General features: G+C 36.6%; 3 protein-coding genes across 3 annotated transcripts; 2 read left to right on the top strand and 1 right to left on the bottom strand.

The window, feature by feature from the left end:
* Window positions 1-816: 816 nt before the first annotated feature.
* On the bottom strand, window positions 817-8,307 carry LOC140136847 (mitotic-spindle organizing protein 1-like). The gene is made up of 3 exons (XM_072158445.1): window positions 8,151-8,307; window positions 3,072-3,217; window positions 817-1,632 (listed from the first exon to the last, which is right to left on the bottom strand). Exons 1-3 carry the CDS (start codon window positions 8,203-8,205, stop codon window positions 1,606-1,608), a joined length of 228 nt encoding a protein of 75 aa, XP_072014546.1. The 5' UTR covers window positions 8,206-8,307; the 3' UTR covers window positions 817-1,605.
* Window positions 8,308-8,502: 195 nt separating this feature from the next.
* On the top strand, window positions 8,503-24,029 carry LOC140136846 (uncharacterized). Its single transcript, XM_072158444.1, has 9 exons — window positions 8,503-8,619; window positions 12,623-12,807; window positions 14,258-14,395; window positions 14,686-14,785; window positions 16,146-16,202; window positions 17,229-17,285; window positions 19,480-19,748; window positions 20,335-20,467; window positions 21,501-24,029. The coding sequence occupies exons 2-9, from the start codon at window positions 12,649-12,651 to the stop codon at window positions 22,136-22,138; spliced, it is 1,551 nt and encodes a 516-aa protein (XP_072014545.1). The 5' UTR covers window positions 8,503-8,619; window positions 12,623-12,648; the 3' UTR covers window positions 22,139-24,029.
* Window positions 24,030-35,425: 11,396 nt separating this feature from the next.
* On the top strand, window positions 35,426-98,015 carry LOC140136845 (GTPase KRas-like). Its single transcript, XM_072158443.1, has 8 exons — window positions 35,426-35,730; window positions 41,018-41,066; window positions 47,057-47,085; window positions 65,185-65,269; window positions 68,406-68,548; window positions 83,474-83,592; window positions 85,538-85,579; window positions 95,187-98,015. Exons 1-8 carry the CDS (start codon window positions 35,700-35,702, stop codon window positions 95,250-95,252), a joined length of 564 nt encoding a protein of 187 aa, XP_072014544.1. The 5' UTR covers window positions 35,426-35,699; the 3' UTR covers window positions 95,253-98,015.
* The last annotated feature ends 10,720 nt before the right edge of the window (window positions 98,016-108,735 follow it).

The following is a 108,735-nucleotide window of genomic DNA, read 5'->3' as shown; positions in this document are numbered from 1 at the left end:
TCCTTTGTTTTACTATTATTTATATCAATTTTGCATTTTCTTATTTTATTTTGGTTTTTGATTTTATCTAGTTCATTCAAATGTATTTCTTTTATTCTTTGTTTTAGTAATTTTGCATTTTCTTATTTTATTTTATTTGGAGTTTTCATAATTTCTTTTTTTATTTCATTTTTTATTTTAATTAAAATTTATTTGCTTTATATTTTTTGTTTTACTCTTATTTATTTTAAATTTGCATTTTCTTATTTAATTTATTAATTATTAGGTTTTTATTTTCATTATTTATCTCTTTAATATTTTTCAGCACTTCTGATAGAATTATGAATATTCATTAGCTGTTAGCATGTAATGAACCAATCACTGCCCGTTATTGAGCAATGTGAGCATAATGGCAATAATGGCATACATATAGCAAAGTCCGAAAATGGTCCAATTTCTTCTTTTTTTAGCAACCTATTTTGCTCAGATTTTGCCCTTTGGGGCAACAAAACAGTCTTATTTTAACAGTTTTATGTCAAATATACTCTATCCTGTGCTCTTATGAAACATGAAAAAGGTTTCTTTTGTTAAAGTTATGAAAATTGATCAATTCCCTGCGATGATTATTATTGGTTTTTTTTGTGAATATTGTCAGGCTTTCCTGTGACATTTTTGCTTTTTCGTTGTCGTAAATTGCTGTGTAATTTCCAAAACTTGGTGATCGTTGCAAATTCAACCATAAAGTCATCATTGTTGATTCTTAACCTACTGTAAAATCAAGCGCGTTTGTCAATATTGATGAAAACCAAGCTAAGAATGATGATAGTTTCGACATGGTTTCATTGTTTACATGTTTTATTTGATGCAGTCGGCCCGGAAAGTCTGCGTCATTCTTTGACGCACAGGTTTTACTGAAACAAATTTATGTGCATCCGAAGCTCCAAAAACGCGTCCATGACGCAATGACGCAGGTTAGTGCGACCCTTGGGGCTGTAATGTCAGCATTTTCACTTTTTGATATATTGGTCAGGACAATTTTCCTAAAAATAAGCTTTACAATGATATATTACATGTCCCTGTTGCTTGTTTACAAGGTTGTAAAAAATCGGTAAAGTGTTGAGATATCCTTTGTTTCTATTGTTTTTTGAGACGTTTAATGGACCACACCTCAAAACAAGCTCTGCCGACATTACAGCCCATTTGTGGCGGATGGTCACTGTCACATACATGAAGACCTGTCCCAATCAGCTGGTAATGACAATGCTATTAATAAGTAATACCAGGTAAAATATGTTCAGTTTGATATGTACACTAGTGGAAGAGTTAACATCGCTTGAAATTTCTTGCTTCATATTTTGTCCGTATAGATCTTTCAACCAATAATCCAAAGGAACAGCCTATCTTCCTTCCATTCAACAGAAGCGTAGGCTCACAAATCCATTTCAAAGTGTTTTGCAGGTCACAAAGTGTCATTCCACATATGTTGTGCTTCTTTGGGTACGCTCTATGCACTATAGAGTTGCAGCTGGCTGGAAAAACTACAGAGTACTACAATGTACAGCCCATTCCAAGTCCTGCATAAACACCCTGTAGAATACTGTTAGAAAATATTCATGAAATCTTTCATCATGACGTTGATTCTCCAGATGCGGACTGTACATGGAACAGAAAAAAAAAGAAAATTACATAAACATTTTAAACAAGACACAAACAAAGCAAAGTGTGGTGTACACTTATGACCTTCTATCACGAAATGAGCGTAAAGTCGCAAGTTGGTAGTTTTGAGGTCCTGGCTGCTGAGTTGATGTTCTCTGTTGGAAATTGCTGTGCACACGTACAAGCCAGTAGTATGTCATTTCTTGAATGGCCCATTGTGCCCACATACACAAAGGAGATGCAGACATACTACTGGCTTGAAAAGGTGTGTGTGAAACAAAGGACACCAATGCTAGACGTTCGCTTTTCGTATCTCTTTCCTTGTTGGAAAGGTATAACGTTGAGAAGATAGGAACATGTACCGTCATCCGGGACCTACTCTGCCATGTTTGGCTGAGTAACGGTACATGAACACAGTCTTTTGTGCCTATGTAAATTAGTCATTGTGTAAAGCTGTGTTTATACCCATGGGTTGCTCATCATCAGACTGAATCCTTGACCGACAGAGGGTGTCAATATAGGCCTCACGTGTCGCTTTTGAAAAACAGCGATTCATGCGCATGCTCAGCAGGCAAACACGACGCGATTTAGTACACTGATCATGCGTGCGATTCAGATTTCTGCAAAAGCGATTGAGTATAAATGCGTCTTTAGAAATGACTGGCGATTGTGTGTTCTCAAGTGGGTTTTATCATGTTAATTAGTGACCTGACACACATTTGTATTGGTTCGATCAAGCATTGATTTTTTGTACTGGATCGTCCAAGCATCTCCAACAAATTTTTCAATGTAAGTGCCTCTGGCCCTAGTGGAAGTAAAAACGGATACTATGGCCAGAGTTCTAGGGCTAACCAATGCAGCAGCCAAGACATCTCAAAACTACCAACTTGCAACAATACGCTCATTTCATAGATTAGTAGGTCACATGTTATGAAATATGTATGTGTTTACCAGGGTAGGTGAGTTGGCGGATGAAGTACATGATTTAAATAAAATTTTATACTAAAAGCTGTCTTAGTGGAGTGGTTACAATGAGTTAAACCCCAACCATATTCTAATCCTAATCTTAATCTTAATTCTAAACTTAATCCTAAAGCCCTAATCTAATATCTTGAAATAGCCTCTAAATTAAAACTAAGTTCCCATAATCCCAAGCTATCAGCATCAGGCAGGGTTATATAGCTGGGCAAATTTTAGTGCCGGGTGAAATTTATATGAAATGGTAAAAAAATTGAAATTTTGATAATCTTGCTAATTTTTATACTGATTGTTCATTGATTTTGAAACATTTGAGACTGGAGCGCAGGGTATTTGGGCTCAAAATTAACTTGAGTGCCGGGTGGAAATTAAAAGTTCCGGGCGGGTCCGGCCGCCACCGCCTGTGTAGCTACAACCCTGGCATCTGGTCATCTCTAGTAGTAGGTCTGATATCTCACCTTGTAAGCAGCCATTTCTTGCTGCAGTTCCTGGATAATTGATGCTAAAGCCTCGGGATTAACACCAAGTTCACATAATCTCACTATAATCAGCAGCATCTGGTCATCTAGCCCTGTCTCCAGTAGGTCCGATATCTCACCAACAGCTGAAATGAGAAAACAATTCATAAAATCTGTTTATGGGCTTGATGTACTAGAGGGACGTATCAGAGGAAAAGGATTTGTAGCGTGTTTGACCTGATTAGTGCCCATATCTTGGCCAAATCACTGGACTGTCGGACGCCTTTGGATATGATCATCATGGATTTTTCAAAGGCGTTCGACACTGTCCCTCACAAACGCCTTCTCCATAAGTTAAAAACTTGTGGTATTACAGGTAGTGCACACACATGGATAAAGAACTTTCTAACCAAACGTACTCAGAGGGTTGTTGTCAATGGAGAACATTCCAAGTGGCTCCATGTCAAATCGGGAGTGCCCCAAGGCACCGTTTTGGGACCCTCTTGTTTTTGATCTATCTGAATGATCTCCCTGACAACATCTCCTCTGAAATCAGATTGTTCGCCGATGATTGCGTCGTTATATCGGCCAATTAAAAACAACAATGATATCTCAGAATTACAGTCTGATCTTGATGCATTATCCACATGGCAACACTCATGGCAAATGCATTTTAACCCTGATAAGTGCTTTGTACTTAAAATATCACACGCCAAGACACAATCTACTCATCAGTATAGACTTGGTCAATCAATCCTTAAAGAACTTAAATCCCACTCATATCTGGGTGTCAATATCTCTCATGACTTGAAATGGGGTACCCACATAAATTCTGCCATTTCCAAAGCTAATAGAGTTGGGTTTGGGACCCGTACACCGGTGATCTATGCAATAAACTTGAAGCTGTCCAACGACGGGCAGCTAGATTTGTCTGCAGAGATTATTCACCATACAGTAGCGTGACCAAGATGCTTACCAAACTAGAATGGGATAGTTTACAACTACGCAGGCAAGCATCTAGACTAACCATGATGCACAAGATCGTGAATGATCGTGTGGCCATACCGGCGTCGAAGTTCTTGCTGCCAGTCCAACGCCCTTCTCGTCTCCAACACAGTAAAGCCTTTGTAAGACCACACGCTAAGAAAGACTGCTTCAATAAATCATTCTTCCCACGCACCATTGCAGAATGGAACTACATCCCAGAACATTTGATTAACATAGCCACAACTGACAATTTCAAGCAGCAAGTAACAGCACACTTAACGCGGCTGTGTACTCTAGACATTGTTTCTTTCGCGAAATTGAGCTTTTTTGAAATGTATTTACTTTGGTATGTTTTTTATAAATATAAGGAAAGAAAATCCAGATTTGTTAACTCCAAATGCTCTATTTTATGGATTTAATTTCACTATTTCACTCGTTTCCGCAATTTAAAAGGAAAGAAAATCTTTGTTGTACCATCGGGTATACGCCAAGAACAACGCATCGCGCTTTTGTAGACGCACAATTTGTTAACGCACAGATACGCTACGACACGCTAACGCTTATCTGCATGCGCGGGCGCATCTTATGGAAGCACCACGGAAGCACTGATTTCATAAAAACCTTGCGGTCAAATGGCTCCGTTTTAGCTGATAAAATGTGAATTTTTCAAGTTCTTTCCCCGATTTAAACACCAAGATATGAATCGATTTACTTAAACTTCTCAAGGGGCTGTGGATTTACCCGATGTTCACGTAATGTAAGGTAGAAAACGAGAACTGCCGATTCTCCTGTGAGCTTCGATCAAAGTGCAAAATGTGACCTCTTTAAACTTCAACAGCCTTTATTTCAATGTTCATTTTCTCGGTAAAATGACGATTTAGGTACACGATAACTCAATAAATACAGCATCTATTGTAAGCAATTATGCTCATCATAAAAAGCATGATCGACTTAAGAAACGGTTTTCTCATTTTTTTATATTTTAGTCTATTTCCGATTTTAGGCATCATTTTGTGCAAATAGGCGTTTGTGAATTTTAAAAAGTTCATTTTGATGCCTTATATGGTCAATATCTAAAAAAATAAGGCCAATATCAAAAAACTAAAAAAACCGTTTTTGGAATGATGTCTGAAGATTAAGAAAATAACAAAACAAACATTTTTGGAAAGAGTGTTTTTTTGTTATGATGTACCGAACAAAAATTGCCAAAAACTCACTTTTTTGTGATTTTCTTCATAATTGTTGTTTTTACACCAAATCTGTATAATTTATATTAAGATTCATTGATGTATTGCCTTTATAAAAATGTATACTTTTATATGTCTTGCGTGAATAATTACAAAGTTATGGCACTTTTACTACATGCATGTCTGAGAGTACACAGCTGCCTTAAGAGAAACACCACCAAAAGACTACTAGAAAGCTCCTCTGTACGCCCTCACTACCCTCTGCGGGTGACCTCATCAGGAGGAGTTGCAGAGTAACCAGTCAAAGTCAAAGTCAAAGTCAAAGTGCTTATTGTCAATATCTTCAATACATGCCCAAGAGAACTGTCTGACAATACAGGTTCCAGGGTTGTAGCTACAGACGGTGGGTGAAGGAGTCCACCACTCACTTAGACAAGCCCACCACTGAAGGTTCATTTTGATGCTAGAGCCCGCCACTCAAACTAAAAACACATATATATACCAAATTTATCCTTAATTTAAGTGTCCACTTTTGTTGACATCTTGTTAAATCAAGCAAATTCTGTAAATTGCAGCCCAGCACTCAATTTCTGCTAGCTACAACCCTGACAGGTTCAGAGAAGATATTGTACCCTTCCCAAAATCCTTTGCAACATGATAAATCACTTCATTTCATCAAATGACACTCCCATTTATATTGTACCTAGGTTTTCTTTGTTTTCATTTTGAGAATAGGAAAGGTCCAAATTTGCATTTTCCGTCAAGTCCGCCAACTCATAGTTGACGCAGAATGAGAATCTATACCAGCACCCCATAGCCCCTCCTTAACAATTAGTATGTACGCAAACCATGCCCGTTAAACATGTTTATTATATTCACTCATTGGCAAAAGTCGCCAAATTCATACTACACAAAGTGCCCAGTTCACAAATTTTTTGCGCAAGGCACCCATCAAATCTCATCAAACCAAACATTTTTATTCACCACATATATGCTCAATTTAACTCACCGCTAAATAAATGGCGACGGGTGCGTGCGATTTCCCTATGCTGAAAGTGGCAGACGAATCGATTACGCATGCTCAGCCTCCAGTAAGGAATGAATCAGTGATCACATACCTACCCAGTGCTGTACTATTACGCTGACTTTCGTATTCGGCGAGGGGGACGATTTCGACCTCCTGGTTTGTTTACAAACAGAGAGGTGGACAAAAGACCGTTCCGCATGTCCAAACACTCAAGTATCAGAAGGATGGTCCACAATAGCGTGATTCACGTAACATGAATAGGGATTAAAAAGCTGTCACGTAGAACCATGTGCTTCTATTGTCCAATTTGCCATCAAGATTTCATATGGAAACAGTTCAGACCCAGAATCAGGATCATGTCAGAAATTAATATTTTGTTCTGGGTCTGATTATTCGGACTACCTACCCTACTATACTAGGCAAAATAAACAATTCTCGATCATGAGAGGTTGTGCCTTCTGCGTATGGTTGCGTAAGCGTACTTTTCGTGGAACAACACGATCGCGCAGCGCAGTGATTGGCAAATTCTCAAAAGATGTGCTTGCTCCGTAAGGCTATTGAAACTTGATGTTGAGTTTAGCGTCCCATTTTTTTCAGCTCATAATGAGGCAACTATTTCATTATTCATTATTCATTATTTTCAAGGTTTCATTACCAGCTATTATCAGCGGCCTTTTACCAATGCTTGTGCGCTTTTGTTCATTCTAATTGGTATGTTTTTCAAGTTTTAAAACAAACTAAATGAATTCCGAAGTATACCATGCCAGTCTTCTTCACTCCAATTTGTACTAACCTCTCCGTATACATTTGAGGATAGTGGGAAATGGGGTGGGGGGATTGACTCATTAAATACAAAAATAACAATCATGAAGAACATTATGAAATACATTTTTGGCACCAATTTGTCAAAACTAGGTCTTTCCTAGTTAAATTATTTACAACATCAACAATCTGGTAAAAATATTTTGGCTAGATTCTCTTCTAGTCTGCCCTGGTATCCCAAAGGTATAATTGAAATAATTGGATAGAGCAAGGGTCAAAACCTGTATATTTTAAGGGGGTACTACACCCTGTGGTAAATTTGTGATATTTTTTGTATTTTTCTCAAAAACTAAAAACACACTGGTAACAAAGGTTATGTATATTGTTGGGGCAAGGAATCCAATTACTATACTGAAATGTCAGTGACTCAAGACAAGCGGTTCAGTATATATGATAGAAAATGAGGTACATCATAGCGGTACCTCATTTCTTATCATAAATAAAGAACCGTTTGTCTTGGGTCAGTGAAATTCCAGTGTAGTAATTGGATTCCTTGCCCCTATAATATACATAACTTTTGTTACCAGTGTGTTATTAGTTTTTGAGAAAAGTGCAAAAATAGTCACAAATTTATCGAAGGGTGTAGTACCCCCTTAATGCTAAAATATTCATCTAATAGTTCTCAATGCTTTCTATAGTTTTTGAAGTGTTTAAATACAAAAAAAGGAGTTTAAACATTTTGCAGAACAAATTTTCTTTCTGGTTTAGTAGTAATTTGCAAAATAATGAATTATTTTCAGATTTTACATCTCAAACGCGGCACAAAATTCATAAGGCGGGCGGTGGACGCTAAACTCAGAATCAAGTTTCAAGTGCCTAAGCATGTGGTCTGGCATAGATAGTACGCTCGACACAAATATTAGTGCATACCAAAGTTGGCTCTTATGATCGAGAATTCAATATTTTTCCTATATATATAATAGCCCCAATGTATTTATTTGGCGATTGTAAAATAGATCAAGATCTGTTTTTAAGTATGTAAGGCTGCCGAATTTTGAACTATTTTACAATCGCCAAATAAATAATACAATTATTCATTGGATTTTATGTACTTACTGGCCATAACTTCAGCAGCCGAAGCTACAGAATTATCTCTTGATTCATTAGTCATCTTTCAATTTCGCGATTTACTTGAATATAGTAAGAAATCAGGAACTTCTGATGCAAAAACGAGCCTTGCCCAAATCCAAATTTTGTAAATAAAGTTGACATGTCAAAGGTCAATCAAGAATTATTTTCTATCAAATATTTGTACATCTATTTAATATTATAATGTACCGTTGTATCTAAATTTTTTTTAATATAATTATTTTATATAAGATAAGTAAAACAACAACTTATTTATTTTAGTTTGTTAAAAAAAATTGTGACCCATCCAAAAGTTTGGGTTATTTGGGGTCAAAATGTAAGCAGCTGATTGGACGACCGTTGATTCCATTCATGCCACTGGACTTTTGCGATCACTTCAAAATAACTTTCAGTCATTGAAAGAGGAGTGTGAATAATGTTATTAATTTCTCACTAGGTAGGTTGTAGGTAGACGAGGTTATAAACAAATACTAGTATAGTACATTAGGTATAAGTTTTAAAAATTTTGATGACTCAGTTATGTTATCTGCTTATCTCCCTCGATATTGCTGGTGATCCTGATTTTTATTTTCTTGCCAAAACTCAAAGCAAAACTTACTCAAGACATTTTGCAAGAAGTCGAGCCAAGAATTTGCTCACTGATAGCTTCACATTCTACATGTTCTAGGCTATAGCTAAAATAATAGTTTCTCGATCATGAGAGTATGAAGCTGCATGCACTACGTAATGTCGCAATTTTAGTGGAATGACACGCGACGCGGTAGCACGATCAATTGTGCATGCACAAGAAATGTCACACAGACACGGTACGGCAACCTGGCTTAGCCTAGGCTTTATTAGAAGCATATGTGGTAAACGCTGTAATCTCAATTTCTAATGATCGAGAAACTATTATTTTAGCTATAGAGACCTTGCTCGAGAAGTCTAGCCAAGAATTTGTTCACCGATAGCTTCACATTGCATTCAAAATCTAATCGGATTCGCTGAAGCATGACACTGACTGTGTAAAGCACAATTCACTCGGTCGGACATCCGGGAACATTGTCCTCTTCGTCCCCTTTGCACAAGCGCGTGCATAGCAACCAGCTCGAGAAAAGGGAACTGCACATGCGCACAGTCGGGACCACTCGCCCGATCGAGCGTGCACGCCAATTGAGTGTCACGCTCGATCGGGCGAAAGTGGTCCCGATCATGCATACTGGTTTTACAAGGTTATTTCCCTTTGCCTTGCTTTGTGACGTCAGCCCGGCCAAGAGAATGGAAGTTCATAAGTTAATACAGCCGATGCGATCACGACAGGCGATTGCATCAAAAACGTTGCTAAAATTACACTTCAGCAAAATTTTAGACTGTCCAAAATAGACAAATCCTGCTCAAAAAACACTAGCATCGAATGCGTCATGTGCAAATTCGAAGCTATAGAGTTCTCGAGTAATAGAGACCAATTTCAAAATCTATTCTGATTCACTGAAGCATGACAGTGTCATGATGACACCGTGTTTAAAATCAATAAAAAACTTAAATGGAAGTTCGGCGATCCTGACTTTTAGACCTCCCTCGCTATATAAGGCTAATGAAAGTCGATTCCGAGTTTATCGTCCCCGCCCGCGTCACTTTTTGGACACCAAAAACACCCGCGTCAAATTTTCAAAAATGCCAAAATAATTCATTATTTTCAAAGTATCAGTGTTTTCACCAGTTTTAGCAATTGGAAACATATATACAGGCTCTTTTCTAACTTTTCTAGTCCCTACCCATATAAAAACATGTTTATAAATAACATGTATGAGTGTGGCTTTAAATCAACACGCACTTTAGGTCAATAATGAAATCTGATGAAATAATGAAAAATGAAAAAGTCACCTCACCAACCTGGGAAAAAAAGGGACGATAAACTCGGAATTGACTTTCATTAGCCTAACCTTGGACTAAATTTTTACTTTTACATCAAGGTTTAGTTTTGCATCATAGTTAAACAGTTGCCAAACACTTTCGAGTCAAGGTTTAATTTATTGGGAGGGCAGGGTTTCGATAAATGAGGGAAATTACGGGGTAAAAAACAAGATCAAAACAACTTTTTGAAAACAAGTGAAAATGATAATTTTTCTGGGGAGTTTTTGTTAAGGAAAATAATTTTGAAATAATCGTAAAAGCAAGAAACGTACCTTTATAAAATCAGCATCACTTCCGTCTGACATTTTTTGTGAAATTCGCCATCTTGAAAGACTTGAATAAATGCAGAATTGCGTCATGCAGTAAAAAGATGTCAACAGTCAAATGCACACAAAAATGCATGATTCGCTAGCGTAAATTACTGTCAAAACGTGCGTACCTCATGCGCTCGTGTTACACGAAAGCTTCCGAGTTGGTATCACTGGTTTTGCATCCAACTCTTTTACGTTAAAAAATAGCTAAAAAACACGAATTTTGGAACAAAATAAAGCTTGTTCAACGGAATAAAAGGTTTGTTTGTTCAGTCGAAAACAAGTTTAACCTTGTTGAGAAAGTTTTATACAGGTGCGTAGCAAGAGCATCAGGGGCCCATGGACAAGGAGCAGTAGTGGCCCTTTTAACCAGGACGGGATTTATCTTATGGCGACCCTGGGCCAGGCCAAAATTTGGAGGCCCCGAACTCACGTGCCGAGGGAGGCATGTTCACTCAACAAGTCAATGGCCAAGTTTTGGTTTACGTATGGGGACTAATATATATTATGTACGGTAACTAGGACATTGCGCGCAAAGCACACGAAAATTTCGGACTATTTTATCCCCAGATCAACATGAATTTTGCCAGTTGAATGTTGGCGAAGCATGGAAAATTTTACAATTTTGCCCTATATGGGGCAAAAAACATGCTGTTATGGGATTAAAAGAAAAATGCAAAGGGCAATTTTGGGGCCCCAATCTGGACCCGGGCACATCTGGCCCAATGGTAAATCTGGCCCTGCTCTCCATTATCAGCCGTTATTTAATTTTCACTTTTGTGCTCGGGGCCTCTGAACCCTCGGGGCCCATGGACTTCGTCCACCCTGTCCTCCCGCTTGCTACGCCCCTGGTTTTATATATAACCTCTGGTGCAAAAAATTGCACCACTATCCAGTATCCAACTGAAAGACAATACGATAGCAAAGCATCGAATGCGTAACTATCGTGTGCAAATTTTGAAGCTAGAGTTCTCGAGTAAGCCAAAACGCAAACACTGAACGAACGCGGTTACTAATATTCGACAGTGGACCTCAACGCCGTCAGTGTAAACTGTAACTGTTGTGCGTTGAACAAATTGCGAGAGCATTGGCCACCGTATTTGGATTGCGTGCTACCATATTTGCACAGATTGTGATTCGCACATCTGTTATTGGTCGTCCTGTTTTAGCCTGATCGATTTTTGGAAAGGCAAAACGTAAAAATTGTTTATTTTGAGGAAAATTGTGTGTTATTTTGTAATTTAAAAGTGAAGAGATGAAAGTGACGGTTATGACGCCGGGGATTATGAATGAGGTTAATAACTTTGCATCGGTAATATGTCGGGCATTGTGAAAAACATTTTGCTTTGGACCTCGGAATATCCCTCGGTTCCAAAGGCAAAATGTTTAGATTTTTCATAATGCCCTCCTATAACTGATACGCAGTTATTAACCACTAACAGTGTCCGATCATCATTATCATGCATGCATGCGATACTGATTTGCTTATTTTTGTCAGTGTTTCCTGTTTGTAAATATTTCAGTCAATTTTTTAGTAATTTGTGGTCCGGGTACTTGTACCTCTGGTGAAGACGATCGCGTTAAAGTGGCGAGGTCTCCTCCTATTCTAGATCATTCTATGCACCGACGACCAATCAATAAATGGGTAAACCAACCGATGGGGTAAACCGTAGTGTAGATTAAATTAAACTTATTACCATTGCATAATCATGGTGATTGACTCTGCAGCTCAAAACGTATGCAAATGTCAAATGCAACCTGTATGTGCGGACAGCAGGGCATTTCTTTCAGCAAAAGCCTAGACACCAAAAAAGAGGGTCTTTCGGTGAGAAGGCCCAAAAAAAGAGGGTGACTGAGACTGGGGAAAATCTTACCAAATCTTTTCGTGAGACTGGGAAAACTTTGGGTCAAAACGTAATAGCGTGTATGGAATGTTGTTTTTTTTTTTTGTTGTTTTTTGTTTTTTATCAGCAAATATGTCAGCAATATCTAACGATCCAAACCACGATCATTGTGAGATAAAAATAAAATTGCACCCTTGTTCGTAAATATCCAGAACATGACCCTTCAGCGTGCATCGTAAGATTCCCGAAATGACCAATTTCATTCATAAAATCACAAAAAATCATAAAAGTCTTTTTATCTCTGTCTTTCATTATAGTGCTGCACCATGCAGGTAATTGAATGCTGAGAAGAACCATACTTGCAACATTGCCTTTTTGTTATGATTTATAGGTGAACTACATTGCCAATAACCAATCATGGAGGAGTCATCATCAGCATCGTTATCGTCGGCATGCTCAATGAATGTAACTCAGAATCCATTTGATACAGATAGTCTGGACAGTCTACATCTACCTCAATGCAGCCCATCTGTGTTTGCAATCAAACAAAAGTCTACGCCTGCTAGCAGTGTCAAGGTGAGATCAGAGACGGTATATCTTACCCGGGAGAGCATGGTCTAATGGTTAGGGTACTTGCCTTTAGTGCATGAGGTCTCGGGTTCAATTCCTGGCGGTGGAGATTTGCTGGGATATTGACTTGGGAAAAAATGTCTGAAATTAATTGGCAACATCTGTAGATTAAATTCAGACATCCGCTTTCCCCATGATTCATTTAGAATTGGGTAAATGAATCATGAAAGTACTCCGTCCTTCGGAGGGGACGTTAAGCCGCCGGTCCCGTGTACAGAGAGCTATACCTGTACGTGTATCTCGCAGTCAGTTTCGAAAAGAGTAGGGTGTTAACCCCTGACTGTTCCCAACCCGTCCCGGTATTCAATTTAATGGACCCTAATGGAAATAAGCTTCAATAGAGGTTTTCTGCAGTTATCCAGGGTTGTCAAAACACGAACAAATCAAATCAAATCAAATACCCTTCCCAGAATACTTTGTAACATGATACGTACATCACCTAATCCCATCAAATAACAATCGTATTAGTTTGTACATGTTAGCTCATGTTCCATATGTTTTCAAGTTGAGAATACAATAGTACTGGCTAAACATGGATCGATAGTTATGAAATAAACAGAATTTTCAAGATCCGGATGTGCTCTGTTCATTGAGGTACCTTTTGTCAATATTGACCCCAAGTTGAACTGGATTTCAAATGAGCAAATCAGTACATAAAATTGAAATGGAAGCAATCCATTGTGGGAGGTGTAAGATATTCTCTGTCTCTGTCAATTCAGTGAGCACTACGCAAAACCACAAGATTCAGTCCAAGAAGCATGCATGCATGCACATCAGATAAGGCCAAAAAACAACTTTTTCAGAATTGGGTCGGTCGGTCAGGATTTTTTTTTCTTTTAAAGGTCATAGCCAAAACATGACTTTATGCCTCTAATTAGCTTAATAAGTAGCCCAAATAGTTGTGAATTGGGATATTTCTCTACTGTATACCACTTCATTCATGTTTTTAAGAAACTGTAAAAAAAGTTTTCAGGATGTCAAAAATGTTGAAAGAAAATAAAAACTTTTTCTGGAATTTCCAAAATTAGGTTCGGTATTCATTTGTACAGTAAAACAAAAAAACAACACTTTTTTCCACATTAGGGTCGGTCGGTGGAGGACAAGCAAACAATCTTTTTTTTTGCCCTACATGTAATTAGCATTGAGTTCTTAGTGTGACTGACTAAAATTTCTGACACAGAACACAGTAAGTTGTGAAGCATCGCCTTGCATACCTGCTCGTGCCTAAATATTGGATTAGGTTATGATCACCCATGCCAGGAACAAAAGAATTTTAAACTAAACTAAACTCAGGAATTATGGGGCATAATTTTCAGACATCTTTCTGGATATTTGCACTTAGAAATTCTTGAAAAAAACTTTTTTTTCTTTACTGCCTGATTTGTCTTTATTATAGAAAACCCCCAAGTTCCGATGGTCAATAGATCAGATGGCAATACTGCATCCGGTGGAGATTGAAGAGTTGCCATACCAGCAGGAGGACAGCAAATTGGACGCAGACACAGAAGAAAAAATCCAAGCGGCTATAGATAAGGTTTGTACCAGCCAGTCCATAGCTTAGGTAGCATTGTAACAGTCAAATGAGAGCAGAATTCAGTATAATTAAATTGTTAATACATGGAATTAGATCAGACTCAATTAATATCAATGTTATAAACAAAATGCCAGTAGCAATCACTCATCATCAAGTGTAGACAAAGGCAACAGTGTTTGCTGAAACGTACACAAGAAAGTGCATTAACTCTCTGGATCAGATACAAGTTTTACAACAAACATTGTTTACTGAGTTGATTATGTTTTTGTTTTGTTTGTGGTTTCTTTTAGTTCTTTTCTCAGCAGCAGATTATTCCATCGCCATGGTCAGAGCCAAAGCCTTTTCCACGTATTCCTATGTCTCCCGCACCGACGCCGCCCTCTGGAGCAGGTGAGTTGAAATTTGGCTATTCTATTTAAAATCCACACTACCCCTGTGGAAGATTTTAGAAATATCGGTTACAGGAGGAGTGTGAATATCAGGCATTAATCAAGTCTATTTGAAACTCAGCGCGTCCCTCTGTGGAAGATTCAGGTTGAATCTTTCTCAGAGGGTGTATGAAATTCAAGAGGGGCTACCTAATGTGTTCTTTCTATTAGAGATTCATACTCCCCTGTGGAAGATATTTCCAAAATTTTCCACAGGGGAGGGGTAGTGTGGATTTAAATGGTATCTAGCCTATTTCATCTGGGAAAATTAATGTCCAATTTTCACTTTACTAGCTAGTATGGCCATTGTGAGAAGTGCCCAATCTCCTTTGCAATAATGGAGCTGATTTTAATCTAATCATAAACACCGCATGAAATATTTTTGTCCTGTTTGATCCAATGTATACCAGATATGTAACTTTTTCCCCGTAAAACCAATATATTTCTGCCTGTTTATAGCTGTAAGAATGAGTAAAGTGATAGCACATTTGTTTGTATATCATGCACATGAGCAGCTATTTACACCCTTAAATTTACACCCTCAAATAATCTCTTTCATGACTTCCATTATTTCCATATGTACCTGCTTGAATCCCCTGGGGTCCATTTTACTTAACTTTTAACCCTTCAGAACGTAACTCAAGTAACCGCTCATAAAGTTACAAATACCCAATACTAGACATAATTTTGTGAAGGTTCCTTGTAGTAAAGCCCTATTACTTACTTAAGGGTACCGTTCTTAAGAAAGTTTAGTGAAATGGAACTCACGACTCATCATAAGTTTTGAGACTTACAAAGCTAATTCGTAAAGTTTAGTGAAATGGAACCATTGACTAGGTGGTGTCATCTATTGTAGGCTTATATTATACTTCGCCCGCTGGTTGAACTTTCAGCTTATTCCTTTTTTGTAGATAACGGATGACCAATACAATGTGTCTCATTAATTGGTTTGTTGTTGTTTATCAAGAACTGTAAATTGATGATGTTTGTATTTTAAAAGGGCATTTCGTGATCCACAGCCTCATCCCCCACTTTTCTCAAAAAAGTTGAGATTTTTATATCACTGGAAACCTCTGGCTACATAATGTTTATGTACAAAATATTTCTTGCAGATTAATTCGCTTTTAGCAAAGATATCGTGAAATTTGAATTTCGTTCTAGTGTTTATACACATAATCATGCATAACTTAAGTAACGCAAAATCGGAATCAACTGAAATTTTGGGAATAGGTTTTTTCGTGGATATCTAATGAAAAATGACATAAATAGAGGATGCTAGGATCACAAAATACTCCTTTAATTTCTTATGTTATTTTGTGTAGATGAAAGTAATCATACCAAAGATGTTGTGCCAAAGCCAAAACCAAAGACTGCCAATGGTAAGTGCTCCTACATTCAAATATTTCTGCTTCATAGGGAAGCGCAATATGAAAGAGAAGGTAGACGACTATACCATTTTTTTTTACGCCCTGATGTAACAGTGACGTTAGTGCCCATTTCAAATGGTGTCACCCGTTCAGGTATAACCTCATTTGAAATTCACACTCCCTATGTGGGATATTAAGGTAATGCCTTCTATAGACCTTTTCAAATCAAGATTGGAAATCCGCAGTATTTATTCAGTAAGCTAGGGGTCAAATTGGTGCACAATGAATCAAGCAGAATCACATACCCTTTTGAGTGAAAATACAATATTAAAAAATCAACATAAGTCATTACAGAGAAATATTTTCTAAAGGTATTGAACTAACACTTCCCACTATTTGGCACTTCACAATGTTTGTCGTCTGCGGCACATTTGATTTGGTCTTCCTGTGGTCTTCACAATATTAATACCAATCTCTTGCACAAGCCATACCCAACGCTTGACCATGTCTTTCACACAGTGCTCAGACGTAACTTTGCGTTTGCGTTAGCGTCGATTCGGAAAACTTCGATTTGAAAAGTTCTATAGGCAGGGACTGTCTTTTGGAATTTGCAGGAGAGCATTAAATAGCTCTTCTGGAGTCTTCAAGGAGAGCTGTTTTAGAGCATTTACAATAGAATGTAAGGAGAGAATGATCACCTTAAGGAGAGCTAAAAACCACTCTCCTATATCAGATTTAAGGAGAGCAGTAGAGTGATTGCTCTTTTGCTCTCCTCATAAGCCAGTGGGGCGTATGAATTTCAACTGGAATAGTTCAGTGCTTTTGTATTCTGCTCCATCTGAGATGATAACTGTGCACAAATTTCTTGACAAGTTTGCAGGCTTGATGAGACGTGATACTGTAGCTATCAAAAATAGTCAGTTTAGATCAAATGATTTAATAATTACCTTTCTTTATTTTATCTGTAAGTTGAGGAGCCTCTTGCAACGTGTGCTTATTGTGTGTTCTTGATCCAGTATTGTTTTTCTCTCCTACCAGCCACATGCCAAACCATGCTGACTCTGCCAATGGATTTTGATCTGGAAGCCTTGCTTGGTAAGACACTTTTCACTTTGATTAATTTCATTATAAACAGCGGCATGTCCAGAGGGGGAGGGGCTGAAACCCCCCCACACTTTTTTTAAAATCATGTAAAATTGGCCGCTTTTAGCCATTAAGGGCCCCCAAGCATAACTCTGAAAGCCCTCTGAGCCTCCCACAGGAACAGATCCTGGACACGCCGGTGGCTAAGGTAACAAAACTTTATGAGGTAGTGCCTGATTTCACATCGACACAATGTATTGCAAGATCCTTGGACTCTCTCCATGTGTGGGTGTTGAATGTACATATGACAAGTTTCAATATTTTTTTTGGTTGAAAAATTCATGGAATATAATTTTTGCTTCTTTTACTATATAAAACATACACATTCCTTCCTTAAGAATCACGCAAGCAACGAACCAGCAGACATGTTTTTTATGTTTTAATGCCAATATTGTTCAAATTCACTACTTTCATTTCATTTCCGACCAAATGTGTTTTTAGTTTTAATGAGCACGACAGTCAATGTTTATGGAATTGAAATAAAAAGTTTGGATTATTATTGGTATAAATCTAAATTTCTTGTTTGAAAACAGTCAAAATCTCCATTTTTTGTGTAAAAAATATGCCATATATAAAACATCATATCTCGCTTATTTTTAGGTCAATTTAACTCGGGTTTTTTGCAATTAATTTATTTGACTGTAAAATAAAATTTAGAAACACAAACTGGCCTGGTAGTCTCATACCTAGACAGAACAACCTGTATTTTATATCAATCCCAAGCGGGATGACGTCACCACAAGGAACTAAATGGATGCGACTATTCGGCGAACTAGCGTTGCATGATGGGTAATTTCTGGTTCGGTGAACAGGAACAAGACTGCACAGTGTCAACGGCGATCGGCCCTCGTGATGAAAATTTGATCTCTGGTGCTCGGGAAATTCCTAGCCAGTTGTTTTGTACAGATAATACCAAAGCCAATACTTAGAGAATAAACGATAGGAATTTTTGTTTTTACTATCCTCTATCGTGTGATAGATGACAGGCAGGTCCAATATTTTGAATAGTGTGCAGCAACATCCACTACGATGAAAATATTTGAACTGCCTGCCGTCTATCACACAGTAGAGGATAGTAAAAACAAAAATTCCTATCGTTTATTCTCATTCAAGTTTGTTAAGCATATATCAGGCGGAAAACTCCCCTTTTTCTGAAATGAACAAAACTTGTTTACCCTTTTAGTTGCGTGCACTGCGATCTCGTTCACATATTATTGTAGAACGCGATACATACTCGCGCTTCGATAAGCGTCTTCTGTGGCGACGCGATTGCTGCTGTCTGTGGTAGACGGCATGCAGAAACCAATGAAATTCATCGCTAATAAGCTAAACCATAGCCACTAAGTATGTTAGAGATACTCCCCTGAAACTTTTATTTCATGTGTATTTAATACAGTGCTATTTGAAACATAGAGAAGTGATCTGTGGAAGAAAAAAAGACTTGTTTGCTTTATTTCAAGCAGAAAGAGTCACATTTAGAGATAGCGCTTTAATATGCCAACACTAACTTCTGCGCGAAAGCGGTGGATGTCAGATCAATGAAATCAAAACCACTCCACTGTGACTGGTATTCAGTTGATTTATCTGATGCTTGCATACAAGCCATACATGTAGGAGTAAGATAAACAGAAGTAGGGATGGGTTATTCCATTTATTTTCCTACACGTTTAACGCATCTGTGATGCGTGCGTTTAACATATTAACACGCAATGACCCAGCCCTGTCTGGTGGCAAGATTTCATGAATATACGATAGGAGCAGTGCACCTCACAAAACCGGAATTTCTAACAGAATATGTTAGTACCAATGGCGCTGTACATAAGGCAAAATTCGCGAAGTCAACGGCCCAAACATGTCAGAAACTATGCATTATTTCAATGTATTAAATAATGAATGTTTTGAGCAAGTTTCATGTAAATTATTAAGGTCGTCTTCAGATTTTGTTACTTTCATCTGTTGGTTAGCATTGAAAAACTGAAAATTGAAGGTTGAAAATGACTTGCGTGTTACACGTTTAACGGATCATGCGTGGGTTTAGCGGTACCGTACATGCGTTTAACGTCCCCATGCCTAAACAGAAGAAATTGCAACCTCAATTATGTTTAATATTGTAGACTTTTTGTCATTCCTTTACACTTTGTTTCAGGTTCTGAACACTTCCAATACAAGGAGCACAATAAATCTGACTGTGAGATCATGTCTTCCTCGTCACTACGCAGAAAACTCTTTTCCTGTGACACGACCCCGCCAGTAAGTCCAGTAAAAAGCGGTGGATGCAGAACAAGCCCCGTTTCTAGCAGAGAGAGTATGCCTTTCATTATCTCATCTCCAGCAATATCACCCATACGAGCTGTGGAAGAGGCCAAATCTGCATCGCCAAGCCAGAGTATGATGAAGACACCAGGCTCAGCTCAGGTAAATGTACAGTTTTTTTAATTATAAATGGACAATCACAGATTAGACATTTGGTAGATTTTTTCAATTTCCCAATTTTAGTATTTTTGTCTCGCCTGAAAGGAGAAGACTATAGATGAGGTGACCTCAATGTTTATGAACAAAGGCAAGGAACTGGTATATCAATATGCTTGAATGAACCCCATGCAACCACTACACTGTTCAATAGCCTTATTGTGATGTGGCGGGAGTTTTAAAAACACGAGCCCTGAACAAAATGGAAATTGTGATGCTGCTCGCGCATACTGCCAGGCATTGACGTCAGAAGTCAACTCATCTATAGGTCTTCAATACACCTTATATTGAATCACAACATAAACTGTTATCATCTCACTGGCTGAACAAATATTATCATCTCACTGGCTGTAAGTTAGCAGAGTACTAGAGCTGGGATCCTGCGGGTAATTGAATGTCCGATATAGCAACATATTGGCTTATTTTGCAGAAAAATGGGGGAAGGGTGTGCCATTAGAATGTAGAAAACATTAGAAATCAGTGTAGAGTAAACACACGTTGACCTTGTATTGATATTTTTACCCAAATACAGAGCCAGTTTTCATCTAGTCCAATAGCAAGCAATGTGACACCCACATCAAGATTATCCTCATCAGATCCGACTGAACTTGTGTCACCCTGTATGTCACCAATTGGAAAATCCAACATCACAACTCCTCTGTCAAGTAAGTGGATATGATTTTGTACGGGAATGAGATTCCTGGGAAATATATTAGCTTAGGGCTCATATTGAAATTCCCTTACACAGGAAGGTGTGCGCCATCCTGCAGCTTTCCTGTGCTAGCCTTCTTTTGTTAAAATCCTGGGCAGGGTGTATCACTGATGCATATTATCCATCCGTGTTATGACCAAGCTTTCCTGAGGCGCGCGCTTAGCGAGGGGAATCCTGCCTTCTTTCTGTGTGAAAATGTGGTAGGGTATTTCAATATGAGCCCTTACTCGCAGGAACTCTTGCCGTAGCAATTTTTTTTTAAAGTTACATTATCAATTTTATGTCATCAAACCTTCGATAGAACCTAAACATAACTTGAAATAGAATGGGAATAGATTAAATAATGTAGATATGTTACATCAAATATTCTACATCCACTAAAAAAGTCTTTGAAGTAATTTAGCTGTATGCTGTGCTACAATTTGCTGTCATTTGTATATATATAATATACTATGAATAAAACCTGGTATTTCATCCTTCATCTTTCATTAACACTCTGCAAGTGGGTGTTGACTGCAGACGACAAGTTTCACTTTTTTCATAAATTTCAGAATTGTACATTTTTATGGCCATATATGGAATTGGAATCAGTGTGAAAAATGCATTAAAATGAGTACAAACAAGCCTAGTATTGGTTCAGTGGTTCTTAAGATAGCTCTTGGTATTTTGAAAAAATATCTCAAAACTTGGGAGTTTTATGTTGAAGCCTGTAGCTTAACATTAACATAACATTAACCACATGAGAACTACCTGCTGATTGGCCAAAAAGAAGTTTTCATTATCAATTGGCCCAATCAGCAACATTGTTAGAATAATTTCACCACACAAAATATTTGGGCTGAATTATTTGCAAAGCTCCATTCTAATTGGTGATTAAAGTGAAAATATCATGTAATTGACCAATCAGAGGCAATGTTAGATCGGCAGGTAGTGCTCAGGTGGTTAACACAAGATGATGTCTGATTGTCTGCTTTGTCCTCCTACAGGTACAGCTGCATCCGAGCCAACAGACTACACCAAGTCCAACTTCAACGGCGCATCGCTACCAGATGATTCCAGTATCTCAATGTCCATCATGGAATCACCTATACGACAGTCTAGCATTATGAGAACTGATTTTGGCTCCAAGTCCTGCGCTTCTCCTTTCCACCACGCTGCGCAAGATAAAATGTACGAGTCGTCCTTGGAAACGTGGTCAACCGACTTGTACAATTGTGCATCACAAAAGCTTAGTTCAACTATGAATCCAGAACCAGTGGATGCTTTAGGCTTGACCTTTGAACCCAAAATGTGCAGTAGTAGGCTGATAATATCAGCCATACAGGAAAGCAAAGTGCACACGCCTGACATCCCAGAAAAGTCCGATTGCGGGCGGACTGGTTCAAAAGCAACCACTGATGAGCATAGACTGTATAATAGCAGACCAGACAGCCGCAATTCTTCACATACAGTAGACGAGTATAGAAAAGACTACATGGATGTCCATCAAAGAGTACCACCTCGCTTGCCCTTTGGGCAATCACAGAAGCCAGTAACTATGGACGAAGACTCGGACAGTGGGTTTAACACGGGCAATGTATCAGCATTTGAACCAACGGACATGGAGGTAGTAGAGGGGAGGTAATTTAAGTGCTAGAGAGTTTTTGGTGCATGTTATGCACGTCCGTGGCTGTTCATTATCTATGAGCACTGCAATATTGCCCATTTTGCATGTAGAAACACTATAATTGTTCTCAAAAATCTAAGAACTAATATTCTTGTTATGCCCTCAAATCTTATGAGCCTTGGAACCGGTTGACAATGTATTCCCTATATGTTGTTTCTTCAGACATACAGAAGCCTCATTGAAAGCACTACAAATTTCTTGCAAACAAAAGAAAGTAGGAATGAAAAAGAGCATTTGGTTATTAGCAAAAAATTTTCTTTTTACATAAATGGGCAAATAATTAATGAGATACTTTGTTCTGTTGTACCGTGGTGATGTTAGCCATGGACTTATGTAACCAAAGCCTTTCAACTAGGTTAGCCTTTTTCTGCCTTGAATATATAGTTTTGCATTGTTGCAATGTCATATGCATTGGGTTTTGACTACATCCCTATGCAGCTTGATAGGTGACATATTTGTAAGGTTATGAATAGAAGCTGTCAGTATGATGTCAATATTGGCTATCTTGTGGGTAAGTTAATATAATTACCTTCAAGTATAAAAGAAATCATGTGATAACCGTGACGAGTCATGGATTCGCACCTGTGACAATAAAGGGAAATACAACCATATCGATTTACCAGCTTTAACCCACAAAATGGCGAAAGGCTGACGGCATCTATTTGGTACTTGCATGGTTCCGTCATTATGCACTATGTGCGGGAAGAGCCTCAAACTGGCAGCATACATGAATGGGAATTAAACCAGTCATATAACATTATGTGTAAAGTTACGTAATTCTTCCTTTCATGTATGCTGCCAGTTCGAGGCTCTTCTCGCACATAGTGCATTTGGCTGAACCATTCAAGTAGTGGGGTCAACACTTAGCCTTTATGTAAGCTACTATACATTCCAGCCATGGAGACACCTCGTGACGTCACGCTGGACAAATTCCATTCACTATCGCAAAGAGGTTTGTGGGTGGGAATGCAATGGAGCAAATGCATGCAATCATGTAATCAATACAGCCTTGATTTGCTAAGAATTGAACAGGGCACATGTCTCATCAAACCACTCTATTACCTCTTTGAAAGTGACAGAGGTTGCATCAAATTTGGAACAGATAATAGCATGCAGGTCATTTTGGGGTCATCTGAGGTCAAATGACTATTTTCAAGGCAGCTTTATTCCATAATCCCTGTCTTTACTATAAGCAAAATATCTAATTCTCCATCACAAGAGCCAACTTGGCAATGAACAGATATTTGTGTCGAGCATACTACGCAAAGAGCACATGCTTACTGAGAATTTGAGAATTTACCAGTCACTGTCTTCAAAACATTCATCGCTAGGTAAGGTCGAGGTTCAGTCATGTAGGTCCCGCGATCATGTTATTCCACAAGAAGTACACTGATGCAACAGTACACAGATAGTACATCCTCTCGTGATCAAGAATTAGATATTTTGCTTATAGGCTAAAGCTGAGTATGCTTATAATGCAGGCAATACCCAGCCAGCACCCTGGTTTTGCTGCCTCAAAGAAGCCAGGTAATGTAGTTAAGTAACAAAAGCTGCTGGAACGTTCAGCTGATTGTGTTATTACATCTTTTATTTATATATATATTTATGTTTGTTTGAGATATTTGGATTTGATTTGATTTTTTTTTCTAAAAATAATTTATTTGTAATGTCATAAGCGCATGAATCAAATGAATTGAGTGATCATAGACAAATTACAAATACATTGGAAATATGTATACTTTTATATACTTTAGACCAACAATTTAGAAGTTATGAGACCCCAAAGTTTCCATAATTCCAGTGATAAGACCACCCTTAAATAGTTCAATATCATTTTTTTGTAGAATATTATAATATGATATAGAATGTTTTAATATCAGGACCATGAATATTCATCAAATAGGTTTTCATAATGTAAATGGCATAAAAAGGTCCTAAACCCAAAATATAATTTTTATTTTGTGCATTTATATATGTGTACCTTCATGTAATCATGATCAAAATGTATTTTGTTGAAGTATCCTGATCCAAAGTCTGTCAGGTACATTGTAAACTAAAGCTGCATTTATACTTGATCGCTTCTGCAAAAGCGATTCTCACGCATGCTCAGTATTTACTTCTGTTTTCAGAGCGTCAAGCCAATCAATCGACACAAATCGCCAAGGCAAAAAACAATGTCGCTTTGGGGAGTTGAAGAAATCGCTTGAAACATGAATGCATCATCATTTTCTACCAACTGGATCTATTATTTTGCTTACCTTTCTTGATTATTAACTTTCGGTAATGAATTAATTCAAAGCAATAATTATTGACAGCAATGGATGTTCTAAAAATGTATTTTGTGGCATTTAGAACATTTTATTTGTTGTCTGCAATTGCTATCGCCGTGATAAGTATAAATGCAAAAGCAACGAGCGATGCATCACAAAATTCAGCGATTGCCCATCACTTTCCAAAAACGGTGCATTGCAATCGCTCGCGATCAAGTATAAATTCAGTTTAATTTTATTTAAAATCTCAAGTATAAAAGAGTAAGTGAAAGTGAAATTATAGAAGTTGAGGACAAATTAATTTGACCAGGTTTTGTATAAATTTGAATAATCAGAAGAGTAAATTGTGAAGTGTTATCTATTTCCCAGTGTGTATTCTTTTTTTTAAACCTTTATTGGTTGTATCAATAATGAATTAAATTCCAAGTATTTTGAAAGAAGGAGCAGGTACTCACGAATCAATACAATTACCAAACTACGATGTGTATTTGTATCATTGTGTTGGAAATCAAAATTTGTAATATTTAATCAATTTTTACTTGTTAACATTTTGTTAACACATAACAGTATTCAATGTGTAATGTGTAATTATATCAAGTTATCAAAATGTTAAACAGCCATTTTGTGTAAGCCTTATGTGAAAGTGGAAAAGTGTATTTTTTTGCGTTCATGTCATACTCGATTAATGATTGCAAAATGCATCGAATTTGTATCCATTTTGAAATCATTACTAGAGTAATTTTTGAGTAGCAGTATTTCTCTGGTTTCTAACCTTGAATAACAAGTCATTTTGGGGTTATTACTTGCTTTTTAATTTTTTTATGTCGACACACTGTCGACGTCGGTATACAAATTATATCGACATGTTGACATTAAAAACCGGTGCCGCCGACAGCACTAATATGCGGATAACCAAAAATTTTGGCGGATGACCAGATTTTATGACATGGTCATCCAGATTTTTTCCTTAGATTGAACACTGCTTTTAGTAGACAACAAAAGATTCAGTGGAGGTGTGCAACTGTGTAATTTGGTACTTGATATCAGGGACTGGTGCCCTGTCGTATAACTCATCCCACAGAGCTCTAATTGAGGCACATTTTGTGAGGTGATAGGCATATCCAGACGTACCAACTAGTATGGTTTTGCCATATTTTTGTGTTAAAAATATGGGCGTATGGGTTTCTTTAACAAAATATGGTTCTTACACTGCTGCTGCAATTCAAATATGCAAACCTAAGCTTCACCACTGTTTGATAGTTTGATCAGAATGATCTACAGTCAAGTGGCTGGTGAAGCATGTTACCAAGTATCATTTTTGACAATCTCTCTTGCAAAAGTGTAAATCTGCCACCGTCAACGCACAGAATCGGCAGTAATGGGTTACGGTAAGCAATTGAAAGTAATAGGCGATAAGTTGTTAGCTTACTGTTAAAAAAGATTGTTTTTCTGTGAAAAGAAAATGGTTTTTGAGGTGTGAAAATATGATCTTGTGTTTTTCAAATTTGGCATGTCTGCCTATCATTCTCTGATCTGATAATCTTGTTAATGTAAATGTACTTGTATTTGAAATAATGTGTGTGACTATAATATTAAATATAAGAAATTGGTCAAGTAAGTGTAACCAAGTCATAGATATATAATAGCTGCCTCTGCATATCCTCCAATTAATAGCTGCCCTGTGTTGGACCTTTTCCCATTTATTTTTTAATCATAGCAACTGGCCAAACTTGTGCCAAATCAGACAAGTTCAGCCCTGGTCTATTATGGATTTTGCCCAATCTAGACCAAGTTTCGTATACTGAAACTTTTTTCTATAACAATTCAAATTTCTGTATAAGGCAGTTATCAAAGATACATCGTTTTGATTTTTTTACACTTACATGACAAAAATGTGAGTAAATTAGTGATTGTAATTGCTACTCTGATTATGTATTATTATAACTATCAAAGGTGCTGTTTAATAAACAATTACTGTTATACTAACTATGTTAAATGACTTCTTTGTCTAAAACTGGCATCAATTATATTGAATTGTGTGTCAAGCCGTCCAATGGGCTATTCCATTCAAAATCCACACTACCCCTGTGGAAGAATTAGCTAAAGTCTTCCACATAGGGGGTATCAATTTTGAATAGAATAGACAATTGGGTAACTTCCATTTGAAGTACTCACTCCAGTTGTTGAAGATATACACCAATCCGAGAAGCGTTTACTGTATTTGGCCCTCTATTGATGGAACCACAGATGTACCAGTGCGGGAGATATAATTTGTTCAATCATTTCATGATCGTGTATTGAAAATCACTGTTGTGTTATGTGTACAATTCTGTGTCGCACACTAACAAGTAATTGATGGAACCCCCGACCTTGGAACACCGCAGTTTTACGTCGGGGACACCGCAGTAATGGCCTAGTCGGATTGGTGTATAGGTAAAGCCATAATACAGGGGGAGTATGGGTTTCAAAATGATTAACTCTGACCAATTACATTTGAAAAACATACTCCCCCTGTGGAAGATATTTACAGGGGTAGTGTGGATTTCAACTGGAATAGCCCAATTTGACAGTTGACACTGGGACATCCATTGAGTCTTTCAGACCAGCTTATAAATCAAATTGATCAACTTTGTTAATCATTTGGAGGGTAAGTTTGTTAAATCTTTTATTGAAAATGACCGATTGTTCCTTTTAAGTTGTCAACCTGATACATGTTCTGTACAAAATGGTCCACTTTTTAGTGACAAAGTCAACTGCTGTGTTCCTACTCCATCTTCCAGAAAAATACAGCACTAATTGTTTTGGGATTAAAAAAATATTATCCTGTTTTGCAAAATGAAACATAGCTAAATCCTAATCCTTTAGTTAGTCCTAGCTAGCAACAAAAGTACTTGATGAGAGTACCAGTAGCTCTGTCACACTTAATACTTAAATACCACATGACTTTATTATGTGACTCATGCTTAAAAGGGCATTTCGTGATCCACAGCCTCATCCCCCCACTTTTCTCAAAAAAAGTTGAGATTTTTATATCACTGGAAACCTCTGGCTACATAATGTTTATGTACATAATATTTCTTGCAGATTAATTCGTTTAGCAAAGATATCGTGAAATTTGAATTTCGTTCTGGTGCACCAGAACGAAATTACAACGTATTGTCTATGGAGCAGTGTAATACACATAATCATGCATAACTCGCATAAACGCAATATCGGAATCAACTGAAATTTTGGGAATATGCTTTTTTCGTGGATATGTACTGAAAAATGTCATAAAAAGAGGATGCTAGGATCACGAAATACTCCTTTAATTTTAAGTATTTATATTTTTTGAAGTTTCATCAATCCACAACTCTACAGCAGATGTAAGCAATAGAATACTTTATCAATACATCGATCTACAATGAATAAATGTAAGCAATACACTTCTTTATCAATACATAAATCTACAGTAGATGTTAGCAATGCACTACTTCATTAATATATAGATCTACAATTGACAGAAGTAATGCACTACGTCATCAATACACAGATCTACAGTAGATGTATGTAATCAGTACACTATCATATCAATACCAGTGTTAGAAATATGCCTCAAAAAGTTACAGACCAGCCGGGTCTGTAACTAAAAAGTTACCGGCCAGTTGGGCCTGCAACTACACTGCTAGTCAGAAAAGTTACCGGCCAAGCCAAAAAGTTACAGGCCAATGACCGGCTGACCGGCCCTATTTCGAACGCTGATCAATACACAGATCTACAGTAGCTTACAGTAGATGTAAGCAATATATGCATTACTTCACCAATACATAGATCTACAGTAGATGTATGCAATGTACTATTTCAGCAATACACATCTACAGTAGACATAAGCAATGCATGCACTACTTCATCAATACACATATGTGACTCCTCGCCACAACTGAGCCCGGATGTCGCCAGTGCCACTATTGAGATATGCTCCATCGAACTTAACAATAAACAATAGGAAAGAAAGGATTTATTGACTGTTTTATTGATTTTTCACTACTTAAATGTCAAGTACTATAGACATGAAATACATCATTTTAAAGCTAATTTCAAGCAGAATATTTTGGTTGAATATCTCAAAAATTATGATTGGCGACATCCGGGCTCAGTTGTGGCGAGGAGTCACATATCTACAGTAGACATAAGCAATGTACTATTTCATCAATACCCAAATCTAAAGTAGACGTAAGCAATGTACTATTTCATCAATACACATATCTACAGTAGACATAAGCAATGTACTATTTCATCACTACACATATCTACAGTAGACATAAGCAATGTACTATTTCATCAATACCCAAATCTAAAGTAGACGTAAGCAATGTACTATTTCATCAATACACATATCTATAGTAGACATAAGCAATGTACTATTTCATCAATACACATATCTACAGTAGACATAAGCAATGTACTATTTCATCACTACACATATCTACAGTAGACATAAGCAATGTACTATTTCATCAATACCCAAATCTAAAGTAGACGTAAGCAATGTACTATTTCATCAATACACATATCTACAGTAGACGTAAGCGATGTACTATTTCATTAATACACATATCTACAGTAGACATAAGCAATGTACTATTTCATCAATACCCAAATCTAAAGTAGACGTAAGCAATGTACTATTTCATCAATACACATATCTACAGTAGACATAAGCAATGCACTATTTCATCAATACACACAACAGTAGACGTAAGCAATGCACTATTTCATCAGTACACATCTGCAGTAGATGTCAGCTATGTACTAATTCATCAATATACAGATATAGCCTGAATAAATGTAAATAAATAGTAGACGTAACCAGTACACTACTTCATCTTTATCACAGATCGACAGTAGACGTAAGCAATGAACTACTTCATTAATATAATAATAAATAATAATCACCTCAAAATTAAGCGCAGAAACATGTTATTTAATGTTTCTACATGAATGAGCTTTATTAAAGCATCAAAAAACGGAATTGAAATCAGTCAATGCATTGTGATGTAGTGTCAATTTTAAGATGCTCATAAATGGAATGCAAATCTGCCACAAATGGCTATAATGACAAAATTGGCACATTTCGATATTTTACAGATTTATTTGGACGCTTGCTTGAAAAAGCAGCGTTAATTTAAGTATCACAGGTTAAATGCCTATCTTTTCTGACTTCGTCAAAGAAAACAAAATTTAAAAATCTATTATTGAATAATTATAATAAATTAACCAAATGAAATATACTATTTTAACAATTTCGGCCAATCTGCAGACAAATTAAAGCTGAAAAAATGACCAAGTTCAGCTAATTAATATGCAAAATTGATGCCAATAGAAAACCGTACATGCTATCTGGGTGCGTGTTTTTTTGCACACATATGTATACAAAGTTCTTTCAATTGATAACAAAAAATACACAAAAAGTAATTAATTATGCAAATTAGCTAATTACAGCTAATTATGTATTCATGATATTATTATGTAAATTAGCCATGAGTAATTTTGGGTGTTTTTTTTCAATATTGAATGAAAGTCTTTTCATTCATCATAAATTTGTCAAGTATGAACCTGTTATGATGTTGAATAAAAAGAAACTGCAGTTAAATTACTTAAATATAATACAAAAAATACAAAGTTTGACATTTTGACGGTGTCTGGAATTGAATTTTCATATTTCTGTAAACATGGTATGTGCCACCATTGCTCAAAGCCAAATCCGAAAAGTAAAAATAAAAATTCATTTGCAATGATACTTTAAATTAATATTTTGTTATCTGGATTAACATGGGAGGACAATTGGTAAAAGGAACAGCCATTCCACTATACCGCGTATACAAAAATGGCATGGGCTTGGACACACACAATGGCTATGATGCACTATTTCATCAATACCCAAATCTAAAGTAGACATAAGCAATGCACCACTTCATCAATACCCAAATCTACAGTAGACGTAAGCAATGTACTATTTCATCAATACCCAAATCTACAGTAGACGTAAGCAATGCACTATTTCATCTACAGTAGATGTAAGCAATGCACTATTTCATCAATACACATATCTACAGTAGACATAAGCAATGCACTATTTCATCAATACCCAAATCTAAAGTAGACGTAAGCAATGCACTATTTCATCGCGATACACGTAGACATAAGCAATGTACTATTTCATCAATACCCAAATCTACAGTAGACGTAAGCAATGCACTATTTCATCAATACCCAAATCTACAGTAGACTTAAGAAATGCACTATTTTATCAATACCCAAATCTACAGTAGACATAACCAATGCACTATATCATCAATACACATATCTACAGTAGACATAAGCAATGTACTACTTCATCAATACATATCTACAGTAGACGTAAGCAATGCACTATTTCATTAATACTCAAATCTACAGTAGACGTAAGCAATGCACTACTTCATTAATACTCAAAACAGTAGAGACGTAAGCAATGCACTACTTCATCAATACACATATCTACAGTAGACGTAAGCAATGCACTATTTCATCAGTACCCAAATCTACAGTAGACGTAAGCAATGCACTACTTCATCAATACACATATCTACAATAGACATAAAGCAATGCACTACTTCATCAATACACATATGCATATCTACAGTAGACGTAAGCAATGCACTATTTCATCAATACACATATCTACAGTAGACGTAAGCAAATATGCACTATTTCATCAGTACACAAATCTACAGTAGATGTAAGCAATGCACTACTTCATCGATACACATATCTACAGTAGACATAAGCAATGCACTACTTCATCAATACACATCTACAGTAGACGTAAGCAATGTACTATATATTTCATCAATACCCAAATCTACAGTAGACATAAGCAATGCACTACTTCATCAATACCCAAATCTACAGTAGACGTAAGCAATGCACTATTTCATCAATACCCAAATCTACAGTAGACTTAAGCAATGCACTATTTCATCAATACCCAAATCTACAGTAGACTTAAGAAATGCACTATTTTATCAATACCCAAATCTACAGTAGACATAAGCAATGTACTATTTCATCAATACCCAAATCTACAGTAGACGTAAGCAATGCACTATTTCATCAATACCCAAATCTACAGTAGACTTAAGCAATGCACTATTTCATCAATACACATATCTATAGTAGATGTAAGCAATGCACTATTTCATCAATACCCAAATCTACAGTAGACTTAAGCAATGCACTATTTCATCAATACCCAAATCTACAGTAGACGTAAGCAATGTACTATATATTTCATCAATACCCAAATCTACAGTAGACGTAAGCAATGCACTATTTCATCAATACCCAAATCTACAGTAGACATAAGCAATGCACTATTTCATCAATACACATACACATATCTACAGTAGACGTAAGCAATGCACTATTTCATCAATACACGTATCTATAGTAGATGTAAGCAATGTACTATTTCATCAATACACATATCTACGAGTAGACGTAAGCAATGCACTATTTCATTAATACACATATCTACAGTAGACGTAAGCGATGTACTATTTCATAAATACCCAAATCTACAGTAGACGTAAGCAATGTACTATTTCATCAATACCCAAATCTACAGTAGACGTAAGCAATGTGCTATTTCATCAATACCCAAATCTACAGTAGACATAAGCAATGCACTATTTCATCAATACACATATCTATAGTAGATGTAAGCAATGTACTATTTCATCAATACCCAAATCTACAGTAGACGTAAGCAATGTACTATTTCATCAATACACATATCTACAGTAGACGTAAGCAATGTACTATTTCATTAATACACATATCTACAGTAGACGTAAGCGATGTACTATTTCATAAATACCCAAATCTACAGTAGACGTAAGCAATGTACTATTTCATCAATACACATATCTACAGTAGACGTAAGCAATGTACTATTTTATCAATACCCAAATCTACAGTAGACATAAGCAATGCACTATTTCATCAATACACATATCTATAGTAGATGTAAGCAATGTACTATTTCATCAATACACATAATCTACAGTAGACGTAAGCAATGTACTATTTCATCAATACCCAAATCTACAGTAGACGTAAGCAATGTTCTATATATTTCATCAATACCCAAATCTACAGTAGACGTAAGCAATGTACTATTTTATCAATACACATACATCAGAGCAATGTACTACTTCATCGACATTACAAAGATCTACAGTAGACTCACTGATAATTTGGATTGATTTTCATTCTGTTGAGGTTTTGGAGTGCGTAGATAGGCCTACTCACTAGCACTTTCAATTTTCTCAAGTTCTGTTTTGATGTGGGAGCAGGGGTTGTAGAGAATCAAACTTGTAACCAACAATCTTTCTGTTTAGTGATCAGTTGTCTGTGGGCAAACAAATCTCAGTTGTCCGTAACCAGGAGAGGGACAGGATGTCTCCCCTAATCGCCAAAGAGCTCCAAAGGCCAAAAAGTGCAAGTACCCTTTTGACCCAAAACAAATCCCACTGAAAAAATAGAGGTTTTTAGGCCTTTGGTGAAAAAAGATCCAATTTAAACAACACTTTTTCAACCCCCCTCCCCAAGTCCACTTTTGCAAAATCACACCCCCCCCCCCCCACACACACACACCTAAATAAATGCTGGTTAAGCCTGATGGCGACACTTTTTAAATTTCACACTTGTATGAACTTTTTTTTTAACCGGGCCAATCAATTGCATCATACTATTTTAGCTCATTTTGAAGGGAGTCGTGGGTTAGTCCGGCCGCACTGACATCAAAAATTTTTGGTGGGTACGCTCCCCCGGAATTTTGAGGTGGTGGGTCTTTGGGAGCAAGTATAAAATGGCGACTTTGAAGCCGACAGTCAAAATCAAAGGTCTTTTTTGGCTTTTTGGTTGACAATTGCCTGAAAAAACAGAAATAGGCCTATGAGGAATGAGGAATTTGGGGGTCTATTTCAAAATCAGTGGTCTTCGGAGCTCTATTTTGGTCAAATGATATAGGGGGCTTTCGGAGCTGCGAAATCCAAAAAGGGGGGTCTTTCCGGAGGAGTATGGTCATTAAGCCCCGGTCCAGCTCCCACCCTCCGCCCCGCAATGACCTCACCACATCCCGGGGGCTCACACCCAGGGACCCTAGGCCGGCTGCAGCACTGACTCACCAGGCTCACTTAGCTTCACTTGCTCTTCCAGTTTTTCTGCTCTCTGTTGCTCCGCTCGTCACACTCTTATGCCCATGATTCTTATGCTGAGTGAGACTATGAAATTAGTTTTACTCTTGCTTACGTTTTAATTTCAACTTTACCGACTGCAAGTAAAGCCTACGAATAATAACAAATTGATTGGGTGCTATTTTTAGCACCCGAGAAGTCGCCTATAAATAGGTGTTGCCACATTAGTAATGGGTCAGTCTGGCAGGAGCAGTCAATGTGTGTAGACCACTACCAGCTACCGGGATCACTACATGTGGCTACCACTTGAACTTTAAACACTGGTCTGACTCATCCCTAGGGATTTTACTATAGTGTTTTCTATTAAATTCCAAACAATACAATAATAACATTTATATAGCATGTATAGTGCAAGGTTTCTATGCACTTTTTTGTCATTGTTTTTATTAGAAAACTTAGCAAAAATTGGAACAAGAACACATAAATCATGAAAGTCTTTTTGAAATTGTGCGCTTCACAAAAATACAAATTGAGGTCGATCTTTCATGTAATTATTTTGTGTAATCTAATCCTAACTCTAACCCTAACCCTAAGCCTAATCATAACCCTAATCCTAACCCTAACCCTACTCATAAGTAATCCTAACCCTAACCCTAATCCTAACCCTAATCCTAACCCTAACCTTAACCCTAATCCTAACCCTGATTTCGTGTAAAATTACATGAAGGAATAACCCAAATTGAACTTTAAAAAAAGTGTTTTTGCATCAAAACAAACAAAACAATGACAAAAAGTTAATCAGTTAATAGGCTTATGACAAAATAGAAATGTGTAATTTCTGGTAATTTGCTTCCCCCTTCTAAGGAGAGCCACCGATGATCACCAGCCCTATTCTGTGATCCGGGTGCCACAATACGCCCCCGGATTTCATGGATGTCATGGCAAAAAAAGTGTATCTCAAATATCATTGCGGGGGGGGGGGTCGAAATAAAGAAATCATGGAAAAAAGAAGTTAATTTTCTTTCTGGACAAAAATGTAGGATTTGTGCGAAAAAATAATTCAATTTTGTTCTACATGTATCATTTTAACATGATGGTTTGAGCAGTATATCTTGAGCAGCATGTTACAACTGCCCTGGGACAACTTTGTGACCAATTTTGTTTGACTAGTCTCCAGATAGATTTCAACTTCCACAATTATCATATTGATGTCAATTCAATTCCACTGTATTTAAATGAAAATCCACCTAAAATTCATTTCAAATCAAATTCAAATTTCAATACATTGAATTAACATCTATACTCCAATAACTCAATTCTTCATTCCTCACAATAATTTCAATTCCAATCCAATTCAATTCATGCCCAAGTCAAATCATTTTTATTCCAATTTAATTCTAATGCATCGAAATGAAAATCACCAAAATTTCATTTCAATGCATTGAATTAACATTACTCAAATTCAATTCCAAATAAAATAACCAAATGAAATGGAAATGAATTGGAATAAAAAATAATTTGGCTTGGGCATGAATTGAATTGGATTGTAATTGAAATAATTGTGAGCAAATTTCAATTCAATTCAAATTTCAATTAATAGGATTGATGCCCCCACAACAAATCCTCCAATGTAGGCCTACTGATGTATGCACAGGCTCTATAAATAGGGATTTGCGTCACTATGATTTTAGAATAGTTAAATTTAGACTGGCAACTGTGATTGGGCGTCATTAGTCTCATTACACACTTCGCATTGTCGGAGAAACACACACATTGTATATTGAGTGTATGTTATGCACTTCGCTGAATGATCGTGTATATGACTACATGAATTACTATACAAATGAGTCGACTTTGTTGTGATCAAATTGGTTGGATTATGACAATTTTAGATCCGATTGCTAATCGAATGTGATATTTATCGAAATCTGTGATTTATAAGGAATTTCGATCACTTGCCTGGACACATACAGTAGCAGTAGTTAGCAGGTCTATTTAAAAGAATCGGCTGTACACTATACGCCGGAAATGACCGAGTATAAATTAGTTGTTGTGGGAGGTAAGTCTTAAGCTTATTCTCATATTTTCCAAGAAACTGATATAAGAACCAGTGGGCCGCGGGGCAAATCTGCACTGTGTTGTGTAGAATATGGATCACGTGTATTTGATCGTTTAATATGCGTTGAATGCAGTTTTTTGGCCTTCCAACAAGCTATCAATGCAATGACATCCAATGTCATCAATCATTCAATGATATGCTATGGATGTCTTGATGTTGATGTTTTACTTTTAATACTGTACTGAAGTGGTCTAGTTCAGTTGTACTGACATTATGCATGATCATTAGAACTGTAGACATAGTAGACGGTACATCAAATAAATTCTGGATTATATAACGCCGCGACTGCAAATCATGAAATGCTGTTAATTTCATTATCACTCGCTATTGAATATGGCGGCACGCGGCATAGGAAATAGGCATTATCTTAACTATAAGCTTCTTCAATTATCCCACCGCTGCCACCACGTTGTGTAAATTGTGCAAGTTGGAGTACAAAACATGTTGGATCACAGCAGTAGGATGGCATCCTGATGTACAGTCATGAAACACAATTTCTGTGGTGGCAGGGGTGGGATAACTGGAAAGGCTTATAAAATGATGTCTGTTTTCTGCACGGTCATATAAAACAATCACAGGGCTGTCAACTCTCACGCATTGGCCGTGAGTCTCACGCATTGGGTCACTTTCTCACGGTCTCACGCCAAGGTACTATAATCTCACGCCTAGGTAGTAAATCTCACGCATAAAAAGCTGGAAAATGAGTAAAATCTCACGATCGTCATGAATAATTTGTTGCTCCTACCCGCGTTTCACATTCTCGTACCGTGGCTCAAATAATCATAGTACAAACTGAACATAGGAGTCAGCAAATCCCGGTAAGCCTCTGTCTCACGCCAAGCAATTCCAAAAAGTTGACAGCCCTGCAATCATCAGTTTCAGGTTTGAGGGCAAAAGTGTTGGATCGCATCAGTATCGGGAGCATAACATCCTGATTTGATACAGTCCTAATTTTATTTTAAAATGTATTCCGTAACATGGTGTCAGCGGTGGGACAATTGATTTAAGGTAAAATGATAGATTTCCAACTGCATTGTACATGCATAAATTTACATGCTAAATAATGAATAAAGATTTTGCAAATGCCACATCACACCAGTTTGGAGGTACAGCGCAATTGTGCAAGATCAAGATCAATGCCTTGGCAACATCTTGCTACAAGAAGTCAAAAACATCAAGCGTGTGGATCAGATTCCAAATGAAACCATCTACAATCTAAACCAACACCACTCTGCTGGTTGCCAGAGTCAAGATTCATCAACTCAAATTTCACCGCATGGGAAGAGCAAACCGGGACGGCCACACACACTGTACTTACATGTACAGTATGTCCAACACCTCCTGGGAGATACTGAGGGGATGCTGCAGCCAAACAAATTTGTATCACTTGCCCAAGATCGCAATAGTCGGAGAAAGCTTGTAGTCGCCTGCTCCACAGCCGACTGATGATGATGATGATGTATAACATACCCAGATAACATACATGTATTCTGTGCAAGTTTCAGTGCAATTTGCATTGGATCACGCAGCATTTGGGAGGAAGTTTTAGCGTAACATGCATTGGATCATGCCATATCAACAACATGACATCCTGATACATGTGATAAATGTACAGCCCTAAACTGAAACGCAAATTATTTCATACATGGTGGTCAGCGTTGGAAATAGCTGGTATCGCGTAGCAAAATGCTACACAATATTATTTTGGAGTTGAGTAGCATTTTTATGCCATAGACTTACACACTGAAGTATGTGAATGTACCAAGAGAAAAGTAATGAAAGCAAATGTTGCTACGCATAAAAATATGCTTAATTTCAACACTGAATTGGTGGCAGAAGTGGGACAGATGAAGAGGCTATATCAGCTTCCTATCCTATGCTACCATATTCAAGAGTGAATTCATTTACATTCTTAACACTTGAGAATGTTCTTGCAATCTTATTGGTTCTTACCCGTGTAATATGACACATTCAACAACTCCTCCTATAGCTTTGTACAGGAGCCAACCGTTGTTAATCCGTGATGAATCCACACTTTTACTGTAGTGTATACGCGAAGGCGAGCGAGACTGCGCGTTACGCGAGAGCGCGTAAAATTCGTCATGCCTGGAACCTTTGTGCGTATGCAAGCTTACAAGTTGAATTCGGTATTTTTCAGGTAGCGGCTAAACTTTGCCGTTTTATTCTGTAGTTTTATTGATGATATTAGAAATCATCGAAGTTTTTGTAAGGCTTAGTGACAATGATTAACTGACATTTCCTCGTGAAATAATCGTGAATTATACGATCTTTAGCTTCTTTTCGTTGTTTCCGCTAGGGGAGCTAAAGCTGCCTTCGCGAAGTAAACCACGCAGACGACGCGGCCGCATCGTTCTTAAACGGTGATGAACAACGGTGAAACATGATTGAATCCCTAAATATCACACACTTTAGCACATATATTTTGATTACATGTATAGCTGTATACCTGTCCTGTACTAGTTCAGAATTACCTCAAATGCAGGGAATGCTTTTTTTAATTTTATTGTGAATGTTAAATTTAAGGTGGCTACTACAATTTTGTGCCTATTTTGCATTTTTCTCAGAAATTAAAGCGCATTGGTGACAAGTAAGATATGTATATTATAGGGGCAAGGACTAGTACAACTAACTCCACCAGTTGACAATTTTATTTCAGTACAGACAACAGTTGTGGAGTTACAGTCAAAAATGAGGGAAAACCAATATTTGATCAATAACTACTTGTCTTGAGTGACTGAAATTTCAGTGTAGTCATAATATACATAACTTTTGTTACCAGTGTTTTATTAGTTTTGAGAAAAATGCAAAAATAGTCACAAATTTATCAAGGGGTGTAGTACCACCTTAAAGGGATTTCAATTGTTTTTATACTCTAGGAAAAAGTAAAATATGTTTGGATGTGTGCATTTATTTTTTTGTAAGCAATTAAAGTACACAGTAAGTGTGAACTTCTGTGAAGCAAAGTAGGCCTACATGTAGTAGTGCACTGTCCTCTCTCAAAATGCTTTCCAATTTATCCAAATATTTATCATCTTATTCACTGACTTAAAAGAAGAATATGTCTGCTCTGGCTGAGTAAGCATTTGAAAGCAGGACTATGCTAGGTAGAAAAGAACACATCTTTATTATCAGTTAATCTTTGAGAACAAAGGGGCCACACACATACAATGAGGATGAAACCTTCAGCACTAAGTGTTAAAACCAATTTGATAGATCAAAATTAGGTCATGAAAATCATTTCTTGGCATTACATTATTTAAATCAGTTGATTATGGATACCGGTATCCAATTTTGTTTTTTCCTTGATTTTCTTTTTTCTAACTTTCATTTAACTTGATTTTTCTTATTTTCTTTCTTTCTGTCTGTCTGTCTGTCTGTCTGTCTGTCTTTCGTTCGTTCTTTCTTTCTTTCTTTATTTATTTATTTATTTATTTATTTATTTATTTATTTATTTATTTATTTATTTATTTATTTATTTATTTATTTATTTATTTATTTATTTATTTATTTATTTATTCTTTCTAAGTTCTTTCTTTCTTTCTAAGTTCTTTCTTTCTAAGTTCTTTCTTTCTTTCTAAGTTCTTTATTTCTTTATTTATTTTTTGTTTTGTTTTTCATTTTTTTATCTTTTATTTATTTATTTATTTATTTATAAAAATCTTTTCCCTTTAAATTTACTACAGTAGAGAGACAAGAGTGAACGGTCTGCAAATTATTGAATTTTTAATGTACATAATTTGTACTTAGCCATCATCTTGATAATGCTGATGACATGTACCATTTTAATAATAATCTGGATACTAATAAATGCAAAATGTAATAAGTATAGACAGCACAAGATCTTAATGGGGACATCTCTATCAAATTGGAATCAACTTTTGACCTCCAACAATGTCAATTCCAAGTTCTACAAACTTGAGGTTGTGGCCAAATGGCAGCCATCTTGAATAGATTTTAAACAAACAAAAACATTACACATGTAGCACATTATAGCTGCCTGGAGGCATTAAAGAGCTGCTGTGTGATGTATTGTGGAGTAGGAACTTAACCCTCGCCAGGCTTGTGTCGACTGCAGACGACAAGTTTCAAAAACAATTAAAAAAGTTTCAGAATTGTACCTTTTGATAACCATATTTGGAATCAGCATGAAAAATGCATTAAAAATGAGTACAAACAAGCCTAGTATTGGTTCAGCGGTTCTTGAGATAGCTCTTAATATTCTTGAGATAGAAAGGTGAGAAAATATCTCAAAACTTTTTATGTTGATGCCTTTGGCGAGCATGCAGACTGCAGAGCATTAACAAATAGCACACAGATGTGTGGTGATGAATCGGAATTCTGTGAATTGATTTGAAGATGATTTTGCCTGAACTTGATCGTGAACTAAAAGTTATTTAAAGGTGGGTAACCTGATTGACTATCTCATCCCCCACTTTACCTCATCAAAATGCTGATTTTGGTATGATCAGATGAAAGCATGAGTGCTTGAAAGGGATGACATTTTATGTTATACACGTGTAAGTTTTTAAAAAGAATTTGATTTTCCAAATATATCAGGTCACCTTCCTTTAATTGAAAAACGTAATATAAATGAACTCAACATGTCTGCAAAACAAGCATTTTTCAAAGACAAACTATCTACATGTACATGCTCAACTAAAGATGTCTAGATTTGAAACTTTCGGGCATCATAAGTGCTAAATTGTTGGTCTAAAAAGTATACACAGACTTGATAGATTCATCCGTGAGGAAAAATGTGGGCCAAAATACTCATTTTTGGAGAAAATACCTCCAAAATAGGGTTTTTTTTGGTCCAAATATTTTTTTTAAAAATCTAGGAACTGTTCATCATTTTGACCAACTTCACCAAAAATATTTGAAATTTGAGTGAAAATCAGGCTTTTTTATGTATTATGATTTTTAAAATTTGGTGCAAAGTTTTGATATAAAAATAAAATGGATTTAGAGAAAAACATTTGCTATGTGTAATGTTCAATTTCTTTGCATGTTCACAGCAATCAGAATAAATTGCTCAACTTGAACTTGCTACAATGTAAGTTGCATAATATCACCATAAAAATGCTAATAAAAATGACTATGTGTAATGAACTAACTCCCAGTTAATTCAATGTTGATTAACTTTATTTATATTTGATGAAAATAATCTTATTATTTTGTTTTTCTGTGTGTGTCTTTTCATTCTCAGCTGGAGGTGTGGGGAAGAGTGCCCTTACAATACAACTTATTCAAAATCAGTAAGTATTATAATATGTGTCTTAAAAACATTCATACATGTAACTTCATTAATAGCAGAGCCTTTCATCCATTCAATAGAAATTGATTGCCTGGTCCCCGAGCACTAATTCCACAGTCATTAATAACTCGCAATGACTCCTGGAACACACCGATATGTGCTACAATAACTTCTGCGCGTATGTGCGTGTAAAATGTATACGTAAAGCGTTATGGCAACGCCCACGCCCACACGATGCCGTCACGCTTCTGTGATTGGTAGCTCTTTTTTTGTCTGCGCCAAATGTCAAGTTAAGCCTGGTCGATTTTTTTTTGTAGGGTAGGTTATAACAATAATTAAAACCTTTTCAAAATTGTTCAAAGCTGTTTATATTTAACAGTGTTTTATGGCATAAAATACCATTTTGTTTTGTTCAAAATATTAGATATGATGGTAATAAATGACAATAATAACTTTTGGCAGGCCGCGACAAATCGCCTGTCCGATAGCCCGGGGCAATCACATTTTTTGTCGGGCAATTAAAACTCTGAAGAGCTGTGCCCGATCGGGCAAGTCTGAATTTAAACCAATTAAAGCTTGATGATTTAAAATAGAATATCTCTGTCCAACTTGGCGTGTTCACAGAAGTAAAAAAACAGTCAAAACAAAGTAGAAAACTTCTTGAAACGGAACTCAAATTTCGCTAGGCACTCGTATCCCACACCAGACTTGCAAACATATATGCTAATGAACATCATGGCATTACGTGACGTATTAGAAGTTTGGCCAATTATAGAACCTGTTTCATGCAAATATCATGACGTCAATGATGTCAGCTGGCTATGTATTTGCATATGAGTGAGATTGAGATGTATTAGTGGTTGGCGAAATACGTTAATTGCTGTGACTTTTTTAAAGTCACAGCAATTTAAATACTGACAAAATTTCACATAAAATACGGTACACATTAGAAACAAACAGTTTATGTTTATTTTTTATAGTGCATTTCATGAATACTCATTTATTGATCAACTTAACTGAGAAAATATCGGATTTCCGTAAGAATGAAACTGCCAAATTCGGCACACTTACGGTACTATGCACTGCACTGCATGATGAGTACGGTATGTAACTTTGTTGACAATTGTTGCCGGGAATATGGGTTAATTTCGGGCAACCAATTTTTGAATATTGCCTGCCCGATCGGGCAAGCTAAAAAATAAAATTTGTCGCGGCCTGACTTTTGGTCTGGGCCCATCTGGCCTGATGGTAAATCCAGCCCTGATCATAGAAGTAATGCAAATAGCAGCTATCGTGACTGAGGATGATCTTTCAGTCATGTGTCCATAATGTCATTTTAGCAATTACTGTATTCGTCCGAGTATAGTTTTTTAGGTGAAATTTTTTCAAAATTGGGGGTGGGATTATTACTATCCGGTGGACAACCTCAAAAAATTTGTTTATTCGAACGCTGCAACCTACATAAATTTCAGCTTTGATAGCAATTTTTTACAATGTATACTAATATCATGTAAGAACTGATAAATTTGATAAAAATTGCTATGCACATTTTTCAAAGTAAATCGAACCCTGTATGTAGAACATAGTGTTTGTCCATAGAGCCTCTCAGAAAGGTAGGAGGGTTGGTCAGTCAGATTTAAACAAAGTCATACATTTGAGCAAAAACAGGCAGATGTCTAATAATAATTAGCTCCAAAACAAAAGAGCTTAAATTAATTATTAAAATAAGTGTGAATTGTTATAATTTTCTTCTTTTGTATCCTACCCACCTTGGTCTGGGGCGGACATTTTAAAACTGAATTTAGAAGAGCAGCAACGACATCACTTGCATTACATTCCAGATGTTAAATCTACATCATATGCAAAATTTGAGGAAATTCGCACGAGTCCGTTTTATTTTAGGGCCATTTGTCTATAACTGATCCTTACATGTAGCCCTATGGAGAGAGTGCCCGTCGAGGGCGCTATAACCCCCATTTTAGGAACAAAAATGTGATTTTAAAAAAACGGACTCGTGCAAATTTTCTAAAATTTTCAGAGTATGTAGTATGAACATGTAGAAATATAATCAAGTAGTTGCCTTACCTGCTCTTCTCTGAAAAAATAAAAAGTCCTGTACCTCAATGATAATGAAACCTAGGTGTATCATCATAACTGTTTAGAAGTGTGGACAACCTGGTTAAAAATGCTTGCTGCATGTTACACCTTAATTCAGGATGTCAAAATTCTTAATGAAAACACATTTTCTGGATATTTAATATTTAGGGTTGCTAATTTGGCATTCTTTTGTTCAGTCAAAACATATTTCCTGGTTTCCAAGTTTCAGTTCGCTCAGGACGAACAAAGAACTTCTTTTTAGAGGGGAGGGAGAGGGGCTTATGTTGAAACTTTGAATTTAGGTACCTAAAGGATTTGTTTTAAGGTTATTAACCATTTTAAACTGTTGTGATTTGGTAGTTCACAGCATCTTACGAATGGTAGAGAGCTTTGGCAAAAACTGCATTGCTCAATTCATAGCGAGCGTGTAGAAGAATTAAAATATCACAGATATACTTTTATAGGTGCTGCGGTTCTTGAGTTACGTTATAAAGAAGGCTGCTATGATTTGTAGAATGAACTTTTGCAAAACATCAAGGTGTTATTTTTCAATAATAATAATATATTGATCTACATAATGAAAATCAATTTTTTAGGTTGCTTCAACCAACAACACCTCATCTACCCTTAAAAAGAATTTGATCTTGAAATTAATAACAATAGATCTACAGATTTCCTGAAATATGCATTGTACAAGTAATCTGAATATAATTACAAACATTAACATTGTATTTCCGTTATTCCATTCATAGGTAAGTTTGTTGAGTCCCAAAGTCATATTTAGAGGGAAGTACAATTCAAATATAAATTGGGGCATTCATGCATGTGCACAAAAAGTCAATTCAAAAAGTCAATTGGACTTGCACACCTAGATTTCATTTAGGTTATACATGTAGTATTTTATTTGTATTGCCTTACAAATCTTTGCCCCTCCCCCCTGGCCTACCACAAGGGCGTTGCCCCTGGACCCCACTTGGGGCCAGCCACCAGACCCGGCTTATAGTTCCATTATTTAGTACCAATACTTTGATATATATTTGAAGCAAATGTTCAATTTGGTGCTAATATTACTAGGAAATTTTAGGCAATAAATTGGTATACAGACATTGGAGTTGCATGAAAATAAGAATTGCTTTGTCTGAATTGAGTGCAGTTAAATCCCTACACCCCCTATGAAAAACATGACCGTAATCTTCCACACTTAGAATATGAACATGAATTTCAAATGTGGTTACCTGCATGAATGAGCGACTCCATTTTAAAGTCATAGGGGTGTGTGGATTTAAATTTGAATGGCCTATTTTTGTGTAGGAATATGATATGAAACATTTGTGACAGCTCTGTGCAGTTTTGAATTAATTTTTGGTTTGAATTTCTTAAACATCATCTTGTGTATGATTTGCGACATGCTTGGAATTAATTGTTACAATTCATTGCCTGGATTCTGTTCAAACCTGCAGGTGCAGATATGCTAAAACCCAATGAGAACTACCTGCCGATAAAAGAAGTTTTCATTATCAATTGGCCCAGTCAGCAACATTGTTAGAATAAGGCCAAAAAAAAAAAATTGTTGTGTTGCCCTCACCCGACCGGTCCGATTTTTGAAAATTCTGGAAAAGTTTTTTAGTGTACAAAAGAATACCGACCCTAATTTTTTTTTTCCAGATTTCAAATTCAGATTTTTTTTTTTTAAAGTCAGATTTTTAACATTTTCAGTCACAACAAAAGTGCATCTTCAACAATTCTTTGGCATTTTAAATGCTCATGCTTTAATTTTTTGTGGAAAATTTAGTGTACAATACTGTTAGCCACTCATTGTAACCTTAAAATAGTAGAAATAGCATGTTATAAAAAAAAAATATAATAAAAAAAAATTCCGACCGTCCGGTCCTCTTGATTTTTGCCTTGTGAGGGCAACACAACAATTTTTTTTTTTTTGGCCTAATTTCACTACACACACAAAATTGGGGTGAATTATTTGCAAAGCTCCATTCTGATTGGTGATTAAAATGAAAATATCATGTGATTGACCAATCAGAGATTATGTTAGATCGGCAGGTAGTGCTCAGAGGGTTTTTAATAATGTCAGGTGGCGGACCAAGATCCGTCACGTACAATGTATAAACTAATACAATTATTATGTACATGCATTGCATGTTTGAAATATCACAAGATATTGTCAGCTTAGCATGTATTGTTGATTCAGATTAACTTTGTAAGCTTTGAACTGCAAAATGTTCTAGGTTACATGTGAGATTTAATTCAGGCAGTACCAGTTAATGTACATTAAATTAATAGATTTAAAATCCATTTTAGTACTTTAACCTTTGCTATGCAGTGTCATTTTAAAAATTACATGGCAAATTGTTGACAAAGTGTACTAGCTGTGTCCCCTGCTGTCCTGTGTCCCGGGGGTGGGGGAGGGGGTGGGTGGTGGTGGTACTTCAATATTTTTTGGATGGAGGTGTGAGGCTCCAGACTTAAAACCCTTACCCATTTCCAAGGGCCATTTGACTGTGGACAGGTATCCATTTCTAAGGATTTTTTCAAAATATAGACCCATGTCGTAAGGATTTCTTTTGAAATATACATGTATGTAGACCAATTTCCCCGAAAAGATCGAGAAATACTCTCAATGCTTGTGGAAAAGGGGTTTATGTCAAAAACGGACCCATGTCAAAGGATTTTCCAGCAAAAATAGGGACCCATGACTAAGGAATTTTTGCAACCCATTGGAGTGGCACATCCCCGTATGCCTTTTGTATGGGAGTACCCCTCCCTGGTACTGCGTAGGCCTACCTGCTCCTGGAAGACAGATTTTTAGAAACCCGGTCAATGTACAAACAATTGCCATTGCGAGTAGTTTCATTTTGTATGTCAAATAGCATTGACCTTGAACAGCTGATGGTAACCATAGCGCAACAACATTCAGAAAGTAATGCTATCTATTAAAGCCCATTTAATTCAGAACAATCTGATGCGTAAATACATACATGTATGTATGACTACAATGTACAGAACAGTGTAGATAAACAATAGATAGTGTACTTGGTTTTAACTGTGTCAGGGTTGACACAAGTCATTATCTACATGTAGGCATTTCCTTGTAATGTAATTTGCATTGTCTTCGTTCTCAATCATTTGTCCTTTCTGAATGGCCATAACACAGGGTTAGAGCTTTTTTCAATTTTTGATTTTTTGAAATAAGATTTTTTTTAAATTTAAATCGATTTTTTTAATTCCAAGAACTGCTATACCCCATGATAAAGTCGAAAGAGACCAGTGGAATGCTAGACATCGTATCGGGTATTTACACAAAATTAAAACACATTTTAAGATGTGAAAATTTCAAAGAAAAAATTCGGTAAAATCATAAGAAAAAACCTGTTGAATTCTGCACCTTGAAAATGACTTTTTAGCGATTGAGATAAAATGACATCATAGAGGTATTTAATGTTATCCAAAAGGTGTAGAAGCATTACAAATGAAGCAAATCAGTCAATTCAAGATATAAATCAACATAAATTGATCAAAAATGGTAAAAACTGAAAAAAGTTAATTTAAATCATTTGATTTAAATCGTGCCAACCCTGCCTTAACATCAAATTGTGTTTCATAATACTTGAAGTTTATATGAAGTTTATGAAGACAATTTTGTCTGAAAACATTACTAATTGATGTTATAGGTTTTTCTCCTGCTTCTAAAATCGGACCTCTTCCCATATCCCTGTCCTGTCATATTTGGTTGGCATCCCTTTAATTTACTAGGCTCTGCCTGTGCCAGGCTTCGGCTGAATGATATAAAAAAAATGAAAACATGTGATGTTTTATTTGCTATTGAAATAAAAATATTACATAATTAATCATCTGCTCTTCTTTTTTCTCTTTTTACAGTTTTGTTGATGAATATGACCCCACAATAGGTGAGTAGTGTAAATTTTTGTACATGAAGATGAAGTTATGGGTTAGAGGTTAATAACTGCGCATCGGTTATTTGGAGGGCATTGTGAAAAATCTAAACATTTTGCCTTTGGAACCGAGGAATATCCCGATTCCGAGGTCCAAAGCAAAATGTTTAGATTTTTCACAATGCCCGACATATTACCGATGCAAAGTTATTAACCTAATTCATAACCGTCACTTTAATCTCTTCACCTTAACACAAAAAATTTGCTCAAAAGTTTATAAAAATAGATGATTTTTAGATCTTCCCTTTCCAAAAATCGATCAATAACAAAAGTGCGATTATCACAATCTGTGCAAATATGGTAGCGCATAATCCAAATACGGCAGCCAGCGCACAAGCAGTTTGTTTGACGCACAAACAACACGCAAACACCGGTCAATTGTGTGCGACATTGGAACAATTACGCATTTTACGGTCAATTGTGAGATATTAATGACCTCGATTTGCGTTCGCGTTTTCACAAATAACTAAATGTAATTAGATCGCACGCATCGCGTTTATTAATGAGGTTATGAATTAGTCTCGGTCGAACCGGTTTGTGCTTTTTCGTCGCTAAACAAACATTCTGGCGACAAGCTCGAAATAATGATCACTGATTGATTTATGAATTTCCGTATATAAGAATGTTTTCAATTGGCTATATGGAACCATGTGACTGCAGTCAGTGTCTGAAATAAGGAAAACATGGAGGTTATCCCGAGGATAACTAAAGCATAAATTCTGCTTGTCCTCACTACATTTTGGTTGTCCCCAAAACGTGTCATACCTTTGGAGGTAAAATATAGTGGTTGTCCAGGGGATAAGTACATAGCTCAATATAGTTGTCCCCAGTGATTTTTGGACAAGAGGACAAGAGGATAAGTGCTTATTTCGAACACTGACTGCAGTGATAGGATGTGACTTGTGTGGAAGTTACCCTCAACAATATAATGCCCAGATTTGTACCAAAACTTGAAAACTGCAAGCACAATAGTTACAATAGGACTAGACGAGGGGAGAGGCACCGATCCGCCGATATTGCTTTTCATGCCAGAGAAGCTGCCGCGCATACTCGCATTGTGCGGATTTATATCACCGCATGGCTGTCAATCAACCACTGAAGCCCAGTGTTTGATTGACAGCCGATTTAACCCAAATAATTTTGGGGTTCAGTTTGGGCCAATCAGAAAAGACGTACCTAGAACTTGTCGCCACGCGGTTTGGTTCGTGACGAAGGAGCACAAACCGGCTGGGACTGAGACTAGTAATAGGTTTACCTTAAACTTAAAGCTTGTGAATGCACAACAATTGATAGAACCATGTATGTTTGATAGGTTCAGCAGGAGGTTCTGTGATTTCAATGTATATTAATGAGATGTGAATCTTGGCGTTGTCAAAGGGCACAAATCTGGGGATGGAAATGGCTATTCCATTTAAAATCCACTCTTCCCCTGTGTAAGATTTAGGAAATATTTGCCACAGGGGGAGTATGAATTTCAAATAGCAGCTCCATTTGAAACCCATCATCCCTCTGCCAAAGATTCAGGTTGAATCTTTCTCAGAGGGTGTATGAAATTCAAATGGAGCTGCCAAATGCGCTCATTCCATTTGAAATTCATACTCCCCCCCGTGGCAGATATTTACAAATCTTCCACAGGGGGAGTGTGGATTTTAAATGGAATAGCCCAGTTCAGTGAAATAAAAAGGTGAATCAAAGTTCAAAGTGTGTACATATTTTATAGGGCATTTTGTGATCCACAGCCTCATCCTCCACTCTTTTTTTTAAAAAAGTTGAGATTTTCATACCACTGGAAACCTCTGGCTACATAATGTTAGTGTGTACATATTTTATAGGGCATTTTGTGATCCACAGCCTCATCCTCCACTCTTTTTAAAAAAAAGTTGAGATTTTCATACCACTGGAAACCTCTGGCTACATAATGTTTTTATATGTACCAAAAATTTCTTGGAGATTTATTTGTTTAGCAAAAATATCATCAAATTTGAATTTCGTTCAGAATTTTGTATACCAGAACAAAATTACACACAGTCATGACAGTGGCCTACAGAGGCTAAGGAGCAGTGTAATACACATACTCACACATAACTCGTAAACGCAAAATCGGAATCAACTGTAATTTTGGGAATAAGCTTTTTTCGTGAATATGCACTGAAAAATGTCATAAAAAGAGGATGCAAGGATCATGAAATCCCTCTTTAATAATATTATGATAATAATAAAAAATTTTGAACAAAAACATGCACCTTATATGTGACCATCCAGCACAACTGAGCCCTGAAGTCGCCAATCATCATTTTTGAGATATTCAACCAAAATATTCTGCTTGAAATTAGCTTTAAAATGATGTATATAATCATGTCTATAGTACTCGACATTTAAGTAGTGAAAAATCAATAAAACAGTTAATAAATCCTTTGTTTCCAATTGTTTATTGTTAACTTTAATGGAGCATATCTCAATAGTGGCACTGCATGGCAACATCCGGGCTCAGTTGTGGTGGATGGTCACATATATGGTTTGACAGCTATTTCATGAAGGAAACCCTGTTCATAAAAAAAAAAGTAGTAGGGTTTCTGTACATGTATGTATATAGAGAGAGAAGGGAGGGAGATTTCAATAATTAATCATTGTTTTCCCAGATTGAATGTTGAAACCATTTTGTTTTGAACAAACATGTAATTAGTGTTTGGAACAGTAATCAAGCTTTTAATTAGATATTGAACAGCAGCATATTTTTCCAAATCAATGTCGGCCCCTGGATCATGATGTTATTCTAGACTAATTACTACAACTTCACGCAGTAATAAGGATAAATTCAGGTTGACTTGCTCATTTTGCTAGTAGCACGTCTGCCTGGTAAATGAGTAAACCTAACAAATGCAGTGTATCTATAGAGGAAAGACATGTGTATAAGTTTACATGTTACAACATGTCATTTGATGATCTGAGAAGAGATAAAAACAATATAAAAGCAATATAATAGCTTTGAAAAACACGACACAAATGTAGTGGGGCTATGATCATTATTATTGGAACACAAGGCGGTTACCCGTATTTGGCGGTTCTTGGCTGGGCAGGATTACCTGGCTGATGGTGACTACTGACTACCCACCATGTTTCATGCCCATCTGACAATTTTTACTTATTTGACCTCATATAACCCCTGGTGACCCCTTAATGACCTTCCCAAAATTTGGCTCGAAATGGTGACTGTACCCACCAAGTTTCATGCCCATCCGACAGTTTTTACTAAATTGACCTCAGATGACCCCTGGTGACCCCAAAATGACCTTCCAAAAATTTGGCTCTAAATGTTGACTGTACCCACCAAGTTTCATGCCATATGCTCTCAATATTGAAAAAGCAAGGTAAGACGTTGCAATCTATGGTGCAGTTGCACGTGTTTATGAACTACTCAGTGCCAGAAGTGGGTAAGTGCAATAGCTGCCATGTGCAGATGAGTACAATATACTGGATGTATAAATTGTCAAATGTTCACAGGGCAGCTGTTGCACTTACCCACTTCTGGCACTGAACAGTCGACATACCTTGCCCCATCCTGCAAACCTGCACACATATCAAGGGGTTTGGTGCAAGAATAAGCTTATCTGCAATAGCTGCCATATAAATTTGACCATTTCTGACACAACGACATCTGGCAGCTATTGCAGACAGGCCTTTCTTGCACTATCACTATGGACCACAATGGCCTCATCCTAATGGCATAGTTCAATAACCTCAATTAAACAATCATAGTGCAAAATTTGACCTCAAGTTTCAGAGTAGGCCTATGAGTTTTTGTACGCAAATTTTCAAAGGTCATTCAATGAATGTGCAAATGTATTGGGGTTAAAGAACTGTACCGTACCTTAATAGATGAGCATGTTGTGGAACCTAGTGTATACCCTCGATAAAATAGAGAACCGTGATTCCATGAACACCACTTGAAATCAGCGTTCACAGTTTTTCCCGTTTTTCCCCACTTGATCTGGAAAAAATAAGAATATGTAACCGGAATGAGTCCAGCAGGCTTGCTTGGACCTTGAAAAAAAAACCCAATAAATATCATTGTGCGGTATTCATGACGTCCCCGTTTACACAGAGGAAGTCGACTTCAAATTTGACATCTAATTCATATTGCGACCAAGGATTAGCGTAAATTATTTTCTGACGGGGTGTTTACACAAGCAGAGAACGTAGTCAACTTAAACATGTTAACAATTAGTAGGTTTTTTAGCGGGTTCGCTATCGGATAAGTTTAGAACTGTCAAGCTTTCGTCAGGAGTAGTTCTGACTTCTTCAGGACAAAGTACCTAAGAATGAGACATGTAGACAGCCCCTTGCCTACTGATGGCTCTGAAAAGAGCCGTTCACTAAAGACTGTCCCTTGTCAACAGAGAACAAGCAGATCTCACCTATCTGCTAATTTTAAAGGTTATGGTGGCTCTGAAAAGAGCCGTTCACAAGACTGCCCATTGTCTACAGAAACAAGCAGAACTCACTATGATCAGCTCTCACAAAATGGGCATAAAGTTGGCTCCTTGCTTTGGTCTTCAAAAATCAGTATTTCCGCCACAACGTCTTTTGTTTTCTATTGAATTTTGTCATGATTAATGGACTGTATCTTCTATAGTGCCCTGGCGACTTCATGCTTTTTTTGTGGGAGCAGGTGATTGTGAGTTGAGGCTTTCTGGCTCTCAACCCTCGAATTATGTGAAGAGAGCTTACTGCATTTGATCTTTTTACAATATTCTAATAAACATGATCTGAGTTAAATAATGCAGACAAGTTTAAAGACTTTTTCACGCAAGCAGAGGAGATTTTAACTCGCATGAAATTTTCATGGCACCTCCGAGCAGCACTTGTTCAGCACATACTGATGATGTACAAAATGTATTGTAGGACTGGATGATATTGAGTTGATTCATTATTAAAGTACCAGTAGCAGTACCGACTGACTTTCCTGACCGAATAAATTTCATTATAAATTTCCATTGGGTACTGCAGGTTGCTTGAGTACTCTCTGCACCCCTGGATATGCCCTACTTAAACGCTGAATCCAATTCAAGTGGTCTGAGGTTTCATAGAAATCACTAGTAAGGCTATTCCAGTTAAAATCCACATTCCCCCTGTGGAAGATTTCAGAAATAACTTCCACAGGGGGAGTATGATTTGTTAATGGAATAAACACACTAGGCAGTTTCATTTTGATTCCATACACCCTCTGAGAAAGATTCAACCTGAATCTTCCACAGAGGGAGGATGAGTTTCAAATAGAGCTGTCTAATGTGTTCATTCCATTTGAAATCCATACTCCCCTTGTGGCAGATATTTCCAAAATCTTCCACGAGGGGAATGTGGATTTTCAATGGAATAGCCCAATTGAAATGTTGGCTTTGTAAAAGAGTCATTTGCTAAAGCTAAAAATTCCAAAAATGTTTTATTTTGTGAAGCGATATTGTTTTTACAACAACAGCCCATAGCATGGGGACTACATGGAGAATGATAAAGTTGAAAAGTGCATTAGCTTAATTACATAGAATAAGCATAGGGCATACATGTATTGGGACAGAGAGGACCAAGGGAAGTCTTGATGCATATATCACTATGGACCACAATGGCCTCATCCCAATGACATAGTTCAATAACCCCAATTAAACAATCATAGTACAAAATTTGACCTCAAGTTGCAGAGTATGAAATTTTGTACCCAAATTTTCAAAGGTCATTCAATGAATGTACAAATGTATTGGAGTTAAAGAACTTTGCACTGATAGATGAGCATGATGTGGATCCTAGTCCGGGATCCTAGTGTATAGGCTTATTTCAAATTTGACCACCTGAGTACACCAGAAAATATACACATTTTGTCCTTTTGGGGATCTAGCTGTAGGCCTATCTAGATACTTAGCCAGGAGACCGGGGTACTCAAGTTTGGTTTTGGTAGGACGTGCCGCTGAGAATTTGAAAGTGGACCCATAAATATACCAATTTTTCAAGAAATTTGGACCCATTGATATACCAAAAGTCAAAATTTTCGGCCGAATTTAACCCAAATTGTCTTAGTTTTTACAAAATTTCCCAAAATTTTTGGAAAATTTTGAAAATTTTGGCCAGATTAAGGAAAAATTGGGCCATTTTCCGAAAAAATTGAGAAAATTTTGAAAAAAGGACCCATTTATATACCAAAATAGGCTTTGAAAAAGGGGTCATTGATATACCAAGAGGCTGAAAATGCTACCCATATTTGCGGCACGTCCCCGTATGGTCATTTGTACTGAGTACCCCCCCGGGCCGGGAGAGAATTATCAAACAATTTGATTCAAATTCTATTCTATCATTCAAATGCTCCAACAAAATTGGATGTCCTCACAGAACAATAATATTATTCCAGTAGCAAACAGACCATTCTTGAGCTCATATTCAACATTTTTAGTCGCAGCATTTCACCACGGAATTCTTGAAATTCCTTGTTTTGTTCATATTCATTTTAACTCCCCTGAAGCCATTTTAAGTTAAGAGTGTGACTGCTTGACTTTGGGTTTGTATTGATGATGCGTATTGTTGTATTGTTGCTAGCGACTCTGTGGAATATAAAACCAGCTTGATGCAAATATTTCACGCTTGATGATATTTGTATGATATTCCAAGTTAGTGTAAATTTTTAAATGGCTCAAATGTTTCTTGGGGGCCTCATTCAGTTAAAAAAGCTAAATTGATAATTTTAAGAACATTATGCAATAGAAAATGATTTTTAAGACAGGTTACAGATCATGATTGTTGTCTAGTAAAACCACTTAAAGATGCAGCCCATTGTAAGCCTTTTTTCCAGGACTTGTATCTGTCTGGTTTCTTTGTATCATGAAGGTCATATATTTACTGCTTACCTGGTGTATTGTTATGAATGTATTGTATACGCTGACATTTTTGCGGCGCTTTTATTTTCGCGAATTTCACGGATTAATATGTACCCGCGAAAGTAACCTGTGAATAAGGTGAAACTAAGAAATGTATTTATTATATATAAGTTGCCAACAACCGTGAATTTAACACCTCACGAAATTATCAGTGATACTAGAAACCGCGAAAATATCTGTACGCGGAAATATTGGCGTATACAGTAGTCTACAACATGTATGATTTTTGTAGCGATTCTTAAAGGAGGATTTTGTGATCTTAGCATCCTCTTTTTATGACATATTTCAGTAGATATCCACGAAAAAAGCTCTTTCCCAAAATTTCAGTTGATTCCGATTTTGCGTTTGCGAATTACAATATTGGACTTGACTATGTCTCGTCCAATATTTTAAAACTCATAGCGAGACCAATAAATATTGGGCTCAATTGATCCAATTTTATATCAAAATTGCCCCTCCCCCTGGAAAAAAGTCCACTTTTTCAAAATCAGCACCCCCCCCACAAAAAATCCTGGCTACGGGCCTGTAACCAACAGCTGATATCGTGATGTGTTTTGGACCACAATAGGCGATATATGGAAAACACTGGCGATGCCCACCACCACTGGGCAATCATTGGTATGTGAATGATTGAACATAGTTTTTGTGTGACATTGATATTGGTTTGGAAAGTACAAAGTCATGGTGAAAGTAACACAGGAAATGAAATGGTGTGAACCAGGTATAGATGACCTCTTGATTTGAATGCTTGCTTCAAATTAGCACCCATATAATATCAATATAATCTGATCCAGATATCCCTATACTTTGTAAGGGTCTGTGCTATAATGATGAATCCTGGGGTGGGTTGATGGGGTGGGGGTCAAGCAATTTTTGGCAAGCTGAGGTGGTGGGGCAAGTGATTTTTGGCAGTTATTGCATTGGGCCTTTAATCACTAGGATCCATAACATATGCTCATTTATCAGGGCTCAGTAAAATAACCCAATACATTTGCACTAGCACTGGCTTCTGAGCTGTACTCTGATACCTGTATGATGATTTTCCAACTGTAGCTCGCTCCGCTCACTGTTCGAGAGGCGTCACGGTTTGAGAACAGGGCTAGTTCTACATAATTTGCACATTCATTGAATGACCTTTGAAAATTTGAGTACAAAAACTCATACTCTGCAATATGAGGTCAAATTTTGCATTATGATTGTTTAATTGAGGTTATTGGACTATGCCATTGGAGTGAGGCTATTGTGGTACATATTGAATCCAATGTAGTTTGATCCAAATAGTTGGACATCCAGGTTATCTTGTCTCTTATGCTTCCCATAATGCATTTCTCCCATTTCAAAATTCTCTACCATGATTTACTCTCTAGTGCAATATGGTCGATAGTGGCAAAATGTATCTCAATGAACAGAGCACATCCAAATCTTGCAATGGTTATTTCTTGACTATCAACCCATGTTTAGCTAGTCTATTCTCAAAATAAAAACAAAAGGAACCTGTGCAAAAGTAATAGGAGTGTCATTTGATGAAATTAGGTGATATATCATTGTAACCGGCACTAGAATGGTTGGTTTTAATAATAAGGTTGTGTTTTGAAATGTTAGGAAGATTAAGGTAATATCATTCTTTGTCTTTACCATGTTTATTATTTTGTTTATTTTCATTGTGTCATTCTTAATTAATGTATGTAAATCATAAATGTGTTATGCATATAGGTTTTTTTGGTTTCATATCAAATTATATTTCTATCTGTTGTATGACTGTAATTAATCGATCATGATCATCATCAAGTTAAGTTATTTTCCATCGTAATCATTATTGTCTTTAAAACTGTTTTAATAGATCATGGTTTATCTTTAATTTGCAAAAAGGTCATTCACCTCATGCATTGATCATGAACACGCTGCATCCTTTGATTTTCAAGTTTATGAGTTCTTCAAATGTTTATGTCTTCATTGTTTATTGTCTTCCATTCATAGAAGTTTTAAGAGCACTTTAGCAATTGATTCCTTTTATATGAGTGTGTATTGTTATCCTAAAAACTTAAGTGTGGTGTAAATTATTGCCACTTATCTTTTGGCTTGAGATGGTAGGTGACCTACTTATGAATTATTCATGAGAAAGTTTTATCTCTTTAACGGGTTGTGTATTGTTAAGATTTGTCAAAGTAAATGCTTAGTTAAGGTTATTATTTATGCTGTTACAGAGATGGTACTTAAGTTGGTTTTCAAGTGTTTTGCTGGTGAATTTGTCCCTTGATCATTTTAACTTCACTTCCATCTTAGCCACCAACTGATAAACATCAAATCTTCCATCCGAGCATTCAACTGATTAACATCAAATCTTCCATCTTAGCTTCCAACTGGTCAACATCAACAACTCAATCTTCATCATAATTTACCATCTTAATATTGTTTCTACAGAGTATTATATTAAAGCCGGAGCATAACAGCGTATCGTATATCTACAAGTCTTCCATTGTGTCTATTTATTTTGTGTAACGGTATTGGACATTTATTATCGCCCGAGTAAGCCCCTGGATCCAAAGTTGAACAAAAAGAAAATCACCCTAAAAATCTTCACTGTTACATTGGCGTCTTCAACGTGGGGCCTGAGCAGTTTTCGCTTGATAACTACATTTTGTATCTTCAACGAATTGGATCAGGGCACCCACGACCCTTGGACTACATCATGATATCTAATATTATTTCACGACTGGAAGCCCTGGAAGCTGAAGTGAATCATCTTCGTCATCTCCATCACCTTAGACAGCGTTCATCTCCATCATATCTTGCTCATCAGATATCAGGACATGTTAAGTGGTTCAACGTCAAGGATGGATATGGATTCATCACTCGCGATGACACCAGAGAAGATGTGTTCGTGCATTGGCGTGGAATCACCAGGAACAATCCAGCAAAAGTTCAAGCGAGTGTAGGCGACGGTGAAGCAGTTGTATTTGACATCGTGCTTATTCCAGGACGCACTCCTGAAGCCATCCATGTCACCGGCCATGGAGGCGTATGTGTTCTTGGAAGTAGCTATGCCATGGACAGACCATACTTCAACCATAGAGTCCAGCATCAATCTGTTACGCATACTGTTCCTTCTGATGAATGTCATGCAACTGAACCAGAAAGTGAACCTGATCATGTTGACACTGATGATGATATGTTTGATTATAATTCTGACGATTTCCCCTGTGACACTAGTGATCAAACATCTGAACACTCTATCCATGATGACATTCCTCCTGAAGATCTATCATCTGAACCATCTGAATCTGATACATGTTGTGACTCTGAGTCTGAACTAATTTCCACACCAACAGCTATCAACCATGCACAAACTCTTGATAATCACCTGGTTAGCGAACATGAAAAACATTCTATGTCTCAAGCTTGGGAGAAATTGAGCAATTTCCACACTGATAAGTGTTGCGATGAATTACTAGATAGAAAATTTGATTTCTTGATACTATGCCAACTGGAAGATATTTCACGTCGTGTCCCATCCCAAGATATTTTGGAAGTACTGTTATGTTTATGCCAACACCTTCTAGACATTGACCACCATGGACATCTTTGTGATATTATACCATCATTTGTGACAGTACTTAGGAAGTACCATGCTTTTATTTCCTGTGGATATGTAGCCATCAACTCTCACCCCTCATATCGCAGCTTATATTCTGATGATTCTGTCGTCCTTACATCATATTCAGACTCAGAAATTGCAAATGCAACTAGTACACATGCAAGTAAAATACTGTTGAACTTTCAAGGTAACAACCTAGAACAATACGGACATTTGCTGGATGAATTATGTCACCTATTTTACATTAGTAAGGAGCAAGAACTCATCGCCACTACATTATACAACTGCTATCGGAGATGGAAGATATATTACCAACGAGCAGCAGAACAACAAAAATAAACTGACTTTTGACAAACACTTCAAATGACATTATCATAAAACATTTAAATTTCAAATTATTTTGCAATCTACATATTTTTGTCATCTGGACAATATCTATCAAAGAATGACTCTATCAAAATAAAATTTCACAATGAAGTGTATGTTGCTAAAATCCAAATCAAACATTATTGTCATCATGTTTTAAAGTGTCATAATTATATAAATGTCGAGGACGCCATTTCCTCACAGCAGAGTTGAAAGTAGCTGTCACACCTGATCTTGTCAAATAATGTTTCTAAATGCTTCATTTTATGATCATAATGAAGTTTGTTGTCTTCTTTGTGTACAACTTAAATTCTTAAATTATTATTTTTGAGGTGTTTATCATGTATTATCTTGCTCATAAAATCTGAGTATGTCATGGCACTTTATTAATCATATTATTGCTTTGAATTTGAAGCCATTGTTTACTTCATTATTTTATTTCACTGCATGTTTTATGTAGGCCAAAGGAGTTTTAAAGTTGAGCATCATAACTGTTCATATCCAATTTCTCTTAAAAATAGAGTTTTTGATATTCTCCTGTTATTTTACATGTTTATTGATTTTTGCAAACTGATGTTTTATTAATTGATTTGAACAGGTTTCCAAATTAAACCTATTGTTGTGGTATTTTGTGCTTTGGCATATTTTAGATCATTACCAAAATTGATCCAATTTGCATGCAATTGTCAATTCAAAATTATCATCAAATCATCTGAATATTTGTTTGGCATCAGTTATTTAAACAAAGGCATTTTTCATTTCCATCATGATACCACCTTGAGTAATTTGCCAACCAATTTATCTCATAATTTATTTTTCTTTAAACATGTCATTTGATATGAGCTGAGTTATGAACCTTAAAATTGTGTTCATAAAGATTATGGTTTGCTAGGATTGTTTTTGGTTCACTATTTTGTTTGAGTAGTGTAGGTTTTATAAAATAAACCTATATTTTATTAATTATGTTTTTGGCATGAAGATCACAGAAAAGATGATCTTAATTTGCGCAACATGTCATCACATTTTTTTCCAAATAGCTACTCACCAAATGTTTTTGTTATTTTATGATATCATGTCTCATTCATCATCATGATATTGATTTTATTGACATGTCAGCTACATGAGAGAATTATTTGTAGAAACATCAACCACGTGTTCTATTTTGTTCTTGATTTCGTTGTCAGGAATATTAATGATTAGTTAATTATGTATCCTCCATCTTAAGTTCATTAAGTTCATAATTATCTTGTCATCTTATAATTTGCTTGTTTTCCATCATAGTACATCGTATTCATGCAAAGTTATTCACTTGTTTATTTTTGATCTGTGTCATTTTCACATGACTAAATTAAAAGTAGAATCTCAAAAACGTATTCTACATGTAGGCTTTTATTTTCTTCCAAATTTTAGTGTTGTTTAATATCATGCTTAATTTAAAAGGAGGTATTGCATTCATAACATTCTGAAGTTTTGTATCTTCCAAAGTGTTGATTGTTTTATCATGAAAAGTTTCTTTTGATTTCTAAGTCAGATTTGGATGAGGTCATGAAAGTCATAAAAGTTGAAGTGTGGTTATTGATTCTTTTGTATTGTTTGGTATTTACAGCAAAGTGTACCTTTTGGATTTCACACCAAATTAGCAGGTCGTAATGCACTTTAAATTGAAAAGAGATAGTTACATCACTTAAGTATGTACATGTATTTGATCATTATGTTTTTGTTGAAATTTGCATCATTCTTCAAATTATCATCTTCCAAATTTCATGTAAAATGCCGAGACGTCATTTTCTTTGCAGCAGGGGTGAATGTAACCGGCACTAGAATGGTTGGTTTTAATAATAAGGTTGTGTTTTGAAATGTTAGGAAGATTAAGGTAATATCATTCTTTGTCTTTACCATGTTTATTATTTTGTTTATTTTCATTGTGTCATTCTTAATTAATGTATGTAAATCATAAATGTGTTATGCATATAGGTTTTTTTGGTTTCATATCAAATTATATTTCTATCTGTTGTATGACTGTAATTAATCGATCATGATCATCATCAAGTTAAGTTATTTTCCATCGTAATCATTATTGTCTTTAAAACTGTTTTTAATAGATCATGGTTTATCTTTAATTTGCAAAAAGGTCATTCACCTCATGCATTGATCATGAACACGCTGCATCCTTTGATTTTCAAGTTTATGAGTTCTTCAAATGTTTATGTCTTCATTGTTTATTGTCTTCCATTCATAGAAGTTTTAAGAGCACTTTAGCAATTGATTCCTTTTATATGAGTGTGTATTGTTATCCTAAAACTTAAGTGTGGTGTAAATTATTGCCACTTATCTTTTGGCTTGAGATGGTAGGTGACCTACTTATGAATTATTCATGAGAAAGTTTTATCTCTTTAACGGGTTGTGTATTGTTAAGATTTGTCAAAGTAAATGCTTAGTTAAGGTTATTATTTATGCTGTTACAGAGATGGTACTTAAGTTGGTTTTCAAGTGTTTTGCTGGTGAATTTGTCCCTTGATCATTTTAACTTCACTTCCATCTTAGCCACCAACTGATAAACATCAAATCTTCCATCCGAGCATTCAACTGATTAACATCAAATCTTCCATCTTAGCTTCCAACTGGTCAACATCAACAACTCAATCTTCATCATAATTTACCATCTTAATATTGTTTCTACAGAGTATTATATTAAAGCGGAGCATAACAGCGTATCGTATATCTACAAGTCTTCCATTGTGTCTATTTATTTTGTGTAACGGTATTGGACATTTATTATCGCCCGAGTAAGCCCCTGGATCCAAAGTTGAACAAAAAGAAAATCACCCTAAAAATCTTCACTGTTACATCATGTTGCAAAGGATTCTGGGAAGGGTAAGATATCGTCTCCGTATTGTCTCCTTGGCACAACATTTCAGGTGGGCACTTGTACAGCAACCAACTCGGCAAAGGGGAATTACAAGCCAACCATTCTGCACATGCATACACTACTAGTGGTAAATTCCGTGTGGGTTTTATTTTTGCAGATTTCGCGAAAATAATAACCACAAATATGCCTCTCTCACTGCAAATCGCGAAAATAACTCTACGCGAAAATTACCACTTATACAGTAGTATTTCACTCAGTTTTCCCTTTTCCCTGATCAAGATAATGAATTTTTGTGTCCAATAAAATTTAAAGGTACTATGATGTGAATGTAATTATATACATGTACACATTACAAGTGTCAAAACTGAAAGAAATGTTCCCCCGCAGATGAACTTTTTAGAGAGATCCTCATAACACAAGCATTGATTTCCAAATAACATGAGCTGCTTTATAGTATCCAAGCATGTTTGTTCATATATATTTTAATAGTGCTCCTTTAAATTTACAAAAAAGAAAAATGTATAAGTTCTAAAGCATCCAGGCCATTCATTGTGTATTTATGCAACCAACCATCCAGGGGCTAGCATTATATATTATGATAAACTGACACCAAACCATGGTTAATATGGTTAATTATTCTTATCAAGCTATAGTTTGTCCGGTTTATAATTGGCGAAAAAATGAGATTCTTAACATCATGGATTGATATGGTATGAACACAGTTGGGCGCAGCACCGACACTACTCCTCATTCCAGAAAAATTCAGCACTATTTTTTTGGGATTGAAAAATTATTATCCTGTTTTGCCAAATGAAACATAGCTAAATTCTAATCATTTAGTTAGTTCAAATTGGCAATAGAAGTTAATTTTACTATTTAGCCTAATTTATCATGTTTCATTTGGCTGAACTTGATTTTTTGTTATTATTTATTTAATCCCCCAAAATAAGCGCTGCATTTTTCTGGAATAGGGAGTAATGCATTGCGTAATAGGTGACGGCTGTGCGCTTATGTGAATAATATAAGAGCGTCAGTTGGAACTTTATTGACACGCAGTACACAAAAACTGAATAATTTTTGCCAATTTTAAGTAGAATAAACTATACTGTGTGTCTTATGAGTATCCCAGAGAGAACCAAGAAATGGGCTCTTACAGTTGAAATCCATACACCCGCTATGGAAGACATAACCTATAATCTTCCACACAGGGAGTGTGAATTTTAAATGGGGTTACTTGAATGGGTGACTCCATTTGAAATCTACACCCACTGTGTGGGAGATTAAGGTCATGTCTTCCACGGGGGTGTATGTATTTGAAATGGAATGGCTCATTGTAGATTGGCAAGTTCAGAATGTGTAGTGTTCTTTGAGGTTTTTCATTGGCAGCGCAATCACTATGGACCAAAATAACCTCATCCCAATGGCATAGTTCAATAACCTCAATTAAACAATCACAGTGCAAAATTTGACCAAAATGTTGCACAGTATGAGTTTTTGTACTCAAATTTTCAAAGGTCATTCAATGTATATGCAAATGTGTTGGGGTTAAAGAACTGTGCTGTGATAGATGAGCATGTTGTGGAACCTAGTGAATGCTATCTTTCCCAAGTGGATCCAACCAAATGCCTTAAATTTTCAACATGCAAACTAGGTGGTTAGAAATGAATAATTAAAACAAATATTAACTGAAGGTTCATTAAAAAATATGAGGTCATGTTGCTTGATGTGAAGTGCCCTTTTAAAAAAGGTTTTTAACTTTGACAAAACAGGGTTGAAAGACCTGTAGTAAACTAGTATGGTTGCTGATTCACTGCCAAGTCATTTATGATATTATTTTTGACCTATACAGATGTGGGTAAAATCCGAAAAAGAAGAATATAACAGATCACACTCAACAATGGTTATTGTTTATGACATCAAAAGGTTGATTGAAGAGATAAAATGTAGTGTGTGTACAATGTATATTGTGTGTGAGAGAGACAGAGGCATATGATGTTATCACATAAATTTGCTGATATATACGATTTTTCTAAAGTTTCAACAGTCTGTTTTAAAATTAAGGTGGATGCCCTGCCAGTGCAGTTAATGATATGGGGTTGTGCAATAATTATGAGCAACCCTCAGGGGGTAAATTTTCCGAACGGCCGCAAAAAATGCTTCTCCCCTTCTCCCCACCTGCCAAAAATTGCTTCCCCCACTCTTGGCCGGCCAAAAAATCCCCTCCCCTCTAATTTTAACCTCCCCCAGTGCTCATAATTATTGCATAGCCCTAAAATTGAATGGAGTGTACGATTTATTGGGCAGGAAAAACTCGTGGCATTGGCCTCTGAACTTGTTTAAACCAAAACCTCCTATATAACCTGTTGGCAGTTTTGTTTTAAACATGTTCAGGGGTCACAAGCACATAGGATATTTTTCTTGCCTAACGACAAAATATGATTTGATTGTTAGACATACAATTTTGACAACAGGCGACACGATACCACAATGCTATGTATTTCATTAAGTAATACTACAAGCGGCCTCGTCCATGTTAGCCTATATGGAACAACACTATATTCTACAAAATGCACTTAAATTGGACTATGCCAGTCATACAGAATGCAAAGTCATGCTCTAGATCTCTCCAAAGCACAGATTGATTTGCAAATGGACTTAATGCTCTGCGTGCTAGCCATAGGCTTAAAACATATAAAGTCCAAGTTCTGAGATATTTTCTTAAAGCTATCTTAAGAACCACTGAACCAACACTAGGCTTGTTTGTACTCATTTTAATGCATTTTTCATGCTGATTCCAAATATGATCATGAAAATTTACATTTCTGAAATTTTTGAATTAAAAAAAAATTGAAACTTGTTGTCTGCAGTCGACACCCGCGTCGTATGGAGAGGGTAAATATTAATGAAGGATGTTATTTTAGTTACTCCCTTGGTCTTGAAGACTTGAATATTCCACATAATATTTTAGAAAATTGATCGTCTATCTGAAGTGCAAGTACTTATGTGAAATGATTCGGATTTTTTTTTTTTTTTTAATGGATATGAAATATGCTCAAAATTGTTAAAGGACCCGGGCATTGAACACTGTGTGCTTTATGCACTACATGTAGACGTTCACTAAAAACACGAGTCTGAAATACATGTTATGTATATATAACAACATGAAGAAATTTTCTTTTCTATTGGGACGTAGGTAAGTAACATAATGACATGCAAGGTGTGTTCTGATATGAAAATGTTTCACTTGCAGTCATGGAAAGGTCAATGAACTTGAGTGCATAGGAAGAGAATAGTATAACCTGGTATAACAGTTGATGGTTAAGTTGTGTCTGCATGCGGGCATGTAGATGTGACATGATCAAGGGGAATGAGTCGGATGTCGGGAATATTGATTTTGAGTTACAGGCTTAGAGAAGTGACAAATTCTTATGTTTTACATTGTTTTTGAACTTCCACAAATTGCTCATATCTCCATGCCAGATGTTTGATTGAGATGGGGTTTGGATCAAAATGTAGGATTTTAAATGGATAAATGATTTATATTGAAAAATCTAAATTTAATATTGCCGACATGTGACTCATTCCCCTTGATCATGTCACATGTGTACAAGTGTTACTGTTAGTCACCGGTGTATTAGGGGGAGTGGGTGAGATGGCTGAGTGGTTAAGGCGTTACGCTGTCGGCCGGGAGAATACTATTGGCATGAGTTCGAGCCTTGGGCTTGCCTTTGGTGAGAATTCTCTTCCTCTTCCAAAATGTTCCTACAAGGTCAGAAAACCTGCAATTATGTTCAGTTACTCTACAGAACATAATTTAGCACATCCAGATATAGTTAGTGTATGTACAAGCGTCTCGTGGTTGGAAGTCACATAAAACTGTTGGTCCCATGTACAGGAAGAGTCAAACCCTGTGCATGTTAAGTGTCAGAAATTTAACATCTTTTGATTAAGGTACCGTTCGTCACTATCGACCCATCTTGCACTAGATAGCAAATCAGAACAGAGAAGCGAAATGGGAGAAACTCATTATGAGAAGTGTAGGTAGCAAATCAGTACAGGGAATTGAAATGGGAGAAATGCATTATGGGTAGTATAAGATATATTTTCTGACTGTGATCATATCAAATGAAATATTGAAAATGTATAAAAATGAAAGGCTCAATTTGGCTCATCACTCCCCATTTGCAGTCGTTCTGGTTTCCAAAATTTGTATTTATAAGATGTTATTTACATGTACAGGCAAAAAGAAATTCATATCCTGACTTAAGAATGAGTCAACATGTTTTTTTTTGTTTTTTTGTTTACAGAGGATTCATATCGAAAGCAAGTTGTAATAGACGGAGAAACATGTCTTCTAGATATATTAGACACAGCGGGACAAGAGGAATACAGGTAACATGTTCAGGTTGATTAAGTGTACCTTGTTTATATATATTTGTTTTCCCCACAGAATTAAAGAAAGAGAATTGGGACTCGACCGCCATCTTGATACAGGCATGGAGCAAAAATTGGGGTATTCGGTTTCCTTAGAATGCACTCGAGGCATTCGTTGTCATGCAAAGCGACATGGATGAAGGTTGCATTTGAGAGACGTACTTGACATTCTTGATGCGACCTGCATGCGAGTGCCAAGACGCTTCAGATGAGACACAGAATTGTTTTTGTTTGTCTCTGCGCACCGTTGGCAAGGACCCGGATACCCCCAATTTCTCCCCATAGCTGATGGCACAATTGTACATGGCGGTATAGGGAGTCTTGGTTCTCCTTCTCTAATTCTGTGGTTTTCCCCCAATATATCCCTCCTTTTGGTTGAAAGTTGTGTGCCAAAGTCGTGTGCCATTTGTCGTTCACTCTCAGGGGCTGTGCAATTTTATCTGCCCTCCTGCCCCCAATTCTATGGCAAAAGGAGGGAGTAAGATATTATGGCACACATTTATGGGTACCTTTGGGAAAAAAAACGATCTAAAAAGGTTCAGGAAATCAGTACTGAGATGCTCAAATGAACAAACTTTCCTGCTTGCTTTGTGCGCATTGCAGAGAATGATTTAAGCACTTCCCAGAAAGTCTTGCGGTTAGCACAGCTGTGTGAGTGAACATGACACCACAACCCGCCCACTGCATACACACGTGCATGGTTAAATTTGAATTTGGACAGATATATATTTACAATAAAAACACCTTCAAAAAGTTGGTCGATTTCACATTTTATGTTATCTACAGAAGGTTTGAATTATCCTTCATGCATACATCACTTTAGATCTGAAATCGACCAAGTAATAATGACACACACACAATTCTAAAACAACATCTTTTGCACAGAATTCAATGGGATTTGGAAAGTCAAGTAGCAGTTGAAACTCTGGTGCTAATACTTTTACAGTGCATGATGGGGCTTCCTTAAATCATCCTCTGTGCGCATTGTATCTAGACAACTTTTTGGCAGGAATTTTTGAAATTTGTCTGGGGGAGCATAATTGTTGCACAGCCCCAATATGCCCACAGAAATTGAACAGGGTGAGATTTTCATAGACCTATTTCTAAACATTTAGTCTCTTCTTCCACTGTGGTCTTCAAAATTCTCTCTTATTGAAAAGATTCTGACTGAGTTTTAAAAGATTGGGCCATTTATTTTTCCAAGAACGACTAGTTGGAACACTGAGTACTTCTTCCACTGTGGCCTTTAGATGCTATTTCCATATGCCTTTCTTTTTTCACTCTGAAGTCTTAGACAAATTTCAGTAGAACCAGTTTAAAGTTAAGAAAATAAATTATGGATTAATTTAATGGTAACACCCTTTTTCCTTTATAAAAGTTGTATTTGAGCCAAATGAGGTATGTGTTGCTTTGGGCCAGACTTTCCCTAAGAAGCTATTTAGCAGGCTTTCTTTTCTTTCATTCATCATGTTCTTTGTTAGATGCTTTTCTTTGTTCAAACTTGGCTTTTTCAAATTTCTCCAGGTTATTTTTATTTCATCATTTCTCATTTTCACTTTCATTTTGAAACCTTGAATTGAATTCAGAATTATCTTAGTGCAAGATGGACAAGATTTGATTAATATTTGGGCTATTCAGTTGAATTCCATACACCCCTGGTGAAGACATGATCTCAATCTCCCACATATGGAATGTAGATGGGAGTTGCCCATTTAGGTAAACCCCATTAGAAATTCACACACCCCTGTGTGAGAGATTAAGGTCATGTCTTTCATAAGGGGTGTATGGATTTCAAGTGGAATAGCCCATTTCGTATGGTATTCTCATCATGCTCATGTTGGAATTGGGTCAATTCTGACATGATACAATTTCTATATTAAATACACAATGGCCTCATCCCAAAGGCATAGTTCAATAACCCCATTTAAACAATCAATGTGTAAAATTTGACCTCAAATTGCAGAGTATGAGTTTTTGTACCCAAATTTTCAAAGGTCATTCAATGATTGTGCAAATGTATATGGGTCAAAGAACTGTGCCCTGATAAATGAGCATGTGGTGGATCCTAGTGATACCATTTGATTGTTGTATCACATTGAGGGGCATTGGTCAGAATGACATAGCTTCTGCCTATCAACAGATGAGATACAACTATCATTATGACTCATTAATTACAATGCATTTTGGTTTGATGTGTTTCCCTTGTATATCAAGGCTATGTTTCAATGGTTCATAAATAGTACTCTAAAATATCAACTTGAATACAATTGTATATATGGCAATATTCTAGCATATGTTTATATGCTTACACAAACATGCAGATAAGAATGTGTGCATGTGGGCCCCGGGGGGTACTCAAGTTTGGTTTTGGTAGGGACGTGCGCTGAGAATTTGAAAGTGGACCCATAAATATACCAATTTTTCAAGAAATTTGGACCCATTGATATACCAAAAGTCAAAATTTTCGGCCCGAATTTAACCCAAATTGTCTTAGTTTTTACAAATTTTTGAGAAAATTTTGGCTAGATTAAGGAAAAATTGGGCTATTTTCCGAAAAAATTGAGAAAATTTTGAAAAAGGACCCATTCATATACCAAAATAGGCTTTGAAAAAGGGGTCATTGATATACCAGAAGGCTGAAAATGCTACCCATATTTATGCACGTCCCGTATGGTCATTTGTACTGAGTACCCCGGGATGTGGGCATCCCAGGGGTTGGGAGTGAGCACATATGTATACACATGGGCATGCACACTAGATTATGCATGTTTATTGTCAACTATGTTTATTGTAGCTTATTGTCAAGGAGGGGCACATGCCCTGGTGCCACCCTCAGGGGGGTGCCAAATTGACAAATTCAGCATCGATTCTGCGCCCACTCCAAGTGATAATAGTCCAAATTTTCGCCCGCTTCACATGCAACATATTCAACTTCAAAATTAATTTAGTGATAGGGCCTATTTGTCCAAATTCTCTGTGCGCAATTGTTTCAAAAATGAGGGGGCGCCATGATGTATCCTTAACCTTGGGCGCCACGACCCTAGCTACGCCACTGATTCTGATTTCATATTGTTTTCTTGTTACTTCCTTTCAGTGCAATGAGAGACCAATATATGAGGACGGGTGAGGGCTTCCTCTGCGTATTTGCTGTAAACAATGAGAAGTCGTTTGAAGATGTCAATTCATACAGGGAACAAATTAAGAGAGTAAAAGATGCAGAAGAAGTACCCATGGTCTGTAAGTATCAATTCACTGTAGCAATGGCCTCATCCCAAAGGTATAGTCCAATAACCTCAATTAAATAATCATAGTGCAAAATTTGACCTCGAGTTTCAGAGTATGAGTTTTTGTACCCAAATTTTCAAATGTCATTCAATAAATGTGCAGATGTATTGGGGTTAGAGAACTGTGCCTTGATAGATGAGCATGTTGTGGATCCTAGTGAGTAGTGATGTCGTGGGATTAATTACCATAGCGATGGGTCAAAACTAGTTATGAATGTATTGCCCTGCCCAAGATGAACGCTTTAGTGTACCTCTGCATCGCTCCATAGGTGACCAAAGAATAGGCATAAAGACCTGGATGGTAATTCTATAGAAACTGCACAGTATGCCGAGTTTCTTTGAGAAGAGCGGTATTGTATTCAATCTATGATTATACACAGGCATGACAGGTGATGAGTGCAGCATGCTTATAGTGCAGGGCAATACATTCAAAAATTGTTTTGACCCAGCACTAATCAATAATCCTGTTACACACTATTTCTATGGCAATTACAAAGCATTTCAATCATGGGGGAAAGTGTGATATTAGAGTGCAGAAGAATGGTATATTTACTGGTGACCATATTCACAGAGAGCACTGCAGGGAGTCGAACCCAGGCTGCAATGGTGTGAGGCTAGTGCATTAACCACTATTATGCTAATCTATCCTTTCAAGTATTTTAAAGTTAGGGAGGAGTGTGGCACTCTGGTTAATATCTTTGCCTTTGGTCCGAGAGGTCCAGGGTTTGATTCCACACAAGACAAAAAAATCTTATCCGCTCTCCCTGTGACTCATCTGGTTAAGGCGGGGCAGATGACCCATGATAAAAGACCTTGTTACGGTCGGTTCCAATCGGGATAAAACCCCGATTGTCAGCTACACTTGCCTGTACTGTAAAAATACCCCAACCAGCTATCTAGGCGACCCCTTCACCAAGTCACTTGTGCCTGGCCGAAGATTTGTCAGCATTATCTCCTAGATTTCAGCTGATAATGCCTAGATATGCTTGACATAAAAAAAGTTGTCAAATGAATAGTGCTTTTGAACTATATCATACTTTGTAGTACAGGAAGTAATAATCCCTCAGTGTGTTTATACTGATACTCTATATCACATTTGACTTGCTAATATAATCGGCACGTTCCTTTATGAAGCTCCAAATAAGGGTTGCGGTGTGTACTGGAAGTACTGGAATTCATTTATAATATGTACAGGAAGTACTAAAAATCTGTTAGTAAGTCATAAAGTGTCTTAACATTTCACTGAACCTCCGGTACAACCACCATCAAGATAGGATAAGTATGGAAAACCACGCTCTTATTCAGTAAGCTAGGGGGTCATATAATTGTACCCAAACTGGCAGACAAGAAATGTCATGAATTACAGTACCCTTTTGCGCGAAAATGCAGCTTATTAAAGCCAATGTGAACATGGGGTCATTGGTTTAAATATCTTCCTAGCATATTGAGCTAAAACCTCAGCTACTTGGTTTTTCACAATAAGATACTAATGGAAAGAAATTATCAAATGTTTGCCGTTTTTCGTTAGTTTAATTTTGTTAAAGAATGTTTGTTATGCATCGATACACTCTTCCACAAGTCAGTCTCTTACGCAAGACATACCAACACATGCTTGATTGCACATTGAGTATCCTTAGCAAAAGTACCTCTCTCATCCATAATTGGCCGTCGAAAGTTCATCGTAGTTTATGATTTCTGTTACACATTGGAACTTCACACTGTACATGATACTGAAGAGGTACTTTTATGCCGGGCTTTTATGTGCGCGCGATAGGGGAAATTATTTCATGCTTCGGGTTTTATCAGAATGACTTGGTTTGAAAAGGTCTATTCCGCTGGGTTTCTTCTGCAGAAAATGCCTGGTGTAACACCAGCATGATCTATCTCATGAGGGGTTGAACAGTACTTTGGTGTCCACTTTGCATCACAATGGAAGTTCATCACACTGATCTGTTTCTACTGGCCATGTTTCTTTCTGGACATGTTAACCATTTGCAACACTCCAAACCAAGCCCTTCCCTAGTAGAAACACATAGTTTACCTCAAGATCAGCTATTCTACTACATTTATACGACTGCTAGCTAGATTCACCAAGGGTCAAACACATGTATTTGTTGTTTACATGACATTGTTAACATTTTGTTTGCCAGGTGTTGTAAAGCCTTGACTTGACTTACATATGCATTGAACGTTGCGTCCCTTTGCACCTCTACAAGTCATCCCCCTCTAGCACAGCGATATTTCATCTATTGACCACGTACCAAATTATTATTTCTCTACTGGACTCGCACCCAAGACTGCATTGTACTTTATTTCAAGGTTGTACCAAGCACGGCCAGAGCATGTTCAAGAGACAATACCAGGCATTTATCATGAGGGCTACCATGCTGGTTTCATGAATACTCGGATTTACTCTTTTGTTCATATTGCTACAGAGTATTCTTGTGTTGAGTTTATAAAATTCGCTCTAGGAACTTTAGAGTTTAACTGATACCACGAGGTATATTTACATTCCATGCTATTATTAACTGCAAACTGAAACTCGCTTCTATTAACCTCTACTTGTTCAAGTATATCTGTGTACTGTAATACATCCAAAAGCATGCCGAGGCGTGGAATATGTAGTAAAAGGCAGGTCCGATAAAATCCGAAGATATGGCCAAATTGATGGTTGAAGGCGGAAAAATCCGCTAAAAGGCGGAAGATGCCATATAATGCATGCATGTGTGCATTGTACTTGTATACACCCTAGAAAACTTCACAAATTCTCAACAAAACTCAAAACATATTGTAAAATTGGAATACAAAATGTCATCATCATATTGGCCTTTGATGAAAATTTTAGAAAAATAGCCCTTCGGAAATTGCTTGAATCTATTCAAATATCAACCCATTTATTTTCTACAATACAGTATGTATTCTTGGGAGTATGAGAGTTGTAAAATGATCTTCTACATGCCGGGTTTTGTTTTGAAAGTGCTTGTACGGATAGTTTTGCATAGTTTAGTTACTCGGGATGTTTCGGAAATGCCTCAAAATATCGCCGTCAAACATATCCGTATATCAAGAGATGGCTCTATTTTTTGGGTAGGGAAATATCGCTGTGTCTAGTCAAGTTTGCCTTGTGTTTGATGTTTAGCATCCTGAATTGGCATTCTTAAGTCATGTTGTACTTGGTATTTCCATCTGTAAGGTGGGCATCCTGGAATACTGAAAAATAAGTTCTATTTGCAATGTAACCCTTAGAAGTCCATTATTCTGCAGCATTATACAGATGTAGATTAGCAATTATACACTCCTTGCAGTGATGGAAATCAAACCCAGGCTGCAGTAGAGAAAAGTGACTGTTTATTATTCTTTGTCAAAAATTATAAAATAATATTTGGCAACAAACTGTCAAGAATGTTTCTGGTAATTTTAAGCAAAAATAAAATTGAAAGAAAACCAGTTACTATCTTTGCTGCTTAACTGCGGAGCGCCACATGTAAGTTAGGACATGTGTAAACATTACAAATATGTGCCAAAAGTAAAATAGGTTTGAAAAATAATTAACTAAATTAATTTATAAAAGATTGTACATCATGACTTTAAAATGTGTAATCGGTAGTATACTTCATAGGGCTGAGACGCATTATCATCATTCAAAGAGACTGCCCCCAAGTGTGAATCCTAGCATGTTCTTAGCCATTAAAGATCATACAACATTTAACATTATGCACACTGACATCACTGCCATGTCAGGGTGAAAAATGGTATAGGCAGCTTACATGTGTTCGGTTACTCCTTCATGTAATTTTAAACACAATTAGGATTAGAGTTAGGATTAGGGTTAGGGTTAGGATTAGCTTACACAAAATAATTACATGAAGGATTGAATACTTATTCAATGTAGGGGTTAGTTACTATATAAGTATGTTCTGAAAGTACAAAATAAAATGACATTTGGGGAATTGTTAGGGTTTGCTAGATCTCTGAATGCCCCTTGAATAGAGCAGTATTCCTTTTTAAATCCACACTACCCCTGTGGAAGATTGAGCTAAAATCTTCCACCGAGGGAGTATGAGTTTCAAATTGAATAGACAGTTGGGTAACTTCCATTTGAAATACCCACTCCAGTTGTGGAAGATGTAGGTGAAGCCATAATAAAGGGGGAATATGAGTTTGCAAATGATTAATCCTGACCAATTACATTTGAAAAACTTCCTCCCCCTGTGGAAACTATTTCCAAAATCTTCCACAGGGGTGTGGATTTCAACTGGAATAGCCCAATAGGCCTACTTGGGTATTTGATATTGATTGAAAAATATAAAACATCTTAATGCTCTGCATGCTAGCCATGCGCTTCAACGGAAAAAGTTCAAGTTTTGCAAAATATTTTCTCAAAATATCAAGAGGTATCTTAAAAACGACTGTACCAATACTAGGCTTGTTTGTACTCATTTTAATGGATTTTTCATGCTGATTCCAAATATGGTCATGAAAATTTACATTTCTCAAATTTTTAAATTTTTTAAATTTTTTTGAAACATGTCGTCTGCAGTCGACACCCGCGTGAAGAGAATTAAAAGTAAACCGATTGTGTATTGTCACAATAAAAAGTTGCTTCCCCTTCCAGTCCAAAAAATCAGGTCCTATACTATGGCCACAAAGCCAGCAGATTGAGCAGAAACAATATTCAGCTACATAAATTACAATGATCAATGCATGCGATGGCAGATGAAAGAATCATTTAAATGCAAATATACAATTACACTGCATCCGACTGTATTAATGACATACAAAATTGCCTACCACATGTTTTTGCATACATAACACATGTTAATATTTGCATTTGTCAAAATATAAAAAAAAGTTATCGTATCTGTATGTTTTCATTAATGCCCCGAGGTGTTGTAGTACATATACTTTATATGACAATGCAAATGTTTTAACCGGAGGCAGTTTGTTCATCCTGGGGTTCATCGCTAGCGGCCAAATGGTGTCTGACGTCCATGACAAAGGTTAATAGCCTTCATTAAAGAGACACATAGAGACTTGCTGGACCAACACTTTTTCTACACATTTCCATTTTTGTCGTGTACATTATTTATTACTGTAGTCCGATTTCTCGAAGCTTGGCTAATGGTCAGGCTTCCTAAGCCAGCAGGCTAGCCCTACCAATGTGGATCTATTTTATTGATTTATCTTTCGTGTTGCATGAAGTGAAATTATAAGCGCTGATGTATAGGACTAATTGTGCTTAAGACTGGTGGCTTAAGAAGTCTGACCACTAGCCATGCTTCGAGAAACTTACTGGACCAACACTTTTTCGACACATTTCCATTTTTGTCATGTACATTATTTATTACTGTAGTTCCCCGTATAATGAAGAGGCCAGAAACATTTTTTGTTTGTTTGTTTGTTTGACAAATCCTTTTTGGCAGCTGCTACGGTGTTTCTACTGAGCAAACTGTTGCCTGTGACTTCAAGTTAATTTGGGGTGATGCGAAGATTACGTGTTAATGGCCCCAGTAGAAACAGAAGGTGAAGGTAGGGTGATGCGAGTAAACCTCACTGTCAACTGGCAACAATCTTTGAGGTGGTTAATAGTATACAAATATTAACTGTCTATGAGTGTGATGGTCGAAAATAATCACGAGGTGAAAGATGGATTGTTCCATTCCACGAGCCGGAACGGCGAGTGGAATGGAACAATACATCTTTCACCGAAAGTGATTATATTCGACCATTACACAAATTTAAGACAGTTAATATTTGTTTTATATCACTCATGCATAAATTATATTACTAAAATACTATTTAAGGTAGGAAATACATTTTTCATCAACATAACACCATGTTTTGCCGTGATATAATTCACATTTTCAGGTCCACCCCATAACTAAATCGGCGAGTCCAAGAGTCAGCACGGCTTGGCGCAGGCGCACTACGCCAGAGCACATGATGGTAAAGACTATCACACGGAGAGGGTGATAGTAAAAATGGCAAATGGTAATCAACCAATGAACTGTCTAGAATTTATGTATGAGTGGTATAATAGTGAATACGCGGTAACTTTCTCAGTAGAAACAGTTAAGTACACAAAAAGTACGCTGATGCAAAAGGTACATCCTCTCATGATCGAGAATTAGATATTTTGCCTAAATTAATGGCTGACACTCCCAAGCAGCGTTCGAAATTTTGGTTGTCCGTTCGCCCGGGACAACTAAAAAAGTCGCCGGACAACCAAGAATACTGATTCGGTTGTCCACCGGACAACCATAAATCTGTAGCCTTTGTCACCGTTGTAGGCCTACAGACAACCAAAAACTTGAGACGGACAACCAGAAATTGTAATCTGGTTGTCCGTGGGACAACCATTTATTTTTCCTTAATTCGAACACTGCTCCCAAGATATTAGGTTTTGACTTTTGAGTTAGGCTTTAGGGAGTTATGATTAGGGTAGGTTTAAGATTAAGAGTTGGTTTAAGATTAGAGTTTAGATTAAGAGATGTTGAAATCATCATTAGGACTAGGGAAAGGATTAGGGTTAGAGTGGAGGCTATTATTCTGAAGTAGTTCCAAATTCAGAAGCCATGCAAGCTGATGCCAGTGGAATAGAATAGTGTCACAGGCCCTTAATCAAATTCTGGGGTTTTTCTATCCAAATGAATTTTATGCTCATAGAAAACCTCTGCATGTTCCTTTAATTTGATTAGTTACTGAAAATAGCCCCTCGTGTTGACAGGAACGAACTCAAGCTCATTCATTGCATATAACTTTGTCTTGGGACAAGTGACATTTATCATGTGTAGGCTATGTGCCGTCCGCCAGTATGGAATACCCTAGAATCATTTCAAGTTTTAACAATATTACGTGTATACCAGTTACCACACCATGTTACTTAAAGACCCATTCAGTGATTTGCTCATCCAGAGGATCGTAAAAATTATCAAAATTCAGATTTTGGCACCTTTGTTAGTGTCATAGATGTGCTAACATAGCCCAAAAGCTACATAGATTTTAAGACACAAAAGAAATTAGCTACATGTATTTGAATGGAGCTTCAACTTCGTCAATACTGCTATTTTCTTCGTTTTTTGCCATATTTTTCATTTCAAAAATACCGTGACAAATTTAATGACTTATCTCTCACTTTCAGGCAATTTATTTATAAACAATTTCAATTTTTTTTACACCTTCGTTAAGGATCACTGAATGTGTCTTTAAAATTGTTGTTATCAAAATATGTCATTTTGTGATATCTTCAAAGTTAAGTCAGTAAAACTTGGTTTTTTTCCTCACCATTTTACTCATGAATGTATGTGCAAATTAGGGATTTTGACATCCTTTCATATAGGCTACATTGTATACACTGTGAATTATCATATGCCTACCTCCTCCCCTCCACACAGATTTCCTTTAAAAAAAAGACAATTGAATGTGTCTAGTTTTGTGTCTGATGAGTTGAAGTGATGTACGTATGCTCTCCAGTTCATAACAATTTTGATATACTCTATTCAAAAAGGGCAGCATAGAATCTGCCATGGAGGAAAACAAGCCCCATGTTAACATGATTTAAAAACATGGATGACAAATTCCTTTTCAAGGTCATTGCCAATGCTCTGCGTGCCATTTTTCCAGGTCGCATATTGCATATTCAACCAAGTGCATGATTCGCAATACTTGATCTGATTATTACATATACGGTATAGACCATTAATTCATTCCTTGCTTATTAAAAGGTATCTATGTGTAGGCATAGGATGAGTCAAACAGTAAAATAAACAGAAGTGGGATGAGACCGGTTTACTGGTGGACCATTATGACTAATCTGATTTCAGCCACAGATGTATATGTATATATAGGAGGCTTTGTGTAGAACAAATAATGTTTGTATATGCTTTAGATATTTATAGGTCTATTTCTTGGAATCTTTAAGGGTGTTTGTATTTTGTGGACAATTTTGCAGTAATTTTAAATCAAATTTGATGAAAGTGTTTTGAAAAGCAATACTTGTATGATGTATGTAATTAAGAGACAAAGAAATAAGTCAAAAAACAATAAATACTATAAAATCAACAAGTCAACATGGTTGTTTTCAAAGTGGTTGGGTTTGAAACCAAGACAATGACGTGTATTGAAAAAGGTTGATTTAAGGCGGTGACTTTATTTCAAGATCAACAGAAATGTCAAAATACCAAGAATTTATCCTAAAACAATAATATTAGGAACAGTTCTTGGTATTTCTATGTTGTTGTCATTGTTATAAAATTCATTATTTTTGCTGATGTGAGTGGAATCAGTTTTACTCTTTGTAAATAATTTGGTTTATGGATCAGTAATGCTTGCACTAGGATCCACAACATGCTCATCTATCAGGGGCACAGTTCTTATACCCCATACATTTGTACATTCATTGAATGACCTTTGAAAATTTGAGTACAAAAACTCATACTCTGCAACTTGAGGTCAAATTTTGCACTATGATTATGTAATTGAGGTTATTGGACTATGCCATTGGGATGAGGCTATTGTTGTCCATAGTGTTGGATTTAGCTGGATTTTTTGACCTGTGAAAATTTGGGTACAAAAACTCATACTCTGCAACTTGAGGTCAAATTTCACACTATGATTATGTAATTGAGGTTATTGGACTATGCCATTGGGATGAGGCTATTGTGGTCCATAGTGTTGGATTTAGCTGGATTTTTTCCCAGGGTACACTACATACCCCTGTTTCATTACAATGCATGATGCATGTTCACTGGACTAGACAATCAATTTACCTGGGACCTGTTACCTGTCATGCTGTGATGAGGCGTGTGTTTGGGTTCTTTTAAAGGGATTTTTTCAGAGATTTTCCAAACAACCTATTTAGCCTTAACTGCACCACCAAATAATCAACAATAGGCCGAATCGATCACAAAGCAAAATATATATTTCTCGATCATGACAGCAAACTTGGGTATGCACAGATATTTGCGTTGAGCTTACGCACAGATATTTGCGTCAAGCTTACTTTTGAGAATTGACCTATCACAGCCTTTGGTGGTGCGATCGTGTTGCTCCACGGAAAGAACGCTGACACAACAGTAGGCAGAAGGTACATCCTCTCACGATCGAGAATTAGATATTTTGCCTGTAGCGCCGTACAATACCGAATTTGACAGCCTTGTCGTGCAATAAGAAAAAACCATAAGTTATTAAGTACAGACATACATTTATGTTAGTCTTCATATTAATATCCATTATCCAATCTGTGTTTTCTGCCTCCTTTAAATGTGCTATTTGCCCGCTTCAGTAGCACATACATGTATGTCTCTACATGTACATGCTTGTTCAAAAAATGCAAGAATCTTAAAATTTTTTGATGAATTTTAAGGCATTCTGGTTTAGCAAATCGCTGAATATACCTTTGAAGTTTATTTCCTATATAGTAAGGTCCTTTCAACAATCCGATAGCATTCTAGGGTACAGGATTATTAATAAAGAATGTTTCAAAATGATTGGTGCAGTACCCATCAGCAGGGTTGCCAAACCCGCGATCTGGTAGCCCAATTGGGCGACTTTTGAAGATTTTCACCTGCGACTGTTGACAATTTCCTCTCCCAGAGAAACCAGTGGTTATGAGAAAATATTGGGCAACTTGTCAACAATGACTCCTGCAATTTCCGATAGTTTCCTGCCCCATAGAGACCAATGGTTAAGAGAAAAATTGGGTGACTTTTTGATTATTTGACCTGAGATTTGGGCTGAAATTTGTTGGCAACCCTGCCCAAGACAGTTTCTGACATTCATCAAAAACACTGCAGGCTGTAAACACAAGTAGTGTTTTATTCACTCAAAATATACTAGAAACAGTACTTAGTCTGCTGCAGTATCACTTAGCAACAGTCATCTTTGGTCATTTCGAGTGACTCCAATGCTGAGAAATCAGTAATAACAACAACAGCAATTGATGGGAGAAGAACGATTATTAAAATCACTTTTCCTGGAAATTTGTTTTTCATTTTCAGTCCCTAGATTTGGTATATATAATCATTGCTGAAGTGGAAGATATGACAAGCTACAATCTTGTTCGAACACTTTAAAGGCCTTATTGGAAATGGTCCCCCTTCTACCCCCATACAATGTTGGCATGCCCAATATGCTCATCTTCACCATATCTTCCCCCAACATTGATTGGTGGGGAAAGGGGAGGGGATATGCTTAAGATGAACATTGAGAGAACTCTATTATAATTCTTAGTTTCCAGTGAATCATATAGCGTGCGCACTATACTAAGAAGAACATGGGAATCACAGTGGGTGTTCGAACACATTTTTTCCGGGATTGTAGCTACCTATGTTTTCAGGGTAGGGCCTGCACATTTGATGATGAATTCTTTGAATTTTGCTAGCTAAGTTGGGAACCACCTTCATATCTCAGAGGCCTTAATCAACCCACCACCATTGTATAGAGCAGACTATTAACACTTGCCCATGGCATATATGGAGCGCAATGGCCTCATTCCTATTGCATAGTTCAATAACCTCAATTAAACAATCAAAGTGCAAAATTTGACCTCAAGTTGAAGAGTATGAGTTTTTGTACCCAAATTTTCAGAGGTCATTCAATGGATATACAAATGCATTGGGGTTAAAGAACTGTGCCCTGATAGATGAGCATATTGTGGATCCTAGTGATAATACTTAAGTTATATCGCCTTTTGGGGCTACTCTAGTCGTGTTCAGGCGGTCATAGACTTCTTGAGGATCGTTGTGCTCAAGAATTGCGATTCCTAAGCCAATCCCCGAGTGCATGTCCACACGACATGCAGCCTGGAATCCTTGAGTTTTGCAATGTCAGCCCTGGAATAGCACTACTTTTGGGCTCTGAATTGCTATAGTATACTATCCAGAAAGGTTCCTCACTCTTGGCTGCTCGTGCTATGCACTCGTTAAGTCGAGCAGTACAGTATTAATTAATACAAGGTCATAGGTCGAGAAATGCAAAATGTATCTGTGGACCACTCGAGCATCACATGGGGAAATTGTAAAACCCCCTAAATTTCTTCAGTATAAATTTTGGGGCAAACTTAGGGATTGGAATCCTCTAGAGCGTTCACACAGCAGATTTCCCCCAAGTTCTTGTTCAAGAACTGTGTTGTTTAAGCAAAAATTCCTCTGTGTGGACATTACTTAAACTGTAGAATTAAAACATTTGCAATGTTGATTGGTTTCAAAGAATGGTCTGTAATATCTTGTCACTTGTGGCACTTGAAGTATCGGAGAAGATGATTAAAATTTGTCTGGCTTTGTGAAATATGACTACTCTTTATTGCAGTGGACTATTCCGTTTGAAATCCATACACCCCCTATGGAAGACATGACCTTAATCTCCCACACAGGATTTCAAATGTAGCCACCCATTTAGGTAACCCCATTTGAAATTCATACTCCCTTTGTGAAAGATTAAGATCATGCCTTCCATAGGGGGGTGTATGGCTTTTAATTGGAATAGCCCAAAATGCTGGTTGATTGCACATGCAAATGTCACTCATACATGGTGAGTGAAAGATGATGTTTTCAGAGCACACATACACTATGGACCACAATTGCCTCATCCTAATGGCATAGTTCAATAACCTCAATTAAACACTCATAGTGCAAAATTTGACCTCAAGTTGAAAGGTATGAGTTTTTGTACCCAAATTTACTATGGTCATTCAATTAATGTACAAATGTATTGGGGTTAAAGAACTCTGCCCTGATAGATGAACATGTTGTGGATCCTAGTGATAGCAATGATGGGGAGTAAAAGAAGACAGTCACATCAAAGGTTGCAGTAGTGGCACCAGGAATTTTTTATTGGGGGAGGGGGGCATGGGGGGAAAAGTGAATTTTAGGGGGGGAAATTTTGCGCAAAATTGCCACAAAAAGTGGAAATTTACGTAATTTTGGGGGGTTTGCCTGAAAAGTGGTTGGGTGGGGGCAAGAAAAATATTCTGGGCAAATGTCCCCCCGTAGCACTGCCGCTGTAAGGTTGATCAAAAAGAAAGAGCTGGGATGTACAGGAAGCAGCAGGCGGCAAGTGGCATGATAGAGCCGGCAACTTGTGAAACCGCCCGGCCGTATGGCATTTTCCATATACTCGGTTTGTGGGTTCTAGCTTGTATTTATATTATTTATTAATATAGGCCTATTTGTTTGTGATATTTCAAGCGTTTTAAAATTTCAAAATAGTCCCATTCAATTACACAGTTGACGATGGAAATTTACTGAATTTAGAGAATGCATGGCGTATACCACCTGGGAAGTAGCAGGAATTGCACAGGCATCTTAATTTGCATCTTTTTGCATCATTGAGTCCAAAATGATTGGTTTTAGTGTGCCAAAATTCAAAATAATTTAAAAATCGGGCAAATTGATATTTTGAATGAAAATTTTTTGTTTTGTTTACACACATTTGCATGTTACATAACAGCATACCAAGTGCGACTGTTTGCGCAAGACGTGAATCGCTCATGTACTATTAATCACAATATTTTGCATTCTCGCATTCCTGACTAATGGTTTTTGAATCGGAAAAAAATAAATGCGAGGAAATATACAAAAGTTGTATGTTATCAGTTTCAAGTGAAAGAATACATTTTAGTGTTCATAAGCATCTCTGCCCTTTGCAGCATTATTTTAAACTTTTCTCTGAAAGAACCTGGAATTGTGAAAAAAACGCTTTTGTTTATGATTGATTGGTTACCAGGAATTCCTGGATGATTGTTGTGTATAGTGAGTGCACTTGTCGAAGTTAAAATAAACAAACAAGTCAGTTGATAGCAAAAAGGTTTCAAGTTTGGTTGAACTTCATAGATCTAATCAAAATTTGAAGAAATTGGCTAATTTTGTATTAAGTAAAATTCAGGATATTTATTATCTGAAATCATAAAGTTTGTTCGGCTTTTACTAGGCGAAAAAAATATGACTCATAACATCCGTGTATTGATATAGAATCTGTGCATGCAGTTGGGCACAGCACTTGTGCTAGTTACCCTTTGAGTAACGCATGACTGACGCACGCCTATGTGAATTTAGGTGCACGTGTGTTGGGACTTTATTGACGGGCGCAGTAACAAAACCAGAATAATTTTCGTTTATTTTAAGCCGAACAAACTTTAGCAACTGAATGGAAATATAATATTCATCAGGGGATAAAACTGATATTAAGCTGATAATTATTGAAAATTCAAAACATACATTCAATACATATTGGTGCAGCGGTTCTTGAACTTGAAGTAGACACACTGCGATTTTGGACATTGTTTGTTTTGACTTCTTACCTAATGAGAAACCTATAATAGGTGGCTGTATGTAAAATACATGTATTGGGCTATTCCAGTTAAAATCCACACTACCCCTGTGGAAGATTTTGGAAATATCTGCCACAAATGAATGAACACACTAGGCAGATCCATTTGAATTTTATCCCTCTGAGAAAAATTCAACCTGAATCTTCCACAGAAGGAGGGTGAGTTTCAAATGGAGCTGCCTAATGTGCTAATTCTATTTGAAACTCATACTCCCCTTGTGGCAGATATTTCCAAAATCTTCCACAGTGGGAATGTGAATTTTAAATGGAATAGCCCATTACAGCCCCAGCACTAGTGTGTGTTGCCATGTGTTCTATGCATTGAAGGAAGGGGAATTGTCTTTAAATTAAGGAAGGGAATCGAAATAATCAATATTTTGCTAACATTGTTCCAGGACAAATTTTCTATGAAGAACTTTGAATCAATAATTTGGCAGAAATGTCAAAGCATGATCAGAAAAAAATTAAAATGGTTTTTTTTGCTGGGGATTTACAAAGAATAACTGTTGATGTTACTGTGAATCTATAAAAGATATGGTTGGAAAACCAAGGGGCTTGTTTAAAGGTACTGCATATGGGTCTGGCTACTTATAACCTATGGAAGAACTAAGAGGTTGATGAAGCTGTATGAATGATATTAATTTTATTATAAAAAAATTATTTAATTCATGTACATCGTGGAACATTCAACTACGGCTACGCTTGTTACTCCGCGACTAATCATGGCGCTATTCTAGTATTCCATGATTAAAAATACACGAGCGTACAACGCTCTACTCTACAGTCACTACTACGTATCCATTATATCACTGTATAGGCAAGGTTATCCGCGTGCAACAGCTTATTACACACAGCGACGCAAATAGTATGTTCCACGATGTACGCAAATTGAATAATTTTTCTATAGTGTGGGGGAGGGGGGATATTGATTCCAATTTCTTTTACACTGCCCCATGAGAACTACCTGCCAGTTGGCCAAAAAGAAGTTTTCATTTAATATCAATTGGACCAATCAGCAACATTGTTAGAATAATTACAACCAAAAAAAAAATTGGGGTGAATTATTTGCAAAGCTTCCATTCTGATTGGTGATTAAAGTGAAGATATCATGTAACTGACCAATCAGAGTCAATGTTAGATTGGCAGGTAGTGCTCAGGGGGTTAAGAAACAATGGAATATTATGTCTATTTCTGGTTTCGTTACAGGTGGGAATGGCAGGACAGCTTTTTAATGCTCTGAATGCTAGCCATAGGCTTCAACATAAGTCCTGCAAATTTTAAGATATTTTTCTCAAATTATCAGATGTATCTCAAGAACCATTGAATTAATACCAGGCTTGTTTGTACTCACTTAAATGCATTTTTCATGCTGATGTCAAATATGATCATGAACATTTACAATTCTGAAATTTTTTGAATTTTTAAAGAAAAATTGAAACTTGTCGTCTGCAGTCGACACCCGCATGGTGAGGGTTAACAAAAAGCCAGTTACATTTATAGTGCTTCATCAATCTTTAATTAAATTTGTATCTCTTTTTTCTTTTCTTTTCAGTGGTAGGCAACAAGATAGATTTACCCAATTGGACAGTAGACAGTAAACAAGCGGCGGCACTAGCAAAGAGTTACTTTATCCCTTATATAGAAACATCAGCAAAAACAAGACAAGGAGTGGTAAGTACAGCATAGCCGATTGGCCAAAGAAAATTTTTCATTATCAATTGGACCAATCAGCAACATTGTGAGAATAATTTCACGACGCAAAAAAATTGGGGTGAATTAGAATGGAGCTTTGCAAATAATTCACCCCATTTTTTTGTGTGTGGTGAAATTATTCTAACAATGTTGCTGATTGGGTCAATTGATAATGAAAAATGAAAAATGAAAAATGATAATGAAATGGCCATTACCCTGCCATCGCATAGGCCTGGAACACTACCGCGATTTCTACCCGCTGTATCGCGCCAGTGTTTCGAGTTCAAGCAAGAAAACTTCTCGTAAAACTCGCCTCTTGCTGCATCCACGCTTAGACTTTTTCAAGTCCGGCTGTAAAGTATTTTTTACAAATGTTGAACAGCTATTTTAATGATATTTTTAGCCCATTTTTTATTAAAAACATCAAATCGACCAACAATCTCGCGATCCTGGCCAAGAATACAACAAAATACTCTTTTAATCATGAGAATTAACCTAAATTTACACGGCCTACACATATTAAGACTTAGCAACAGTCTATTCAGATATAGTTGTCAAGCTCGAGGTGATTGACCCCCCGATGATTGACAGTCGGGAACGCGTACTGTTACGCGTTGTCATGGTGCTGGCCGCGTTAGGGGGTGCTGGGCGCGTTAGGGGGTGCTGGCGGTCGCACTGTTAGCACCCTATGGCGGCCTCCATACAGCATACCGTAGCGTGCAAATTTGGCCAAATTTGGAGAATCGGCGAATCACTGTCAATCCCCTGATAGGACCCAAGTTGATAATTTGTTGCTTCTAGTGAGATATCAGAAGACATTCTTGAAACATAATATATTGATATTAATCCACAAAGTTATAAGACCTGAAAAATATCGAGCTGATCAAAATGTAGCAACTGGCTGAAGTCATTGGAGGTGAAAACTCCAAATTTTTTGCTAAAATATCAGTTGTGCCCATTTGTAGGGTAGCAATGCAATGCAACTTGAATGTCAAACTGGTGCATTGTCATTGGGCTATTCCAGTTCAAATCCACAATACCCCTGTGGAAGATTATGGAAATATCTTCCACAGGGGGAGTATGAATTTTTAATTGAATGAACGCATTAGGCAGCTCCATTTGAATTTCATATACCCTCTGAGAAAGATTCAACCTGAATCTTCCTCTGAGGGAGAGTGAGTTTCAAATGGAGCTGCCTAATGTGATCATTCCATTTGAAATTCATACTCCCCCTGTGGAAGATATTTCCAAAATCTTCCACATGGGGAATGTGGATTTTAAATGGAATAGCCCAATATAGGGCATTTTGTAGATCTGTTGGAGACCTATTAAATCTGTTTTTATACATATGCCTGTATAATATATTAAGCTTCTTGGCTTCGGAGAAGCATTTTAATTAATTGGCAATTAATGTTGCCTTCGCGCAAGATTAAAAGTAATTCATCATCTGTAATGAAATCACTGCTAATTAACGCAGGTTTGTGTTTCTGATGACTATGTCCAAGGGCAGTGACTAATTAATGACCAATCAGTTGTGATGAATTGTTGTCGGTATCGCCTAAAATCATTTAGGTTGTGACTCTGCCCATAAGAAAATGAGCAAAACATGTGTAGCATAATATATGACATTAAGTGTGTGAAAATATTGGACCCAACACATAATAATGATATATTGGATGCTTTACGCCAAATATTTATTGGTCTCACTAAGAGTTTTATTTTAAAATTCATAACCCATAGAATATTTTAAAATAGAATATTTAAAAACTCGTAGCTTGGCCAATAAATATGGGCTCAATGCAGATAAACTGTCAATAGTGATTTATTAATTAGTAATATTGTTTGACATATTTTAATGACAAATTTAAAAAGAAAAAGTCAGCATAACTAACATGTTGCATTATATTTCTGCCCTCTTCTTCAGGATGATGCTTTCTATACACTTGTTAGAGAAATCAGAAAAGATGTAAGTATTATTGTCTGTCTGTCTGTCTGTCTGTCTGTCTGTCAGTATGTATCCATATATTATGCTTATGATATTAGCCCATAATAGCACTCGTTCAGTGCCTTGTATATGGGACCATGACAACCCCTCATGATCATGATCATTGAAGGGTCTGGGGGCACTTGTATTTAAAGTTGTATATCACCTGCGTACAAGGACTTTAAAAAAACTGTCAAAAGTACCCAAAAGCAAGTATTTTTCACAAGTGTAAAATGGACCCAAAGCAAGTACTATGCGGTTGCTTTCCTACTTCCTACCCTAAGCAAGTATTTTACTCTCATATAGTCGATGAACACATCTTAAACCGTGGTAGCGATCAGTCAAAAGGCCTGAAGAAAAGCCTACAAAAACGTTTTGAGTACAATTTCTCCCAGAATTTTACCTTCATTTCAACTGATTTTTGTTTAGTTGCTCTTTTCGAGTAAATCTGTGCGATTAAGGTACTCTTTCCCCCATTTTTGATGTTTTTGATACCCTAAGCGAGATGCCCGCGTTTTTGGTACGCGGGTGATATACAACTTGAAATACAAGTGCCACCCCCGTGGCTAATTTTAATGTAAGTATCACTGACAATTTCGTGAGGTGTTAAATTCGCTTATATAATAAAATAAATAAGAAATATCTTCATTTTAACATATTCACAGGTTATTATTTTCACGGGCACATATTAATCCGCGAAAATAAAACCACCGCGAAAATTTCAGTGTATACAGTAGATGAGATACATCTTCTTATACACATGTATGAGGCAATCATCAAATATACATTGAATATGAATAATGAGAAATATGAATGCTATGGGAGTCAGTGTGCTGGTCAGTCAGTGCCATGCAAACCTACTAGAGTGATATGAGATAGGGTGATGTGTTTTAGGAAGATTGTGTGATATGTAAGCTGCCAGGTAGCTAGTCATCAGATATGCCAGATTAGATGTATACACTGAATCTTAAAGTCTGGGTTTGAAATAAATGATTGCTTGAAAACAAATTTTATCATTTATGGGGTATTCAGAAATTCAATTGGGCAAGAGGGCAAGAACTACTTCTTCTGTTGATTCTTTTGTATTTTGAGTAAATATGTGACGTGCCATGTCAAAACCAGACACTTTTGGGCAGGATCTCAAAATTGATAACCTGCCCGAAAGTGTCGGTTTTGACATGGGACGTCACATATATGCAAACATGCAATTTGGGATTTCAAATGGGGTTACCTGAATGGGACTCCCCGGTGGGACTCCCATTTGAAATCTTCACCCCCTGTGTGGGAGATTAAAGTAATGTTTTCCAAAGAAGTAAATGGCTTTCAACTGAAATAGCCCAGCATTTGCATGTGACCTGGCTCTTTGTGATAGTCAGTGTGCATGACATCAAGTACAATAATTTTGTGACTCCAATTTCTACTAGAAAAAGGCAAGTTTCGGACATGTGGTGGTGCAATTGCAGTCACTTTACATAATTTTATTTTTGAAAATAGGCAACAGCTTTTAAAAGAGGTTCAAACTTTCAGTTGGCCGAAATGAACAAGCATCTGCACTGCAAAAAATTGGTACTTTAAATCATTGTTGGGCAATGTCTTTTATTAATTTATTGTTTAGGGACTGTTCACAAACACTTACTTGTTAGTGGGGCCTGATGCAAAATGGGGGCCTTAAAGACCCTACGGGGGGGGGGGGCCTGAAAAAATTGACCACAAATTTCCTGGGAAAATTGAGTTTATATATGCTTTTCTTTGGGGGTTGACCCATAATTTTCATGTCAAAAAAAAGGGGGGGGGGCTGAAATTTTTTTGTTTTTTTAATGGGGCCCCTTAAATAATATTCAACAAAAGTGGAATTTATGACATCGATCAAAGCTCTCAACGTTGGGAAATACATGATGAAAAATTGGGTGGAACAAAGGTAAATTCTACAATGTTGGGTGATTTGGATTTCCCAACAGTTGGTAGGGATGCATATTTCCGCAACGTTGGACAAAATTCGACCAACCTTTTTGCAGTGTCATTCGAGACTTTTATCCATCCATGTGTTATTATATTCATGAAGGCAGCAATTGTTTACCATTCTTGCCTCATTCTGCCCAACCTAATGCACAGCAATTGTTTACCATTCTTGCCTCATTCTGCCCAACCTAATGCATTGCTTTCATGCTCTGATACACATGGTATATAGCCTTCTTCCTGAGTAGCATTTTTGCAGGCAATGACTCCCTTGAGTAGTATCGGTTAATTAAAGATTGAACACTTGTACCTTAACAACAGGCCAACAGGGCCAGGAAAAATAAGCGTTTTAAATTATGTGATGGCAGTTAGTCAATGTGTCAAAGGCACACTTCAGTGTGTCAAATGAGTGTGAAATTTAGCACTTAAACATTTGATTTTTAGCAGCTTCCCAGAGAAGCCAACCCTCCCTATTTTAGGTAAAATTTCCAAACCGCTTGCTTAAAATCACTTGCCCCCCCCCCCCTCTTGGCCTGCCAAAAATCGCTTGCCTCTCGGCCCACCAAAAAATGTTTGCCCCCCCCCCTTTGAACATGCCAAATTTTTTGGATCCCAATTTGCAAACCTTAAATGGTCTAGATGTATGTTGCAAGCATTTGCATATTAAAGCGTTTCGTACTGTTTTCCTAAGCCTATTAGAGCGTTTTATTAAAAAGGCGCTCCATGAATGTGTGCCAAAAATCGCTTGCCCCCCCCCCTATCGGCTGGCCAAAAATTTCTTGCCCCCCCAATTTTACCCTCCCCCCAGTGCTCATAATTATTGCACAGCCCCTTAGCAGCTAATTCAATTTGATGCAATACTGGACATTTTATAATTCCACATCATTACATGACCAGCACCAAACTCTTTGAAAATTAATGTTATCAATTTATTTCCTTGAATCGAAGAAACTGTCACATATTTGATAATGCCAATGTTACGATTCCCAGCTATTCAGAAATCATCAAAGATTGTACATTGTACATACATTTTGGTAGTTTTCAGTGTTACTGATCTTAATGTTGAAGGTTAAAGACACAGTTCTCACTACTGTTGTTCTTTAGTTTGATTCCGTTTTACGTCGGAGCAGCAATAACACCGAACGACAAACAAGGTTTCGTTTGGATGACTGTGTCAGATACTCAGAGTAAATATTTTTGACCGTAGCACTTATTTTCCCAGTACAAGAATCGGTCTTTTGTCAGTGTGCATATATGACAATAACTGTAGCATATCACTACCAACAGGGAAGGTATCTTACCCTTCCCAGAATCCTCTGCACTTATTTTCCCAGTACAAGTATCGGTCTTTTGTCAGTGTGCATATATGACAATAACTGTAGCATATCACTACCAACAGGGAAGGTATCTTACCCTTCCCAGAATCCTCTGCACTTATTTTCCCAGTACAAGAATCGGGTCTTTTGTCAGTGTGTATATATGACAATAACTGTAGCATATCACTACCAACAGGGAAGGTATCTTACCCTTCCCAGAATCCTCTGCACTTATTTTCCCAGTACAAGTATCGGTCTTTTGTCAGTGTGCATATATGACAATAACTGTAGCATATCACTACCAACAGGGAAGATATCTTACCCTTCCCAGAATCCTCTGCACTTATTTTCCCAGTACAAGAATCGGGTCTTTTGTCAGTGTGCATATATGACAATAACTGTAGCATATCACTACCAACAGGGAAGGTATCTTACCCTTCCCAGAATCCTCTGCACTTATTTTCCCAGTACAAGTATCGGTCTTTTGTCAGTGTGTATATATGACAATAACTGTAGCATATCACTACCAACAGGGAAGGTATCTTACCCTTCCCAGAATCCTCAGCACTTATTTTCCCAGTACAAGTATCGGTCTTTTGTCAGTGTGCATATATGACAATAACTGTAGCATATCACTACCAACAGGGAAGATATCTTACCCTTCCCAGAATCCTCTGCACTTATTTTCCCAGTACAAGAATCGGGTCTTTTGTCAGTGTGTATATATGACAATAACTGTAGCATATCACTACCAACAGGGAAGGTATCTTACCCTTCCCAGAATCCTCTGCACTTATTTTCCCAGTACAAGAATCGGTCTTTTGTCAGTGTGCATATATGACAATAACTGTAGCATATCACTACCAACAGGAAAGATATCTTACCCTTCCCAGAATCCTCTGCAACATGATGGCAACACCTCATTACATCAAATGATGCACCTTTTACTTTGTACAGATTCCCTTTGTTTTAATTTTGAGAATAGATTGGTTAAACATGGGTTGATTAGTCAAGAAATAAACATATTTAGCAAGATCTGGATGGGCTCTGTTCATTGTGGTACTTTTTGTCACCAAGCCTTGAAATAAGCAGACTGGAACCAGGAGCAATTTGTTTCGAACATTGCTCCTGGTTCACTGGGATTTTACAAGACCCAGGAGCAATTTCTGAAGAAACAGGAGCAATTTTCAAATATTAAATTCTTTTCTGCATATACAATACAGTATACAGCACAACTGCATCAAGTGCAAAACTGTAACCAGGAGCAATTTATTTTAGAAAATTGCTCCTGGTTCATGTGAATTTTACAAGGACCAGGAGCAATTGGTGGCTTTATGGGAGCAAATTTGCTCCCCGCGCCTGCTTATTTCAAGGCTTGTTTGTCACTATTGACCCATGGTGCACAAGTTAGCAAATCAGTACAGAAAATTTATATGGAAAAAGTACATTGTGGGAAGTGTACAATATCTTCTGACTATAACATCAGAAAGATAGTGCACTTTTTGTACAGTTTAGGGTTAGTGACTTTATTAGGATAATTTGTCAATGATTTTTGATTTTTGTCAGTGTTACTGTAAAACACCATGACGCTGTCAATGTCATTTTAAAACATCATGCAGCAAATGTATTAAGTTAGGCTTTCTTTTCGAAAAATAAATCAGTGTTACTTTAAAACACCACGACGCTGTCAATGTCATTTTAAAACATCATGCAGCAAATGTATTAAGTTAGGCTTTCTTTTCGAAAAATAAATCAGTGTTACTTTAAAACACCACGACGCTGTCAATGTCATTTTAAAACATCATGCAGCAAATGTATTAAGTTAGGCTTTCTTTTCGAAAAATAAATCAGTGTTACTTTAAAACACCACAACGCTGTCAATGTCATTTTAAAACATCATGTAGCAAATGTATTAAGTTAGGCTTTCTTTTCGAAAAATAAATCAGTGTTACTTTAAAACACCACGACGCTGTCAATGTCACTTTAAAACATCATGTAGCAAATGTATTAAGTTAGGCTTTCTTTTCGAAAAATAAATCAGTGTTACTTTAAAACACCACGACGCTGTCAATGTCACTTTAAAACATCATGTAGCAAATGTATTAAGTTAGGCTTTCTTTTCGAAAAATAAATCAGTGTTACTTTAAAACACCACGACGCTGTCAATGTCATTTTGAAACATCATGTAGCAAATGTATTAAGTTAGGCTTTCTTTTCGAAAAATAAATCAGTGTTACATTAAAACACCATGACGCTGTCAATGTCACTTTAAAACATCATGTAGCAAATGTATTAGGTATAGCAACTATTGTAAACTGTTGCGATTTGGTAGTTCACAGCATCTTTCGAATGGTAGTGTGCTTTGGCAAAAATTGTATTGGTCACTTCATAGCGAGTGCATTGAAGAATTCAAATATCACAGATATACTTTTGTAGGTTCTGTGGTTCTTGAGTTATGTTGTAAAGAGGGCTGAAACAACAACACTTTTGTAAAACATATAAAACTCATTAACAAAAATATATCAAGCAAGTTTTTAAGGGGGTACTACATCCCTCGATAAATTTGTCTATTTTTGCATTTTTCTCAAAAACTAATAACACACTGGTAACATAAGTTATGTATATTATAGGGGCAAGGATCCAAGGTAAGGTACAGCTATGATGTACCTCTTTTCTTATCATAAATAACGATCTGCTTGTCTCGAGTCACTGAAATTCCAGTGTAATAATTGGATTCCTTGCCCCAATAATATACATAACTTTTGTTACCTGTGTGTTATTATTTTTTGAGAAAAATGCAAAAATAGTTACAAATTTACCACAGGGGTGTAGTACCCCCTTAAAGTATATGATCAGTAGAATAAAACATCAAAGTGTTATTTTTCAATAATATATTGATTTAGATAATGAAAATCAATATTTTGGCTGCTTCGACCAACAATACCGCATCTACCCTTAAAGATCTGGCGTTTGGGATGTATGCCTCATGTCATTATTATCTAAGCATGCATACCCACAGGGCTGTTATGGCTTGATCATTATACTCTCTTGAGCATATGAACATGTATGTCACAAATGAAATGTTGTGTAAAATTCAGCTCAGTTGTCATGGCAACCCAAGTGTGCATTAAGCTATCAGTCAACATAGTATCATCACTGTATACATTGTCCAGTGGTCGGACGTAATTGTTTGTGCACTGGGAAAACAAATTAAATTTTGCGCAGTTTTTAATTTCAATGAAGTGGATAAGTGTGTAAAATGAATTTTACCATGAACATTTTTGGTTGTTATTTTGGTGAAAAATGCAGATTTGTGCAAACTTTATTGCCATTTCAACAATGAGCCTTGTAGGGCTCTCCGAAATATGGGAGAGAAGGGGAGCAACAAACATAAAACGTTTTTCAGTATATATTTAGCTGTAGCGGATGACGTCATTATACCAGATATTGAGATGGTACAGTGCCTTAAAGTCTAATCAATTATTAGTTAGTGACGTATGATAAAGTCATGCTGACCGATCATTCCGTTTTGGTCACGTTGCTAAAAAAGTGCTTGGTTTTACACAAATTTGTAGCAATAAAATATTTTAGCCTATCGATTCCGTCCAAGGAATAAGGTACTTGCTATGTCGTGGCTGGAATGGCAGTCAAAATATTTATTTTCAAACTTTTTTCAACTTTTTGGGATGGTATTATGATATAGCCTTCAAACATACATTGCAAGTGACGTAATGATGGGTGTGCCGCTGAGAATTTGAAACAGGACCTATCAATAATTCAATATACCAATTTTCAAGAAATTTTGGACCCATCGATATACTAAAAGTCAAAATTTTCAGCCAAATTTAACACAGTTGTCATAAGTTTTTCCCCAGATGTTGGGGAAATTTCCAAAATTTTGGCTACAGGTGGCAAAATTGGAAAATTTTCTAGAAAAATTCTGCAAATTTGGTAAAAAGGACCCATCCATATTCTACCAAAATTGGCCTAGAACAAGTGGTCATTGATATACCAAAAGGCTGTGTTTGCAGCATGACCCCCGTATGGTTCTTTGTACTGAGTACCCCTGCCTAAACAAAGAGCTTCATTTAATCTACTTCAAGAATTGGTCCATTTCCTTTTGTGTGCAGAAAAGGTCCCACAAGACTGGTGGTGATGGAGTGATCATGGACATGGTAAAAACCCTTCAAGTTTGACCTAAATAGACAATCTAAACCCTCCTTAGGCAGTGTTGCCAAAACTTTTCAGTGCCAAGGCGTGGCACATTGGCTCGCCAGGCCGTGGTAAAGGAGTCTCAAGTAGCCCAATTTTTAAGCTTCCAAAAATAGCGCCCAATACTGGATATTTGGGCGGATTGACCCGAATTAAGAACACAAATCACCCAATTGGGCGGAAAAGCACTTGACTTAAAAACTTCCCGTAATCAATGGGAAGTTACGGACCGATCAATAAATGGTCACAAAGCACTTTGTAATTGAAATTCGGAGCTTCAGAGACTGAAAACCTTTATAAATCGGCTGAATTGAAAGGAAAATTACATCAAACTTCTGCCGCGCCCTAACTTTTGCAAAGTAGTCCAATTTTAGGCAAGTAGCGGCACGGTTTCTTGAGTAGCGACAAGTGATTGCCAAGTAGCCCAATTGTGCGCCCAGGGCGCAGCGTTGGCATCACTGAATAGGTTGATCCATTGATCTAGATTTCTGTAGTCAGTAAATATCATAATATTGATTCGAAAGTTTAGAGAACGATCTTGGCCAGATCTAGAAATGTTATAATATTGAAACTGAGTCAAAAGGTGTCATCATTTGCGAAAGAGCCGGTTTGTTTGAGGCAAACGTATATATTTGGTTGCGTTTTCATAGTAACAGCTTTTCTCTGGTGTTTTAGGCTGAAAGGGTACCCTGCTAGCTAGCCAGTTTGTCAATAAAAATGAGCAATTTACTTGAAAAAGATTCAAACATTTATGGTCATGTCATAAGTTGGTATGAAAAAAGTTACACTTTTCAAATTGAACAGTCACCAATTCTGATTCAAATGAACGTATTTTTTATTCTATACATCCAATTGATATGTTATTGGGGGGGGGGAGCGAGTTAGCGCAGCGGTAGTTCCCTCGCTTTGCACCACTGAGGTTCTGGGTTCAAGCCTGGCGCGGTCCAAGGACTCATGTGCACTTGGTTTATCCCAATTCCATGCTCGCTCTCGCAGGTTTTCTCTGGGATCTCCGGTTTCCTCCTGTATCGCAAAAATCGGTGATTAGTTGTTTGGTTATCAAAAGCTTCCTTCACCCAATGGAATTTGGGGAGCTGCAGAAAATGGGTGGATGTTACAATCTATGTGTGGATAGGTTTGCGCCAGGTAGGTTAAGTACTTCCAACTTAAATTGATGTCCAAACACAAAAAAATACAAATATTTATAACTACTCCACCTTATTTGATGTACCAATTCGCGCCATATGACCTTAAGTCTTTGGTAAACTTTCAGTGGGTAATATCATTCAACATGAAGTATAAATCTCTCTGCTTTCTTCATCGGCTGCGAAGGAGTCAGTCACAAGTTTTCTCTAACAATATCTTAACCCTGTCCCTGATCACTCGATCACAATCAGTCTTCAGGGACCCTTTGCACACTCAGAAGGAAATGGGCCAATTTTTGAAGTAGATTCTTAAAGTAGATGTTGAGGGTCATATATAGAGCATTAGTTAGCTCAGCTGCTGTGCAGGTCTTCATATAATATGCTGTGCAATATCTTTATACTACATGAAGTTTAGGTTTGCACAATTTTTGGTTTGTTTGGTAGTCAACTAGTCGACACCAAAATAGACATGACTATGTTGACTATTTGGACGTCCAAATTTCAATGAACGCTCAAGGTAACTTAGTGCCCAACAAATAAACACATTATTTTAGGTATCATCAAGGAACGGATGGTGCAAAATTAGAAGCCACTGCCTGATATTTGTAGCTCTTGAGCCACAGCAACTCTAGTTGTTTTTATGTGGATCTGTGGTTCTTGATCCAAAGCAGCTCTAGTTGTTTTCATGTGGCTTCCATAAACACAAACACCTAAAAACACTTCAATTCTGCTGAGAAATAAACTTATTAGGCCATAATAATATATCATGAATATAGACAAATTTCAATAACATGCACACAGATGTACGCTCAGGGCAAAGGGCATAGTCAAAACCATGCCTATTTTTTCAATTTTTTTTTCACTTTTAGCCAATCAGAATACAGGAACTATATATTCAAACAATAAGCATATTATCTTTATTAATGTTGTCTTTTCCATTTTCTCTTTGATCTCTTACAGAAAGAAAGACGTAATGCCGGTAACAAGAAAAAAGCTAGCAGAAAAAGGAAATGTACTATCTTGTAATTGTAATTATTTCTTGTATTTTTTCAGTTTAGGTTTTTTTTCTGTCTCTGTATGTGATTTTTTGTGTAAGATAATTATGATCAATGAATCCATATATATATATTTTATGCATTTTTTGCTAACTGGATAACTGAATGTACTATAACTAAGAAGAAAAAAAAGAAAATAAGAAAACTTCTCTGATTAAACTTGTCAAGTTGTTTCTTTAACCCCCGGAGCACTACCTGCCAATCTAACATTGCCTCTGATTGGTCAATTACATGATATCTTCAGTTTAATCACCAATCAGAATGGAGCTTTGCAAAAACTTCACCCATTTTTTTTGTGTGGTGAAATTATTATAACAATGTTGCTGATTGGTCCAATTGATAATGAAAACATCTTTTTTGACCGATAGGCAGGTAGTTCTCCTGGGGTTAACACCACTGCCATGGTTATAGCTGCCGCGGCAGAGATAAACTCGCAATGATGCGTCTGATATCACATGGCACTCTAGTTCAAATGTGCTGATTGGCTGTCTTGCCAGGTGACTCAAATACAAACGTGCTGATTGGCTGCCTTGCTGATTGACTCAAGTGCAAATGTGCTGATTGAATGTCACAAACGTGCTGATTGGCTGTCTTGCCAATTGACTCAAGTACAAACGTGCTGATTGGCTGCCTTGCTGATTGACTCAAGTACAAATGTGCTGATTGAATGTCACAAACGTGCTGATTGGCTGTCTTGCCAATTGACTCAAGTACAAACATGCTGATTGGCTGCCTTGCTGATTGACTCAAGTACAAATGTGCTGATTGAATGTCACAAACGTGCTGATTAGCTGTCTTGCCAATTGACTCAAATACAAATGTGCTGATTGGCTGTCTTGCTGATTAACCTGGTGCATTAGTGGATCTGGGTCACAGCACATCATCTTGTGAATGCAGAAACTTGCCATGCCCCTCAAGGATGTCAGATGCAAGAGTCTGAGTTTATCTATGAGTAAGTAGTGTTGGGCGATACTCAGTTTTTTTTAGGTCTATAGATCTGATATGATCCATTGGAACGATTTGTACGTCAGTAGTTCACAGTGTTATAGTTTGTGCATGTAGTTCTTTATGTTATGAGAGAATTGAGTATCGCCCAACCAGAGCTACTGGAGGGCTATAAACTGCAAGGGCTTTATTTACAGGAATTCTCGTCCCTATATAATAAAAATTGAAAGTCATATATCTGCAAGCCGACATATGTGGTTTGTGAACTTGAACTTTGACCTGAAGGTATATGTCTGTTTACCGGCTTGCATTGATGAATATGAAAGAATGTCAACTGTATAAAAAACGAAAGTGAGATTATGCTCATCACCAAAAGGTCACAGTAATCATACAGTACATTGGTGAATATAAGTTGCAGAACTGTGTAAGAAAGTATGAGGTCATGAATGCTCTGACAGTTGGGGAGAATACGATCAAGTGGTTATTTTTTTCATGTCCTTATCATACTTGCGGCCCTTGAACATGTTTAAAACAAAACTGCCAAGAGATTGCATGGGAGATTTTGCTTTAAACATGTTCAGGGGCCAATGACACATACGCGCGCGGATTTTCCTGCCCAACAACGTTATAATTTCATAATTATTGGCAAATTAATGAGATTGTCATAATGAAATTATGTTTATCAATTTTTTTTTTAATCAGCCTTAGTAATTGTAAATCATAATAGTTGCATTCATGTGGAGTCGCATAATTTGTCATTTTCACTGTAAAAAATAGTCAAATATAATGACAGGAAAAATAGCCACTTGATGGTCCAGACAATTTCGCCATTGTGTTTAGGTATTGTTTTTCCAGTTGTAAGTCATTTACAACTGCAGAGGTCAAATAAATGTTGTACATTCTGTTTTGTAGCTTAATTTGATCAAGTACAGATGAAAACACAATAATTGTTCTTTTTTCTTTTCTATTATTTTTTTCTCCCTTTTCAAGTATGTTATGGGTGAGAAAATTACATGTTTTAAGCCCTCTGTTGTAGACCTGTAAAATTCCGGCAAATTTGATTTAAGAATTTGTGTAATTTAGATGTTTTGTAATATTGTATCCCAGTTATTTAGAACACAACTCCAGCATTATGATCAACGCATTGATATTTCATATTTCTGTGGTATGGGCTGTGCCATTTGTAATCCACACTCCCCTGTGGAAGATTTTGGAAATATCTTCCACAGGGGGAGTATGAATTTCAAAAGGAATGAACACATTAGGCAGTTCCTTTTGAATTTCATACTCCCTCTGAAAAAGATATAATCTGAATCTTACACAGAGGGAGGATGAGTTTCAAATAAAGTTGGTTAATGTGCCAGTTCCATTTGGAATTCATACTCCCCCTGTGGAAGGCATTTCCAAAATCTTTCACAGGGGGAGTGTTGACTTCAAATGGATAATCCATTTGGCTTCCTTCAGGCAGTGGTGTCAGTGCATGCTCCAGTGGGAGTAGTATTAAATCATGTAATATACTCAAGTTTGTTTGCATATAGGTGGTACATACGTCTGCATACAAATTAACTGTGACAAAGAACTGACATCACTTCCTGAGAAAGCCAAATAGACTATATATAGTCTGTCTCGTCTCAAGTTGAGAGTTACGCCATGTTGGATTTCATAGTAGCGGATTCAAATCGCGCATGCTTATCTAATCTCGCAGGGTTTATAAACACGCTTAGAAGGGCGATTTGTCTGTATGTTGGCAACGCAACGGCGTAAACATACTGATTCGAGTCCGCCACTATCCAACATGGCGTTACTCTCAGCTTGAGACAAGACACAGTATAGTATGATATGGTTTTAGGGTGCAGGGCCATACTGTGCTCTTTCAGAAATGTTCAACATCACTTGTTAGAAGATGTACATTTCCTAGAATTTTAACACATATATATGATGGGAATTTGCATTTTTGGATGTGAATTTCCAAGTATTTTATTAACTTAAGATTAAAGATGGAATGTGGACATATTTATTTAAACAAAACAAAATTGTCTTCTGTAAGGGGTACAACACATATCTGGAACAGCCCTTTTCATAAAGACTTGTAATGCATTAGAAGTGTCTAAACCCCAATATCCCACAAACAGTGGCGGCGCCAGGAATTTTTTTCGGGGGTAAAAGTGAATTTCAGGGGAAAAATTAACAAATTGTGTGCAAAAATGCTGTAAAAAGTGGACATTTTCATAATTTTGGGTTTTTATTGGGGGGGGCAACAGGGGGCAAGAGACTCTCCCCATGCAACCCCCCCTGGCCACACATAACTTTGTCTCAGATTTTTCAACTAAAACTGAACACTTCAATGCAGTATAAGTCTTGTTAATTTCGAGCCTAGATTTGACATAGAATGGAAAAGCCTTACTGAATTGTAGATCAATTTTGAAAATGGTTTATTCCATTTGAACTCCATACACCCCCTGTGGAAGACATGACCTTAATTTCTCACACAGGGGGTGTAGATTTCAAATGGAGTCACCCATTCAGGTAACCCTATTTGAAATTCACACTCCCTTGTGAAAGATTAAAGTCATGTCTTTCATAGGAGCATATGGATTTCAACTGGGATTGCTTAATGTTTCCAATGCAAATGTTTCCAGTAAGAAATAAGTGATATTTTATTCATGGTTTAAGGGGGTACTACACCCCTGGCCAATTGCGTGCCTATTTTTGAATTTATCTAAAAATTAGAGCGCATTGGGGACAAGTAAGATATGTATATTATAGGGGCAAGGACTACAACTACTACACTGGAAATTTTATTTCAGCACAGACAACAGTTGTGGAGTTGCAGTCAAAAATGAGGGAAAACCAATATTTGATCAATAAATCAATAACTACTTGCTTTGAGTTGCTGAATTTTCAGTACAGTAGTTGTAGTCCTTGCCGCTATAATATACATATCTTTCTTGTCACCAATGTGCTATAATTTTGGAGAAAAATGCAAAAATAGGCAAAAAAATTGGGCAGGGGTGTAGCACCCCCTTAAGCTGTAGTGAAAGGGAGTCAATACAGTTCTGAAAAGTAATGCATAAATTCTTCTTTTCAATTTTTCATGAACTAAACGAAACCATGAAATTTTTCTTTGAATGAATTTGTTTTTACTATTAATCAAATTTCCATCAATCTATTCTATCTAAAAGAAAACAAATGCTACAATATATTTTGTACCATACATTTCAAATAAAGGATTTTTGTTTTTGTATGAACTGCTTTTACGTCAAAGCAATGGGCTATTCCATTTAAAATCCACACTACCCCTGTGGAAGATTTAGCTAAAGTCTTCAACAGAGGGAGTATGAGTTTTGAATAGAATAGACAATTGAGTAACTTCCATTTGAAATTCTTACTCCAGTTGTGGAAGATAAAGGTAAAGCCATAATACAGGGAGAGTATGGATTTCAAAATTATTAACCCTGACCAATTACATTTGAAAAACATACTCCCCCTATGGAAGATATTTCCAAAATCTTCCACAGGGGTAGTGTGGATTTTAAATGGAATAGCCCGATGTGCCAGTCTTTATAATAATGAAGCATTAAGATTTGACCAACAACAAGCTACATAGTGCATGTAATGAACTTACACCTTCAAGATGTGTGCGAGAATTGCGATACAATCCAAATGACTGTCAAATAGGTCAGGGTATTTTATGATTGTATGAATGTACATAGAGGGAGTGGTCAATTGTGCAGCTTATTTTATCTCCATGTGTAAGAGGTTATGACTAGTTTTATAGATGCGGGCCATCTTGCTTTTTAGTATTAAGGTATAATGCAAAGAAAGTGACAGTAATAGCTGCTTGGAGAAAAAAACCAAGATTTTTATCGTGAAAACATGTCTGTTAGGATTGAATTTTGACTGTATTTTGAATGTATAATCCGACATTTTACATGCATTTTTCTGTTGCATTACGACGGTTACAATAAAAACTGTTCCAGTTCTCTGCAATTTTTTTGGTTATATGTTCAAATGGTTAGTTTTTATTCAGGCTTTGTATTTCCTCAATATTTTGTCATTCTACAATCAAACTGCACACAGGCTAGCTGCAGTCCCCTTGTGTGAATACCACCCAGTTTCAAAAACACAAGTGGGTATTTACACATGTCGATTAGAGAGCTCGCTTTCTCTATGTCTAGCAAAATGCGATTGAATTTGTGCAGTATGAATGTTTTTACTATTCCAAGACGAGTGATTGCCTGCGATTGTTGATTCTGTGTTGCCTCTTTGTCTGCATCAGGAGTGGGCCACTGGAAAATTTGTCACTTTCAAAATATTTTCAAATTTGTTGTAGTAGCATCATTGAAGGTAATGCAAATACTTTCCAAGAACTCATGAAGACTTAACCAAAAAAACTCTTGTCAATCCAATAAGTGTTTTCATCAGTTTCTTCAAGAAGGGATTTTGATTATTAGAAGAAATAGAATGAATTATCTGTTGAACTTCGTGCTTCTTATAATTGCTTACAAATGTAACACTTGACTCCTAGGTCCCTGTTGTTTTCCAGTGCGTACACAACCCAGAACTGGGGGAAATTTATTTGAAGATGTGACCAAAAATATTTTTCAATATAATATTGCTTCAGCTATTAAGAAATTTGGGCTATTCCATTAAAAATCCACACTCCCCCTGTGGAAGATATTGGAAATAGCATCCACAGGGGGAGTATGAATTTAAAATGGAATGAACACATTAGACAGCTCCATTTGAAACTCACCCTCCCAATGTTGAAGATTAAGATTGAATCTTTCTCAGAGGGTGTATGAAATTCTTATGGAGCTGTCCAATATGTTCATTTCATTTGAAAATTATACTCCCCCTGTGGAAGATATTTCCAAAACCTTCCACAGGGGGAGTGTGGATTTCAACTGGAATGACCCAATGGATATGACAATAGAAGGTAGCTTTCAATGCTCTGTGTGCTAGCTGTAGGCTTCAACATAAAAAGTACAGGTTTTAAGAAATTTTCTCAAAATATCAAGTGATATTTTAAGAACCACTGAGCCAATTCTAGGCATGTTTGTACTCGTTTTAATGCATTTGTCATGATGATTCTAAATATGGTCATGAACATTTACAATTCTGAAATTTTTAATTGAAAAAAAAATTGAAACTGGTCGTCACCAATCGGCACCTGCTTTGAGAGTTCAAATAATCAAGTGCAAACTTTGATGGAAATAATTTTGATCACACTGAATGGATATTAGAGTTTTATCTTGATTGCATTCGTGATTTTACAAATTGTGTTGTAACATTTCAAGCAGTTATTACTGGTGCACTTTTCTTGCATCTACCATTTTTCATAAATTGTATGTAACATCAGATTTCAGCAAACAAAGAAACACCTTTTTTTAAATCTGTAAAAAATGTAACAGTACAACAAATTGTAATAAAAACTTTGTACAATTTTTTCTTTCTTTGCACTTTCCTATCTGGGCCTTAAACATACCTGTAGATAGAGGAAATTTGGCACATTTTATTACTGGAAATGGAGGTTTATGATATGTACAAATCAACAAATATTGTATATGTATCTTCAATGCTTAGTTTCAACTTCTGATTGTGTATTGCCAAATTATAGCATCAATGGCTCTTTCATATTTGACATCAATAGGTTGTTTATATTCTATTGTTTAACTTAACACTTGCTAGGCAGATTTGATTAAAGGGCTCAAAACTGCTGGTCAGCCCAGTTGTTAAAAAAACCGAATAAATTATGCCTATAATGGCTTAGGCGTAAAATATTGCGTAACTTGTATTGTTAATGTATGAATTTGATTAACGGTTCCCAATTCTGAACCTGGATATACTCGATTATAGCCTGTTGTTGAACATACAGTAAATTGAGAAAAGTTTTGATATAATTGAAGAACGAATTAAAAAGACTATAGTTTGTTTCTGACGTCAGGGCAACGACGTGGCTTGATTGGTTGCTGACCTGCACAGTACGGCATTTTTGGTCTGGTTGACAGGACGTCACATGCAAACTAGTCTTTTTAATTCGGTCTTGTAGTATATTTAGTCCCATGGGCACTATCGGCTGAATTGACAGCCTCTAAGAACTATTTTAATTGGTTACTAAGAGGACTATATCATGTATTTAGCCAATCAGAGAGATGGTAAGAATAGTCAATAGTGTTTAAGGGGATTAAGCTTAAAATTGCGGAGAGATCTAAAAGCTCTATTTTGATTGGTTACTCAAGATGATTATATCATGTAATTATCCAATCAGTGGCTCTCTAAGAAACACATTTAGTTTACTCAAAAGGGGAAGGAAACATTGGAGGAAGGAAATAATTATTTGACCAAATATTGATGGTATTCCCCAATGTTGATGATATAATTTGATGATAAGGACATTGATTTCCGCAAAGTGAACAATCTTTTATTCATATGAACTTGATTTTTATTCCAGGTGAACTTTCTCGTACTGAAAATGACAAAAGATCACAAAAATTATATATCCCATCAACATCATTTAAACATGTTTAAGTATTAATGTAATCATTATAAACCACACAAAATGGAATACAATAAAAGTGGATAAAAATAGGTAAATATCATGTGAAAAGTATATAAATGAAACAAATGTTTTTCTGAATTTTGTATGTGCTATACCCACCTTTTTTTCATTTTTCCTTGTGTATTTTGTCCTACATTATATTCTTGGAGGTAGAGTGTATAAGACACAAATGTGTACATAAATGGTTATTCCATTTAAAATCCACACTACCCTTGTGGAAGATTTTGGAAATATCTTCCACAGGAGGAGTTAGAATTTCAAATGGAATGAACACATTAGCAGCTCCATTTGAAACCCGCCCTCTCTCAGTGGAAGATTCAGGTTGAATCTTTCTCAGAGGGTGTATGAAATTCAAATGGAGCTGCTAATGTGTCCATTCCATTTGAAATTCATCCTCCCCCTGTAGAAAATATTTCCAGAATCTTCCACAGGGGGAGTGTGGATTTTAAAATGGAATAACCCAATTGAATTATAAATTTTGTGATGAGGTTTAAACTATGGGAAATGGATGGCCAAACAAACTTAATAATTACTGAACTTGAAGATGAAAATTTATATATTCTTGTAGGGTATTAATAGTTGTTTTCAAATTTCTGTTCTCATATATAGGCTTATAATTGGCTTTAGGGAAACCCAAAAGACTGATGACATTCTATAAATGAAAGCGTTGATCCCTCCCCCACCTCCCCTCCCCTCCCTGCCTAAAATGGTAATTGTGAAATGTTGAAATTCATCATGTTGTGCATCAATATTTGACCCTTCTTTCAGGCCAGTATGCACATTTTTGGAAGAAAGTCCACTTTTCACAAAATCGCCCTCGCCCCTTGGAAAAAAGTCCACTTTTTCAAAATCAGCACCCCCTAATGAAATCCTGCGTACGTACGGGCCTGCCTTCTTTTTACAAACTTTGACATTGACCCCTCCTCCATGATAAAACTAGTTTCATTTATGGACGACATCATTAATCTTTTTGGTTCGTTCCCTGAGCAGGTGGGAAAATTGGGAAAGACAACAGTGCTAAAATCTCCCTTTTGTTTGAAAAGGAAAATGCAAAATCTGCTATGTTTGAATGACTAATAGAATACCTTCTCATTTTGCCTTACACTTGGTTATTTTGAAGTTTAGAAAGCAATTCTTATCGTTGGAATTGTGCTTCTAAATGATTTTCAGGACAAATAAAAGAGTATTTCGCTGTGTGCCAAATACATGGCAGCTTGGTTATGTAGCCAATAAATTTAATTGATATATTATTTTGTAAGCATCTCATGATATTGTAACTATGTTGGGATATTGTATGCAGCATTAGTAAATAAATGAGAAAAAGTGTCAAGTTCATCCTTGAGGAAGACATTGATGTGCTGCCATGGTTTCGAATAACGAAAATAAAATTTGCATTGCTTATTATTTTGTTGGTTAAGATAAGGTAAAAATAGTTCACATGTAAGTGTACAAATCTCCAAAATTAATATACCAGGTCAGAGAAGTTATCTTACCCTTCCCATAATCCTTTGCAACATCATCTCATTTCATCAAATGACACTCCTATTACTTTTTACAGGTTCCCTTTTTTTCCATTTTGAGAATAGACTGGCTGAGCATGAGTCGATAGTAAAAAAATTAACATATTTTGTACGGTCTGGATGTGTGCTCTCTTCATTGATGTACATTTGTCACTATCAGCCCACGAATCAGAACAGAAAATTGAAATGTGAGAAGAATTGCATTATGGGAAGCGTAAGATGTCTTCTCTGATAACAGGTACTCTTATGACCGAAATCGCAGTGGTGTGCTTGAAACCTGAGTTTTACTCGATTGCAGTCAGTGATGGCAGTATGCATTTCATAGGGTGCAGGGTACAAAGGACTTAGTGTTCTAACTAAATTTTTACAAAGCAAGCTAGCAGCAATATATAGTTGTATATTTATTGCTCAATATGTTCGTCATGCAGTCTTACAACAGTATTATGATGCCAAAGTCTAGCAAAAAATAAATGCTTTTTGATATTCCAAAATGAGCCATTTTTGGAAGGTTGCGGAATTTGGCAACCTGTACACCATCCTTTGTCCCCAAACTATCCCTCCCTGGTATATTCGTCCCAGCTTCAAGCTATGGGTTATTCCATTGATTTGAAATCCTTACACCCCCTATGGAAGACATGAATTTCAAATGGGATCACCTGAATGGGTGACTCCATTTGAAATCTACACTCCCTGTGTGGAAGAGCAAGGCCATGTCCTCCATAGGGAGTGTATGGGTTTCAACTGGAATAGCCCTGTAGATATGATGCCTCAACATGCTAACATCACTGACTGCACTAACAGCTCCCCATTCCACTTTGGTTGAGGGGGCGAAGAGAAGGGTTTTTGATGTAGACAACATGTTTTTACCTAAATCAAATTTGGCCATTATTTATTATTGAAATATAGAAGATATTGCACTTAGTTTTCACATTAATAATTGATTTATAATTGACGCTTTTTGTAAGCTCCTTGATTGTATGAAACTTAATTTCTGCAAGTTAATTTTAGTCATTTATAATACCTATGCAATCATCAAATCAAATTATTCATAAATCACATCATCTCATTGATCAAGTGTCATTGTTTTACATGTTACTTTATGCACTGTTAGAACTTGCACCTCTGGGTATTTATTAGTGTTTCTATATCTTTATTCTTATTCATTAGTTGAAAATCCATTTAAAAAAATCAAATACTTGTCAGAATTATGTTGCATTGTGGGACTGTATCAAGTTAGTCTTTAAGACCAATATGATAATTATATGTACGTTGTTATTTTATTATCTATCATTTAATGAGATATTGTTGGTGCATTTTGGGGTGTATTAGGGATTTGGAATAAGTAGGTTTGAATCTCAAAATATTCATTTCGGACCATACTTGGTTTTAGTAATGCAGGGTAGCAGAATGATAACATAGATTCATGTTCAATCACCATGGATTTTATTGTGTTATAACATGAGATGAATTGTTGGTACTGATTAATAATAAGCTAGGCAGTTGGATTAATGGTCAAGTTTCATTGACAAAAGTGGATGTTGAGAAAATTGCAATTGCAAGTATGGAGAACGATATCCAGATGCGGGGTTATGGTTTGTTGAACTCTGCTCCTTCAACAAAATGGGAACTTTTTTCGGTTCTACGTGTGTCTCTTTTTCCACATTACTGGTAATAAAGTCATAATTGGCAGTCATTTCAAATCATCCCCAAGTCAACGAGGTTCAGGAATGTCCTCTCATTGTTATTGTTGGTTATACATACCTAAACAAAATGCAATGCAATTGTAACCCACCACTTGAACAGGATTTAGCCAAAGCAAACAAAGGCTAGAGCTTTTTAATGATTAGATTATTATCCTCTTCAGAAATAGGATTATTGATTGGTTTAAACGCGATCAATTGAAAAACATGTCGCGCCTAATTGAGACAACTATGAATACGACCTGCACGCATATTTTGCACTGTATCTCAGAATACAATTTGCCGAGTTTACGGCTCATTCGTAGTGTCCACTCACATATTTCCTGAGTTTATCTGAAAGTAAGCAAACTAAGCATCTGTCTTCAGATGTTTGTAGATCGTAATCAAATGGGTATAATAACAAAGAACCCGGTCAGACATGCATGTTTTTACCAAGTAAAGATGGTCGGATGATACGGGTAGCGTGTGACCTCACACGACCATGGTCAGACTATACTTGTACCATCTTTTCCCAACGATGCTATAGCATCGTTAGCTACAAAGTAACTAAGTTCGGATTATAGTTAGTACAAACAATCACCTGTGTGACTACAATGCGTCACCCGATCATACACAGCAGAAACAAAGCATGAAAACTGACCTGGGTGTACATGCATACATGTGCGGATGTGTAGCATGTGTAGCATACATGTGTGGATGACCGCAACATGCAGGTAACCATTATCCGACTATAGTACACAGCAGTGTGACCGTACATTAATTTTAGTCAGCTATAGTCGAACCATGGTAAAGAAAACTATGGTCGGATGACGCAATTATGTAGGCCTACATCTGACCAGGGTCAAAGATTAACTATTGACTGTATGTAAGTCTACCAATTGTTCCTGGTGAAAGGGTACCAAGGGTATTGATAACATAATTGATTGATAATCAGCTGTGTCAAAAATAAGTATGCAAATTTCTTCTGGGTTTTTTTTTCTTCTTTTTTGTTCAAAATGAGATGTGCTTTATAAGGAAAAAAAAAAATTGTTGTGTTGCCCTCAACTGTCCGACCCTAAATCCTGAAAAATCAGGGTCGCATTTTTTTTTTGAATGATGATTTTTACAGATTTGTTCAAAAACTCAATGTTTTTCACTTAAAATTAATATTTTATTGAAAGACTAGTCTTTAATTGATCTCTAACAGGTATCCAGAAGTCAAACTTGACAAATGTCCCCTAATTGAAGAAGCATTATTTAATATTTGAGGGGATTTTTAAAACTGAAGGTTTAAAAAAAAAAGAAGAAAAAAAAGAAATCCGACCGTCCGACCCAAATTTTCCATTTTCCCACTTGAGGGCAACACAACAATATTTTTTTTTTTGGCCTAAATTTATTTTATTGATACATATTTTGCCTAATGTCTAATGCTTTTCTGATAAATATATTATGTGAAAAGATTGTACATTGATTTTGTATATTGGATATGTAAGTTTAAGTTAAAAAAAAAACATGCTTCAAAAATACAGCCGGAGGTCAAAAGAGCCAAGAGGTCAGGTCAGAGTTCAGGATAATTTAAACACATTTGTTGTGTATTTCAACTTCCTCCCGTACAAATGGGTGTTAGACATAATGGGCAATTCCAGTTGAAATCCATACGCCCCTTGTGGAAGACAAGACCTTTATCCAACACAGGGGGTGTAGATGTCAAATGGGGTTACCTGAATGGGAAATTCACATTCCCTGTGTGGGAGATTAAGGTCATGTGTTCTATAGGGGGTGTATGGATTTCAACTGGAACAGACCAATCAGGCAAGTTGGTGGGCAAATTGTAACCATAGCAACTGCTTTTATTTTGAATCTTCGTAATTTGGAGTGTAAATAAACAGTGTATTACATGTGCAATGGAAAAGGCTTTTTGAGACCAATACTGGCTGTATATGAAGCATCCATATGCTTCACATGCGTCCATATGCTTCATATGCTTCATATTGAAAAGTTTGAACTTTTCTAAATAGAATTTTGTAGTATATGTAGTTGGCAAAGATAAGTAGAACTGTGAAGTTTGGATGAGAAGCAGATTGGATAAAATGATAAATCAGAAAAATATACACTGTTTTTACAAAATATAAATTGACAATATAAGTGACATTGATATCTTGTAATAAAAGATGTAAAAATGGACTTGTTTTTGTTGCCATTTAATTATCCTCTTGGATGGTCTTTGCAAACATTATTAATACCGATATATCGGTTGGGGGCGCTCTGAATTCAGAGACCTGGGCTGTGAAATCACATACCTGGGTCTGTGATTTCACATGCTTTTCACTTGTTTTAATTCTGGCAGCAAATAAAACACTTAGGCAGTCTGTTTGGTACATTAGATAGTTAATGAGGTTTTTTTTGCTTCAAGTTCATCTGTGCAAATTAAAATTCTATCTGTGCAATTTTTTTAAGCAGAGCAAAATGACGCAAGAAAGCAGAAATATCCGAAATACTTGCAGCATAATAAATTTGTTCACAGTTTTTTAAAAGATATTATGTTGTTGTAGCACATAGGAAATGTTTAAACCACAACAATATAAACAACAGCATGTAAGCACCTTGAAACAAAACTAGCTAAAAATTCAGTAAGATGTTAGCAAGAGTATTTGAATTCACAGTCGGTCTGTGAATTTAAAGGAGTCTTTAATTCTAGCGCCCCGAATTGATATAGCAAAAATCTAGCTATTTTTGATACATCAATTG

Source organism: Amphiura filiformis, chromosome 17 (genome assembly GCF_039555335.1).
Source record: "Amphiura filiformis chromosome 17, Afil_fr2py, whole genome shotgun sequence".
NCBI lineage: Eukaryota > Metazoa > Echinodermata > Ophiuroidea > Amphilepidida > Amphiuridae > Amphiura > Amphiura filiformis.
The sequence above is the reverse complement of the archived record's forward strand: the minus strand, read 5'-3'. Positions and strand labels throughout refer to the sequence as shown.

Bases quoted from the DNA above. Each gene is read 5' to 3' on its own strand.
- LOC140136846 (XM_072158444.1), top strand. From the start codon at position 12,649: ATGGAGGAGTCATCATCAGCATCGTTATCGTCGGCATGCTCAATGAAT. The intron at 12,808-14,257 runs GTGAGATCAGAG...TCTTTATTATAG, and splicing joins CGCCTGCTAGCAGTGTCAAG to AAAACCCCCAAGTTCCGATG. The intron at 20,468-21,500 runs GTAAGTGGATAT...GTCCTCCTACAG, and splicing joins CATCACAACTCCTCTGTCAA to GTACAGCTGCATCCGAGCCA.
- LOC140136845 (XM_072158443.1), top strand. From the start codon at position 35,700: ATGACCGAGTATAAATTAGTTGTTGTGGGAG. The intron at 65,270-68,405 runs GTAACATGTTCA...ACTTCCTTTCAG, and splicing joins GCGGGACAAGAGGAATACAG to TGCAATGAGAGACCAATATA. The intron at 85,580-95,186 runs GTAAGTATTATT...GATCTCTTACAG, and splicing joins TTAGAGAAATCAGAAAAGAT to AAAGAAAGACGTAATGCCGG.
- LOC140136847 (XM_072158445.1), bottom strand. From the start codon at position 8,205: ATGACTAATGAATCAAGAGATAATTCTGTAGCTTCGGCTGCTGAAGTT. The intron at 3,218-8,150 runs GTAAGTACATAA...TTCTCATTTCAG, and splicing joins GGCTGCTGAAGTTATGGCCA to CTGTTGGTGAGATATCGGAC. The intron at 1,633-3,071 runs GTGAGATATCAG...TTCCATGTACAG, and splicing joins AAGAAATGGCTGCTTACAAG to TCCGCATCTGGAGAATCAAC.